General features: G+C 46.3%; 4 protein-coding genes across 5 annotated transcripts; 2 read left to right on the top strand and 2 right to left on the bottom strand.

Moving 5' to 3' along the window:
* Positions 1–10,082: 10,082 nt before the first annotated feature.
* On the bottom strand, positions 10,083–21,846 carry fbxo28 (F-box protein 28). The gene is made up of 5 exons (XM_056292019.1): positions 21,569–21,846; positions 20,531–20,640; positions 18,200–18,338; positions 16,287–16,482; positions 10,083–13,095 (listed from the first exon to the last, which is right to left on the bottom strand). The coding sequence occupies exons 1-5, from the start codon at positions 21,755–21,757 to the stop codon at positions 12,569–12,571; spliced, it is 1,161 nt and encodes a 386-aa protein (XP_056147994.1). The 5' UTR covers positions 21,758–21,846; the 3' UTR covers positions 10,083–12,568.
* A 6,517-nt stretch (positions 21,847–28,363) lies between these two features.
* On the bottom strand, positions 28,364–36,460 carry polr1c (RNA polymerase I and III subunit C). Of its 2 annotated transcripts, XM_056292034.1 has the most exons (9): positions 36,370–36,455; positions 33,239–33,310; positions 33,025–33,132; positions 32,159–32,291; positions 31,157–31,288; positions 30,851–31,003; positions 30,554–30,703; positions 29,503–29,619; positions 28,364–28,854 (listed from the first exon to the last, which is right to left on the bottom strand). In XM_056292034.1, exons 1-9 carry the CDS (start codon positions 36,439–36,441, stop codon positions 28,736–28,738), a joined length of 1,056 nt encoding a protein of 351 aa, XP_056148009.1. In that variant the 5' UTR covers positions 36,442–36,455; the 3' UTR covers positions 28,364–28,735. The 2 variants fall into 2 exon arrangements, with proteins under 2 accessions (XP_056148009.1, XP_056148010.1); XM_056292035.1 differs by lacking the exon at positions 33,239–33,310 and having other exon boundaries at positions 36,370–36,460.
* Positions 36,461–45,072: 8,612 nt separating this feature from the next.
* cdk1 (cyclin dependent kinase 1) lies at positions 45,073–59,084 on the top strand. The gene is made up of 8 exons (XM_056291598.1): positions 45,073–45,147; positions 45,480–45,520; positions 46,319–46,475; positions 48,337–48,460; positions 49,347–49,517; positions 49,666–49,829; positions 54,297–54,438; positions 58,886–59,084. Exons 2-8 carry the CDS (start codon positions 45,484–45,486, stop codon positions 58,997–58,999), a joined length of 909 nt encoding a protein of 302 aa, XP_056147573.1. The 5' UTR covers positions 45,073–45,147; positions 45,480–45,483; the 3' UTR covers positions 59,000–59,084.
* A 19,427-nt stretch (positions 59,085–78,511) lies between these two features.
* Positions 78,512–104,060, top strand: LOC130122464 (transmembrane 9 superfamily member 2). Its single transcript, XM_056291392.1, has 17 exons — positions 78,512–78,794; positions 80,518–80,585; positions 86,208–86,301; positions 86,572–86,699; positions 88,068–88,197; positions 88,881–89,005; positions 90,957–91,068; positions 91,172–91,251; positions 92,591–92,699; positions 95,230–95,362; positions 95,726–95,845; positions 96,655–96,712; positions 97,438–97,597; positions 98,838–98,989; positions 99,465–99,576; positions 100,149–100,320; positions 101,355–104,060. Exons 1-17 carry the CDS (start codon positions 78,648–78,650, stop codon positions 101,420–101,422), a joined length of 1,968 nt encoding a protein of 655 aa, XP_056147367.1. The 5' UTR covers positions 78,512–78,647; the 3' UTR covers positions 101,423–104,060.
* Positions 104,061–120,796: the final 16,736 nt, after the last annotated feature.

Raw genomic sequence — 120,796 nt, 5'->3', positions numbered from 1 at the left:
TATATATATATATATATATATATATATATATATATATATATATATATATATATATACATATGAAAGGAGGATTTTCAAAGATTTTCATTTGTCCAGAGTGTTATCAAACCAACGCCAAATAAAAGTGGCATGTAAAATTACGGTGCATAAAAACACAGACCTCCTCGGATGCAAAGGGTGTTTAAACAGTGACTGCATTAGCGCCCGTCGCAGCATCCAGCTGCGAGTTGGAGAATATTGTGCACTACAACACCGGTATTGTGTGTTCAACACAGTCAGACAATAGGAGCAGTGTGCCCTCAAATTAGACCCTCGAGAACTCCACCACGCCTAACTGGCTCAGCTGGGACGGTGCAACCATGTGGAAAGGCATGATAATGACTATCAACATCATAACGTTGACAGTCAAAAGTGTCTAATGGTGGCCCACATACAGCCCCAGGGTCATTTAGGCCTTCAGACGAACGATAAGATAAAACATTATTATCCATCCATCCATCCATCCATCCATTATCCAAACCGCTTACCCTGCTCTCAGGGCCACAGGGGTGCTGGAGCCTATCCCAGCAGCCACTGGGCGGCAGGCGAGGAGACACCCTGGACAGACAACAACTAGAAGAACATAAACATCATTCATAATAAAGACATAATAATAACCCGGATGAGATATAAAGCAGATGTTGTGCTGCATGCAGGGAGCAGTCTGGAATAAATACTTGGGTTTTGCAGGGGAAATGCTGTAAAAGGGCATATGTAGCTGAGATGTAGCCTTCAGTACAAATCATGTGTTCAATCTACAATTCACTACACCCTACCCCTTAAACTATAACCCGGGGTAAAGGACAAAACAGCTAACGCATGACTGATCGAAGGCTCGGACATTTGCTGACCCTTTACGAGCACTCCCGAGTCACGCCTACGGGGCCTTGTTTTTCAGTGTTTGACCCAAAGGCCAAGCAGACTGAACAAATAGGCCGTTGCGCTCCACAGCGGAGACGTCGCACCTTCGTAGTACTTAAAGACAGCGCAACATTTCCTGTTTGTTCAACAGGATGTTGCATAAGGTCATGGCGAAGGAAATGGTATGTCGTCGCACAATAACGCAGCAATGTGATTCAGCAAAGCGCACATCTGCTGGAATGTGCAGCACAGCAGCAACGTGCTTCATGAGACGTGTTAGCAGAAGGTCACATATCTTGCATTACTCTGTGAAATGCCATTAACTTACCTTATGTAGAGACACCGAAGGCGGATAAATCTTCGGAGCTGCCTGGATATCCTCTGTTACAAGAAGCAAAGGAGAAGGAGAGGGGGAAGGCATGTCCAGAGGCAGCTAGAGAGGAGGAAGGGTAGGAGTGTGGAGGTGAGAGTCAGAACTTTGAATGTTGGCACTATGACTGGTAAAGGGAGAGAGCTGGCTGATATGATGGAGAGAAGAAAGGTAGGCATACTGTGTGTGCAAGAGACCAGGTGGAAGGGGAGTAAGGCCAGGAGCATCGGAGGTGGGTTCAAACCCTTCCACCATGGTGCGAATGGGCGGAGAAATGGGGTGGGGGTAATTCTGAAGGAAGAGTATGTCAAGAGCGTGCTGGAGGTGAAGAGAGTGTCAGACAGAGTGATGAGTATGAAGCTGGAAATCGAGGGTGCATTGATGAATGTTATCAGCGCATATGCCCCGCGAGTTGAAGGTGGAGGTGAAGGTGGACACTTGGTTCAGATGTGATGAATTATCCCCAAATATCAGCAAGACAAACTACATTGTGTTTCATTCCAACAAAAATCAAAATAACGCTGAGCATGTTTGTCTCTAAATTAATGGTCAGGATATCGAAAGAGTCAAGTCCACAAAATTCCTAGGGGTCCATATTGTTGAATCCTTAAACTTTAAGTGCCATATTGATGCTGTAATAAAAAGATTATCTAAATATGTTGGTCTGTTTTTTTAAGATAAGACTTACTTTGTACAGTCTTTATTTGAGCCCCGTATCAGTTGCTGCAATGCTATTTCGTGCAACACTTTTCTCAGTCATCTAAAAAAAACTACAGATTCTGCAAAAGAAAGTTACACGTGCCATATCGTGGTCTGGGGTCTGTGCTCCCATGGACCCTCTTTTCCACAATTACGGTCTTTTAAGACTTGCTGACTGTCATGTTTTCCCTAATTTCATCAAACCAGAATGAGAGGTCACATTACTCCAGCTTTAGCCTCTTCACACTGGCTTCCTGTAGCATTGAGGCTTGATTTTAACATTCTTTTACTTGTGTTTTAAAGCTCTGCATGGTTTAGCACCCTCATATCTGTCCGACTGCTTATCTGATGATGCTCCGAGCCGCTCTCTTAGATCCTCTGGTGCTGGCCTGCTCACTGTCTGCAACAAGTATGGCCGAGCAGCATTTTGTTTTTATGCACCGACGGCTTGGAATAGACTCCCCCAGCAAATGAGAGAAGCAACGTCCATAGATAGTTTAAAGAATCAGCTCAAGACCCATTTTTATGCTCTTGCTTTTAATCAATTCCATTTTATTTCTTTTACTCTTATTTTTTATCTTGTACTGTGGTTTTATTTCTTGCCTTGTTTTATGTTTTTTTGCCTAGGTCTGTGTTTTATTACTTTTAACTTATTTTATCTGTATTGTTGTTGAGTTTTATTGTTTCCCTTGTTTTTAATGTAAAGCACTTTGAGCTGCATTTTATGTATGAAAGGTGCTGTACAAATAAAATTTATTATTATTATTATAATGCTTGTTTGATGTACCATGTTATCTATGGGATCAATGACAGACTGTGTGACCTCATTCAAATCTGCCTCCCTCCGCATGCATTTAGCACCAGAAACAGGAACCTTATAGCGGTCACGTGGCGCAGCCTTCGATGCACGAGCCTTGGTGTGGCATGTAAAGGCCCACAGGTGTGGAACGAGTTGCGATGATTTGAAAATGTCATCATCCACATACGTCTTTAAAACAAATTAATTCAGAAATATGCTGCTGACTGCTATACTAGAAACTTGCTAATTATAGGGCTAGGACTTTAGATTTAGTTTTATTTTATTTTTCTTTGTAGGTTTTATTTCTTTTATTTTCTTTCCTTTAATGCCTGTAACTCTTTTTGCTTAAAGTATGGGCCCCCTTCCATAAGCTCTGCCAAGCTTCCTTGGAGTGTCCCTTTTCGCACCATTTTGCGTATTATATATGTATAAATTGTATTTTTTAATTTTTGTGTGAAATAAAGTTGAAAGTTGAAGTCGAAATTGGGTGTGAGATGGAAGAGAAAGAAGAATTCTGGAGTGAGTTGGACGACGTGGTGGAGAGGGTACCCAAGGAGGAGAGAGTGTTGATTGGAGTGGACTTCAATAGACATGTTGGTGAAGGGAACAGAGGTGATGAGGAGGTGATGGGTAGGTATGGTGTCAAGGAGAGAAATGTGGAAGGACAGATGGTGGTGGATTTTGTGAAAAGGATGGAAATGGCTGTTGTGAATACATATTTCAAGAAGAGGGAGAAACACGGGGTGACATATAAGAGTGGAGGAAAGTGCACACAGGTGGACTCTATCTTATGTAGGAGGTGTGATCTGAAAGAGATTGGAGCCTGCAAGGTGGTGACAGGGGAGAACGTAGCTAGGCAGCATCGGATGGTGGTCTGTAGGATGACTTTGGAGACCAAGAAGAGGAAGAGAGTGAAGGCAGAGCCAAAGATCAAATGGTGGAAGTTGGAGAAGGAAGACTGTTGTGTGGAGTTCAGGCAGGAGGTAAGACAGGCACTGGGTGGTAGTGAAGAGTTGCCAGATGGCTGGAAAACCACTGCAGAAATAGTGAGGGAGACAGATAGGAAGGTACTTGGTGTGTCATCAGGACAGAGGAAGGAAGACAAGGAGACTTGGATGTGGGATGAGGAAGTACAGCAAAGTATACAGAGGAAGAGGTTGATGAAGAAGTGGGATAGTCAGAGAGATGAAGAAAGTAGGAGTACAAGGAGATGCAGCGTAAAGTGAAGAGAGAGGTGGTGAAGGCAAAGGAAAAGGTGTATGGTGAGCTGTATGAGAGGTTAGACACTAAGGAAGGAGAAAATGACTTGTACTGATTGGCTAAACAGAGGAACCGAGCTGGAAAGGATGTGCAGCAAGTTAGGGCGATCAAGGATCGAGATGAAAATGTGCTGACAAGTGAGGAGAGCGTGTTGAGAAGGTGGAAGGAGTACTTTGAGGGGCTGATGGATGAAGAAAATGAGAGAGAGAGAAGGTTGGATGATGTGAGGATAGTGAATCAGGAAGTGCAGTGGATTAGCAAGGAGAAAGTGAGGGCAGCTATGAAGAGGATGAAGAGTGGAAAGGCAGTTGGTCCTGATGACATACCTGTGGAGGCATGGAGATGTTCAGGAGAGATGGTAGTGGGGTTTTTAACTAGATTGTTTAACACAATCTTAGAAAGTGAGAGGATACCTGAGGAGTGGAGAAGAAGCATACTGGTACCGATTTTCAAGAATAAGGGTGGTGTGCAGAACTGTAGCAACTACAGAGGTATAAATTTGGTCAGCCACAGCATGAAGATATGGGAAAGAGTAACAGAAGCTAGGTTAAGAGGAGGAGAGGTGATGATCAGCGAGCAGCAGTATGGTTTCATGCCACGAAAGAGCACCACAGATGTGATGTTTGCTTTGAGAATGTTGGTGGAGAAGTATAGAGAAGGCCAGAAGGAGTCACATTGTGTCTTTGTAGATTGAGAGAAAGCATATGACAGGATGCCAAGAGAGGAGGTGTGGTATTGTATGAGGAAGTCAGGAGTTGCAGAGAAGTATGTAGGAGTGGTGCAGGATATAAACTTAGCACAAAAAGTAAGGAAATGTGTGTTTGGTAGAGGATTTCTTTGTTGTAACAATGCTTCTTGGCAGTAAATCTTATATCAGGCACCTCATTGTCAGCACCTGGGGTACCAGAAGCTCAAAACAAGAGTCAATAGCAGCAGCAAAATAAGCTGTTTGGCATTGGCAGAGAAGATTTGGCAAATTTCTCATGGGCGCAACCCCCCACCCCCCAAGTCCAACAACGTCTTAGAAGGCTAATCCGTCTAAGTCCACTTAAAGTGCTCCTATATCCTGTCTGAACCTGGGATTGCAAGGGATAGTGTGACACTTCAAGATTTTTCAGCAATTGGTAAGGTATCTGCCTCAAAACTGCCAGCCTTTGTAGCTGTGCAAAGACTTTGACAGGATACAGTCCTCAAACACACACTGGCTAATGGCCTGGGCCATTGGACTGGGGAGGATATGTGATTTCCTCAGTTCATGAAACGTATACTCCCACGTCAGTACCCAGAAAAGTGATGCAAAAAGTGGTGTCGATTGTGCGTAATGCATCAAGAATCTGCTTAGTCACACATCTGGCAGCAACCAAGTCTTTTGTGTAGTGGAAATAAAGGAGAGCTGGGGCACCACAGGAATGTTAGAAAAGATAAACGTCTAACTTAGAACAGAATCCACCGGCTTTGCTCGGTCAGTGCTGCCGTACCCAGGTTTGATAGCGCTGCATCCAAGTGGCTTTACTGGCTTCCTGGAGCCAATGTTTCTATACCATCTAAGTGATTAATTAGTCCAACCATTACATAGTAGAGACTGCGCGAACAGCTGCTCTGATCCTGAGCCCAACTGAACGTGATGGCTCTCAACAGGATGTGCGTCAGGGATGTGCTGGTACCACTTTTTCCCCAAACCGATTCTGTGAACTTTCCAGTATGAAGCTTTCAGAATCAGCCAACACTGAGCCGACCCATTACCTTTGCTCAACAGTGCAGACTTGTACCATTATTTGGGGCTTGTATGGCTTGTTGCCTGTGCACCTAGTGGCATAATTATCAGTTCTTTGAAGAAAAACAGGCTTCTGTGTGGCAAAAATGTGGTAACTCCAGCCATGTTCAGTTTATTTATGGTGTTACTCAGCGTTGGCATCAGATCTTGGTTGAAATCCTCGATAATGACGCACCATTTTAGGCTGGTATCGGCCAGATATGTGACACCAGTGTCAGTCAGTATCACTGCATTCCTAGTGTACGGCTAGACGAGTTCTACTCTTGCAGGCTTTATGCGATGTAGCTACAGCAACCTCTCCTGCAGGAGCACCCCCATGAGGCTGGATGGATATTAACTGTGCGCAGTACCGTGTGCCTATGAGTCTGTGGGAAAACAAGCTGGCAAAAAGATGTAGCTGACAATATCAGTGACATTTCATTTAATTTCCCCACTGGTCACACTGGTCCGCTCATCTAGGGGAGAGGCAGGGCACGCCAAACTGCCTCAGCTCCTCGTCCTTCCCAGTGTGTCTCCCAGGAGAAGGGCTGCACCTAATTGGTAACCATTGTGGTTTATGACTCATCACGTTCCTGCAGTCTACTATAATAATAACAATAATAATAATAAAATCAAACTTACATAGTGTTTTTCTAACACTCAAAGTCGCTTCACCTGCTCGTGTCGCCATCCTGCGTGGGCTTTGTGAATGGCGTCCCAGTCCTTCGCAGTCACATCAGCACCGACTACAGCGGCGAGGGAAAGACACACCGGTCAGCCCTCCGTAACTCCGCTACTGGTTTTGCTCTGCCATTCCCCTTATCTTTATTCTCACGTCCCTTATTGCCTCGGCCAGTTCACGGATAAGCAAAAGACCAGTGCATCTTTCAGGTCAGCAGCACCTGAACTGAACCTGCAAGACACCTGCAGAATTCCAATTCTAAGCTCGGTCACCATTATTACTAAAAACAGCGTATAAATCCCATACAAGGCATTGCTTCCCTGCGGAGCATGTGGATCTACAGAGAAGCTAGCACTGAGGCAGTCCAACCAATCTAACAATTAACACTGCAGACTGTTACGGATTTCACAGAAATGATGGGTAATTGGGGAGGTGTAATGGCCAACCTTATATTGCCATGGCGCAAGAGAACAAATTACAGACAGAACACTATGGTGGAAGCACCCAAGAGGATAAAATATTAGTTCGGTAATCTCTGGAGAGTTACACCAATTATAAACACACGACGGCGTACCCGCCCCATTAACATTGCACAGGTGCGTCATGCCGCGAGAGAGAAGACTGCGAGCAATATGTCACGAGCCCATTCATGCAAATTAACGTTGCAGAAACCCACGGGTCAGAATCATGTTTATTGGCCGTGTAGGTTTACACATACAAGGCATTTGACTCCAGTTTCGTGGCTCTCTCAGTGTATTTAACATAGAATAAGAACACAACAATCCTCACATATATACACAAGGATTGCCTTATACAGGTGAAATAAGAGGTGATAAAGTGCAGCGGTGCAGAGAATAGATCAGAGATGCTGAAATAGATGTGAGCAGGTGACTTACATACATGTCTGAGGTAGATGGACGTGACAGAGTGTACCAGTATACACGATGTACAGTACAGGATATACAACATGGTTGGATTTATTTGGAAGTGTTAAGCATTAATTTGAATGACAGCCCACGGAAAGAAACTTTTTATATCTGGTTGTTTTGGGGTACAGCGCCTACCAGAGGGGAGGAGTTGGAACAGGTTGTGACCAGGGTGTGATGGGTCTGCAGTGATGTCGCCTGCCCGTTTCCTGAGTCGGGAGGTGTATAGGTCCTGAAGGGAGGGCAGGTTAGCACCAATGATTTTCTCTGCAGACCTAACTGTCCATTGTAGTCTGTCCCTGTCCTGTTTGGTGGCCGATCCAAACCAGACAGTCATGGATGTGCAGAGGACAGACTGGATTATTGCAGTGTAGAACTGAATCAGCAGGGGTGTCCGGGTGGCGTGGCGGTCTATTCCGTTGCCTACCAACATGGGGATCGCCAGTTCAAATCCCCGTGTTACCTCAGGCTTGGTCAGGTGTCCCTACAGACACAATTGGCAGCATCTGCGGGTGGGAAGCCGGATGTGGGCATGTGTCCTGGTCGCTGCACTAGCGCCTCCTCTGGTTGGTCGGGGTGCCTGTTCGGGAGGGAGGCCCTGGTGAAACTCCTCACTGTCAGGGGAAAAGAAGCGGCTGGCGACTCCACATGTGCAAGTGGTAGTCTGCAGCCCTCCCTGGATCAGCAGAGGGGGTGGAGCAGCTACCGAGACGGCTCAGGAGAGTGGGGTAATTGGCCAAGAACAATTGAGGGAAAAAAAAAAGGGGGGGGGGTAAAACAAAACAACATTAACTAAATCAGTAGATCATGAGGCAGGTTGAACTCCCCCCCTTTTCTCCCCAATTGTACTTGGTCAAGTGCCCCGCTCTTCCGAGCTGTCCCGGTCTCTGCTCCACCCCCTCTGCCAATTCAGGGAAGGCTGCAGACTAACACATGCCTCCTCCGATACATGTGGAGTTAAAAGCCGCTTCTTTTCACCTGACAGTGAGGAGTTTCACCAGGATGATGTAGCGTGTGGGAGGATCACCCTATTCCCCCCCGTTCCCCCTCCACCGCGAACAGGCGCCCCGACCGACCGGAGGAGGCGCTAGTGCAGCGACCAGAACACATACCCACATCTGGCTTCCCATCTCCAGACATGGCCAATTGTGTCTGTAGGGATGCCCGACCAAGCCGGAGGTAACACAGGGATTCGAACTGGTGATCTCCATGTTGGTAGGCAACGGAATAGACCGCCACTCCACCCGGACACGCCCAGGTTGAACTTCTTGAGCTGGTGGAGAAAGTACGTCCTCTGCTGGGCCTTTTTGATGATCGTGTATGTTGGATGGCCATCTTAGGTCCTGGGAGAGTGAAGATAATTCAAATAATAGTCTCTGAGAAAAAAGCTTTTGACAAAATGGAATCTTTTCTTTGAATAATTACAAATAACACCTACTCTCCCAACATAACTGGAAAACCCTTTTCCAAGTAGACATTGTTTCTTTTGCCTAAAATTGATCCATTTTCTAATTATTTCCACACATTTCATTGGTGTCTGGGCCATGGACTGGGACACAACAGAATTAAGGACTTTTGGAATTACCCCCCCCCTCCCTTTTTCTCCCCAGTTGTATCCGGCCAATTACCCCACTCTTCCAAGACATCCCGGTCATTGCTCCACCCCCTCTACCAACCCGGGGAGGGCTGCAGACTACCCACATGCCTCCTCCCATACATGTGGAGTCGCGAGCCGCTTCTTTTCACCAGACAGTGAGGAGTTTCACCAGGGGGACGTAGCGCGTGGGAGGATCACGCTATTCCCCCCCCCCCCGTTCCCCCTCTCCCCCGAACAGGTGCCCCGACTGACCAGAGGAGGCGCTAGTTCAGTGACCAGGACACATGCCCACATCCAGCTTCCAAACCCACAGTCACGGCCAATTGTGTCTGTAGGGACGCCCAACCAAGCCGGAGGTAACACGGGGATTCAAACCGCCGATCCCTGTGTTGGTAGGCAACAGAATAGAACGCCACGCCACCCAGACACTCCGGGAATTTTACAATTTGAAATGGCTTTCGGTTAAAATTTCAGAAGAATACTCTTCTTTTGGAATTTTAAAAATTTAAATACTCTTCTGCTGGCGTTTTGGAATTAGGAACGCTTAGAATGCGAATGCACAGCACGGATAGCCCACGTTTACAGCCACCTTTGCTAGGAAGGGGACGGAGTACAGATAAAGTCAGAGGTGTAATGAGATAGAAGATAAACCTGGAAGTCTCTATAGACGGGCCGAGGGTGTGACGGCTGGGTCCCATCACCAGGCAATGCTCGGACATGGGTGCGGTGTTCTTGCTGGAAGCCATCAGGTGGGCCTGCGGGCTGACAGAAGACAACAGAGGGGATGGGTTCTTATGGGGCGGGCTGCATACAGAGAGAGAGAAAAGGTGGTGGCACAAGACATACCAAGAAAAAAAAGGAGGGGGGGGGGAATGATTATATTCTAAGTGGTTTCCAATAAATAATCATGCCTGTTAGCAATTACTGACGAGTATGAGAGAATACCTGCAGGACAGTGCTTGAAACCATGTCCCGGGGCAGCTGACAGCGAGTCGGTGGCGGGAACTAAAAAAACTGTGCTTGGAATCCAAGATTCGGCACACTCTGCCAGAGAAGCCAGGTCAGGGGTGTTACAATCACTTCATGATATTTCCAGATGTTAACTTGAATTTTAATAGGCTTGATTTGTACATTTGAAACATGAACGTGTGCAACAAACTATACAGTCAGCCCCAACGGCTAGCTCAAAAGATTGATTTTCTTCCTTGGTATACATACATGAAAGAATTCACAATCTACACTTTTAAGTACATAAAGTTTACAGTACAGTTATTTTTCTAAACCGAGACCAGGTCTCAAATTAAGCCACTAGATTACATATTTGTGTTTTCCTGCCCAGTGCGTTTATAATGCACACGTTGTCCAAAAAGATGTGAACTGCATCTCCCAGTTCACGTTACAATAAGTTCATGCCATGAGTGATTGAGGTCGTCCAAAACAGAACAGGAGCTCAAAACAGCACCCCCCCCCATCCCCCCAAGATGTTATCCGGCCTCGCCATCTATCCTCGCAAGGCAAGCGAGAAATATGTGCACGAGTGGTAGGGGGCTGCTCCACATTGGCTGATTTTTTTAAATTTTTTTTCTTTCTTTTTTTTTAACATTTAGGGAAAACATGACTGTGTACTGAAAATCTTGCTTTTCCCATATCCCAGAATCCGAGGAGATCTCTAAAAAAAAAAAAAAAAACGTTCCCGTCTGCTGTCACAAGTTCGATCTCGTTTCAACACCATCACCTTGACTTCATGACTCCAAAATGATGGGTCACCATCTACGCAGATGACATCACACTTACACTGCCAGTAACAAAATATACGTTGCTTTTCTTTCCATTTTGTCTCGAGAAACCTGACACATCTTTTGTGACCGACTAGCGGATAGCAGATTTCACGGTGAATCCGTAAATAACCAGGAAAAACGGGCTTTATTGACAATCATTTGTGACAGGTTTGGACAAAGGTGAACACGTGTCTACACTTCACAGCAGAGGAGTGAGACAATGTGTTGATATTCACAAGTACCAAGAGGACATGAGAAGATCTGTCTGAAACCCCCCCCCCCCCCCCCATGAAGAAACTTCCTGTGTTCTTGAAAAGTCACAAAGTCACAGAGTCACCGACATATTTTCTGGTGAACCAGGGGGAAGAAGAATTTCTCTCACGGTAACTGAGGCACAATGGATTGAAGAGGAGAATTCCGTCAAAAACACGACCAACCACCTTGTCGGGCCCTCCGCCAAGCGGGACCGCGAGGGTACTAATCACAGTATGGAACAAAGAAAAGCAGTTTTAAATCAACAGAGTGTGCTCTTGGCAAATTGCTTCGGAACACTAAATACTCTCAACACTGCATCCTTCTCGTAGTGACTAAAGGGCCGGCTCTGCCCGAACTTGTCTGTCCCGGACTGCAGATTTAGACAACCTATCTACAAGCAAAATAAAGTGGAGATTTTTTTTTTCCTTTACATATATATTGCACTCGACTGAAGTAGGGAATAGCAAGTAGGAATTAGACAAATGCGCACCGATTTAACAGTTACCAACTTTCAATTCTTTTTCCACATGGCAACAGGCGCCTTCACTTAATACTTATCTGTAGGGGCGAAAAACCGATTTGAAGCCATTTTTAAAAGGTTTGCATATCCTTCAGTGGGTCAGTCAAGAATAAACTCAAGATAATCGTTGCCACAATTTGGCAAGAGTTCTACAGTGATACCATGGTAGAGGCATGTGCTACAAGAAAGAAATCCGGTCCGACTCAAGACTCGACAAAAAGAGCACTTGTACAATTTAACTGTAAATATATGGAAACAAGTATTTTTAATTATATTCACATATCAGGCTCCTAAGATTAATTCGTTTGACTCCCGTTTTTTTCTCAATTTGGAAACACGAGCTCCTAAGAAAAAAAAAAAGCCACCTTTAAGCCCAGTACAGTAACTTCTGTTACTTCAAACAAACTCTTAAGAGAGGCAAACCTCTTCCTCACTGACTGAGGGAGCAAATGAAAACGCTTTTTAGGTGGGTTTCATAAAAGCCCCTCAGATCAACAGAGTGAAAACTCAATGCTAACCCTGTAACGTTGTGCAAAATCTCGGTGACTTTTTTTGGGCTCAGTGGTTTAGCTGTGAATAGCAGCACTTAAGGCTGACCTGACATGACATAACAGACCAACTCAAACAACATTCGTCTGTGACAAATGTGGACGATATTTTCGCTCTAATGCGGGCCCGATGGCCCACAGGCGTGCTTGCCGAGCTTAAACTGCATCAGCCATCATCGTTTCGATGGACTGCCGAAGAAGAAGCAGCACTTAATTAAACACTATTGTTTGCAAGGCCCACCTGAAGACATGCCAAGGAGTGGCGCATATGTATTACAGTGGGAGGATGGCAAGTGACAGGAGACAAACATATCAACTGTCAACGCACACAGAGATACTTCTGACTCATCTCACAGGACATTACTGGAAATGTACAGGAGTATTCGGGCAGGTGCCGGGAAGGAGAGGGGAAACGGTGCGAATGACGACCTCTAAACCAAATATAGATGAAATGAAACTGAACAACATATTAAGCGTCCATTTATTTCTTGCTGCGCAGGCGCTTGGAGTGCCGTGGGAGATCCGAGCTCTTCCTCGAACGTTTGAGCGACATACTGCCCTCGTCTTCTGGCTCTGTGGCTAAGCAGACCGCAGCTACTGCGGCCACAGCACTGGTTGCCAGGGTTGTACTGGAGGTGCTGGCGACAGCGGAAGACACAATGGCGACGTTGGAGGACGTGGAAGGAGCGGGAGCACTAGGTCTGGTCACGCCTCCTACATTGGCAGAGCTGCTGTCCATCAGTTCGCGAAGCTTGTGTTCCAGCTCAGCGAGGCGTGCGTTTTGCTCGCCGATGACCTGTGTCTGCTCCAGCAGCTTCTGCTCCTGGTCCTGCAGCTGCTTCTGCTGCTCCAGCTGCTTGACGCGCACCTCCTGCATCTCCCGTCGCAGGGCAGTCATAGATGCCCCGTTGACCTTCACCTGCTGCTGGACCTTGGTCATCTCGGAGCGCGATGGCGTATTCTTGGCCAAAAGCGACATGGTGGTCAGAGAGGTAGATGGACCTGCCACTGAAAAAGACAGCAGAGTGTTAGATCCTGACTGTGGATGGGACTGGAATAACAAAAGCAAGAAATACAAGAACAGGGGTGGGGAATCTTATCCAGAAAGGGCCAGTGTGGGTGAAGGCTTTTGTTCCAATCAAGCAGTTACACACCTGATCCCACTTATCAACCAATAGAGCAGGGGTGTCAAACTCCAGGCCTCGAGGGCTGCAGTGTCTGCAGGTATTTGTTGCACTACACCACCTGATTAAACTGGTTCCTTTCCCTCCTTGATCCAGGAGGTGAGCTAATTAGTGAAATCAGGTGGTGTAGTGCACGGTTGCAACCAATACCTGCAGACACTGCGGCCCTCGAGGCCTGGAGTTTGACACCTCTGCAATAGAGTCTTTGTTGAGGAACTTGATTAGGGGACACAGGTGTGTAATTGCTTGGTTGGAACAAAAACCTTCACCTGCACTGGCCCTTTCTGGTTAAGATTGCCCACCCCTCTACTAGATGGCCAAAAGCAGGGATATAACAATATTGACTGGATGAGAAATATTCAGTTTCCAAAAGATCCTTAATTCCGGAAAAAGAGAACTTGAGGCCGTGAGAAATAGACCTGTTGACACTGATTTTCTCAGACTATGAACAAGGTGTAGCAGCCATTGTGGCTGATGTGCCATTGGTTCAGGAGCAACAGTTCCCATCCTTGTAAAGTCAGATCCCAAGACCAAAGCTAACACAGGCAATCTAATGGATTACAAACTACATCAAACTATACGGGAACACTGTTGTGCTCTGTCCAACAGAAGCATGGTCACATTGGCATCATGTTTCAGTCTTTTTTCCCGCTGAAGTTGTTTCACAACCCATGTGTTTGCCGCTGCACCAGTGTTCCTCCTACCCAGTCAAAAATGTCAATATCAGCACATGCAGACTTGAGAGCATCTCCAGTAATGGTACAGATGACAATCAATATTATGAAACCTGACTCGATGTTCCCGATGGATAAAATAACCATTTATAAAAGGGAGAAAAGACACAGATTTCAACTTGAATTGGATGGATATTTTTGCTACAGTGAAACAATCATTTTGGTGCAGAACCATTCTATGGTACTGAAGTGAATTATTTGGAAGAAACACATAAAGTTGAACGCTACAGTTCTGAAAATGTACATGCAAGCAAATGTCCTTTTTGGTACTTTTCCACACGGAAATATTTAAAATGTTAACTAATCTCCAATCATCTAAGTCATAAATGTTTTTGTAGCTGCCAATTTTAGTGATAATTGTAAAATTTCTGAGAGCACTTAGTTTCACATCTTCATCACAGTAATCAAGAATGATAGAATGAGGCAGGCAGTGGTGAGTTTCAAGATAAAATGAAGTTTTGTCTAAAATGCAGCTATGGCAGACCAAGTCTTGGGAAGACCCTTACTATCAGATACTACATCAAAGTTCAGACATGTTTTTGTATGGTGGTTTAGAAGGTGCTGACGCAATAGCACTGACAACAGTTTTATCTCGAACTGATCTCTGGGACTTGGAGTGGTCAAACAACCATGGCAGATACCAGTTTTGCCATGGGTGTCAAATGATCTTCAAGATGAAGGGCCCTAATTATTATTATTATTTTTTTTTGTAGGATTTTCCCCCCCACACCTTTTTCTCCCCAATTGTACTTGGCCAATTACCCCACTCTTCCGAGCCGTCCCGGCCGCTGCTTCACCCCCTCTGCCGATCCGGGGAGGGCTGCAGACTACCACATGTCTCCTCCCATAAATGTGGAGTCGCCAGCCACTTCACCTGACAGCGAGGAGTTTTGCCAGGGGGGTGCGTAGCGCGTGGGAGGATCATGCTAGTCCCCCCAATTCCCCTTCCCCCTCGAACAGGCCAGAGGAGGTGCTAGCACAGTGACCAAGATACATACCCACACCTGGCTTCCCACCCGCAGACACAGCCAATTGTGTCTGTAGGGACGCCCGACCAAGCCGGAGGTAACACAGGGATTCGAACCGGCGATCCCCCATGTTGGTAGACAACGGAATAGACCACTACGCCACCCGGGGTGCCGAAGGGCCCTAATTAAACGATCTATAGCGCATTGTTTAAAGTGCATGGCGCAAGTGCATTTAGGGCATGTCCAGATCCCCTTTTGCTAGTTAAAGGACACATAATCTGGGCGCAATGTAAGGTGCAAGGCACAAAGGGGCTGTACCGAGTCTCTTAATCAAACACCGGTGTGTTTTGGGCGTAACATGAATTAAACTAATCAGCGTCATCGCCCATTCATTTCAAAAGCCAGGTGTGCTTGCACCTTCCCGCATAGCTATTTCGGCAAGTTGGATAAACAAGTAGGTTTTCTGCCGAGGAAACTGACCTGCTCGTGTGCCAAGTGAACGCAAGGGAGCAGCAGGACTCCACCAAAGCTCGGATTCCCTTTTCACATTGAATTTTTTAAATAGTGTGGCAGACACCGTAATAATTTTTCACACTGTAATGTTTTTAGTTGGGCTCTTTCGCATGTTTGTGCACTGCAGTGTGTCCCTGTGTGTGTAACAGGCAGAGTGTACGCCTATGTAGGCGCATCTTACCGTCTGAATAACACGCCCTTTCAATCGCAGGAAAATACTGCGCCATTGACTTTACACCAGGTTTTTTGGTTGGTCAATGACACAATCGCTTTCCGCTGCCTCAAGATAGCAGTGCGCCCGTAATGCGCCTGACCACACCTCACCGGAAGACCAACACGCCCACGGGCGCACAGCTGGGCGCAGGTACATTTGCTATTTAAACAACGTGGGCGCCGGGCGGGAAAACGAAAACTGCGTCGGTTGGAAACTAGCAAAGACGCCTACGCCGTGCTTTGTGCTGGGTGGATAGGGACCTTAACCTGCAAGAAGTGCTGCTCTCCGATTCACCAAAATGCTGGCCATTAAAATGACTAACTCAGCTGTTCCATCAAATGAAAGAACAAGAAGAGAAGCAATCTCTACGTTTTTTAAAAGATAATTCAACTTCGTTCTTTAACACAATGCAAAACATGGAACGAAAAGCAGGAATGGAGTGATAGCTGTGTTGAAAAAGCAACAGAAAAAAAAAAAAACCCCACAAAAAAACCCTGAAAATCTGAAAAATAAAAAAAAAATATATCACATCTTTTAATCATCCTACCTTTGACCTTTCTAACCCGCACATGCTCATGTCCATTACCTGGAGCAGAGCCGATGAGACGCCCAGACAGGTCTGCCCCAGGCAGCCGTTTCTTCAGGATCGGCACAATCTTCTCATCAAAGTACTCCATGGCCATGGAGGAGATGTCCCGCAGCTCCTGTAGCACCTCATGAGCTCGCTGCGGCGCACGCGTGGAGTTCACATACCGCAGCACGCGGTAAATCTCGTCGATCACCTTCGGACAGACAAACGGCAACGTGACACTGTGAAACTCAAAACGCACCTGAGGAGCTTAACAGTGACAAACTTGAACAGCCGGCATAATATGGGAGGCATCCTGCGTCCATATGTGCACAGAGGTAATCTACAGGGCAGGGCCGAGGCCTCATATTACATTTTGGAATGATGTTGGAATGGTGTTGGATTGGTGTTGGGAATGGGTCAGAAGTCTGCAGAACTTCACCATTTGCTCTTGCGTGAACACTGTGCCTAAGATATATGTGCCCTCCGCGTTAACAGTGAAATAGTTTTCTTAATCATATGATTTAGTGGTAAACTCACTCAATGCTGCCATGTCAGCGTGCTGGTACAGGGTGACTCCTGGAACAATAGTGCCCCACGCTGGTCAAATCAGAAAACCATGGTGGTGAACTAACCTTCTCACCAACCCATTTACCAAAAACATTTAAAAAGCACTTTTAAAATTCTATTCTTCAACCGCTGACCTTATTAATAACAACATAATGGTGTCCACACCAGGGCCTCATTCTCTGGTCATCAGTAACCAAGCTACTAGGGTGAGAATGATTTACATAAATCTACATCTTCTGAACATGGAGGCCGCCTTTAAATTTAGCCTAAAATAGTATCGAAGCAAACATTTCCAGAATTTAGACATGAAATACGGCAGGTGTTTCACCCTGCACAGGAATTAGCACACCAACAGCTCGAGATCTGGGTGAGGATGAATTTAAGGATCTGCTCTCTTTTTTCTATTTTTTGAAGTGCAGAAAACCGTGTCAGTAGTTTATAATCATAACACCATGTCTGTTGCAAGCCTACAAAATAAAGTTATATATTAAATGCACCCATCATTTGCTTAATAGAATACTTGCCCTCCAAAAACCGTGTGTTGCTCCCCCCCCCCTTCTTCCCAGTTGTATCTGGCCAATCACCTCACTCTTCCCAGCCGTCCTGGTCGCTGCTCCCCCCCCTCTGCCGATCCGGGGAGGGCTGCAGACTACCACATGCCTCCTCCCATACATGTGGAGTCGCCAGCCGCTTCTTTTCACCTGACAGTGAGGAGTTTCACCAGGGGGAAGTAGCGCGTGGGAGGATCACGCTATTCCCCCCACTCCCGAACAGGCGCCCCGACCGACCTGAGGAGGCGCTAGTGCAGCGACCAGGACACATACCCAACATGTGACTTCCCACCCGCAGACACGGCCAATTGTGTCTGTAGGGACGCCCGACCAAACCGGAGGTAACACGGGGACTCGAACCGGCGATCCCCGTGTCGGTAGGCAACGGAATAGACCGCCACGCTACCAGGACGCCCCCACATGTTGCTTCTTAACACGACATGTCGACTTCATGTATGCTGGAGTAAAAGCAAGATCATTTTATGCAGCAAAATACAAAGTACAACGATCCCTGTCGCCAGGCAGAAAACATCAAGATCAGCAAATACAAAACCATTTACCATGTGAATGATCACAGATTAGCCGTGTTTTATTCCATTCACCAGCCATAAAAAGTATCAAAATGAGCAATTTGTTTGCATACAAATCTTCAGGATTAAACCTCCAAATGCCACTTACACATTAGTCTTATCTACGTTTTGCCATGACTTGTGTATTTCTTCTGAGGTGAAAGACGCTGCGGCGGGGATGCCGTATGACCTCCCTTGTTTTGCGGTCGACCTTTGAGTAGAGTGAGACAGCCATACTCACCTTTCCAGGAATGAAGCAGCAGAGATTGGAGTCTACGTATTTCATGAAGGTCATGTTGAGCAGGGAGAGGCGCGTCTCGACGGCAGCCAGGATGTCGGCATGACGAGCTAGCGAGTGGTTCCTTCTCTCCGACTCTCGCCTGGCAACGAGTCATTGTCATCACATCAGTTAGGACTGAGCACATCAAGTGCGTTTGCGTACAAACCAACACCCTGATTACTGGGAATAATTAAATGAGGAAACAGTTCTTCTGCGGTAGGAATGGGGTTCGAAATAAGGCGATATCTCTGATACCCGGGGGATTTACATGCGTTCTTTTAACTACAGGTCGACTGTATAGCTGGTCCTCTATTATTTATTTATTTATTTGGATTTTTTTGCCTCTTTTTCTCCCCAATTGTACTTGGCCAATTACCCCACTCTTCCGAGCCGTCCCGGTTGCTGCTCCACCCCCTCTGCCGACCCGGGGAGGGCTACAGACTACCACATGCCTCCTCCCATACATGTGGAGTCACCAGCCGCGGCTTTTCACCTGACAGTGAGGAGTTTCACCAGGGGGACGTAGCACGTGGGAGGATCACGCTATTCCCCCCAGCCCCCCCCCCCAAACAGGTGCCCCGACCGACCAGAGGAGGCGCTAGTGCAGCGACCAGGACACATACCCACATCCGGCTTCCCACTCGCAGACGCGGCCAATTGTGTCTGTAGGGACGCGCGACCAAGCTGGAGGTAACATGGGGATTCGAACCAGCGACCCCCGTGTTGGTAGGCAACGGAATAGACTGCTACACTACCCGGACGCCCTCCGCAAAAAGCCAATAAAGACCAAGCAAAATTCTGAATGTGTTAAATCCCACCATGCTTATTCCTGTTTTAACATTATCTTGCAATAATCTGACACAGGGACATGTATTCTCAAACTGAAGGGACGCCTTTATCGACTCAGGATCCGATTATTAGTATGCCCATAAACACACCCAATGTTTGAGACGGGGAAAAGTTTACGACCTAATTTGACCCCAACGATCATGATTTATTTCTTAACAAGTTATGCACAGTATGCAAACATACCGAGTCATATTCTGTCTTTCAGACAGCTCGACAGTGCAGGACTCATACATACTGTCTCAAAAAGAAACCATCTAAATTTCTCATAGCCTCCAGGGGTTCCCAAACTTTTCCATGCCAAAGCCCCCCCCCCATAGCATTACCTTCTGGTCCCCCCCCCTGCAACATGTCTTTAAAAACCCATTGAAAATACTACGGCAAATATAGTAAAAAAAAAAAAAAACTGAATATATTTCCGTACTTTTATTAATGCAATAATAATTACATTTGTATTTCAAATCTGTAACCATGCCATTAGATCCAATATGCCTGTTTTCCATTATAAGCATTGTTTGTCAGTTTAACAACATTCCACATTACATTATAAATATTATTATATTAATTGTATATTATATACTATAGAATATAAATATTAATTATATATTAATAAAGTATATTTTATAATAATACACAATTTTATTTTCGACTTTTTTTTTTACATTTTCCCCTCATCTTACCTCCAATTTGCTGAGGCCCCCCGGCACCCCCCACTTTGAAAACCGCTGCTCTAGATCACACTTAGTGTCATGAAACTGCAATTCATCAAGTCTTTTAAGCATCCACGATGCACTTTGCTTGACTTGTGAGCCACTGAGTTAACCAAGAGAAGAGAGGACAGCAGCAAATTTCACAGCTTCAAACATGTGACCCTTAAGTCCTAACACCAATCTGATTTATTATTTTTTGGGACACATGAGGCAAGAGACGCTTGCACTCGAACAGATAGCAGTTTGTTTGTTTTTTTTGTTTTTTTTTTGCTTGATCTGATAATTCAGTCCATGAATTTAACTACTGGACAATTTCACAAGTTGTCCTCATACTTGCTGAAAATTCCTTTATGTTTCACAAGTTGTTTTTTAAACGACAACTTCCCCCAAAACCACATGAGCGCCATCCTGTGGTCACTAGTTCATCATCCAAGATCAGAAAGGTGCCTTTGTCAAGTAAAGTCAATTTTATTTGTATAGTCCAATATCAAGACTCCTTATTTTACACAACATGGTGAGAAACCTGGGCATGTTGCAGATCCCGGGGGAGCAATAAATACACAGACAGGTGATGCAAGAGAACGGAGGGTCGACAAGAGGACAGAGAATGGAATGTGTCACTCTGGAATCTTAGGAAAATGGCATCCGTGTGGTCCTTACGATACCTGCAAATAAAAAGCAATGTCATCATGGACACCCCCCCCCCCATACTCCATACCACCGTGGCAACACTGACCTGGGCAGCTGTGCTTTCACCTGTCTCTGGCACAGACTGTGGTAGCGCTCTACTCTCAGGAAACCTTGGTTCAGGATGCGCTGGCATATCATGTCCATCCGCTTGCACACCTGCAGGACAACACAGCCAATGACAGGCATGGGACAGAGCTTTTTTCTTCTTCTTTTTTTTTTGAAATAAATACATTTTTAACAGAAGGCTGAACATGAACCGTCTATTGTGCAGAGACCTGATCACAAAGCTGAAACATTTCACATTATGAATCTTTACAAATGAGAACTGGTCTTCAGAGATTGGAAACCCTTCTGGAAGAGCACCTGGATCAGCCGTGCTTCTGGGAGAGCACCTGGACGGGAAGACACGTGAGCGGTGAGCCGGCTCTACCTGCGGTCCGGCTCTACCTGCGGTCCGGCTCTGGGCAGCAACAACATTTTGAGCCGTCTTGCAAAGGAAAAACCGGCAGTATTCTAACAGATCGGTGCACGTTATCCGACCCGACGAAAATGGAACAGTCGGGAAACAAACCCCGAGGACAGGTAAAAGGCTTCGATAGGAGAACACCTCTCAAAGCCAGCACGGCCAAGTCGAGGAGGAGGAGGAGGAGGAGACGGCCGCGGCATTAAATTAATCCCCCCCCCCCTCTCGAAGGTCTAATAAGTCTCCCTGGTTCCGCTCAGCCCGGCCTCGGCTGTTTACACGGCAGATGAATCGGGGCCCTGGCTCGGCTGCAGCCAGCAGGCGGATGCGCTAAACTTGGGGGGGTGGGGGTGGTGGTGGTGGTGTTGATGATCGGACTAACTGTAAGCCAATCAATATGCATATTGCACTGCGGACATTTTCACGGGGCTGACTGCGATTCATGAGGAGGTGCACCGGGGAATCTCGGGTCCCCGACGGCTCCTCGAGGATTCCACGGCGGGGCCAGAGCGCCTCAAAAGGAGCCGTCAGCCATCCCGGGCTGCGCTGCACCGGGCTGCGTTGCAGAGACACACACACACACACACACACACTCGGCGGTTTGTTTTTGTTCTCCCTTACCGAGCGGAGCAGGCTGATTTCGTCGTAAGACAGGAAATTGAGAATGGTCTCTATCGCCACGATGGGAAGACCCAGCAGCGGGTTGTTCTGGTGCGGCTGGTCCGGAGGTGGCGTGGACAGTCTCGGTGACACGGCGTTCGAGTCAAGAGACACAACACCCCCATCGACTCTTTCCACGACGGCCGCCATCTTGCTTTGCTTTAGAGGTTGGCGGAAGTGACGTCAAACAGGGGGGGGAACCCGTTCAAGGCTTCGCGAGATGATACCGATGGCTGCCGCGCGCGCGCGGTCGCGCTCTCTTTGTGGGAGCGGCGGCCGTGTATTTTGGGTTGGTCTTCAGCGACGGGAATGTTGTCACGTTTGCCCGCAATTTTTGTCGAAATGATCTTAAATGCAAACGCCACACACTGCCTTACCCTAAAAGACCCGGGTTGTTTGTTGTGGCAAGCCACAAAATAACATCTTGGAACGTGTAGTTCGTCTTTTAATTTTACGGGCAAAATTCTTCGTGCGCAAGCAGAATTTTCTAATTCCCGCCCTTATTTGCGACACTTCCTGTCTGAACACGACTCCCCGAGGCGCCATTAGAGTGTTACAAGAGAACAATACTGTTAAACTTCCGGGACAATACCTTCACAGAATCCTGACAAGTCTCTGGCTCAACGCTTCTTTATTCTTATATGTATTTTCAATTTTAACGCAGTTGGTTTTCTTTCTTTTTTCTTTTTGTTTAATTTTATTATTTTTTATTCTGTTTATGTATTTTTTCATTATATAAAACATTGTTATATTTTAAATGGGGAGGCTGTTTTTTTCATTGTGAGCTTCCGTTTTCTGTCTGAAGTTGTATTTACATTGCTGTTATGGTGGTTCCTGTATGTGGGGGGGGGTTGCAATTAAAAAGAGAGAGAGAGACAGAGAGAAAGAGAGACAGAGAGAAAGAGAGAGAGAGGGAGAGAGAGAGAGAAAGAGGGGGAGAGAGAGAAAGAGAGAGATAGAAAAAGAAAGAGAGAGAGAAAGAAAGATAGAAAAAGAAAGAGAGAGCTAGAAAGAGAGGGAGAGAGAGAGGGGGGGGGGGGAGAGAGGTCAGGTCGATCTGACCAAACCCTGTTCCACCCACACTAGCAGCGTTATCGTTAACTTCTCTTTATCTGTGCACGTTCAGTTAAAGCAAAGCCCCTTCATTGTACTGTACGGGATGTGTGATTGATAGGCTGAATGGGTTAAAAGACAAATGGGGCGTCCGGGTAGTGTAGCGGACTATTCCGTCGCCTACCAACACGGGGATCGCCGGTTCGAATCCCTGTGTGGAAAACTGTGTGATGATCTGCCTGGGCCTGTCATCTTCTGTGCGCGGCATCCCCCGTGTTATGCAGCTGCTCGGCTGAGAGGGGGGCGACCTGGGTCAGGATCCTAGTCACCTCCCTGATGCCCCCTCTCCCCCCGTCCCTCTCCCCCTCTGTCTCTCAGGAAGATGCTCCAAGGAAGACCAGGGGTCCGTTGTGGAATTCCAGATTCCGCACTTGCCGCAACAACGCGGAGGAAGAGTTGGTGGATGCCGCCACGGAGAAAGAGCTTTCCATCAGCTGATGGGGGCAAGGGAGCCTAGGCTTATATTAGAGGTCACATTATCTAATTTACAAGGGCAAACAAAAAAGAGAAGGGAAGCAAAACAACAGAAGACAAAATAAGACAACTCGAGCAACAACATAAAAGAACACCATCCTCCAATCTACTTGATGCGCTCAAACAAGCACTAAGATTTCTAAATAGCCTAATCACCGAAAAGATTGAGGGCAACTTAATCAGAAATATGATGAAAATGGTAACAGGGCAAGTAGATTGTTAGCATTAAGACTTAAAAAACAGCAATCATCCAATCTAGTACAGAAATTAAAGCCTAATAGCTCAACACTTACACACCAGATGAGATTTCAGTCTTTTGCAGAATTTTATAAATCCCTATACAAAAACAGACACTTGCAAAGATGATAAAGAGTTAGCACAGTTTTTGAAGGACATCCAAATAAAAGCACTACCTGAGACCATGGCAAAAGAGTTGGATGAACCAATGAAGGAATAGGAAATACAGCAGGTAATCTCTACACTGAAAGACAATAAAAGCCCTGGACAGATGGGTATGTTAATAAATTTTATAAAAAAATTTTAAAGAGACAGTATCACCTTTACTATTAAAAGCTTACCACCATGCGCTACAATCTGGATGCATGGCCCCCTCCTGGAGGGAGACGACAATAGTTGTAAAACATAAGGAAGGCAAGGACCCCACCAAATGCCAGTCATATAGGCCTAGTTCACTACTGAATGGAGACCTGCGTATACTAAACAGCTATTCTATCGAGACCTGTCAATAAAATTATCACAGAAATTATTCATCCTGGTCAGACCGGGTTTGTCACAGGAAGAAGCTATGGGGACAATATCAGAACACTATTAAATTTAATAACTCATCCAAAAGTCAAGGAGGAGGAAGCAGTGATATTATCCCTCGACGCCCAGAAGGCATTCGATCAAGTATCCTGGCAATATTGCTTCAAACACCGAAACGATTCCAATCTGGCCCTACTTTCATAAGCGGATACAAACACTATATTCTAATCCACAAGCTGCTGTTAAAGTAAATGGGGTTCTATGATCGAACCGATTTGCCCTAGAACGTGGCTGCAGACAGGGTTGCTCCCTATCACCCCTGCTGTTCGATATTAGTATTGAACCACTAGCACAGCTTACTAGAGACGACAATAACATAAAGGGACTGACAATAAATGAAGAACACAAATTATCCTTATACGCAGATGATGTGCTTTTATATATAACCGAACCTACAACAACAATCCCACACTTAAAGGATCTTATTTCCTCATATGGGTACTTCTCGGGTTATAAAGTGAATGTGGACAAAACAATGGCAATGGATATAAGTGGTAGAATTCCTCAAGCGGTCAAACTCCAGAGTGGGTTTAAATGGCCTGAAGATGGCATTAAATATCTCGGTAAGCAAATCCCCCCATCGCTAGGAAAGCTATATGATGCAAATTACAAACGCATAATTCATAATATCAGTAAGGATTTGGACCGGTGGTCAACACTTCCCCTGTCTCTGTTGGGCCGTATTGAGAGTATACGCATGAATGTGCTACCTAAGCTTCTCTATCCATTTCAGATGATACCTACTGATATTCCTGAATCTATATTTGATAAATTAGACAGGCTCATTTCAAAATGTATATGGCAAGGAAAGCAACCAAGAATTAGACTAAAAACATTACAGCTATCTAAACCGCATGGAGGGCTCAAACTCCCGAATCTAGGATATTGTTTTTGGGCTGCACAGTTAAGACCTTTAACAATTTGGATTCAGGATCTGACATGTACTCGCTGGCTTAACGAGTGTGAGGCCCCTACAGACCTTGCCTTTCCTAGACGTCCCCTTAAAAGAAACTCAGATGGGTGGATGGACTCGAGTTGCACTAAACACCTGGAGGGAAATAAAACTGTCTTTTGGATTGCCTAAAGTCATTGCTGCACTAACTAGTATCGGATCTATAAAGGATTTTGTACCCTCCCATGTAGACGCAGGTTTTAGAAAATGGTCGGAACATGGTCTCATCCAAAGGAGTTGAATCAAGTGCAACTGGACTTGGTATATATCCGTGAAGACGTTTCGCCTCTCATCCAAGAGGCTTCCTCAGTTCGTGCCTTTCTGACTAGACCAAGCTAGTCTGACTAAACCAAGCTGGTCTAGTCAGCTGATTCAACTCCTTTGGACTCCCTTTTGTTAGATTATCTGTAAACCACATTGGTACAGCTGGGGGGGCGGACAGCAGGCAAAATTGTGAATTTGGTTGTATAAGATGTTGAAATTGAAATAAAAACTAAGTTCAGAAAATTGAGTCGAAAAACAGGCTCAAAACTAAATGATCCATCACGCACCCCCGCACCCCCCCCCACACACACACACGTACAGCTTGTCTAGTTTTATAATGGACGTGTCCATTATATGATGTGAAGGAAAGGGGGGAAAGGACATTTGTCCTCATGCAAAGTCTTCCAGATTCTAGCCTCAGCTTTCCTTCGCCATCAGTTGGCAGGGGTTACGCCCCGCATCGTTGTTGTGTGGATGATTAATGTGTGCAGGCCTGCACGTTGCATGGATGTGTTGCTCTGTCCTGGTGTGTTGTGCTTGTTTGTCCCCATAATTCTCTCTTTCTTGCAGAAGCTGCAGCTCGGATCCCCTGTCCATCAACACACCTGCTCCTATCACCAACCAGCCACGCCCTGCTCCTCCTCCTGTATAGAGGCCTAGTTCCTCCACTGGCCCCTCTCGGCCTCCCGGGTGGTGGCGGGATCAGGAGGCGAACGGTTGGTCTGGTTGGGTTTTGTGTTAGCCTTGTTTGTGGTTGTTTGAGACTATGAGTTAGTGTACCTCTGTTCAGCCTACGTTTGTTTGTTGGTTAGTTTTTCTTTGTCCTTTTCTCGTTTAAGCTCATAGGGCAGATTAGGGTAAGGTGGGAAGTCTAGACACCCTGGGGTCTACATTTACTTTACACTTGGTTTGTTTATGTTATTCTTCATTAGTTTAGCAGTGGGCACCAACCCATGTATTCAGGGGCGCTTGACGCCTGTTGAAGGGGGGGGGTCTTTTCAGTTTATAGTTTATTTGGTGCCACTGATTAGCGCCCTATGTTCCCTATGTTCCCTATGATGCAGTATTTTGTGTTACATAAATATTTCTTATATTGGCTTCCTGCTTAAGTTGTGGTTGTGCGTGGCTGCACCCACATTTGGTTTGTTCTGTTGTGGTAAATGTTGGTCATCTGGCCACTAGGGGGCGGAACAACAGAGCTGTGTGTGGGCGAGAATCCGGCGATACGACACGTATCATGATACAGGGTTACGAGTCAATATCCATCCCTCCACCCATTACCCCAACCGCTTGTCCTGCTCTCAGGGCCGCGGGGATGCTGGAGCCTATCCCAGCAGCCACTGGGCGGCAGGCGGGGAGACACCCTGGACAGGCCGCCAGGCCATCACAGGGCCCACACACACACCCACACCCACACCCACACCCACACAGACACGGAGAGAACATGCAAACTCCACACAGAGGACGACCCGGGACGACCCCCAAGGTTGGACTACCCCGGGGCTCGAACCCAGGACCGTCTTGCTGTGAGGCGACCGCGCTAACCACTGCGCCACCATGCCACACGGTTATTGTGATACTGTAAATTGATATATTGTGACGTCATAGGCCTGTGTTCTTTGCGCTTATGCTACTTCCGGTCTCAGTTTACGTTGTTGGGTTGGAGTGGAAGAGTCAGATGGCCGAAGATAGGTTACAACACTGCCATCTAGCGGTCGTGGGGTTACACACAACACACGAACCTTTGCATGTAAACAAACATCCATACAGTGGTTTTGAGAATCGATACGGTATCACAACGGGTAACCTCGCGATACTCCGGTGTACTTTCTTACACCCCTATCAGTTTAGCTCAAAAACTCTTCTGTAGCCTGTTGAGAAGCACTACATTTACACCATGGTGATTCATAGTGTAACGTGCATGGATTAGTAGACACGCTGGCCGCTGACTGGCGGGTCTGACCCTCTAGTCTAGCGGTTAGCGACGTCGCCTGCGGTGCGGGCGATACGGGTTCGCTTCCCGGCCGCGGCAGTTCCTGTGGTTGCGTTGTCCCCCGAATTCGCTACAATATACTTACCCGCACTGATTTAGTAACAGCTATACATGATAAATATACATTTACTGGGTAAACTGCTGATTTCAGAATTTTTAAAAAACGGCTTGAGAACTCCGATAAGTTCCATTACCAGTAAGGCTCCCACCACTTTATGTCAGAGAACCACACAAAACAATGTGCCGCAACATGCGACAGAGACCCCTTTGCAGACTGCTTAGTGTTGCCCACCACTTGCTTTAGATAGCCTGCCTGTATGCCACATCTTTTACCTCCGTATGTAATTCAAAACTCGCGTCCTTTAAAGTTTGTCTCCCCAATTGTATCCGGCCAATTACCCCACTCTTCCGAGCCGTCCCGGTCGCTGCTCCACCCCCTCTGCAGACTACCACGTGGGGAGTCACCAGCCGCTTCTTTTCACCTGACAGTGAGGAGTTTCCCCAGGGGGACGAAGCGCGTGGGAGGATCACGCTATCCCCCCCCCCCCGTGCCGGCGCCCCGACTGACCAGAGGAGGCGCTAGTGCAGTGACCAGGACACATACCCGCATCCGGCTTCCCACCCGCAGACACTGCCAACGCGCTCTGTGCATAACTGTAGTCCACCGACTTCCGGTTTCTACCGCAGCGGTCATACCAGTTTCCTGTTTGGTGGCGCGCGTTATTGACAATGGCGTATTTTTCGCGACGCCTGCGAGATTTACCGTGGATACATGTCAACCACGTGCTTCCACCTAACGGGTGAGACGTTTCAAGTTGTACATGTCAAGTTACGGCCACAGGTAACGAGGATGAGTGTCCTCATACTGAAGGCGAAAAATACACCATTGTCAATAGCACACGCCGACAAACAGGAAACCGGTATGCCCGCTGCGGTAGAAACCGGAAGTCGGTGGACTACAGTTATGCACAGAGTTGACTGGGTCTGTGGGGACGCCTGACCAAGCCGGGGGTAACGTGGGAATTCGAACCGGCGATCCCCGTGTTGGTAGGCAACTCCACCCAGATGCCCCATCCTTTAAAGTTTCCTGCTAGATATTTAAATCAGTGAAGCAATTTAAATATCTGGACTAGCGGATAGTGTAACTTTTTTATTACATGCCACGCACTGACTTCACACTTGGTTCATACAAGGGAGACTGAGTTCCCTGAAAACCTCCCGTCTTCTGCAGCTCGCTTTCGAGGAGCTGGAAAAATAATACATCCGGATACCAAAAAGAAAAATCATACGCTTGTGTCTACATCAGCTGATCCAAAGAGAGCAATAACACAATTTCACGAAGCACAATAGCCGTGGCTCTGATGAATTGGTCAGGTTTTAGTGCAGAATCTGGAGCAGGAAACGCACTCTGGGGGTCCCGCGTCAACCGTCCGATCCCGGCTCGGCACACGTACTGTGCTTTGTCCGCTCTCGTGCGATGGAGGCGATGTGTTTTGTTCTTGCAACTTCATTCCATGTCCGTCTGATCCAGTTCATTCATAAACCTCTGACACTTGGCCATGAGGACTTTGATGGCCTCTGTGACCAGGACATCTGGAGTCAGGATGCCCGTCGACTCCACGGTGACTGCAACAGAAGAGCAACATATGAAGACGTATACGCGTGGGAAAACTGAACAACCGTATCGACGAACTGTTGCGGGTGTTTCTAAAGCGAGAGCGGGCCCCTACAGCCCCGGGTCCGCCGCTGCACCCTCCGATCCAGATGTGAAGTGATGCCAGGAGGGCTGCAGACTACCACATGCCTCCTCCCATACATGTGGAGTCACCAGCCGCTTCTTTTCACCCGACAGTGAGGAGTTTCACCAGGGGGACGTAGCGCGTGGGAGGATCACACTATTCCCCCCAGTTCCCCCTCCCCCCTGAACAGGCGCCCCGACCGACCGGAGGAGGCGCTAGTGCAGCGACCAGGACACACACCCACATCCGGCTTCCCACCCACAGACACGGCCAATTGTGTCTGTAGGGACGCCCGACTAAGCCGGAGGCAACACGGGGATTCGAACCGGCGATCCCCGTGTTGGTAGGCAACGGAATAGACCGCTACGCCACCCGGACGCCCCGTGTTACCGAGTCTTAATTGCAACGTGGCTCCCCAGTTGAAATATTTCCATTGACATCGATTTCAGTGTAAGGCGTAGGTGTCGATATCGGCCGGTCCGCTGCTTCAAAGGCATTCTGGCATAAAAACATGTGGGGAATAACGGAAACCTACATATGAAATGGTCCCGCACTCTTCCGAGTGTCACCAGGTTCCTCAGGTCATCGTGCCGAAGGACTTCCCTGCTACACGTGTCCAGCCGGTTGTTGGCGACTTTGGCCACCTTTGTTCCTGGGGGGTGAAATATACAGACAATTTAAAGCCCCAACCGAAGATCGATCGCTGGCATAGTAATTACGATCCCCTCGCAGAAAATTCACAAAGGCTTCAAACTCCTTTGCTTCGTTAGTTTGTGTAAATCGAAATTAATCTGATTTTGTCAAGGATTTGTAGGAGGTTAACATGGTCGGTGCAACAATGGAAGTGTTCTCTTCTGCACATTGACTTGCTTCAGACCCACTTCACTTTTCTTTTTTTAATTTTCCCCCCTTCTTCTCCCCAATTGTATATGGCCAATTGCCTCCCTCTTCCTCGCCGTCCCGGTCGCTGCTCCACCCCCCCCGCCGATCCGGGGAGGGCTGCAGACTACCACATGCCCAAGGCTCAGCGTTTTCAGTTTTTACCTATTTTCACCAAAAAATACCCAGATTTTACGTTTCCACGGATCCAGAAGTTGCTCCTGTTCGTGTGAGGTTATGCAACAGTGCCCTCTTGTGGCGAAACTCGGCGTGCTGGATGGCTTTGAAAAATAAAAACCAAAAACGCCGAGCCCTGCACATGCCTCCTCCGACACATGTGGAGTCGCCAGACGCTTCTTTTCACCTGACAGTGAGGAGTTTCACCAGGGGGACGTAGCACATGGGAGGATTCCCCTTCCCCCCGAACGACCAGAGGAGGCGCCAGTGCAGCGACCAGGACACAAACCCACATCCGGCTTCCCACCCACAGACACGGCCAGTTGTGCGTGTAGGGACGCCCGACCAAGCCGGAGCATTTCGATGACACTCCCCCCTTGTCACTAACATACCTACACCTCACCACCTCCACCCACAACCCACAACCAGCACTTTCCTCGGGGAAACACTGGCGTATTTATAATGAAACTGTTGTACCTGAGAGAAATGTTACTTTCAGATTCGAGGGGCAAAAGACTGCTTTTATTTACCGTTGTGGTCTTCCAGCTCTATCACCCCTTGCGAGAAACACCGTTTGAAACGCTCGGCCTTCTCCCCCTCGACAGGCTCCAGCAGCGTGATCTCTGGAAGGAGTCTGTAGCTGGCCGTGGCCACCGGAGAAAACTTAGCATGGTCCTTACCTGGGAAGGAAAAACCACAGCGATTGGCAGGATATCACCGATTTCCGGGTAGGTTCAAAATTGTGTTTACTTCCGTCACCCTCGCTAAATGATTAGGAATGCTCTGTGTTGTGTCACGTCACTAGCCCAGACACTAAAGCCACTTGCCGATGCCTTTCACACAGTGCATGACGATGTCCAGCTCCTGCCCTGGACGCAGCTGGGCTACCAGGATGTCCCCGTGCACCGGACCGATGTCAGCATCCGGAAACACATATGCCTGGTTGCCGATGGGAACCCATTTGATGTCCTTGGAGTACACTAAGGGGAGGACGAAATCACGTCAGTCGAGAATTACCTGCCCTCAACACTCGCCATCACCACATGTCGGCCTCTTCCCCTCGCTGAAACTTATTCAGTCATGCAAATGTCTTTTTCCTGCTCTTCCGTGGACCACGACTTGCCAGCTCTTACCCATGTGGTTTATGTACAGCTCTTGTGGATCCGAGGTGTCTTTACTGGCTCTGGGATTCCTAGTGCACTTAATCTTTAGCTGAAGCTGAATTGTGTCGATTTCTGAACCTTCTTCCTCTTCAGACTCTTGACCTGCAGGGAGCAAAAACTGTATCACCGGAGGACGAACGAACACCAGTAACGTTGTGGATGCAAAGACAAACTGAGAACCAGCTTATTTAGAAGGAGCTCATCTAACGTAGCGTTGCCCCATATTGTTATTATCTCTGTTATTTTTGGATTTTTTTCCCCCTTTTTCTCACCAATTGTAGTTCGCCAATTAACCCAATTTTCCGAGTCATCCCGGTCTCTGCTCCACCCCCTCTGCCGATCCGGGGAGGGGCTGCAGACTCCCACACGCCTTCTCCGACACATGTGGAGTCACCAGCCGCTTCTTCTTTTCACCTGACAGTGAGGAGTTTCGCCGGGGGGGCCGTAGTGCGTGGGAGGATCACGCTGTTCCCCCCTCCCCCCCCCGACCGACCAGAGCAGGAGGCGCTAGTGCAGCGACCAGGACACGTACCCACATCCGGCTTCCCACCCGCAGACACGGCCAACTGTGTCTGTAGGGACGCCCGACCAAGCCGGAGGTAACACGGGGATTCGAACCGGTGAGCCCCGTGTCGGTAGGCGACGGAATAGACCGCCGAGCTACCCGGACACCCTCACCATATTATTTTAGTAGTAAAACAGGTCTTGTCGACTGATTTCAATCAATGTTTTAGTTCCAGTTCGGGTCGTAACTAGTCCTTAATGCAAATGCGGTTCAAGCATACTCCTTGGGACCCTTCAAAATGAAACAAGTCGTTCCAAACATGCCCTTTATCCCTGGTTGTGTTCAGGGGAGAAGCTGAGCTATGGCAGTGGCAGGAATCACGCCAAATGTCCATATATCGTTGCCCAAAACAGTATATAAAGAAACGTTCATCGTCTTTGTCCAGAATGTAAAGAGCGTCACTTCACCTGCGTTTTTATACTCAAACAGTCGGGGGTCAGCCTTGATGGGGATGAGGCCCAGTCTGTGGGCAAGGATTTCATCCTGGACAATGGATGTGTTATTGTAGATGAAGACCTTCTCAATAGCCATCGTGGGCACCTAGAAGGAACAAGACACGGACGGTTATCAGATGATGTTTGTTAAAAATGAAAAGGCGAGTCAAGACTTTTTTTTTTTTGGATCCCCCCCCCCACCCCCCTTTTCACCCCAATTTACTTTGGCCACTCTTCCGAGCCGTCCCGGTCGCTGCTCCGCCCCCTCTGCTGATCCGGGGAGGGGCTGCAGACTACCACATGCCTCCTCCCATACATGTGGAGTCGCCAGCCGCTTCTTTTCACCTGACAGTCCCCCCCCCAGGCGCCCCGACCGACCAGAGGAGGCGCTAGTGCAGCAACCAGGACAGGCACCCACATCCGGCTTCCCACCCACAGACACGGCCACTTGTGTCTGTAGGGACGGCACAGGTAACACGGGGATTCGAACCAGCGATCCCCGTGTTGGTAGGCAACGGAAGAGACCGCCACGCCACCCGGACGCCCAGTGAAGACATTTTTCTCCCCCTTTCTTCAACATCTTCTCAGTGCAGAAAGACTGTCGGCCTTTTTCCCCTCACTGAAATGTATGAACTCATGTACGTGTCATGATGCACGTGTCACATGTCCACAAACTGGGACATGTGACACGCCGTGACAGCGGTTTCGCTCTGAAGGGTGGCTAAACTTGGTTTTCGTGCCAAATACCATGCATTCAACTCCTAACATGCAGCGAAAGAACCTTCGCCTGACAATGACAACGTCGTTTAGTCCCGGCTGCAGAGTTCAAGAGGTCATACCTCCGCCAGTAGTATCCTGCGGAAGGCGTTGGCGATGGACGCGTCTATCCCCACCATGTCGAACTCCATCGAATTCTCATCCAGGTCCACGATGTCGATTCGGAAGTTCTGCAACGGTGACAGGCGACACATCCTGATCAAACTTCTACTCAAGAAACACACCTGTAACAGGCCTAAACCGCTCGGCGTGAACGAACGGTCACATGTGCGCCACCTTTTTAAATTTCTCCATGTCCCAAGCGTCGTCATAGCCGGGGTAGTTCCCTGGGAAGTCCGTCGAATGAACCTGAATGGAAAGAAATGTGGCAAGGGTTGGGAAAAAAAACAAACAGCGCATGGAGAATTCACACAGGCAAGCGGAGTCGAGTTGTACGCGGCGTTTTTAAAGCGAAGTTGACGACTGCTGCTTTATACGGAGCCTAAACCGGTCCGGTGAGAGGAGGCAGCTGGTTGTAGACCGAAATAAAGGTGTAGTGACCAAATAGCTTGCGTCTATCGTTAGTAACCGCGTCGGTTGTTTCTGCAGCGAGGAATCGATTTTGAGTCCCTCCAATCACAATTTTGTGTTTTGTTTTGGATTTCTCCCCCCTTTTTCTCCCCAATTGTACTCGGCCGATTAATCTGAAATCTCATAAACAGAAAAAAAAAACAACTATCTGCAAAACTCAGTAGCGTTTATTGCAGTTTTTCCTCATCCGAGTCGAGGCTCTAAGGACAGGGAGTGTTGTATATTGCACGAATTGTAAAGCCCTTTGGGACTACCTTGTTTTTATTATTATTTATTTCTGATTTTTTCCCTTTTTCTCCCAATTTAGGGGCCGATCGATCCCTATTCTAGTTCAACACCCACCCTGATACTGCATGCGTTCGCCGACCGCGTCTCTCCGGCCGGCAGTCTCGAAGGAGACGCCTCCCCCACTTCTGTGACAAGGCGACTCCAGGCCGAACCGCTGCCCCCCCCCCCCCCCCACACACACACACACAGACACGCATTCATGTGACGAACACAAGCCGACTCCGCCCCCCCTCCCGAAGACGGCGCTGCCAAGTATCGCTGCTTCATCGAGTCCGGCCATAGTCGGATGTGACGAGCGGGACTCATTTTTCATTTTGGGCAATACAAAGTATATTCACTTAACTTGTCTTGTTGGAGAGTTAATTAAAGCTCACTGACACTAAGGCAAAGACTGTTAACAGGAAGATTTGGTAAAAAAAAAATACATCTTCAAAAATTGCAGGAGTACCAGTACCAGTCGCACAATCCCAAACAAAACTACAAAACGGGCGGGGTGTCCAGGTGGTGTAGCGGTCTATTCTGTAGCCTACCAACATGGGGATCGCCGGTCCGTAACGTATACTACTACTACTACTACTACTGCTACTGCTACTACTACTACTACTGCTACTACTACTACTACCACTACTACTACTACTACTACTACTGCTACTACTACTGCTACTACTACTGCTACTACTACTACTACTGCTACTACTACTACTACTACTACTTCTACTACTACTGCTGCTACTACTACTGCTACTACTACTACTTCTACTACTACTTTCGGCTGCTCCCGTTAGGGGGCGCCACAGTGGATCATCCGTTTCCATCTCCTCCTGTCCTCGGCATCTTCCTCTGTCACACCAGCCACCTGCATGTCCTCCCTCACCACATCCATAAACCTCCTCTTTGGCCTTCCTCTTCTCCTCTTCCCTGGCAGCTCCATATTCAGCATCCTTCTCCCAATATACCCAGCATCTCTCCTCCACACATGTCCACACCATCTCCATCTTGCCTCTCTTGCTTTGTCTCCAAACCGTCCAACCTGAGCGGTCCCTCTAATATACTCGTTCCTAATCCTGTCCTTCTTCATCACTCCCAATGTAAATCTCATCATCTTCAACTCTGCCATCTCCAGCTCCACCTCCTGTCTTTTCATCAGTGCCACTGTCTCCAAACCATATAACATAGCTGGTCTCACTACCATCTTGTAAAACTTCCCTTTAACTCTTGCTGGTACCCTTCTGTCACAAATCACTCCTGACACTCTCCTCCACCCACTCCACCCTGCCTGCACTCTCTTCTTCACCTCTCTTCTGCACTCCCCGTTACTTTGGGACAGTTGACCCCAAGTATTTAAACTCATATGCCTTCATCACCTCCACTCCTTGCATCCTCACCATTCCACTGTCCTCCCTCTCATTCACGCATAGGTATTCTGTTTCGCTGTTACTGACTTTCATTCCTCTTCTCTCCAGTGCATACCTCCACCTCTCCAGTGCATACCTCCACCTCTCCAGTGCATACCTCCACCTCTCCAGGCACCCTACTCTCACTACAGATCACAATGCCATCCGTGAACATCATAGTCCACGGAGACTCCTGCCTGATCTCGTCCGTCAGCCTGTCCATCACCACTGCAAAAAAGAAAGGGCTCAGAGCCGATGCTTGAGGTAATCCCACCTCCACCTTGAACCCATCTGTCATTCCAACCACACACCTCACCACTGTCACACTTTTCCCGTCACCACCTTGCAGTCTCTAATGTCTTACAGACCACACCTCCTACATAAGATATAGTCCACCTGTGTGCACTTTCCTCCACTCTTGTACGTCACCTTGTCTGTGTTCCTCCCTCCTCTTTAACTACGTACTCACCACAGCCGTTCCCATCCTTTTCTCAAAATCCACCACCATCTGTCCTTCCACATTCCTCTCCTTGACACCATACCTACCCATCACCTCCCCATCACCTCTGTTCCCTTCACCAACATGCCCATTGAAGTCCGCTCCACTCACCACTCTCTCCTCCTTGGGTACCCTCTCCACCACGTCATCCAACTCCCTCCAGAATTCTTCTTTCTCCTCCATCTCACACCCAACTTTCAGGGCATATGCGCTGATAACATTCATCAATACACCTTCGATTTCCACCTTCATACTCATCACTCTGTCTGTCACTCTCTCCACCTCCAGCACGCTCTTGACATACTCTTCCTTCAGAATTCAGACACTCTCCTCCACCCACTCCACCCTGCCTGCACCCGCTTCTTCACCCTCTCTTCTGCACTCCACCGTTACCGTGGACAGCTGACCCCAAGCGTTTAAGCAAGCCCCACCATCTTTAAACGCATCAACCTCAAGGGCTACAATAACGACCCCACCTCTAGGTACCCCGACCTCGTGTCACGGCCATCACCACCCCAACAACACGCGTCTCCTCGGCTCAACATGGACGTTGCGCAGCAAATGCGCGCCGACATTAGGAGACACCCGAACCGCCACCACGGCGGAGCGAAGCGACCGGAACGTTCGCCGAACCCGCCACGCAACAGCCCACTCACGTTCTTCACGCCGAACTCCTGCAGGATCACACGACTTCGTATTTTCTCCACGTTGCTCATGGCCGCTGCCATCTTCCCCCCCCCCCCCCGAGAGTGCGGAAAGGCGAAATAACACGTGGGCGGGACTTAGCGTGTGACGTCAGTTGGACGCCCATATAGGGGTTTCCGGATGCAGCCTCTCTCTCTCTCTCTCTCTCTCTCTCTCTCTCTCTCTCTCTCTCTATGTGAAATGCGCGGTGTGTTTGTATGTACAGTTATTTCTTTAGTTACTTATTCGCTCGTTTTCTTATTTTAACGTATTGCATATGAAAAACTGTGTTGTTTATAAGGGTGGGGGCACCTCTAGTCACTGTGTTGTTTGTAAGGGTGGGGACACCTGCAGCCACTGTGTTGTTTATAAGGGTGGGGACACCTGCAGTCACAGTATTGATTATAAGGGTGGGGACACCTGCAGCCACTGTGTTGTTTATAAGGGTGGGGACACCTGCAGTCACTGTGTTGTTTCTAAGGGTGGGGACACCTGCACCTCCTGCACCACCTCCTGGCCTTACTCCACTGCCACCTGGTGTCTTGCACACACACACAGTACATCTACTCTCTCTACATCTACATCTACCTCTACTATCCTCTCTCCCTTTAGTAGTCATAGTGCCAACAACATTCAGAGTTCCGACTCTCACCTCCACACCCCTCCCTACCCGTCCTCCTCTCCTGCTGCCTCTGGACGTGCCCTCCCCCTCTCTTCTCCTTCGCCCCGACGGTAGCATAGTTTCCGATACCCAGTGCTGGCCGTGGGTAACCTGGGCCTCCGACCCGGTATGGAAATCTGATTCATGATCTGCATATTTGATTTGGCCAAGCTTTCAACACCAGATGCCCTTCCTGGAGCAACCCTCCCCATTTAACCGAGGTGTGGGACCGGCAGTAAGAATGCACCGGCTTCTGCGTTCCCAGTTGGCTGGGCTTAAAAAAGAAGAAGGGGGGAAAAAGTTGGTTGGGCTGCCATTTCCCATCAACGTCACAAAATAAGTGTGCGTTCCGAACCCCTTTCCTAAAACTGGACGTGCCCTGTGTGAAGATTCCCAGGGAACCTCTGATGCCAATAGGCTAGTTGCTTAGCGACGTTCTACCCCTTCCGCTTCCCATTTCCGGAGTGCATTTCCATTTCCGGTCTCGACGCGAGAAGCAGAGAGATGCGATGGCAGTTTACACAAGGTGTCTTCAAGGATTTACCAAAAATCACAGCAATATGCTTTTACAATAAATCTGTTTTTATTGACCATTTCTGAGCGATTCCCCTGTTGAAGTTTGTCAAGCGCCAACAGACCAAATACTCTCGATGATGTCATGACCGGAGGAATAGAAAAGTGAAATAATAGATAGATAGATGTGATGTAGGACAAGTCAATTTTATTCACAAAGTGCTTTACAGAATAAACAAGCTAGCATAGATGAACAACAATTGGTTGTCAGTAGTTAACTTAATCTGCCAAATAAAATGTTCCCCATCACTTTAGATACCACACTGGCTAGAGCAATCGGTTGATAATTATCTAAACGCCCTACTTTGCCTGCTTTGTCCTTAATAACAGGAACAAGAGTGGCAGACAACATGGAGTATGGCAAGATGCCATGTGACAAAAAGCTTGTGAAGCATATGGCTAGTATGGACTATGTATTATGAGCTGCGTACTATGGATAGACAATATTATACAACAGGATAAGGCACTTGAGTATGGGCACTATATACAATGGATGGACATGAATACAACAAATACAATACAGGTGAGATATGATGTGTTTGAATGGAGAATTGGTTCACTGGGACAATATGCTGACATCTGATTAGGTAAATGGAGCAGTAGCTCACATGTATGGGATTGTGACCTCTGGTGACAGAGGTCTGTGTGGCTGTGGACTGATTGTCAACCTGGTCCTGGTGACAGAGGTCTGTGTGGCTGTGGGCTGATGGTCCTCCTGGTCCTGGATGCTTGTGAGGTCAGCGTGGGTTCGCTCCTGAGGGCGTCTCTCTCCTTTTGGGATTAAATGCATAATTATTTAATGTCAAATTTGCTTTATTACTAGGATTATAACCTTAACACCGCTAATGTCTGCAAATGTGCCATTATTCCATCAATTTATAAGTAGTAACTGCAAATACTAGTTGCACATTTACCCGCCCAGGCCTCCACCAGTGGTCCATTCTGGTAGTTCCCCAGGATGCAAGCTACCCTGAACAGCTGATCGATACTTCCACACACAGACAGCGGTATGGCCTGGCTGAACAGCTTGTTTTCTTTGACCCTCCGGACACACCTGTCCCGGTTTGAAACAAAGAAGAAAAAGTAAAAATGAACAACATAAGGATACCCATAAGATATACACTATACATTTCTTGTAAGAGAAATGAGTAGGATATTTAATTCATGAGATGCAGCATATCATCATCAAATCTTTACCCATGTAAAATAGAATTGATATAAATATTAGTACTCAAAACAAAATCACCTCTCAACGTGGACTCTCAAGCGGGCAATGGACTGCGTCTGCTGGACATCCTCCCTACACATTTGGGCGTTCGTCGACAGAAAGGCGGGTCGGTAGACCTTGCAGGGAATGAGAGAGTCCACCACAAAACCTTTGTCCACCATAATGGCTGTGCCTGCTGTGAGGAGGTTAGTAATGCCGGATATCTTCAAGATCTCTCGGTCGCTCATGGAGCCAGCATACAATGCAGAGATAAACGTTACGGGGCCGGTGGGGGGCAATTCCTATCAAGGCCCTGAATGTCGTGTGAGATTTGTATGTTGAGAAGACCCTCCCTCTGCAGAAGGAGAGAGGAGGGAGTTTGGCAGTAGATCTCTGTACAGTCAAGGATCACCTGTGTGTCAGGGTAGGACTCAAACTCTGGCGGCAAAAGAGCTTTCACTTCATCTTGTGGTATCCACAGGCGGGTGGAGCCAAGGACAAAGTAAAGAAAGTTTGTCCATGTTGTAATGATCCTGCTGGCTGTGGTGCAGTGAATGTCAAAGCGTTTGGCAAGATGTGAGAGGCAGGCCAACAGACAAGTACATCAAAAATAGCAGCAGTTCGCCAACGGGTGCCAGTTTCTGTGAAAATAAATGAAAAGGGCTTTGTGTTTTTATCATGCAGAGACCGGTTAAATCACAACAGCAACAGCGTGACAGGAAAAGCAATTAAACCACCAAAAAGTGCCACTAGAGAGATGTTGCCTATTCACCCATGATCACACTGAGGCGGTCTTGGCCCCAGTAGCCTATGCCCTATTGTATATAGTGCCCATTGCCCACATGAGTGTGTAACCACAAACCATTCTCAACATGCAGTACATGCACATACATGCGTCACATCAACAGTGGATACAACAATGACCATCATTTCTCTGCACTGGATTTGATTCTCATAACATACCTTACCGTTGCTTTGTGCTGAGTGGAGTTGCCAGAGGGAGCACCGGTGACCCTTATCATCTGTTTTTGGCTCTAGTTGCCAAAAGGTCAAGAAATGCTTCTATGATGCAAATCTAAGAATAAAAAGATAAGCACATTAGACCTTGTTTCTATTATGGTAAACACATGGCAGTGTACATACCGGTAGACACATAATTTATTTTATATTCCAGGAAATAGTTCATTGTGTGTAAGAACGAAAGTCCTCATCTGATCCTGCGAGATGCTGCAGACCAACACGGGACTGGAACTGCAACCTTTCCAGACAGTGTTGCAGCTCCAGTACTTTCCTTTTCAACATTTCCTTTTCCTCAGCCAACTGACCAGCCCTCACGGTGGTCCCCGGTGTAATGCAGTAGTCGTGATCGGGTACCCGTGCTTCCATGGCAGAGTCGGAGTCAGAGACTGGGAACGCCATGTCCGGGGAAGGGCCTCTCGGGCGGCGTTGCCAAACACTGAGCCTTGGGGCTGGAGTAGAATATTGGTTCCAAGCAGAAAGAGAGGGTACACTACCTTTGTTGAGTACTTTCTTTCCCCCCAGTCATAACTACATCGCCTGTCTTGAAATGCCGACTACAGACACGAGTAGTCTCGGAAGGAGTGAGCTCGTCTCTACGGATCTTAGCTAGCCACTGGGCTCGTAGCTCAGGGTTAGCTGGCAATCTATGAAAGCTAATCGTCGAATTATACCGAGATGAGTTAGCACACTTAGGTACACAACAGTGGTAACTAGCTGTCGCTGTCTGTTGTCGCTGATAAGTAACCAGTCGCCTCCTCTTTGCCCCGAAGACACTCATCTTGAAAGATACAGCTAGCTAGCTAGCTAGCTAGCTATCCGTTCTCCTCGCAACAAATCTGACCGGAAATGGCTATGCACTCCAGGACGCCCCGGAAGTTTCGATGACGACCGCTTGTGCACGTAGCCCATTCAACCAGTTTATCTTTATATCTGTCATTTCAAGTCCAGTTTCTTTTATATATCTATAATGTGTGTCTGGTGTGTGGTGTGTGTCTGCGTGAGAGTCTATAAACGGCCAAACTAAAGCACTTGGGGCCTCGATTCTTTTTGGAGGTTATTGGGGATGATCGGGGGCACCTATAAAGAATAGCAGAACATTAAAATTATGCATAATTAATTATGCATAAATATGCAAAATATGCATTTTTCTAAAAACCACTTTTCTCGGCATTTCAGATGATTCTGAGCATCTTTGATTTTTTCACCTATAAAAATTTTTTTTCTGGGACTTTTAGAAATGTTTTGGCATTATTATGCAAAATAAATGCATTTTTGCAAAAAATGCGCTTATGATCCTCATTTTTTTTGGAGGTGGTAGGTATTGTTCCAGAGAGGACCAGAAAAATAGCAGAAAATTCAAATAATTATAATAATTATGCATAATTATGCAAAATATGCATTTTCAAAAAATGGCTAAAAACCACTTTTCTCGGCATTTCAGATGATTCTGAGCATTTGGGGGGAGGGAGTTGGGGGGGAGGGAGTTGGAGTGGGGGGGGGGGTTTAGGGGCAGGGGGAAGGCGGTTAGCTGGCTGGATGAAGAGGAGGAGGGAGATTTAGACGGGTGGAGAATCAAACCGCTACATTGTAGCGGGGTTCTTCTAGTATATATATATATATATATATATATATATATATATATATATATATATATATACACACTACCGTTCAAAAGTTTGGGATCACCCAAACAATTTTGTGTTTTCCATGAAAAGTCACACTTATTCACCACCATATGTTGTGAAATGAATAGAAAATAGAGTCAAGACATTGACAAGGTTAGAAATAATGATTTGTATTTGAAATAAGATTTTTTTTACATCAAACTTTGCTTTCGTCAAAGAATCCTCCATTTGCAGCAATTACAGCATTGCAGACCTTTGGCATTCTAGCTGTTAATTTGTTGAGGTAATCTGGAGAAATTGCACCCCACGCTTCCAGAAGCAGCTCCCACAAGTTGGATTGGTTGGATGGGCACTTCTTTGAGCAGATTGAGTTTCTGGAGCATCACATTTGTGGGGTCAATTAAACGCTCAAAATGGCCAGAAAAAGAGAACTTTCATCTGAAACTCGACAGTCTATTCTTGTTCTTAGAAATGAAGGCTATTCCATGCGAGAAATTGCTAAGAAATTGGAGATTTCCTACACCGGTGTGTACTACTCCCTTCAGAGGACAGCACAAACAGGCTCTAACCAGAGTAGAAAAAGAAGTGGGAGGCCGCGTTGCACAACTGAGCAAGAAGATAAGTACATTAGAGTCTCTAGTTTGAGAAACAGACGCCTCACAGGTCCCCAACTGGCATCTTCATTAAATAGTACCCGCAAAACACCAGTGTCAACATCTACAGTGAAGAGGCGGCTGCGGGATTCTGGGCTTCAGGGCAGAGTGGCAAAGAAAAAGCCATATCTGAGACTGACCAATAAAAGAAAAAGATTAAGATGGACAAAAGAACACAGACATTGGACAGAGGAAGACTGGAAAAAAGTGTTGTGGACGGATGAATCTAAGTTTGAGGTGTTTGGATCACAAAGAAGAACGTTTGTGAGACGCAGAACAAATGAAAAGATGCTGGAAGAATGCCTGACGCCATCTGTTAAGCATGGTGGAGGTAATGTGATGGTCTGGGGTTGCTTTGGTGCTGGTAAGGTGGGAGATTTGTACAGGGTAAAAGGGATTCTGAATAAGGAAGGCTATCACTCCATTTTGCAACGCCATGCCATACCCAGTGGACAGCGCTTGATTGGAGCCAATTTCATCCTACAACAGGACAATGGCCCTAAACACACCTCCAAATTGTGCAAGAACTATTTAGAGCAGAAGCAGGCAGCTGGTATTCTATCGGTAATGGAGTGGCCAGCGCAGTCACCAGATCTGAACCCCATTGAGCTGTTGTGGGAGCAGCTTGACTGTATGGTACGCAAGAAGTGCCCATCCAACCAATCCAACTTGTGGGAGCTGCTTCTGGAAGCGTGGGGTGCAATTTCTCCAGATTACCTCAACAAATTAACAGCTAGAATGCCAAAGGTCTGCAATGCTGTAATTGCTGCAAATGGAGGATTCTTTGACGAAAGCAAAGTTTGATGTAAAAAAAATCTTATTTCAAATACAAATCATTATTTCTAACCTTGTCAATGTCTTGACTCTATTTTCTATTCATTTCACAACATATGGTGGTGAATAAGTGTGACTTTTCATGGAAAACACAAAATTGTTTGGGTGATCCCAAACTTTTGAACGGTAGTGTATATATATATATATATATATATATATATATATATATATATATATATATATATATATATATATATATATATATATATATATATATATATATATATATATATTCAGCATTAACGCTGTTCTCAATGTTCTTGTCTTTTTTCACTGTAAAACAAAATAAAACCAGAGCGTTTCCCCCTTTACCAGCATGATAATGGGTTTACAAATTGCATCATGAAAAATAATCATATATCATTATTTTATCTTTTTTAAAAAAAAATTTAGGGTTCCGACTTTGTGAAAATGTGCAAGAGGGGGCTCAACAACCATGGACAATGTTGTGACTTCTCTTATGTACACTATTGTAGTGTTACTATTCGTGGGTTACTAACTTAATCACTAATATATGTAAGTACACGGAGACGAGGATGCGGCACAAGTCTGATCTTTACTGACGGAGACATCACACACTACTAGGCTCGACCAGTGTATTACAGAACTCAGTAGTGGTAACAGTCCAACACAATCGAGCACCGAGTGCTCGATCCAATACACCACAGACAACGAATGAATAACCTGTACTTTTATTTTTCTCCCCACTATAGAGGGGGGGGGACTGTAGAGTGGGGGAGAAAAATGGGAAGAAAAAAAAACGGGAAATAGGAATGCCGCGCCAGAAAAAAATGGGAAGAGAAAGAAAAATGGGAATACGCTGCAGTACCACTCTTACCCACATCCGGCATCCCACTCGCAGACACGGCCAATAGTGTCTGTAGGGGCTCCCGACCAAGCCGGGGGTCCCGTGTTGACAGGCAACGGAATAGTCCCCTACGCTAACCCGGATGCCCTGTACTTTTATTTTGACGGTCCTTTCCAATCCCACCCAAGGCTATAGAAGTTCACTTTAAAATGTTGAACGAGATCTACCCGTGCAATGGCTTCTTACACCAAAGGCTTAATTTAGATTGAAATACTTTCTGTAACGCAGACATTGAAAAAATTGAACAACTTTTTTTTTCTCGTGTAGCTTAATTATGACCTTTTGGAATGCTTTTCAAAATTGGATAACCTACAATGATCAAATTACTCAGATTTTAATATATTGTAGCGAATTTGGGGGGCAACCACAGGAACTGCCGCAGCCGGGACGCGAACCCGTACCGCCCGGACCGCGGGAGACATCGCTAACCGGTAGACGAAAGGGTCAGACACACCGAGCGTGTCTACTTATCCACGCGCGTTACAATAGGAAAATATAAAATTTGATTTACAATTGGAGGACAAGAAAACAGAATTTGGGAACAATAATTGAATTATTTTGGCTAAAATTTTTTCATACACAAATGTCGCTTTTTAAAAAATTATTCCAATATAGCTGCAAATCAAAATGAGATAATATTGTAGCGAACTCGGGGGTAAAACGCAACCACAGGAAGTGTCGCGGCCGGGAAGCGAACCCATGTCGCCCGCACCGCAGGGGGCATCGCTAACCGCTCGACTGAAGAGTCAGACTCGCCAGCTAGCGGCCAGCGTGTCTTCTTATCCATGCACGTTACACACACACACACACACACACACACACACACACACACACACACACACACACACACACACACACACACATATATATATATATATAAAAAGTGAAATGTTGTAAAACTCAAAAAGCCCTATGTCTTCATCAGTATCTGCGTGCCTCAATCCCCGATCGACCCCTTGTGTTTTATTTATTTTATTTATTTTTCTCCCGTTTTTGTAATTAATTATCTGTTATGATTACGCTCGCTCGGTGTCTTCCGTCCGTCGTCAACCGTGTAACGCCGACGAGCTTTACGAACGCTTTTATTTTGACGGTCATCAAATCATACTTCCGGCGACGTCATCCCGCGCCTCGCCACCCGCTTGTGCCCCATTGGTGCGTTCGAAGGTCGACGGCGCGATCTGATTGGTGTATTTTTTGAACCGCCGGCAAACCGCGACCCGTCCGAGTTAGTAGGGTGGCGTCGGCCGTTTTGCGGGAGTGCGGTGTTGTGAGTCGTCTCAGCCGGACAAGCGGGACTGGAAGGAGGGTAAGTTCCCCCCTTTGGCTCGGTACCATCGCCGATCGGATGTATTGATTGTACGTTTATTGTAAAACTAGACCGCTATCCTTCCCCCCCTCCCCGCTTTGCGCTCCGGAGACATTGTTGCCATTCGGGATAAGAGGCCGTTCGCTTGAGCTACTGTTTGTTGATATCTCGTGTTTCTGCACATTAAGCCCGGCTCGGTTCGGCAGTGAAGTGCCGCTCGGCCCGAGTGGAGGTCTCCCGACTTAGCGTCAGCATGTACTGTGACGTCAGCGCCGCGGTCCGTCGCCGAAACCGATGCTGACATGCGGAACTGTGTTCTTTCTCTTCCACAGATCCATGGAGGACTACTTGAAAATAGAGAAGATCGGAGAGGGTAAATTCGTCTATCTGTGTTTGTCTCGTCTTCGCCGTCTCTTGAAAACTGTGTGAAAGTGCATTTGCTAAAAGTAGTGCATGTACGTACACGATGGCTTGTTCAAAAGTGCACTCGTTTGTAACGTCTTTGTTTTATTTGGGTAGGGTGGCTCAGATGGGCAACTGACTCAGAAAGTGGGCTGTGGGTGGTACATTGTTGGGCAACTGGCTGTGGGTGGCACAGCGTTGGGCAACTGTTTCACTCGGAACTCTGCGCCCCTTCCGCCGCTTCGCCACCCTTCATATCTGCGCGCTGGGGCTTGGCGCCGCCCAGCACTGTTGTGATTGGTTAAAAGAAATACGAACGAGCCCGAGCGTTTTTCCCCCCCTACGGGTCCAGCCGGGCCCTCCTCCAGCGCTATAGAGACCGCTGTATTCACTAACACCAGCGATTCTCAACCCAGTCCTCAAGGACCCCCTATCCTGCAGATTTTCATTGTTAACCCTGCATAGGTAGCCCGGCTTGTACTTACTCGACCAATCATCTCGCAGCACTTAATTATGCAAGGTGTGCAACAACAAAATGCATTGCTGATTGGTTGAATAACTACAAACAGGTACCTATTCAGGGTCACAAAGAAAATTTGCAGGATAGGGGTCCTTGAGGACAGGGTTGAGAAACACTGCACTACATACTTTTGCACATCACATTGCTTTACCTGGGTTTACACGTTGTAGAATGTATTGCTCCGTTTCCCTGATGTGAATGTCACAGAGTTGGACAACTTTCTTCTTTATTTGTTTTTTTCTTCTTCAGGTACATATGGGGTGGTGTACAAGGGCAAACACAAGGCCACGGGTCAAATTGTGGCCATGAAGAAGATCCGGTTAGAGAGTGAGGAGGAAGGCGTTCCTAGCACTGCTGTCAGAGAAATCTCTCTCCTCAAAGAGTTGCAGCATCCCAATGTCGTTCGGTATGTCAATTTCACATATCGGAGTTGGTGTGTGTGTGTGTGTGAGAGAGAGAGAGAAATCACGTTTGTCCGTAAATTACGGGGTATGCAATATTGACCGGGGGCAACTTTTAACCGTTTCTGCAGTAAATTTCGCTCGGGAGACCGTCCGGAAATGTCCTAGACGCAATTACTAGATCTTGCACTTCCACTTTAGCCTGCCGTCGCCAGACCAATATGCAGATGCGAATTATCAAATCAATTTTATTTGTATAGCCCGATATCACAAATTACAAATGTGCCTCAGTGGGCTTAACAGCAACACAACATCCTGTCCTTAGACCCTCTCATCGGATAAGGAACAACTCCCTAAAAAAACCCCTTTAACAGGGAGGAAAAAATAGGAAGAAACCTCAGGGAGAGCAACAGAGGAGGGATTGCTCTCCCAAGATGGACAGCATGCAATGGATGTTGTGTTCACACAATTTACATAATACAACATTGAAAGAGGATAACAGAATTATAATGGACATAACATTTATGAAGAACATGATGCACAGGATGCCAAGCAGTGTCCACATGCCAACGGAGCAGTCCAGCACCCAAGCCACACGACCAGCATCATCGTGTAATAAAAGAAAAACTTATGTGAGGAGTGGAAGGGCAGGCAGCATCCAAATGGCGACCACTATCACCATGGAGACCTGAGAGGAGAACCGACTGCACATGCATGCAAGAGAGACTCACATGACACCATTCAAACACAGAGAAAGAGGAAGGAGAAGACATCATTCAGAGAGAGAGGAAAGACATGTTAGAGAAGAGAACAGTTTGCAATAGTCATTAGTCATAATCAATTAAGTCATCAATTAGTCATAATCTATACTCTGTAATCTATACTCGATAATCTTGTCGGCAGAACAGTGGTTGGTAAATTCATTGAGACAGAAAACCAACCCGCCATCCAGTACAGGTTGTGAAGCACTCAACTTAAAGGCAACTAATTGTAAGCTAAGGCAAACAGATGAGTTTTAAATTTGGATTTAAAGGGCTCAACAGACCCGGGCCAGGTCGACTGGAAATCTGTCTCAACAGGAGGGTGGCCAGGTGTTATCTGCCAGAGCAAATATAACATGAGCCTGCAGTTTAATCTGGTTCCCTCCCAGGCTACTTCCATTTGGTGTCAGCTTTAACACTAGAACGACCGGGATTTCACTTCTACCTAAAACGACCATGGGCCATCAAAACGACCGCTGCGGTTTTTAAACTATATTCTGTCAAGATAAATACCCAACTGAGATATTAATGCATTGCATATGTTAGTATGTCTGCTAAGAAACTAACTGACACCAAAATTAACATTTTAACAACTATAATACTACTTTTAAACAATTAAAAATGGCCGCTGTCCAACGCCTGTAAATACTGTGACGCCTCGGTGGTAGTCATGGTGCGTCTGTAGCGGCGTCTGTAACCAGACATGTTGGAAATTATGAAAAATCAAGTTTAAACTATTTCTCTGCACTGGAGAGCGCCGGGGTGTTTTTAGGACAGAGCGGTGAACTTCCCGAGGGAAATGATGCGACCTACACACGTCATACATAGTGACATGACGCGCACGATCATGCGCAAATTATGAGCCGTCTTTTTGACGGCTCGTGGTCGTTTTAGGTAGATCTTAACACAGCTTTTTTTCGTGCACCTGATCTAAAACTCAGTTTAATGCAAATATATGCAGTTTTAGGAGCAGCATGTATCTTTTTTTTTTTCTTTCTCCACAGTTATGAAACTATGAAAATCCAAAACCGTCAAAATGGCGGCCTTGGTCATTCTAGTATGAACAATTCCTGTGATTGTGTGTGCATGTGTGTGTCTATCACAGATTGCTGGATGTTCTGATGCAGGAGTCCCGTCTTTATCTAATCTTTGAGTTTCTGTCTATGGACCTTAAGAAATACCTGGATTCTATCCCCTCTGGGCAGTATATGGACCCCATGCTAGTCAAGGTAAGTAGTATTTGCTTGTTACAAATACACTGAGTGCCTAATGCACAGAGTGTACCTTTTAAAGAGATCCTTGCATCAAAATCTGACTTTTCCTGTTGTTAATCAATGTGAGGAGTGTGGATGTGATCGATGAGACAAATGGTAGCCCTAAAATCACATTTATGGCCAGACAAGAGGTATCAGTGGTCGAAATCATATTTCCAGTTGGTTCGCATAGAGGGCGTGTCCGTAGCGGGAAGGAGTATTGGTTGAGCAACATATTCGTGAGGCGAGCAGTCAACTTCCAGAGAAAGAGGAATCGTCTTCCACATCCCCAACCTCAAAGCTGCTGTCGGTGGTCTCGTCGCTCGCCTTTTCTTTTCTTTTTGTGTAAAGTGACGACAGGGCAGGAAGGGGGCTGTCACCAGTGAATTTCTCGTTTTTCTGCTGCAAGTGGGTTAGCCCCAGTGTTTAGCCCACCCAGCCACACCCACATGACCACCCTGAATTTCAGTAGCCGATAGCTATGAAATCATAAAGCCACACCTACCTTTCGGTTGTAATTCAAACCGTCCGAGTTAAAAATCTGCTCAGAAACAGCATGAGGGTATCATTGTAAGTCCGAGGCTAATCCAGAATGGAAAAATCACAACATTGAGTGTAATGCAGTTTTTGTTCACAGCATGATATTTCGGTTGCATTTGCTTGTTAGCGAGCTACAGAAAGTGTTAGAAATGTAGAGAACACTGAAGTGAATGAAAAGAATAGTGATGCCGGTGTGTGTGTCTGTGGGTAGTGCTGTAGTAGATCACCAGGCCTCAGCTGCCCACAAGTCTACCCAGAAAGTTCTTGATCGCCTTTTCTAAATCTCTGTCTCGTCATATTCAAACCCTTTTGGGTCTACCAGAGCTACCTTTACCAGATCTTGGAGGGCATCCACTTTTGCCACTGTCGTAGAGTGCTACACAGGGACCTGAAACCTCAGAACCTTTTGATTGACAACAAAGGAGTCATCAAACTGGCTGACTTTGGCTTGGCCAGGGCCTTCGGAGTGCCTGTTCGAGTCTACACACATGAGGTGAGTCAACTTCCACCGTGGACTGCACAATGAGCTGTCTTATGGAATTTGTTTTGGAGGGGGGGGGGGACATGGTTATCTTTAACATTTGGTTGGTGACAACCTGTTCTACCCTTCATGAATATGTCTGTTTTCTGTGTGTCCTCAGGTTGTCACGCTGTGGTACCGGGCTCCTGAGGTCCTGTTGGGTGCAGCTCGTTATTCAACCCCAGTAGATATTTGGAGCATCGGGACCATCTTTGCAGAGATGGCTACAAGGAAACCTTTATTCCATGGAGACTCAGAGATAGACCAACTGTTCAGGATCTTTAGGTATAGACTGTGTGTGTGTGTGCGTGCGCAGGCGAGAGTGAGTGCACGTGCTAGGTGTGTCAAAATTGTCCAGAAATGAGGCGTCCGGGTAGCGAAGCGGGATCTCCGGTTCGAATCACCGTGTTACCTCTGGCTTAGTTGGGCGTCCCTACAGACACAGTTGTATGCGGGTGGGAAGCCGAATGTGGGTATGTGACCTGGTCGCTGCACTAGTGCCTCCTCTGGTCGGTCGGGGCGCCTGTTTAGGGGGGAGGGGGAATAGCGTGAGCCTCCCACACGCTACGTCCCCCTGGTGAAAAGAAGCGGCTGGTGACTCCACATGTATCGGAGGAGGCATGTGGTGGTCTGCAGCCCTCCCGGAATTGGCAGAGGGAGGGGAGCAGAGACCAGGACGGCTTGGAAGAGCGGGATGATTGGCTGGATACAATTGGGGAGAAAAAGGGGGGGGAAATCCACCAAAAAAAAAAAAGGCCAGGAATGACGTTCGATTATTTCTTATTCACCCTTTGCAGACACGTCACAATTATCACGTGACGAGGGAGACTGCGCCATGATGGACGGCAGTAAGTGATGGACTGGGAAATTCAAAAGCGAACAACAAAAACAAACAAAATATTGCGACGGATGAGTAGCTACTATAGTTTAAATTTACGTGATGGCTACCGATAGTCAGAGTAATGTTGTGGAGTTGTCCTGTGAAGTGAGTCACCTTGTAGGACGGCACAAAGAGCGATAGCTGGGTTAGCTAGCGATAGCAGGGTTAGCTACCGACCCGTACCTTCTTCCTACCCATGTGTTCACGGATCTAGCAAAACCGTCCAGTCTGCCCGAGTTCAGTCCACACGGTCTGTACCACTATGTTACCAACGGAGTGTCCCCATACACAGGTGCTGACCTAAAAGCACACAAAAGTCTGGATGCTGACCAGTTCTTTGTAGCTGGTGGGGTTGCAGAACCGCGGGGCTACGCTCACAGCAGGGGGATGTACCTCATAATGGCAAAGGTAAGACATAGCTAGCTAGCTAGCCAGCTGTGTATGTTTTTAACCTGTTTCCCCTAGGATGCCATCAAAACTCAAATCGACTGTAACCAAAAGCAGCTCATACTTTCCTCGCCATTTCATAGTAGGCTACACAGTCTTGCCAGCTAGCAGCATTTGGCTCATTCCACAGAAAGTGTTAAGTTTGAGTCCACAACATTCAAGGGGGACAAGGAGGCATAACAAAACTGTCAGTAATGTTTTCAGTGTCTGAAGCCACTGATTCAAGTGTACGGGTTAGCATGAAGCAAAATACAATTACATAATAAATATACAATTTGTATATTTTTAGCTGTTTTTGTTAAATTACAATCATTTTCTCATGTATATTTTAACCAAAAATTATGCATTTTTAACTTAATTAACACGTTTCATATGAAGAGGGAAGTATTTTTGCTCATAAGAACAATAAAAGTCTTGAGATGTATGTGATATTTTTTAAGTGTTACCTTACATGAATGTGAGAAATGGTCAGAGTGGACATGAGAAAATGATTGTAATTTAACAAAAACAGCTAAAAATATACAAGTTGTATATTTATTATTTAAATGTATTTTGCTTCATGCTAACCAGTACACTTGAATCAGTGGCTTCAGACACTGAAAACATTACTGACAGTTTTGTTATGCCTCCTTGTCCCCTTTGAATGTTGTGGACTCAAGCTTAACACTTTCTGTGGAATGAGCCAAATGCTGCTAGCTGGCCAGACTGTGTAACCTACTATGAAATGGCGAGGAAAGTATGAGCTGCTTTTGGTTACAGTCGATTTGAGTTTTGATGGCATCCTGGGGGAAACAGGTTAAAAACATACACAGCTGGCTAGCTAGCTAGCTATGTCTTACCTTTGCCATTATGAGGTACATCCCCCTGCTGTGGGCGTAGCACCGCGGTTCTGCAACCCCACCAGCTACAAAGAACTGGTCAGCATCCAGACTTTTGTGTGCTTTTAGGTCAGCACCTGTGTATGGGACACTCCGTTGGTAACATAGTGGTACAGATCATGCGGATTGAACTCAGGCAGACTGGATGATTTTGCTAGATCCGTGAACACATCGGTAGGAAGAAGGTACGGGTCGGTAGCTAACCCTGCTATCGCTAGCTTCTCCACATATCGCTCTTTGTGCCGTCCTACAAGGTGACTCACTTCACAGGACAACTCCACAACATTACACTGATTATTGGTAGCCATCACTTAAATTTAAACTATAATAGCTACTCATCCGTCGCCATATTTTGTTTGTTTTTGTTGTTCGCTTTTGAATTTCCCGGTCTATCACTTCTTGCCGTCCGTCATGGCGTTCATATTCCCCGCGAGCGGGACGTGACGTCACGTGCAAAAGGTCAATACAACAACACACGGGTTCCAACCCATTCACATTATGTCCACAAGTACAGGTATATTTACTTTAACGTATACATTTCTTTTAAAAGAGCTACAATACCTATACATTACAAAATAAAATATTGTCCTATACCGTAAAACTTCATTTAAGGACCATGATTGGCCTCACGTCCTTGCATGTGAACGATGTAAGTTACTTCGTGCAAGCCTCTTGTCATGCTGAAGGTGGCGGGCGGTGTAAAATATGAGTCAAGACGTGGCTTTTTGGGTGGAGTTACAGGCATCAGGCCGTGCTCATTTGGGTGCATAATTTCGAGACGTGCCCTCAGGTCACTAGTGGTGGAATGGCAAGCCAACTGTAGCTTACATAGCTTGCATACGACTTTATCTCCAGGTTCTGCGATTTTCCCATTTTTCTGACCAAAATCTGAAGTATTTCCAAACGGGGGTTTTAGATGGTTGGGAGTGAATATCCCCCTCTGAGGCCGAGGTGGCTTGTGAAGTCTCTGCCATCTTTACCACACGGTTGTTGTTTAAGTATTCATTCGTTTCAGCTTGACCTAAATTTCATTTTCAGCCAATGAAAGTGATGTGTGACTCCTGTCCGTCATGCAGCGTATTCAGTGCAAGCGGCCAAGGCTCTCGCTAGTATTCACCAGGCAGACAGCCGCGGTGGTGCTGCCTCCCCCCCCCCACAAACAAATATTTTCACACTCGAATGATCCCCCCATTTTGGCCCTGTTGCCTACTATTGGGAGTGCAAAATGTAAGTAGGGATGCACCACTTTTTTTCAGTCCAAGTACTTTTGGGTACTTGCCAATTACAGATACTTAATAATACCATTACAGTTCTAAGAATGGCATAGAAATGGTTTTATTTTCATCAGATGTGCCTCGCGTTCTGGCTGTAACACAAATATACATGGTACTGTTGCTGAGATTTGTACATTAAACTTGTTTTTCCCCTGAACAAACATGGCACTGACTGTGTCTGCTGCATGTGGTTGTGTGCCAGCCGTGTTTTCTGAGGAGATTTCTGCATGCATACTGAGTTTTACCAGCTGATAATGCAGTTGGTTATGCAGGGTTTGGCAGTGCAGGGTATACACGGAATTAATTAACTAGATCATTTTTTTTTTTTTCTGATTTTTTTCCCTTTTTCTCCCAATTTAGTGGCCAATCGATCCCAATTTTAATTCAAACACCCACCCTGTCGTAATGTATGCGTTCGCCGACTGCATCTCTCCGGCTGGCAGTCTCGAAGGAGACGCCTCGCCACTTTCGTGACAAGGCGACTCCAGGCCGAACCACTGCTTTTTCCGACACACCCAGAGACGCATTCATGTGACGAACACAAGCCGACTCCGCCCCCCTCCCGAAGACGGCGTTGCCAATTATTGCTGCTTCATCGAGTCCGGCCATAGTCGGATCTGACGAGACCGGGGCACGAACCCCCGGTCCCCAGTGGGCAACTGCATCGACGCAAAGCCGATGCTTAGACCGCTCCACCACCGCGGACCCCGTTAACTAGATCATTTTAACTACAGGATCATGGAGACACGTTGATTTAGTTTAATATCTAATTAAAAAAAATCCACAAGGTTGCATTGCTGCGGCGCATTGCCTCTGGTACAATGAGATATTTATTTTAATCCTTTTTAAACAGATTATAGTCGTTTTTGTACACAGTTCTATGGAATTTATACCTCTTTAAAGTAGAAGTGAAGCAGAAAATACAGCTGGAACTGTCATTTATCGTTCCATTTGGATAAATGGCACATCGACGCGTTCGTCTGCTTCGTGGCTGTCACGCCACATCGTCTATCTGGCTCCATCTCTTCGGGTATGAATGGGGGGGGGAAAGGCACCCCTCACTTTTCACAGTTTCAGCAGGAATTGTCTAGTCGGGTATCGGGTGGGGTTGTGCCCGAGTAGTTTTACAAGTACATGAGGACGGTATTGGACCAGTACCCGATACTTCGATACCCGATACTTTAGGATTGGGATTTGTTAGTAGTTCAGATTCTTTGATGATAGCCTATTTTCATCGTGCTATTTCATCATCTTTGTCTTCACTCTTTTCCAGGACGCTGGGTACCCCTAATAACAACGTATGGCCTGATGTTGAGTCCCTGCCTGACTACAAAAACAGCTTCCCCAAGTGGAACTCTGGCAACCTGGCTTCCATGGTGAAAAATCTGGATAAGAATGGCCTCGATTTGCTGGCTGTAAGATCACACTATTTAATTATAGTTTTGTAGCACGAAATGGTAAAATGGCTCTCAGGTAGAAGCAGTGGATCATGGCTACTTTTAAGTTTCATTTATGGATATTGTTTTTCAGGGATCCAAGTAGGGTCACTTCAACTTTATTTCACACACAAATTAAAAAAATAAAATTTTATACATATATAATACACAAAATGGTGTGAAAAGGGACACCCCAAGGAAGCTCAGCAGAGCTTATGGACGGGGACCCATTCTTTAAGCAAAGTAATTTACATAAAGAATAACAGACATGGAAGGAAAGAAAAATAAAACCTACAAAGAAACAAATAAAATAAAAATCTAAAGTCCTAGCCCTATAATTAGCACTTTTTTAGTATATCAGTCAGCAGTATATTTCTGAATTAATTTGCTTTAATTATTTTCCCCATAGATAACATGGTACATCAAACAAGCATTATGAAAAACATTACATTCAGCAAGCCTCAAAAGACCATCATTGAGGAAAAGAGAGTCCGTGGGAGCACAGACCCCAGACCACGATATGGCGTGTATAACTTTCTTTTGCAGAATCTGTATTTTTTTTTAGAAAACTGGGAAAAGTGCTGCACCAAATAACATTGCAATAATTGATGTGGGGCTCAAATAAAGACTTGTACATATTAAGAAGTGCTGCTGCGCGTGGGAGAAAATGTCTTATCTTAAAAAACAGACCAAAATATTTAGATAATCTTTTTGTTAGAGCATCAATATGGCACTTAAAATTTAAAGATTCAATGTGGACCCCTAGGAATTTTGTGGGCTTAACTCTTTCAATATCCTGACCATTAATTTAGAGACAAACATGCTCAGCGTTATTTTGATTATTATTATTATTATTTTTTTTTTGTGGAACAAAACACAATGTAGTGTCCACGTTCACCAGCTCCTCATTTAGAATTTTTTGAAGATCATTTGGACTCTTAAGTGACAGGAAAAAATTTGTATCATCAGCAAACCATATTTTATGTAAAATGTAAGAGGAACTTACAAAGTCATTTATATACAGGATAAAGAGGAGCAGCCCTAAAATTGAATCCTGGAGGATCCCATACTTGATGGATTTACATAAAGATTTGTGGCCATTTATAAGTATATATTGCCTTCTCCCATAGATAAAGCTTCTAAACCAGTTAAGAAGCGCTATACCTCTGACCCCACAATGACAAAATTTATTTAAAAGAATCTCAAAATAAGTAGTGTCAAATGCCTTTGACAAATCCAGAAAAATACCAATGCCGCAGTCTCCTTTATCAATAGAATCGCTATGTATGTGGTGCTGTTTCCTGAAGTCATTCTGAGACGGAACAATAATATTAGATTTTTCTAGGTAGACACTTAATCTGCTATACACACTTATATACGCTTTTTAAGAGCAAGAGACCTCTTATGGTCTCATGATACAAAAGGTACCAAGTGCGTTGAAAATGTTCTACTCTCAGGGCGTTTGGGTAGTGTGGCGGTCTAGTCCGTTGCCTCCCAACATGGGGATCACCAGTTCGAATCCCCCGTGTTACCTCTGGCTCGGTCGGGCGTCCCTACAGACACAGTTGGCCATGTTTGCTGGTGGAAAGCCGGATGTGGGTATGTGACCTGGTCGTTGCACTAGCGCCTCCTCTGATCGGTTGGGGCGCCTGTTCGGGGGAAGGGGGAACTGGAGGGAATAGCATGATCCTCCCACTGGCCACATCCCCCTGGTGAAACTCCTCACTGCCGGGTGAAACTCCTCACTGTCAGGTGAAACGAAGTGGCTGGCAACTCCACATGTATCGGAGGAGGCATGTGGTAGTTAGTCTGCATTCCTCCCTGGATCGGCAGAGGGGTTGGAGCAGCGGCCGGGACGGTTCGGAAAAATGGGGTAATTGGCCAGGTACTATTGGGGAGAAAAGGGGGGGGGGTAAAAAAAGAAAGAAAATGTTCTACTCTCATCCAACTTTATCAGTTGCACTGCAATTCTATACCAGAAATTTAAGTAGTGTAGTCTGGTGTATTTTTGTTGAGAGCGTTATACAAGGTCTGTATTGGAAAAATTTCTTGCAAATCTCCGATCTTTGTATAACCGATTAGAAGAGCTGCAATTACTGGTTAAAACCAAAAAAAAACGACTATTGGTTGCCATGTTTGTCACTTAACATGTGCTCACAGGAAAAGCAACATGAGCAACAAAAGCAGCTGGCAGTCATTAACTTCCTAGGAGAACTGGTTATGAGACGTGGCCGTCGTCATGGCAGCATGATGCCAATGCCTATAGAGCATAGATTAGAAGTTGAACTGAAGTTAATTTACACAAACTAGCAATGATGCACTGAAGCAGTGACGGCAGCAGACAGGATTTTATTCCTGCTGAAACATCTCCACCACACAGCTGATCGGTTCGTTGGGCCCAATTTAAGCCGGATGTTTGCAGTACAACTCGAGCGAACTGCTAGAAAGCCTCCAGAGGTAAGAGCCTCTCTCTTTGAGATGGTTCAGAAGAATGTGCAGTATGTACAAGATTGCAAGAATTCATATTTTGGATGGACATATTGGTACTGTACATTTATGGCCAAAATTATAATCACAATTATTTTGATCAATATTGATATCATGATTATTTATCACCATTATTCACTGATTTTAGGGACAAAATATTTGACTACACTTTAACATTTAAATAAACGGCGCTGCTTTAATTCCCATATTGTGCTGCACGAAAAGTCATCCAGATGGCGCCGCAGACAGTAGCCTCGGTTCTGCGCTCTCTTGTACTTTTTCTGTTATTGTTTGTTTGGTTTCCAGCGCCCACTCACTGATCACATACAGCAGGGAAGAACTTTTTAGCCTCCAACTGTCTACTGGACAAACTGAACAGACTTTTTTTTTTTGAAATGCTTTATTCATAGTTTTTTGATTTACAGTCAACACAACATACACAATCCCCTTTTAACCCACCCCAAAGCCCTCTAAATGTAGCAGACAAAAATAGACAAGACAGGGAAAAAAATTGTACTAGAAAAAAAAAGACAGAATACAAAGCAAGGACGTCCGGGTGGCGTAGCGGTCTATTCTGTTGCCTACCAACACAGGAATCGCCGTTCGAATCCCCGTGTTGCCTCCGGCTTGGTCGGGCGTCCCTACAGACACAGTTGGCCGTGTCTGCGGATGGGAAGCCGGATGTGGGTATGTGTCCTGGTCGCTGCACTAGCGCCTCCTCTGGTCGGTCGGTTGGGAGAACTGGGGGGAATAGCGTGATCCTCCCATGCGCTACGTCCCCCTGGTGAAACTCCTCACTGTCAGGTGAAAAGAAGCGGCTGGTGACTCCACATGTATGGGAGGAGGCATGTGGTAGTCTGCAGCCCTCCCCGGATCGGCAGAGGGGGTGGAGCAGCGACCGGGACAGCTTGGAAGAGTGGGGTAATTGGCAAAGTACAACTGGGGAGAAAAAGGGGGGAAAATCTTTTTTTTTTTTTTTTTAATGTCACGAATATGCAAACCCACATAGCCAGTAAACATGATTCTGATTCTTGCTAATGTACAAATCTTTGTATCAAAGTAAGACTGGTTCTCGTTCACTCGGACAAGGACGGGGATTCGGTGAGGTCATGTTAGCAACGTTATTCTTCTTGACCCTCATGGATTTGTCGTACTGCAGCTTGTGCTGTTTTTCCAAGTGGTTGAACAGGTTAGTTGTGTTGCTTTGCAGTGCAGACACAATTCTGAAGCTCTCTTTGCACATGATTTGTTCTTGGTTGACATCACTTGACCTAAAATCGAAATATTTCCAAACAAAGGACGATGAGCCGCTTCGAGGGACTGCCTCGTATATTACTGGCTGGCTTGTATATTACTGTATATTGTGTATTACTCTTCTGCTCTGGACTGCAGCCACAACATCCAGCAAATCTTTGCACAGGCTGCCGCTGCAGGACAGGGAGCGGCTGTGATTGGTCAGGCCACATGATGTGCAGTGGAGCGTTCTATGAGCGGTGCATGTATTTTAAATGTCAGCATCGCAGTCTATCGTGTTCATTTAATTGTGGGAAGCCAATGTCGTGATTGAGATTATTAATTGTGCAGCATGTAATTAGTTTTTAAACGCTTCTAACAAGTGGTCTCAAACTCAAATTACCTAGGGGCCACTTGACAGGTGGTCTTATGGGGGAGGGCTGGTGCAAAAAACACGATGGTATGCGAAATGGATGCACGTCCGGACCTCTTTTAATAAATCTAAAACAGCGCGGGCCACACAGAACTGCCTCACGGGTCGGATGTGGCCCGCAGGCCAGTAGTTTGAGACCCCTGTTCTAAGCTATTGGGCATCATCAGTCAGTAAACTCTTTCAACACTGAGCTCCCTGTGCAAATATATAGACTTTAATAGTTAAAGTGGCAAATGATATATCCTTTCCTTTCTTATTTCTATTTTTTTGCAGAAAACGCTCACCTACAACCCTCCCAAGAGGATTTCAGCGCGTCAAGCGATGACCCACCCGTATTTTGATGACTTCGACAAATCTACCTTGCCCTCCAGCAATGTCAAGATTTGAGTTCCCGTGTGTATTTGTATATATATATAACCCTTATATTCTTGCTTATTTTGTAAATATTGTGGAAATGTGTACCGTTGTCATACCTTTCGATAATGCATTTCTAATAAAAGTGCAATTTGAGTGAAATTTTATGAAGGGGGCCTTGTGTTTTACCTCACGGAACCGTAAGGAAGTTTGCCGTACAAATGCGGGCCACTAGGCAAAATGTTACATTCTAAATTGATAACTCTTTGCAAAAGGAGATTCAACATAAAATAAGGAGGGCTGAACTGTGTTGCAAACTTAAGGCTGAAGCGAACAGTGGTAAGAGCCGAGGCTCGGCTTGGGTCAGTGTCAGAACTGTCGGTGGGCTACATGACGAGCAGAGGAAAGGGGGCAGCTGCAGGAGGCTTCATGTCAGACATGGCACTGGCAAAGGAGTTGTGTTTTATTCCAGATTTGATCTTCATGACTAGCGAAGACACTGCTGCTTTCAAAGGTAGACTACTGACCTCCAGCCATTTCACCCCTCCCGTTTCTGTACAGAGTCGTGAATACTTTTAAGCACTGTAAGACTAACGAGCCCTGACAACACTGGCAGCTGTACACCGAGCCACTGTGCTGATCAATTAGGCTCCATTTTGTTGTTCTCTTTTTAATTTGTCGTTCTGTCAACAAGAGTTCCTAGTTTATGGAAACGTTCTGCAATAGTTTCCATTGCCAGGAATAAGCCACCCCAAAACTTGACTACAGGCCGGTGGCCCTGACCTCTTCAGGTACGAAGTCATTTGAAAGACTGATTTAAAAAAAGAACTACTGGGCAGGACTGAAGTCAAGCCATTTTTTTTTAATATATATATCTACTCATATTTTCATAATGTGTGTGTGTGTGGTGTCAGTGTAGATAGCGGGACCGAAAACTAAAGCATTTATGATCCTAATTCTTTTTGGAGGTGGTAGGTATTGTCTCAGAGAGTAAGGGAAAATCCCAGACAATTAAAATTATGCATAATTATGCAAAATATGCATTTTTCTAAAAAAAAATGGCTAAAACCACTTTTCTCGGCATTTCAGATGATTCTGAGCAGCTTTAATTTTTTCACCTATATAAAAAAAAATTCTGGGACTTAGAAATGTTTTTTTTATTTTTTATTTAATTTTATTTATTTTTTTAAAATTTATTTCTGATTTTTCCCTTTTTTTCTCCCAATTTAGTGGCCAATTGATCCCTATTTTAATTCAAACACCCACCCTCGTATTGCATGCGTTCGCCAACTGCGTCTCTCCGGCCGGCAGTCTCGAAGGAAAGCGCCTCCCCACTTTCGTGACAAGGCGAATCCAAGCCGAACCACTGTTTTTCCGACACACCCAGAGACGCATTCATGTGACGAACACAAGCCGACTCCGCCCCCCTCCCGAAGACAGCGTTGCCAATGATCGCTGCTTCATCGAGTCCGGCCATAGTCGGATCTGACGAGACCGGGGCGCGAACCCCCGTCCCCAGTGGGCAACTGCATCGACACAGAGCCGGAAATGTTTTGGCATTATGCAAAATATATGCATTTTTGCAAAAATGCACTTATGATCCTCATTTTTTTTGGAGGTGGTAGGTATTGTTCCAGAGAGGACCAGAAAAATAGCAGAAAATTAAAATAATTATGCAAAATATGCATTTTCTAAAAATGGCTAAAAACCACTTTTCTCGGCATTTCAGATGATTCTGAGCATTTGGGGGGAGGGAGTTGGAGTGGGGGGGGGTTTAGGGGCAGGGGGAAGGCGGTTAGCTGGCAGGATGAAGAGGAGGAGGGAGATTTAGACGGGTGGAGAACCACACCGCTACATTGTAGCGGGGCTCTTCTAGTATATATATATATATATATAGCCCAATACATCGACCCTCTACAATTTGCCTATCGAACCAACGGGGGGGGGGGGGGTGCGGGATGTTACCATGACTACTCGGCTCCCTGTGCCAGCACCGTGCTCTATCGCGGGAGGACTTCTCACCTGCCTTTAGCGCCGTACTGCCCCACCTGCTTGTGCGGAGGCTCACAGAAGCGCTTCGGTAACGATGCGGACTGATTTCCTCACTAGGCCCCCTCTCCCACTACGTGGTACCGGCTCCGCTCGGCTCGACTCGCTTCTGTGTCGTTCCCCATTACCGTAATGGATTTTCCGCCCGCCGCTTTTTTTCCCTTTTTCAGTTTCAAGACGTACCGTTAAGATGACCCCGCTTCGGTATTTAAAACGCCGGGCCATATCCCATGCGCGCGTTGATGACGCAAAATGACCCAGCCAGCGACGTGTTTCTCTGACCAATCAGAGGTCTGCATTGATGTTGGTACCCGCCCCAGTTTTGTTTTTTTGGAACCTTTGCAAAGGTGGTGCCAGAAAAGCGGTAACCTACCTAAGTGCCGGTACTTTCCAGCAGAGGTGTAAAAACCCGGTCCAGAAAGTACAAACCCTAACCGTGTCTTTACTCCATCCATGTATTAAACGGCTGATTTGGGAAACTAGTCAGTGCAATCTGACGGGTTAGTACATGGGTGGAGTAAAGACACGGTTAGGGTTTTTACTTTCTGGACCGGGTTTTTACACCTCTGCTTTCCAGTAATGGAAAACGGCAAAAAGGCGAGTCGAGTCGAGCTGAGCCGGTAGGTAGCATGTAGTGGAAAAGGGGCATGGACTCAGAGTGAATGAACCTCTCTCTGGACTGTCTAGAACAGCGTTTCCCAACCCAGTCCTCAAGGACCCCCTATCCTGCAGATTTTCACTGTAACCCTGCTTGTACTTACTCGACCAACCATCTCGCAGCACTTAATTATGCAAGGCGTGCAACGTCTGACACAATGCATTGCTGATTGGTTGAATAACTACAAACAAGTACCTATTCAGGGTTGCAAAGAAAACCTGCAGGATAGGGGTTCCTTGAGGACTGGGTTGGGAAACACTGGTCTAGGACATCAACTGCCCCCCCCCCCAAAGGCTGCGTCCTCTCTACTCGTATATTAGGTACACCGATGACTGTCCTGATGAGTTTGACAACCATCACATCACATTGGGACGCTTATGGTGAGCCTGCTGAACAATGCTGAAATGTGGCAAAAACCAAGCACACGTACTGATTTCAGACATCAACACCCACAGCCTGCAAACACTATAATTAATGGACAAGGCGGTGAGGTTGTCGAATCTTACAAATAGTTGGGCATTATAACTGACGATAAGATGACCTTTGATGGGAATACAAATATGCTGAGTAAGGAAAGCCAGCAGCGTCTCTTGTCTGAGGAAGCGAGCCAAGTTCCAGGCTGACAGATCCCTGATGAAATTGTTTCATAAATCTTTTATTGAGTCATTTTTCACTTGTTTTTATCTGCTGGAGTTCATCTCTCAACCTCAAAAAAATAAATGTAACCCTTCTTTAATAAGGATAGAATTTTAGCTCAAGGTCAGATATAGTATGAGTTGACTGTGTGTGAATAATCTGGACGAGGCACAAGGTAAGTAGAGTTGCATGGGATTATACTTAAGACAGATGTAGAGAGGGAATAACAGCATGTTGTGGTGACCCACATCTATATAACGAGAGACATTCACCTAAGAGGACGGTGTACCTTTAAGGGAAGAGGCGAGGGGTCAGATAATGCACTTCCGCTTCCGGTACACAGTTCAGTGTCGTTGTCGAATGTATGACATGCAAAGTTGGAGCTAGTAAACTACCTCGACTACGTCTACTCTCACGTCTCCTGTCTCGTTGTTTTCTAACTCCACAATGTACCAATATTCATAAGATGCTTCGCAAATACAAAAAATAAATAAATAAATATATATGCAAAACACAAGTATGAATTATACACTGATAAGCTGCAGCGCTGCAATACCCCTGTTGTGCTCAACACCCAAACAAACTAAATAATAACCAAAAGGAGCTATCGAGTTGGGGCCCTAAACCGGAAGTTTTACTTGAATAAATCCAGGAAGTGAATGGCTGCTGGAACAGTCTTGAATAAAGTGTTTCCTGGCTTACAGTTCATCGAGTTCGCCGACAGGAGGCGCTACGCAGTCAGTGATGGACGATTTAGGAAGGATGAATCTGCTTGACCACATCCGGTCCCAAAGTGGAATGGCCGGAAGACGCAACCTTAATGGCTGGGTTGTGCACGGCCGTGTCGAAACGCCAGTTCCATAATATAAGGAATAGAATGTAATGCAGGGGAGCGCCGTCTCTTAAAGGGACAGTACCGAATTAGGCACAAGTACCCATAAATGTAAATGATCTATTGTAATATGACAGGCAGTGATTAAAGTGGGCCGGAGCTCCCCGGATCCCGACACCGGCACCTCCCCTCCTCCCCCCGAGTCAACCGGAGCTGAGATCCGGCAGCACTCTGTAGACAGGAGTAATTTCAACCTTTTTGTCACAGTGAAATTTAAAACAAAAAAACATGATGCAGCCAATTCACAAGCATTACAAAAATAAATCGCAAATAAAGTCGTTCTTCTATTTTTATACTACTTTACTTTTTCTAAAAGTTTGAATGACGTCGCGTCCTCACGTGACCCGCACCTGCCTGCTGTGTGGCTTCACGAGACTTGACGTCAGAAGAGACTGGCTTCACACTCACGGGTCAGGGTCAGTTCACCGCACCAGGCAGACAAGACTCGAGAGATCGTCAACCTGCTACCTGCACTATTATCCTGGATTGGGGGGCACAAAGAGGGAGTATCTTCAGTGTGTTTCCGATAGTATTTCCAATAGTTTTGTCTAGCTCTGCTGTGGTTTTCATTCAAGCAACTAACGTTAGCGAACGTAACGTTAGCTAGCTAGCTAACTAGCTATCTTCCACCCGGTAACGTTGCTAGCTAGTTGCTGACTAGTTGTTTGAATGCTGCTAGGCAAGCTAACTATCGGTAGCGTCCGGTAACGTTACCGGTAGCTAGCTAGTTATGTTTGTCCAACCTTCGCTCTGGCCATGCAATATTTTCATTCAAATAACTAACTAGCTAGCAAACGTTAGCTACCGGTAGCTATTATTAGCTAACAATGCTAACGTCGGGACTACAGGACCAGTGGTTAGCTAGCCTAACGTTAGCTAGCATTCAAACAACTAATCGCGATAGCTAGCTAGCTAACGTTAGCCAACATTGGCTAACTTTGGCTAATGGTTAGCCAAAGAGATCCCCCACTTACCAAATCCCACTTTAACCCCTGATGACAGGGGGTTACAAAAACATTAACAAGAGCATGGTTCAACAATAATCAGGGACAGGAACCCTTTATTTGTCATGAAGTGAAACGAAATGCCGTTTCCCCCAACCCACAGCACTGCAACATACACACAAAAACACATTCAACAACTACAAGCACACATATTCAAACTAACACACATATGCAAGCCATAAATAAATAAATTACTGCCTGAGGGAACAAACACCAGCCAGGGTGACTGTGTCAGAGCCACCGGTCTGCATGGGCTAGCAGTTAGCCTGGCCTGCCCCGATTACACGTCCTGTCAGACCGCCCTCCGTGTTTCCTTCCTCCTCGGGTGCAGCTCCAGGCAGGGGCCGTGGTCCCTGTGGCAACCGGACGAAGCAGGCCAAGCCCTCCCAGCCGATCCAGCGCCAGCTCTCCCAGCCAGACACCCTTGACACACCTTGACGTCATCAAAAACACCACAGTGAACGCCAGTTGAGGCCGCCGCCAGACCGCCCTCAGTGTTATCGGAACTGCCGGTCTGCATGAGCTAGCAGTTAGCTTAGCCTGCCCCGCTTCCACGTCCTACCAGACCGCCCTCGGTGGTACCGCGGCCGAGGTCCCTGGGCCCACAGCGCAGCAGACCAAGCTCTCGCAGCTGATCCAGCACCAACTCTCCCAGCTGACAAACGAAGACAAAAACTTAGACGCAGGCGTGGACAAAGACACTGCACCGACGGTACTGGGTGAGGCGGCTGCAAATGTGAATTCGCGCCACCATCTTCCCACACCGGTACTGGGCGAGGCCGCTGTTATGTCTGCACACTGGGTCATCAGTGGTGCATTTGGGTTAGCACTGTTCTATTGTGCTGCAATCGTTATTAAATGCCTTTATGGTCGTTCTTGAATTGATTGGTTGAGCCTGCTGTAAGGGGTTGTTGAAATGGAGAGTCAAACGAACGTTGTGTTGATGCTGATGCGGTGTCATGGTGTGATCCTTCAAACATAATATTGGCGACGAAGATGGCTAATATGTCTTTTCCACCACCTGCCCCCTTTCTGGCCTTGCCTGGCGAGCCTCCAATACCCCGGACTCGCTGGTTACAGTCCTTCGAAACTTACCTCATAGCCTTGGGGCTGAGCGAAGTGAGCGCGGCTCGGAAGAAAGCTCTGTTACAGCACTGCTTGGGAGCTGAGGGTCAGCGTGTGCTAGGGACGCTAGACACCATCTGTGGGGCTTCTGAACACCCATTTCGCTGCTCATCCCCGAGCCCAGCTCAGCCGCCCAGGTCACGTCCTTCCTCGGTATGACAGGATACTACCTGAAGTTCCTCCCTCAGTACTCTGCCACTATAGCCCCCCTGTGCCAGCTGCTGCGTAAGGAGGAGCCTTGGGTGTAGTCTCAGGCATGCAGTGACACTGTGCGTGACCTCAAAACGCAACTGACCTCACCACCAGTGTTGGCTCACCTTGACATCTCCAGCGCCACTATTGTGACATGTGACGCGTCGGCCACAGTGATAGGGGCTGTGCTGTCGCAGACCCAGAACGGCGTGGAGAAGCCCATCACCTTCGCCTCCCGTGCCTTTAACCAAACCGAGCAGCGGTACTCTGTGGGTGAGTGTGAGGCATTAGCCTGCATCTTGGTCTGTGAAAGGTGGCACCTGTACCTCTATGGCCGCTCCTTCACCCTCGGGACAGATCACCAGGCACTGACAACGCTGCTGTCCACATCTGGAACAGGCCACAGACCCCTGAGGCTACACCGCTGGTCTGACTGCTTCCGCCAGTACAACTTTAGCCTGCAATTCACCCCAGGCAGAGACAATGTTGTCGCCGACCTGCTCTCTCGCTCTGTCTCCACCCCAGCCCTACACACGGGCACTGACTGTGTGGAACAGGACATTATTCAAATGCTACACACACCCCTCCAGGCCACTGTCTCTCTGCAGGAGTTGAAGGAAGCCTCCGAACAGGACCCTGCCCTCTTTCAGCTCTGCACCTACATCCAGAAGGGCTGGCTTCACAAGGTCCCAGAGGAGCTGGCTGTGTTCTCCCGAGTCAAACAGGAGCTTTCCTGCTGGAATGACACCTGTGTGGCATGCGGGCTTTGCACAGTGGTCCCAGGTGCTCTACGTGCACGTGTGTTGACCATGGCACATGAGGGCCACCTGGGCATTGTGAAGCTAAAACAGCGCTGCCGAGACCTGGTGTGGTGGCCAGGGATAGACAGAGACATTGAGACCCTGGCCAAGGACTGCTCTGCCTGCCTCATGAGTGGCCAGACTGGCCACCAGGCTGCCCCGACCCTGCAACCTCTTGCCTGGCCCTCTCAGTGCTGGGAACACCTGCAGCTGGACATCTGCGGAGAGATCCACGGGGTTCCCCACCACCAACGCTTTTTGGTGGTTGCCTACGACCTACACTCAAAATGGCCTGAGCTCACCACTACTGGCTCTGTGACCTCTCAGGTCATCATCGACTTCCTGGACTCTTCTCTTGTATCGCTGGGGCCTCCCAAAGACCATCACCACCGACAACGGTCCTCAACTGGTCTCTGCCGAGTTCATTGCTTACCTTGAAAGCAAGGGCATCCATCACATATGCACTGCGTATTATCACCCCCAGGCCAACGGCACCATTGAACACGTTCACCAGTCACTGAAAAACGGCCTCAGAGCACACCTGGCTCAAGGGTGCTCCTTCACGCATGCCATCCATCACACACTGCTGCACTACAGGGCCACACAGCACTCGACCACGGGCGTCTCCCCAGCCTCTCTCATGCTAGGCTGGGAGCTAAACATGCCCCTCGATAGGCTCCGCCCCTCCACATCCCAGGCACCTCCCTCTAGGGTCAGAGCCTCAGTCACCTGTCAGCAGGGGCGGATGAAGCAACGATTTGATCGGTCAAAACGAGCCATGATGCCAGACATCAACGCCTCAGACTGGGTCAGGGTCCATCGGCCCCGCCAGAACAATAAAATGGCCTCATACCGGGTCCTCTCCTCTCCAAGTCACCCGTCAGCTGGGCCCAGCCACCTATCTCCTCAATGACGGCACTCGGTGGCACTCCCGCCGCCTCCGGAAGGTTCCAGCTCCGCCACACACAGCTGGTGACACACCCCAAACCATACCTTCAGCATGGCAGGACACCCCAGGGCCTCAGGCAGCCCCTACACAGGCCCCAGACATTCCTGGACCTCAGCTGCCCCTGCCTTCTGTCTCCTCACCTCTGCCTGCTCAGCCTCAGCCTCATGCCTCCCGCGACCTGTTCACACACGTTCACGCCCTGGCCACCTACAGGACGTTGTGTCAACTTTTAATGTTTGAAACCCTGCCGAGTCGGGGGGGGGGTGGATGTTATGTCTGCACACTAGGTCATCAGTGCTGCATTTGGGTTAGCACTGTTCTGTTGTGCTGCAATCGTTATTTAATGCCTTTATGGCTGTTCTTGAATTGATTGGTTGAGTGTGCTGTACGGGTTTTTGAAATGGAGAGTAAAACCAACGTTGCGTTGATGCTGATACAGTGTCATGGTGTGAGCCTTCCAATATAATAGCCTGCTGCGAACGTGAATCCGCGCCGCCATCTTCCCACACCGGAAGCGGTGGCATGGCTTGCCAAAGGCAAGTATCTATCTAATGTTACACTATTTGCCATTCTGTCAGTCAAACCTTGCACTCGCAGTTCATCTTGTATAGGTTTAGCATTTTATGTTTTTCCCAGAAAAATATTTGTTAATGATCAAACAGATTATTTTCCAACTGGTGTTATGAATCGCTTATCATTCGACCACATCACAACCATGAAAAGGTAATGGGCAATTAACAATACCATATATATGTATATATACACTACCGTTCAAAAGTTTGGGATCACCCAAACAATTTCGTGTTTTCCATGAAAAGTCACACTTATTCACCACCATATGTTGTGAAATGAATAGAAAATAGAGTCAAGACATTGACAAGGTTAGAAATAATGATTTGTATTTGAAATAAGATTTTTTTTACATCAAACTTTGCTTTCGTCAAAGAATCCTCCATTTGCAGCAATTACAGCATTGCAGACCTTTGGCATTCTAGCTGTTAATTTGTTGAGGTAATCTGGAGAAATTGCACCCCACGCTTCCAGAAGCAGCTCCCACAAGTTGGATTGGTTGGATGGGCACTTCTTTGAGCAGATTGAGTTTCTGGAGCATCACATTTGTGGGGTCAATTAAACGCTCAAAATGGCCAGAAAAAGAGAACTTTCATCTGAAACTCGACAGTCTATTCTTGTTCTTAGAAATGAAGGCTATTCCATGCGAGAAATTGCTAAGAAATTGAAGATTTCCTGCACCGGTGTGTACTACTCCCTTCAGAGGACAGCACAAACAGGCTCTAACAGGTACTATTTAATGAAGATGCCAGTTGGGGACCTGTGAGGCGTCTGTTTCTCAAACTAGAGACTCTAATGTACTTATCTTCTTGCTCAGTTGTGCAACGCGGCCTCCCACTTCTTTTTCTACTCTGGTTAGAGCCTGTTTGTGCTGTCCTCTGAAGGGAGTAGTACACACCGGTGTAGGAAATCTTCAATTTCTTAGCAATTTCTCGCATGGAATAGCCTTCATTTCTAAGAACAAGAATAGACTGTCGAGTTTCAGATGAAAGTTCTCTTTTTCTGGCCATTTTGAGCGTTTAATTGACCCCACAAATGTGATGCTCCAGAAACTCAATCTGCTCAAAGAAGTGCCCATCCAACCAATCCAACTTGTGGGAGCTGCTTCTGGAAGCGTGGGGTGCAATTTCTCCAGATTACCTCAACAAATTAACAGCTAGAATGCCAAAGGTCTGCAATGCTGTAATTGCTGCAAATGGAGGATTCTTTGACGAAAGCAAAGTTTGATGTAAAAAAAATCTTATTTCAAATACAAATCATTATTTCTAACCTTGTCAATGTCTTGACTCTATTTTCTATTCATTTCACAACATATGGTGGTGAATAAGTGTGACTTTTCATGGAAAACACAAAATTGTTTGGGTGATCCCAAACTTTTGAACGGTAGTGTATATATATATATATATATATATGGTACTCACATAAATTATTAGAACACAGAAAAATTTAATTTTGTATTTTGTCCATAGAAAATTAATTGCGAGTGTAAGATTTACGAAGTGTGTCTGTGTGTGTGTGTGTGTGCGTGTGTGTCGGGGGGGGGGGGGGGGCTTAGGTCTGGTCAACTTCTGTGCTATTTTATACATGTTGTATTGCTGCTGTTTAAAAAAAAAAGTGACTGATGAATTTTGATTAACTGCAATTGAGTGACAGACTGGGAATTCTATTAGGATTCATGAAAGCTTTCCATTTGTCCCTCTTAAGGTTTGCCACGGTCGTATTTGATGACCTGTGGGAACCATTCTTGGAGGACCTAGGAGCTGCCAGCTTCCTCAGAGTCCTGGCAGACCCCACCACTGATGTGAGCATTTGTGACCTTGAGGGAGTTTGTGTCAGGATCCTGAAAGATGGGGAGCTAAAGAATGTTTTCTTGGCAGTGGAAGAACTCGACCATGCCGCTGCTGTTTGACACCGTGCAGGTGTTAATGCTGGAAAGTTATGTTTTAAACTCATTTGAGGAAACATTCGTCGAAATGTTGTTCATGTTTCATAAATAGATGTTTGATGGTAGTTAAAAAAAATGGACATAATTAACTTGTCACTCTGTAAACAATATTTCAGAAAGTTGGCCTCCCAAGTGGAAGAAGGAATTAGTCGGCTTTTGACCTGATGGAGCCTCAGTGATGGTCGGGAGGGGGTTCTCTACTCCGGGAAGAAGTGTTCGACCTCGTTAACACCCAGAGCTTTGCCACAGGACTAGAACTGGGAGCCATGGGTGCCATAAACAGGGATGACAGAATGAAGAAAGTAAGTGTTACTTCATGAATTAATTTGAAATGAATGTATGTTTAACCCAGTAATGTTTTGTATCCTATACTAATTTATCCTTCTCGTCATACAGGTGGCTGAGCTCCTCAAAGGCCTCTACAAACAGTACCACTATTCGTCCAAAGCCTGGTCCTACAGCATAAGATCTGGAAGCCGACCAATCTGGGGCAACAAGGTGGCTCCCGAACATGAGAGAGCTCTTCAGACCCTGATGAAGGACTATGCTGTGGTGTTGGCACATATGGAGAACACCACTGAAACCAGGCAAGTCATTGCTGTGGCAAAGAGTCATCTATTTTTCAATTTTTTATTTGCATTACTGTGTTGTGTTGTCATTATTGAACAACTGTGATGTCTGTGAACGTTCTCATTCGTCCAGGTCATGGTTATCCAAAGGAGTTGAATCGAGTGCAACTGGACTTGGTATATATCCGGGAAGACGTTTCGCCTCTCATCCAAGAGGCTTCCTCAGTTCGTGCCTTTCTGACTAGACCAAGCTAGTCCGACTAGACCAAGCTAGTCTGACTGGCTGCTGATGAGACTCAGATATTTATCCTCTTTGGAGTCGTTATCAGAGCTAATGATGTCCAGATCTGCCAGTGCAGAGTAGACATGATCAGGAGAGCCAAGCAGTGTGTCCAGATCTTGAAGGGCTACAGCCACCGCCTGCTTATGGTACTGGTACAGGATTAAACTAAACGTTTTAGCTGGTCAGTTTTGGGGGGGGTTTTTTGCATGTTTTTTCCCCCTCTGTATTGTTTTGAGGTGAAGAAGAGAGTGCAGGCAGGGTGGAGTGGGTGGAGGAGAGTGTCAGGAGTGGTTTGTGACAGAAGGGTACGAGCAAGAGTTAAAGGGAAGGTTTACAAGATGGTTGTGAGACCAGCTATGTTATATGGTTTGGAGACAGTGGCACTGATGAAAAGACAGGAGGTGGAGCTGGAGATGGCAGAGATGAAGATGATAAGATTTTCACTGCGAGTGATGAAGAAGGACAGGATTAGGAACGAGTATATTAGAGGGACAGCTCAGGTTGGACGGTTTGGAGACAAAGCAAGAGAGGCAAGATTGAGATGGCCTGGACATGTGTGGAGGAGAGATGCTGAGTATAAACTAATCCCAGGTCTGAAAGAGATGCCATATGATGAGAGGTTGAGAAATTTACAACTTCCAATTTTTGTACACAGGAGACATCGAGGAGACATGACTGGAGTCTATAAGCTTGTACACAAAATATGTGATTTCACAGCTGAGCCTGTTGTCTATTTGTGGAATAACAGGCATGAGTTAAGAGAGAGCTCCTTAAAACTAGTCCCGTTAAAGTGTCACTCTGAAAAGAGAAAAAACTTCTTTACAATTCGTGCTGGAAGAGCATGGAAGGAACTTCCAGAGGAAGTGGTGGTGCAGCTCCTTCAGCTAACTCTTTTAAAAACAGATCAGATACATTTTGGTCAACAAAGGACTTTTTATACGATTATGAAGCCGGGTTGTGATCACTGTGAGCATTGTGTGACCATGATTATTTGTGAGACTAATGTATTTGAGAGACTATTTATGTGATTTGTGATTATTTGTGAGATTATTGTGATTTTAATAACTATATCGTGTTTCTTTTTGTAGGGTTGTTTGTTTTAATTTGTCGAGTCCGGTGTAGAAGATTTGTATCCTGTGCCAGAAAAAATTTCATTAAATTTTTTAAATATGTTGGGAGAGGGATGCTGAATGTGGAGCTGCCAGGGCAGAAGAGAAGAGGAAGGCCAAAGAGGAGGTTTATGGATGTGGTGAGGGAGGACATGCAGGTGGCTGGTGTGACAGAGGAAGATGCAGAGGACAGGAAGAGATGGAAACGGATGATCCGCTGTGACGACCCCTAACGGGAGCAGCCGAAAGTAATAGCAGTAGATTGTTTTGAGTGATTAGTATGGTGTAGTGTTAGTATTAGTGACATTTTTATTCTTTGCAGTCTAAGGCGGAAGCTTCAGGAGGACAACGTTACACTTCCCAAGGCCTTATAGGCCTTTGAGACTGCACTGCTCATGCTCACAGGCGTGCACTCAGCAGCTGGAGACAACCTGGAAGGCTTCCTTCAGGACTCCGCAGAGGGCCACTTCCATGCAGTGCAGCTCCAGAGCTTTAGCCAGGACAGCAGCGATAGATTCAACAGGTAGCAAATGGGATAATAAGAGCATTTGTTAGCCTGCTGTTCATAAAAGGGCTCAGTCAATCGTGTTCACTGCATGACATGTTTCAATCGCACATTGTCCCTGTCCTTAAAACAAACTATTTAAAATTAAATTTATGTTGGTAGATTGAAGACCCAACGCCTTGATGCAGTCCTCAAAAGCACGAAGAGTCGTTCAAGGACCTGGGGTCTCATTTATAAAACAGTGCGTAGGATCCTTACGAACAGTGTACACGCGCACAAAAGCCGAAAATGGCGTGCGGCAAAAGAAAAATTGGACTTGAATGTATGAGAGGCATCATTATACAATCTGGCTTCAATTCGCCCCATCGCCATCTGCGTTTACGTACAGGTGCACACATTCTCCCGTCCAGTTTGGTTTTGTGGATCACAAATTCGGCATGGGACGTGGCGTACGCCTCTTTCAGGCTTTGTTTTGTGCCTACGCAACGGTTCTAAATAAAACCCCTGGAGAGTGACAAGATTCTTCAGGCAGCTTCGAGTTTGTTGGACCCGAGGGAGTGGCCAGCAGAGGAGGCAGACCTGGCCGGTTACGGAGCGGATCACCTCCGTGTCATCACAGACCACTTTGCTGACATACTGGATAGGGTGGGTGCTGACAGGGGTCAGGCAAAGCACCAGGGGTGGCCAAGCACAAAAGTGGTGATCAAAGTGCTGCCTCAGGTCCAACAAAGGAAGGTATGGGCAGACTTTTTAACAGACCCTGATAGGCTGCAGAGCTTCCCCAACCTGCTGATGGTGGTTGAGCGGATCCTCGTGCTCCCAACTGTCCGCCGCTGCCTGTGAGTGTGGCTTCAGTGCCATGAAGCGCATTAAAACAGTTTGGCGGAGCAACTTTTGAGTTGAAATATTGTGAAAACTGATATACATTAGCATTGAGGGGCCAGCGGTTAACAATTTCGATGCGGTGCGTGTCGTACAACGATGGCTGTCAGTAGGGCAGAAAGCACGTCGGTGTAATTAAGAATTGTATTTGTATGGTTTCATTAGGTTTTTAGATGCAAAGCATCTGCTAGAGTCTGTTCTTTCACTCAACCGCTCAAGCACGCACACACGGCTAAATCTCACTCAATCACTCACAGTTAATGAGTCCATCTCCGGGGAATCGGATGGACGGGGAGATGGGTCATACCATTTTCTATATGCAAGAATGTTTGTTGCTACGCATCTATGACACACTGTCCTTGTTATGTTTCATTTACTTAAATAAAGATTAAACATGACAATTAAGTATAGTCTTTGTTGTTATTTGATAACCGCTAATAAATAAAACAATTTGTATAGGGGCAAGTAAAAATTTACTTCGGGCAAGTAGATTTCTGACCCACTTGCCTGAAAGTGAAAAAAAATAACGTTGAACCCTGCATGCAGAACAGGTTGTGAAGTACTCAACTTAAAGGGAACTAATTCTAGGTTAAGGCAAAAAGATGAGTTTTAAGTTTGGATTTAAAGGACTCAACAGACTCTGATTGTCTGATGGCAGCAGGCAGGTTATTCCACAAGAATGGGGCCCGATAGGAAAAGGCCCTGCCACCAGCTGACTTCTTTTTAACTCTGGGTACACACAGGAGCCCTGTATTTTGAGTGAAGAGCTCGAGATGGAATGTAAGGGTTAAGGAGATCAGACAGGTGAGATGGGGCAAGCCCATTTAGGATTTTATAAGTTAGCAGAAGCACCTTGTATTCTGATCTAACATGGATAGGAAGTCAATGAAGGGAGGCAAGAATTGGTGTAATATGGTCAAATTTCCTAGTTTTAGTTAGGATTCTAGCTGCAGCATTCTGGACCATATGAAGACTTTTAGTATTAGCATGTGGCAGACCTGAGAACAAACATTACAGTAGTCAAGTCTGGATGAAGCAAATGCATGTATTAGAGTCTCTGCGTCAGCCATGGAGAGAAAAGACCGAATTTTAGCTTTGTTTCACAAGTGAAAAATCGCAGTCTTGGAGATTTCTTTAAGGTGCTTATCAAAGGAAATGCTGGGATCAAACGTAACACCAAGATTTTTGGCTGCCACACTTTGTGAAACCACAAAGTTGTTGCTTGTTACTTGATCAAATTGGTGTCTGTGTCTAGCAGGGCCAGTGACCACCATCTGTTTTATCCAAATTTAAAAGCAGAAAATTTAGTGATGTCCAATTTATCACAACAGCCAAGCAGGCCTCTAAACTAGTAATTTGAGTATGATCATCAGCCCTTATAGGCACATACAGCTGAGTATCATCTGCATAGCAATGGAAATGTATTCCATGACTACGTATAATTTGGTCAAGAGGTGGAATATAAAGAGAGAAAAGCAGAGAGCCAAGAACTGAGCCCTGAGGTATGCCATATTTAACGTCAAAGAATTTTGATGTAATATTGTAGCAGACACAATGTGCTATTCCAGATAAGTAGGATGTAAGCCAAGAGAGAGCTAAGCCAGAGACACCAAAAATTACAATTTATTCTGTATAATAGTATACAGTGATAAGTGGTGTCAAAGGCTGCACTGAGGTCCAGTAGTAGAAGCACAGAAGTGGAATCAGAGTTCATAGCTAGTAGACGATCGTTCACCACTCTGGTCAGAGTGGTTTCAGTGGATTGAAAGGCCCTGAAAGCCGATTGAAAACGTTCATATAGGTAGTTTTCTATATGGGTCGAAAGTTGCTGACACACAACTCTATCTAGTACTTTAGAAAAGAATGGAAGATTAGAGACTGGTGGATAGTTATTAAGAGACCCTGGATCGTGATGTGTTTTATTTTCATGTTTCCCCCTTTTTCTCTCCAATTGTACTTGGCCAATTACCCCACTCTTCCGAGCCACCCCGATCACTGCTCCACCCCCTCTGCCGAGCCAGGGAGGGCTGCAGACTACCACATGCCCCCTCCGATACATGTGGAGTCACCAGCTGCTTCTTTTCCCCTGAGAGTGAGGAGTTTCGCCACGAGGACGTAGCGCGTGGGAGGATCACGCTATTCCCCCCAAGTCCCCCTCCCCCAAACAGGTGCCCCGACCGACCAGAGGAGGCGCTAGTGCAGCGACCAGGACACATACCCACATCTGGCTTCCCACCCATAGACATGGCCAATTGTGTCTGTAGGGTCGCCCAATCAAACCGGAGGTAACACGAGGATTCAAACCGGTGATCCCCATGTTGGTAGGCAATGGAATAGACCGCCACGCCATCCAGACGCCCCAGAGGTGTTGTTTTTTAAGTAGAGGTTTAACCACAGCTGTCTTAAAACTGCTGCGGACAGTGCCAGTAGTAAGTGATAAATTAACTGTCTAGCATTGTAGGTCCCAGGGAAGCCCAGAGGTCTTTAAAAAGTTTTGCTGGTAAAGGGTCAAGTAGCAAAGTAGTTGGTTTAGAAGCTGACACAGGTTTAGCCAAGTATCAATAGTCTTAAAAGCTGTGATAACAGAGACTATCAGTGACTCATTGTATAGCAATGAATTTGGTAAGACAGGATCGACAGGAGTAGCTGGAGTTGAACTAATTTTGTTTAAGATCTCGTCAATCTTAATTGCAGAAAAACTCATGGGCCGTGAATGGTGAGCAGCTAATAGACGACTGCTTTTTAGTAAGTTTAGATAGTGTCAAAGAGAAATCTGGGGTTATGTTTATTATTATTGATTAAGCGAGAGAGATACACTGCTTTTGCAGTAGATAAAGCACGCTTGTATTTCTATAAACACTCATGTTACGATAGGTAAAAACTTCCCATTTTGATTTTCGCCATTTACGTTCCAGTCTCCCGCAGGTCCGCTCAAGAGCACGTGTCTCATCATTAAACCAGGGTGAAGGCCTCTTTAGTCGCCCAGCTCTGGTAGTGAGAGGTGCAGCTGGATCGAGGAGACTAGAGAGGGCCACATTTAAGTCATTAGTGAAATTTTCAACAGAGTCAGTCACTACAGTGAAAGGAGCCAAGACTTCAGGCAGCTGCTGGCCACATGCAGCTACAGTGGACGGACCAGTGTGGTGAGTGGCAACTGCATCAGTGCCGACGTTAACTGGCCAATAATGCTTCAAATTTGATGAGAAAATGATCCGACACAGCAGATGTGGTTGGCAAGACGTTCAGATCAGAAACAGCTGTCCCTTTATGAAGTTACCACCGCGACGACTCTTGAACAAACTGAGTGAGCCCAAAAGTATCAACAAGCACCAGAAAGTGGGTTGTCGTGGGCGACTGACCCTCAGGTGAGGGCTATGTAGTGACCCAAGGGAATGGGCCTCAGTATAACCCTTTGTTCTGCACAAAGAATTATGGGGACGGTAAATTATGATTATTATTATTTTTTTACATGTTCAGTTGTTTTGGTCATGCAAGTTGGGATGTGTTGATTGTTTGAGGGTTTGACTCGAACTAAGTAGAAGACCTGACTGACTGTAGGACTAACGTCACCTGATGTGACTTGGGGGGAGGGGGGTTGTGATGTTGGTTCTCTGCACATGGCAATTGTTGTTAAAAATAAAAGCCACTTCTGATGGTTGGTCGTGCGGTGTATGGGACACAGGTTTGGTCTTGAAAAGGAAGTTCGTCTTTGGTTATCAAGTCTTTCACGACATATCTTGCCGCACTATCTCCATCCATTATCCAAACCGCTTATCCTGCTCTCAGGGTCGTGGGGATGCTGGAGCCTATCCCAGCAGTCATTGGGCGGCGGCAGGCGGGGAGATACCCTGGACAGGCCGCCAGGCCATCACAGGGCGACCTTGCTCTCTCTCTCACACACTCACACACACCTAGTGACAATTTAGTAGGGCTGATTCTCCTGACCTACATGTCTTTGGACTGTGGGAGGAAACCCACGCAGACACGGGGAGAACATGCAGACTCCACACAGAGGACGACCCGGGACGACCCCCAAGGTTGGACTACCCCGGGGCTCGAACCCAGGACCTTCTTGCTGTGAGGCGACCGCGCTGACCACTGCGCCGCCCACGTTTATAATATTTATAATATAATGAATCAACTCCCATACTTTAGTAATGTGTGTGTGTGTTAGTTAGTGTAGATAGCGGGACCGAAAACTAAAGCATTTATGATCCTAATTCTTTTTGGAGGTGGTAGGTATTGTCTCAGAGAGTAAGGGAAAAATCCCAGAAAATTAAAATTATAATAATTATGCATAATTAATGCAAAATATGCATTTTTCTAAAAATGGCCAAAAACCACTTTTCTCGGCATTCCAGATGATTCTGAGCATCTTTGATTTTTTCACCTATATAAAAAAAATGTTCTGGGACTTAGAAATGTTTTGGCATTATGCAAAATAAATGCATTTTTGCAAAAATGCACTTATGATCCTCATTTTTTTGGAGGTGGTAGGTATTGTTCCAGAGAGGACCGGAAAAATAGCAGAGAATTAAAATAATTATGCAAATTATGCATTTTCTAAAAATGGCTAAAAACCACTTTTCTCGGCTTTTCAGATGATTCTGGGCATTTGGGGGGGAGGGAGTTGGAGTGGGGGGGGTTTAGGGGCAGGGGGAAGGCGGTTAGCTGGCAGGATGAAGAGGAGGGAGATTTAGACGGGTGGAGAACCAAACCGCTACATTGTAGCGGGGCTCTTCTAGTATAACAATATTTCATACGGTGGCCTATGCGTGGTCTGCACGTATGTGCGACGTTAAATGAGCTCAAGTCCGGCGCCTGTTCTTGGAAAAGAGAAAAGAATGGTCCGGGTCCGGGTCCGGGTCCGGCCCGAAACGCCTCGGCGTGAACCCGACGGACTCGCAGACCTCGTCTAACAGCGCCCGCGAAAGAAACCCGGTTTGGTTTACGCATGCTCCTTTGCGATTGGCTGGAAGGAAAACACCCAGCATGCACCGCTTCTGAAAACGTCTGTGTGTACGCAGCTAGATGACGTGTCTGCTAGAGTCTGCGCAGGGTGGTCGCTAGTTCACCAACCTAATTCGGTCGGAAGCTCCGCCTCGCCCTTCGCGCATTCGACCAATGAATCTTGCGCCCTGCCGTTAGCCTACCCTCGCCGTAGCCTTGATCCAAACCCCAACTCTCATTTTAAACCTATCCGCAATCATAACGTCCTTACGCTTTGTGCGATAAATAATTCACTTTTGCTTATGAATTAAACCCCGTGAGACGCGGCTTACTGTCGCAAACCTGAGACGCGTCTCATTGGCTGAGGGGAAGGGGGGCGGAACTTCCGTTCGAGCTAGACTGGTGAAATCAGAGACGGTGCCAGCGGAGGCGCTGAGTGCCGGACGTTATGCTGTCGAGCGGACTCGCTCAAATGTCGTATTACCCGCATACGGGTCCGCGTAGCTGCTGAGATAGCTTTATTAAAACCTTCGGCTCAAGTCCGTTTATGAAATAGAGGGAAAATGAACGGCCGTGCGGCCATCTTGTCACTCCTATGCGGGGCTTTGTTGCTGGACGGGGCTTCGGGTTTCTACCTTCCGGGTCTGGCGCCTGTCAGCTTCTGCGAGCCTGGAAAAGATGGCAGAGGGAACGACGTGCCGGACTGCAAGGTAAACCGCAAATGTAACCAATTAGCGAGAACAAAGGCAGGGGAATCGGTAGTTAGCTCGAAAGAAATTGATTGCAAACCATTTCCCTTCGAAGCTCTAACGCTAGGTCCCAAATGTAGCCAGCTAACGCTATGCTAGCGCCACTCGGGGCCGAGCAGACTAGCAAACCTCTAGTAAGGAATAAGCAGGTTAATTTCGGTAAAGGTGAAGTATTGCCCCAATAATTCTGCCCCCAGCTTGTTAAACTAGCAGGACAGAAGCTAGCTGGGGATGTTTGAGAGTACCTGCTCAGACGTCACATGATAAACGCTCCCTGGCTTAATAAGCAAACATGAGTGACAGCACATAGACCAGCTGGTGGTGGGTGTGCATGGCTGAAACGACAATTCGCACTGCAAACTAGATAAGTAGGTATTGCACATTGCACCCCTTACCATTTTAATGAAAACATTGTGCTCAAACAGCACACCAGTTCTGATCATGTCATCCCAAATGCTCTATTTATCCCCTCCGCTCGGGCCACGTCCTTCACTGAGCTTTATTAAAAACAATGCATGAGATGATTTGTCTCTGACAGATGTGAATATTACCAGCCAGCTGTAACTTAATCCCAGCTCTCTTGTGAGCCACAGAGTTAAAGTTAGAGGGATTCCTGGTGGATTCCCCCTCCGTTTGCATTGATTTTGCATTTGAGAGTTTTCCAGTCACAGTAAAATAATCCGACTTGGTCATGTTTCATAATCTTCATTTACCAAACCACGCTGAGGCAGTGCTGTCAATGCGGTATTTCCACTCAAAGGCACAATTGGTATAAGCACAATTAGTCAGTAAGGAAATGCATTCTATGACTTACTGTGGTGACTTACCATCCACAAACTACTCGTATTGATTGCACAGGATTATGTTGTGCAGTGTTTACTTGGTGACTCAGCCACTTGGTGCACATACCATGAGGATCACCACAATGCTAGTCTTGGTACTGTCTCTGTTTTAAGCGACTACTGCTAGATCCCAACTAAAATGTAGGGCCCTTCCTTAGATTCTGTGAATGTGACCAGGTGGTACAGTAGTAGCATTCATGCGGTGAAAAGATATTCTCATATTGGTTTTTGATTGACTGTTTGAGAGTGTTAGATGGTCTAGTTGCAAATAAATGAGGGGATGCTGCCCCATGTCTGCGTGGGTTTCCTCCCACAGTCCAAAGACATGTAGGTCAGGTGAATCAGCCATACCAAAATTGCCCCTAGGTATGAATGTGTGTGTGTGTGGGGGGCTGTGTGATGGCCTGGCGACCTGTCCATGGTGTCTCCCCACCTGCCGTCCAATGACTGCTGGGATAGGCTCCAGCATCCTCACGGCCCTGAGAGCAGGATAAGCGGTTCGGATAATGGATGGATGGATGCTGCCCTATCATTAAACCATTTGGACAGGACCTTTAAATACTTCCGAATTGGCCCCTTAAAAAGATGTAATTGCTCTCAATTTATATAACGGGAGCAAAACCTTCGTTATTAGCTGGCTGCAGAAGCTGGTTGAAACAACCCAAAAGCGAACAGCACAACTATTTTTTTCCCATTGACAGTGCTGTGGCATAGTGGTATTGGACAGCATTGAAATTGTGTCTGCTGTTAATAAATTTAATCAATTGGAAGCCATGTAGGCATAACACTTTAAATAAACCTAATTTTGCTCCTAACACTGTTTCTCTCTTCTTTTCTTTTAGTCAGCCATTGAGCTGTTTGTGAACAGACTGGATTCAGTCGAATCAGTTCTGCCATATGAGTACACTGCGTAAGTAGTCACAACAACTCTCATGTTTTTCTCTGTGTGTGTGTTTCCATCTTGATGCGTACCTCCTGGCACTAAATAGCCGTGTTTCCATTAATTGTCAAGTGAATTTTAAGAGAACATTTTTTCTCCCCAATTGTACTTGGCCAATTACCCCACTCTTCCGAGCCGTCCCAGTCGCTGCTCCACCCCCTCTGCCGATCCGGGGAGGGCTGCAGACTACCACATGCCTCCTCCGATACATTTGGAGTCACCAGCCACTTCTTTTCACCTGACAGTGAGGAGTTTCACCAGGGGGGCGTAGCACATGGGAGGATCACGCTATTTCCCCCAGTTCCCCCTCCCCCCTGAACAGGCGCCCCGACCGACCAGAAGAGGTGCTAGTGCAGCGGCCAGGACACATACCCACATCCGGCTTCCCACCTGCAGACACGGTCAGTGGTGTCTGTAGGGACGCCCGACCAAGCCGAAGGTAACACGGGGATTCGAACCGGCGATCCCCGTGTTGGTGGGCAATGGAATAGATCGCTACGCTACCCAGATGCGCGCCTCACAACTAATCTTAACTGAGTATTTAAAACTGCCTTGCGGGCCAGTAGTTTGAGATCCCTGGTCTACACAGACGATGCTGAAGGTTGTGAGGGTTCAGGACTATCCTCTCTTTCCCCCTGTTCCATCTGGGAGCATCACTTTCGTTTTGAGTCTTATTTATGCATTGTGAGCTGGACAATAGGGCTGGGAATCTCCAGGCACCTCACGGTTCGATTCCGGTTCCCGTTCAGATTCCGGTTCAGAGAGCTACAATACGATTATAAAATGCTTATTGATGCATCTTGATGCATTAACATATTTTTGATTTCTGTACATGATTTATTTTTTCCTCACTGTGACTACTTGCTACTTTTAAAACACAGCATATTTGTAATGATCCATAGTTAAAGTAAACAGATGAATTTACTTCCGTTGTCTTGTATTAATACAGTAACACATAGAAGAGATGCGTCAACTGACGGGTCACGTTTCCCAGCATGCAAAGAAGCAACAAGAAAAGAAAGGAAAGTGTGTCTGTAGCGGTATCCTGGTTGTAAGTGAACACGGGCTGAATTCAGCAAGACTTCAGCAATCACCTGATGACATAAAAAGCTGCCCTCCTTCACAGATAAATAACAGACTTCAACCCACATCCTCCTGTTATGGGCAGAGAGCGCACAGTCCCTCAGACAAAACAAAACAAAAAACAAACATTTTGCTGTATGTTAAAGTCAAAAACAGCTTTCCTACAGAACAACACAGAATTGTGTACCAGCTCTCATACAAAACTAGCACTTTCTGTGGAATCTGTGGTAAAACAATAAACAGTGGAGAAAGTACAAATATGGGCCACAATGAAATCATGGAAGTGCAACACAGCAAAGGTGCTCAGCTGGTGATGCTGGAGTGTGCACGCTTTGTGTAAGAACAGGAGCTGGTCTGCAGGCTGCGCTGTGCAGTAACTTGATCTCCTGCACGTGACACACCGGCTGCCAGTCGTCGGTAATAACGTGCCGTTACGGTGACATCATAAGATTGTGTAGCAGTGGATGTCCACGCGTCACATGTTACTGCTATCCTGCCCGCTTTCCTCAGTGAGTCCATGGTTTTGGTGTTGGTTTCGGGGTGTAGTGTGAGGTGTCGCCGTGTCGGGGAAAAAAACGTCAAGATGGGATGTTGTGTCTTGGCTCCAAAGTGTGCAGCGTAGCGCGGAGGCCCGGGTTCTCCGTGACTGAGTAGGGGTGCGGATCGTTGGCGATAGAAGTTGTGATTGACTTTGTTGGCAGGCAGCAACTACAACCGGCTGTCTTTCCTCCAACTCCAGGTGGAAACCTGAAATGTGGTTTCTCATGTTTGTTGGCAGCATGGTGGCGCAGTGGTTAGCGCGGTCGCCTCACAGCAAGAAGGTCCTGGGTTCGAGCCCCGGGGTAGTTCAACCTTGGGGGGTCATCCCAGGTCGTCCTCTGTGTGTGTGTGTGGGGAGGGGCCCTGTGACGGCCTGGCAGCCTGTCCAGAGTGTCTCCCCGCCTGCCGCCAATGACTGCTGGGATGTTGGGATAGGCTCCAGTATCTCCGCGACCTTGAGGGCTGGAGAAGTGGTTCGGATAATGGATGGATGGATGTTTGTTGTGTTCCCAATATATATATATATATATGTATAGTGTTATTTTTTTATTTTTTTATTACCCCCCCCCTTTTTTTTTCCTCCCCAATTGTACTCGTCTAATTACCCCACTCTTCCAAGCCGTCCCGGTCGCTGCTCCATCCCCTCTGCCGATCTGTGGAGGGCTGCCGACTACCACATGCGTCCCCCCACACATGTTGAGTCGCCAGTGCTTCTCTTCACCTGACAGTGGGGAGTTTTGCCAGGGGGACGTAGCGCGTGGGAGGATCACGCTATTCCCCCCAGTTCCCCCTCCTCCCTGAACATGTGCCTCGACCGACCAGAAGAGGTGCTAGTGTAGCGACCAGGACGCATACCCACATCCGGCTTCCCACCTGCAGACACGGCCAATTGTGTCTGTAGGGATGCCCGACCAAGCTGGAGGTAACACGGGGATTTGAACCAGCGATCCCCGTGTTGGTAGGCAACGGAGTAGCCCGCTACGCCACCCGGAAGCTCGTTCCCAAAATATTTTAATTTAGTTAAGACACAACTTGCGTACCGTGTGGCTCTTGTCCAGGTCCCTTTTCCCTTCAACTTCATAGAAGCCAACATGCCTCCTATGCTGGCTTGTAAACCAGAGGGCTTGTGCGCAGTGGCGCCACCCTGATACTATCCCTGGCCCCCCTGCTGGCCCCACCTCAGCCACGAGTCGCATATGCTGAATATGCTTCTATCTGATGTTTTACACTAGGTGCTGTTCGTTTAAATCCATAATGTATATTTTTCATAATAATTCATGTCAAAGAAAATAACAAATGCATAGCCAGGCAGCCAGCCGCCCTTGATCGCCCGTCACTGCGTCACCCTCCCTCCCTCGTGCACGGTCTGCCTCGGCCAGCAGCTGAGCAGCTTCTGTTTCTAGCTTTGGTGTTTTGTTTTGTTTTTCATTTTTGGACATAGCCTATAATATGTTTGTTTACAAAAAGACAGCAACGGGTGAATAGAGCTGTATTGAAAAGAATGTAAGCTAATAAAGCAGGGATATGAATAGGTTGTTAGTAGGCTATAATAACATGTATATTGTTGACCATGATTATGCTTTTTTGCTTTGTTTTTCATTTCCGGACATACACAATACAACAATGGATCGTCTAACACGTTACAATATATACAGATACACAACACATTAAAACAGAATTGTTGTGGGACTCAAAATGTTAACTGTACCGGTATTAGTCTATGCACATCAGATATTTAGTAACATTAACTGTAAAAAAAATAAGAACCCAAAGTATTTCAGTATGCGATTCCTTAACTCTCATATTGACAGTTTTCAGCAGCCTATACAGGATACCGCAACAACAGAATAGAATTCCTGAAATTCAGTCATGGCTTCTGGTTTTGGTGTGCCACCCCAAGATTTTCAGTGGCCCCATTTGGGCCACCCCTATGAAAAATTTCTGGGGGCGCCACTGCTTGTGGGCCAGTATGTCCACTGAATGTAGTGGGGGAATGTCACGTGCACTGCATCCTAGGATGCTTTATTTATTTATTTATTTATTTATATTTTGTTAACGTGTGTGAATTCTACAGTGGCTTGCAAAAGTATTCATACCGCTTGAACTTTTCCACATTTTGTCACGTTTCGACCACAAACATAAATATATTTTATTGGAATTTTATGTGAAAGACCAACACAAAGTGGCACACAATTGTGAAGTACAAAGAAAATTATACATGATTTGAAAATTTTGTTTACAAATAAAAAACTGAAAAGTGCGGTGTGCAAAAGTATTCAGCCCCCCTGAGTCAATACTTTGTGGAACCGCCTTTTGCTGCAACTACAGCTGCAAGTCTTTTGGGGTATGTCTCTACCAGCTTTGCACATCTAGGGACTGAAATGTTTGCCCATTCTTCTTTTCAAAATAGCTCAAGCTCAGTCAGATTAGACGGAGAGCGTTTGTGAACGGCAGTTTTCAGGTCTTGCCACAGATTCTCAATTGGATTTAGGTCTGGACTTTGACTGGGCCATCCTAACACATGAATATGTTTTGTTTTAAACCAGTCCATTGTAGCCCGGGCTTTATGTTTAGGGTCGTTGTCCTGCTGGAAGGTGAACCTCCGCCCCAGTCTCAAGTCTTTTGCAGACTCCAACAGGTTTCCTTCCAAGATTGCCCTGTATTTGGCTCCATCCATCTTCCCATCAACTCTGACCATCTTCCCTGTCCCTGCTGAAGAGAAGCACCCCCAGAGCATGATGCTGCCACCACCATGTTTGACAGTGGGGATGGTGGTGTGTTCAGAGTGATGTGCAGTGTTAGTTTTCCACCACACATAGCGTTTTGCATTTAGGCCAAAAAGTTGAATTTTGGTCTCATCTGACCAGAGCACCTTCTTCCACATGTTTGCTGTGTCCCCCACATGGCTTCTGGCAAACTGCAAACGGGTCTTCTTATGGTTTTCTTTTAACAATGGCTTTCTTCTTGCCACTCTTCCATAAAGGCCAGATTTGTGCAGTGCACGACCAATAGTTGTCCTGTGGACAGATTCCCTCACCTGAGCTGTGGATCTCTGCAGTTCGTCCAGAGTCACCATGGGCCTCTTGGCTGCATCTATGATCAGTGCTCTCCTTGTTTGGCCTGTAAGTTTAGGTGGACGGCCGTGTCTTGGTAGGTTTGCGTTGTGCCATACTCTCCATTTCCGGATGATGGATTGAACAGTGCTCCGTGAGATGTTCAAAGCTTGGGAAATCTTTTTATAGCCCAACCCTGCTTTAAACTTCTCCACAACTTTATCCCTGACCTGTCTGGTGTGTTCCTTGGACTTCATGATGCCGTTTGCTCCCCAATATTCTCTTAACAAACCTCTGAGGCCGTCACAGAACAGCTGTATTTGTACTGAGATTAGATTACACACAGGTTGACTCTATTTAGTCATTAGGTCAACATTCGATCATTCAGCAATCATCAGGCAACTTCTGAAGGCTATGGGTTGCACTCAGAGAAAAGGGGGCTGAATGCTTTTGCACACCGCACTTTTCTGTTTTTTATTTGAAACATTTTTTTTAAAATCATGTGTAATTTTCTTTGTACTTCACAATTGTGTGCCACTTTGTGTTGGTCTTTCACCTAAAATATATTTATGTTTGTGGTCAAAACGTGACAAAATGTGGAAAAGTTCAAGGGATATGAATACTTTTGCAAGCCACTGTATCTTCGCCTGGTCCTCATGTGAGCATGCAGACCAGCACACTGGCGCCCACACGAGGGCGTCAGTGTGCATCTCTTGCCCATGTACTGATCTGCCTACTGAAGACTGCCGGTGGTCTGTGGGTTGTGTGTGGTCTGGGTAGATTGTGTAACCGAATTGCCCTCCTGGGGTAAATGAAGTTGTCCTAATCTAAAGGTGTCCTGTAATCTCATGTAATATGACAGTTCGATGCCCTCGGCCATTTCATGACAAGTGTCCCCGTTTATGTGTCTTCGTAGGTTTGACTTCTGCTCGGTGGAAGCAGCGAAGAGGCCATCAGAGAACTTGGGACAGGTGTTGTTCGGCGAGCGAATTGAACCCTCGCCATATAAGGTAAGCTCGTGCATTAAAACGTTAATAAACACTGACAGGGAGGGAACGACCCCTCCCTTTATGCAGAGTTGAACCCCTAATGCGTCTAATTCAGCTTAAATGCTAAGCTTCGTTTCTGTACTGGTGTAGGTATAAGTAATGCATCATCACATGCGGCTTGGGCTCTGCGCTATAATCAGATATCAAGGAAAACGACATAAACCCATGCGACACCAACTGTGTTCATGACAAGTCTAGACAAGGCACAAAATAACTGTCCCGATTTTCTAGTTTACATTTAAGACACCGGAGATCTGCAAAAAGGTGTGCACCAAGACCTACAACACTAACAATGCACAGGACAGGGCCAACCTGGATTTCCTCAAGAAGGGCATGCTGCTCAATTACCAGCATCACTGGTAGGTAACACACACACACACACACACACACACACACACACACACACACACACACACACACACACACACACATTCCCATCTGTGTATTGGTGCTGTCAGTCAATTATAAATGTTTTTATAAAGTTAAGAGCATGAAGTGGTGTGACTGACCTTGATAAATCTCAGTTTTGAAACGTGCGAATTTAAGATATTTTATCTTTATGACTTCACTCTTTTGAAAAGACTATTGTTTTGCTTTTCGCCATTTTTATATGGCGTTGCGCTGAGAGTCAGAAAGCATGGCGAAGGAGAGTAATGCAGTTTCATGAAGGGACAAGAGTCTTCTTGTGTTGAGTTTAGACTAGTTATTTTTCAGGCCCTTCAGTAGAATAAAATACAAAGTGGGCCCAAACGTGTGATTTTAAGACTAACAAATCTTGACTTGCTTCTCTGCAACCACCTTTATTCAAATACTAGGTATGAAAACAAACAAATATATATATATATATATATATATATATATATATATATATATATATATATATATATATATATATATATATATATATGTTACGGGTAATGTGAAAAAACAGTTAATGTGCAGACTACTCGGTTAATGTGCAGATAACCCGTTCTGGCGGGTAATGTGCACATTAACCACCCCGTTGGGTAATCTGCACATTAACCGGGTAGTTTGCACATTAACCGTTTTTTCACATCACCCGTAACATATATACATATACCGTTTTTTTCCGAAACCGTCAATGGTGTTGTGAGTGCTCTACAAATGAGGAGTGGAATATCAACACGGATACAGGAAAAAAGATTTTAATACGTTGCAGTACAGGCCTGTTTCCAAAGAAATAAAAAAACATTTTTTTTATTTCTTTGGAAAGAAATATATGTATACGCATAAAATAAAATAAATAAATAAAATGAAAATGAAAAAAATATATTGTGGGAGTGCAGGAATGAGGATACGGAGAGATGGAGTCGAGTCCCACAGTCCAAAGACATGTAGGTCAGGTGAATTGGCTGTACTAAATTGTCCCTAGGTGTGTGTTTGTGTGTGTGTGTGTGTGTGTGTGTCAGCCTTGTTGGTATGGCAGCCTGTCCAGGGTGTCTCCCCGCCTGCCGCTCAATGACTGCTGGGATAGTCTCCAGCATCCCATGACCCTGAGAGCAGGATAAGCGGTTTGGATAAAGGATGGATGTGTGTGTGTGTGTGTGTGTGTGTGTGTGTGTGTGTGTGTGTGTGTGTGTGTGTGTGTGTGTGTGTGTGTGTGTGTGTGTGTGTGTGTGTGTGTGTGTATATATAAGTATATGTGTATATATGTATATATGTATATATACATATATAATTGCTCTCGTGTGTATTTTTGTGTGCAGGATAGTGGACAACATGCCAGTCACCTGGTGTTATGATGTTGAAGATGGGCAGAAGTTCTGTAATCCTGGCTTCCCTATTGGCTGTTATGTGACAGAAGCAGGACGGGCCAAAGATGCTTGTGTGGTCAATGTGAGTGATGCTAAAACTTGTGTGTAGCTGGAAACACGGTGATGACTACCCTGCAAATTGTTATGTTTCTGACTTCATGTTGCAAATACCTTAAAAAGACAGAAAACACTCTGCCCCCTGTACAAGTTATACATGCATTTTCTCATTATCTGTCTGTCGTCCCGACGGCTACTGATTCTGATAATAATGTATCAAATGCCAATTATAACTGGCATCTCATAAATTGGAAAATTTCCCATAATATTGCATACTGCATAACGTTGAATAATAATAATTATAATAATAATTTATACAATAATAATAATTTCTTCATGGAGTTGTGGGAAATATTTGATATTCTTTTCATTTGTATGGATCAAGAGAACTTTGTTGAGTTAAAGGAATAATCTCCCCACTGTGGTTGTGATGGCTGTGGGTTTAGGCCTGAATGTTGTATTTATGATGCTGAATTAACATATTAGATTTGACCAAATTTGGTTGGGGGGAATATTGGCTTCAGATGGCCTCTGAGGTCGCTCATGACCAAGTGTACATTTATATAAGGACCCACTGGTCAGTAGAAGGATGCGGCTTCTGCTGCTCGTGTTGCTCATCTCTATGCTCGAGATATTTCATTTGTCCACAAATACACACTTTTTTGGCCCTTTTTTCGTTTTAACTGTTTATGTTGTTTGGTTTTTCAGTCTGACTTTAATGAAAAGGACACGTTCTACATCTTCAATCACGTTGACATCACCATCCACTATCACATCGTTGAGAATGAACAACTCGGAGCACGGTTGGTTGCTGCCAAGATGGAGCCTAAGAGGTAACCCCTGAGATTGTTATTTTGTATTTTATATATATATATATATGATAGTTAGTATTTGATAGTCCAGTCAAATGCATTGTCAGTAAAGTTGGTATCAAGAAACTAAACACAGGCATGTATGAGGACGCTGTTCCTCTTGGCGGTGGAGAAACGGCTCTAATTGGTTTTGAGTAATCCCGTACTTCAACGGAGACGAGAAAAACAGAGCGGTGAAAGGGAAATCAGCTAAAGATGAACAAACAAAGGCGCACATGCAGAGAAGTCTAGTCGACAGTGGTACCAAAACTGTTCAGGGTTGCATGTCTGCAGTACATGCATAGATTTGTCCCTTTCAGGCCCACGGAGGTAACGTCAGAGGAGTCTCATCAGGACATTTATAGGTCTCAGAAAAAGAACTGAAATAATTCTAATGAAGTGAATATAGGGCCATATATGGTTAGATGAGTTTTTTAGTGAATGGTTCTGGAGACTAACCTTACTAATACTCTGACGTAACATTTAGAAAGTGACCTCAGGTTTGGATAGGAGCGAGATAAATCATCATGACATGGCCGAATTCTTGCTCTTTAGATTCTTTTACCTCTGCCTTCTAAAATGCCATTGTTTGATTAAAAAGGATAGGAAAAAAAGCCTTCAGCACGTGTTTCTTTAATTCTTAATCTGTCATGATTTTAAGACACAAACAATTGTAAAGAGCGCCATCCCTCTTTTTCTCTTAACTGTAACCCAATTTGATTGATTGACTTGATTTGATTTGATTTCTTATTGCACCATGGCTAGCACTAAATTAAGCCATCCTTTTTTGTAAAGAAAAGTTCATGCTTATTTAGTTGAAAAATTCCTAATGAACTGTTTGGCTGGTAACCCAAAGGAATTCAATCAAGTGCAACTGGACTTGGTTATATATCCGTGAAGACGTTTCGCCTCTCATCCAAGAGGCTTCCTCAGTTCGTGCCTTTCTGACTAGACCAAGCTAGTCTGACTGGCTGGTGATGGGATAACTATGACCTGGATGAATGAGAACATTCACAGACATGTTTGGCTGGTGTATAATATGTATAATGTAGCTCTTAGTGAGTCATAATATTCACGAGAATGGATTATTTCATATTTTTAAACATAAAGGACTGTAGATTTCAGAATAAGTTGAGTTGAAGGTTATCAAATGACAACTTCAGAAAAGGAAATTTGTAGGCGTCTGGGTGGCTTAGTGGTCTATTCTGTTGCCTACCAACACGGGGTTCGCCGGTACGAATCCCCGTGTTACCTCCAGATTGGTCGGGCGTCCCTACAGACACAATTGGCCGCGTCTGCAGGTGGGAAGCCGGATGTGGGTATGTGTCCTGGTCGCTGCACTAGCACCTCCTCTGGTTGGTCGGGGCACCTGTTCGGGGGGAGGGGGAACTGGGGGAAAATAGCGTGATCCTCCCACGTGCTACACCCCCCTGGTGAAACTCCTCACTGTCAGGTGAAAAGAAGCGGCTGGTGACTCCACATGTATGGGAGGAGGCATGTGGTAGTCTGCAGCCCTCCCCGGATCAGCAGAGGGGGTGGAGCAGAGACCGGGACGGCTCAGAAGAGTGAGGTAATTGGACGGACACAACTGGGGAGAAAAGGGGGGGAGTCCAAAAAAGAAAGAAAGAAAATGACGTTTGTGTGGAAAAACTCTTTAACTCGAGTCCCAGAATGGGGAATTTCACAAAAAAGTTCAAGTCTGAGTCCCAAGTCTGGCCTGTATTTAGTGACCACAGCAGTTGGCTAAAACTGTGAACTTCACTGTACTGGTACATACGTCTGTGTAGATCTGGATTGTGATGGGAATCTGAGCTCAGGTCAGGTGTGTAATCTCACTAGTCTGAATTGTCCGTTGAGCACCACGTCATAGAGACTTTATTGTTGTGTTACTTTGTTCTGAAATGTCTTTTCCTCTCGCTCCCTCTGCACCCAGTTACAAACATACCAATGTAGATACTCCAGATTGCTCAGGAGGTCCAATGTTCGTCAACAACAAGTTCACGGGAGAAGTCAACATCCTGTACACCCACTCCGTCAGCTTTGTGGTAGGTCCGGTAGCCTGCATATGTTTGTGTCTGGCGGCTGGCTCTGTAATGGAGTAAAGTTTAGGATCTGACTTAAATAAGACTGAATTTTGTGTGTTCACAGGAGGATAAAAACATTCGCTGGGCATCTCGGTGGGACTACATCTTGGAGTCTATGCCTCACACCAACATCCAGTGGTTCAGGTGAGAAAAACGGTCTGAGACCACAAGGAAACACACACAAACATGAAATGAAGACAAATGTTGAAATCAGCTGGCCTCTTGAAAATGCAGGGACAGACAAAGACACAGACACATACCTTACTTCTCATAGTGAATATGGTAGGACATATTAGGAATCAGGAACAGCTGTCATCTCGTTCATGTACTTGCATACACAAAAGAGATTAAATTTCGTTTCTCCCAAGGACAAAAAATATATCCAAAACAAAACGACACCACCAAAAACATACAAAAACAGAGAGAACAAAGCAAAAAAAAAAAAAACCCGTCAACAAATCAGTCCATTCAGTAAACTTGCAACACGGTCCAAAAAATGCCCTGTCCAGAGAACGAACGCCAGCCAGGACGACTGCTGGAACCGCCGGTTTGCATGGGCTAGCAGTTAGCTTAGCCTTCCCCGCTACCGCATCCTGTCAGACCGCCCTCGGTGTTTCCTCCTCGGGCTCAGCTCCAGGCAGGGCCATGGTCCCTTGGCCTACAGGCGCAGCAGACCAGGCTCCCCCAGCCAATCCAAAACCAGCTCTCCCAGCCAGACCCCTCTGACACACCTCCCACGCACTCCACACGACCACACAAACACAGACACAGACAAAAACTGCACAGTTGATGCTAGGCGAGGCCGCCGCCAGACTTCCCTCGGTGTTATCGGAACTGCCGGTCTGCATGGGCTAGCAGTTAGCTTAGCCTGCCCCGCTTCCGCACCCTGTCAGACCGCCCTCGGTGTTTCCCCCTCGGGCTCAGCTCCAGGCAGGGCCGTGGTCCCTGGGCCCACAGGGGGCAGCGGACCAAGCTGTCCCAGCTGATCCAACGCCAGCTCTCCCAGCCATCAAATGAAACCACAGACATAATTCTTCACACGATGGCACAAACTCGGACATAGACGTGGACAAAGACACTGCATAGTCGGCACTGGGTGAGGCCGCCGCAAACACGAGTTCGCACAGAAAATGTGAAAATTACATATCGCATTTTACACTGATTAGACCAAGGGGTACCCTAAATTGTTTTTAGGTTGTTTTGTTTGTTTGTTTTTATTTGTTTTGCTTGTTTTTAGTGTATTCATGTGTCATGTGACAGCTTAGAAATCGGAGTAGGTTTGACAATTCTGAAAATGATGTATCTCACAGCTGCTTGCCGAAATTTGAAAATAAACTGACAGCAAAAACACGTTCATCGTTCGCTGTACTATTCAAATGTTTTCCCTCTTTGGCATTTGAAATACTTGGAAGAGTAAAGGCTGAAAAATAGATATATAGATAGACTACTGGTTTTTATTTGTTCTTCTGTCTCGTATCTACAGCATCATGAACTCGTTGGTGATCGTCTTATTCTTGTCTGGTATGGTGGCGATGATCATGCTCCGGACTTTACATAAAGACATCGCCAGATACAACCAGATGGACTCTGTTGTAAGTACCTGTCTGACTACGCCTCTCTGTGGCCGTATGTTTGGTTGTCATGTGCAGTCATTGTGGTCAGGACTAGCTGCAACCACTCACGAGTGTTGTAGTCTGGCCACAGGAGTTGTTGATGTCTCTGTTAATGTCTCTTTTTACTGCATTTCTGTTGCCATTTCTGTTTGATCACTTGGTATCTTGTCAAGTTTATCGTCCTCGGGTAAGACCTAGTTTATATCCTGACACGTTCACCGATGAGCCAAAACATTATGACCACTCAACAGGTGAACCGAGTGACATAGATCGTCTGCAGACAAGGGCACATGTCCAGGTCTGGGTAGATTAGATGGTTTGTGAACAGTCAGTTCTGGTGGTCAACATGTTGGATGCAGGAGAAATGGGCAGGAGTAAAGACCTGAGCGACTTTGACAAGGGCTAAATTTGTTATGTCCAGATGACGGGGTCAGAGCATCTCTGAAACAGCAAGGCTTGTGGGGTGCTCCCGGTCAGAAGTAGTGAGTACCTACCAACAGTGGTCCAAGGAGGGACAGACTACAAACCGGCAACAGGGTGTTGGACGCCCAAGGCTCATCGATGCGCGAGGGCAACGAAGACTATCCCGTCTGGTCTGAACTGACAGAAGGCCTACTGTGACACAAGTCACAGAAGATTTAGACGATGGTTACTGGGAGGAATGTGTCACAACACACAGTGCATCGCACCCCGCTGCGTATTGGGCTGCATAGCCGCAGACTGATCAGATTGCTCATGATGTCCATCGGTGAAAGCACCTACAATGCGAGCGTCGGAACTGGACCTTGGAGCAGTGGAAGAGGGTCACCTGGTTTGATGAGTCCTGTTTTGTTTTGGATCACGTGGATGGCCATGTACATGTACACCATTTACATAGGGAGGTCATGGCACCAGGATGCACTGTTGGAAAGACGACAAGCTGGTGGAGGCAGTGTGTGATGCTTTGGGCAATGTCTAGCTGGGAAACCCTGTCTCTAGCCATTCATGTGGACGTCAATTTGATGTGTGCCACCTAAACATCGATGCAGACCAGGTACACACCTTCATGGCAGTGGTATTCCCTGACGGCAGTGGCCTCTGTCAGCAGGATAATGCCACACTGCACACATTGTTCAGGAATGATTTAAGGAACGGGATGTGGCGTTCAAGATGTTGACCCGGCCTCCAAATTCTCCAGATCTGAATCTGATTGAGCATTTGTGGGATGTGCTGGACCGACAAGTCCGATCAACGGCGGCTCCTCCTCCCAACTTACAGGACTTGAAGCATCTGCTGCTGATATTTTGGTGCCAGACACCACAGGACACCTTCAGGGGTCTCGTAGAGTCCATGGTTCGGTGGGTTGGCTCTGTTTTGGCGGCGCCCGGAGGACCAACAGCGTATGAGGCAGGTGGTCACAATGTTTTGTCTCATCAGTGTATGTCTGAGTGCTGCTGTTGGTGAGCAGTACAGACATGTGGGATGTTTAACTGGTCACTGGGTGAGACTTTTTGGTGATGGCAGTATGTCAGTGTGGCACTGATGATTTATCGAGTAGTAGGCACTTCCGTGCTCAATTTATTACCGACTATGGTCTTTTCTGCATCAAATTTAAGATTTGGAACGTACCAAATCAGTAAAAAAAATTCGTTGAACTTTGTACAACATTTCTAGTTTACGTTCAGAGGTATCTCTTGAATGCAGTTTTGGCCCCAAGCGGCGATAACCAAAATGAGGTCAGTGATTATGTAGCCCAAGATGCTTGCAGTTATGGCATTGCTCATGTCAGACTAGAAAGATCTATGATAAAGTCTGAGTGAGTATGGCCAACACAAAGACTTAACAAGTATATCTCAGCAAGAAGGATGGCTCACACGTTACACTAAAAATCGAGCATTTGAAGCGGTTTTAAAAACAATATCGGGTTCATCGTTTAGCAACTCCTATCGTTAATTTCATCATGGAATAGACCGCTATGCTGCCTGGACGCCCGTCTTTGCTCTTTCAGTTTTTTGGGGGGGAATTTTCCCCCTTTGCTCCGAGCCATCCCGGTCGCTGCTCCACCCCTTCTGCCGATCTTTGGAGGGCTGCAGACTACCACGTGCCGCCTCCAATACATGTGGAGTCACCAGCCACTTCTTTTCCCCTGACAGTGAAGAGTTTCACCAGGGGGACGTAGCGCGTGGGACAATCACGCTATTCCCCCCAGTTCCCCCTCCCCCATGAATAGGTGCCCCGACTGACCAGAGGAGGCGCTAGTGCAGCGACCAGGACACATACCCACATCCGGCTTCCCACCTGTACACACGGCCAATTGTGTCTGTAGGGATGCCTGACTAAGCCGGGGGTAACATGGGGATTCGAACAGGCGATCCCCGTGTTGGTAGGCAACAGAATAGACCGCTACACCACCCAGACATGCTCTTTAAGTGATGGCCAGCAGAAGTTGGTTCATGGAGATGTGTTCACGTGCTCATGTATTTACATTCACATGTCTTTCTGTCTGCACTGTCTGTACTGTGTGATGTAGGAGGATGCCCAGGAAGAGTTCGGCTGGAAGCTGGTCCACGGGGATGTCTTCAGACCTCCCAGGAAAGGAATGCTGCTGTCTGTTTTTCTCGGGTCGGGAACACAGATCTTCATCATGACTTTCGTCACTCTCTGTATGTGTGTGGATATGTCTGTGACTTTCTGTGAACTGACATATAATCAGACATGATCATGTTATGTGCTGGGATGTTGTCTTTTGATGTTCACGGTAAATTGCGTTTCTGAAAGTGCCTCGACAAAAATACCTCTTCCTCTCTGGAATATCTCACCTCTTACATTGTGTCCCTGCCAGGCTAACATGACACCACCTTTTCCTCTTGTGGCATTAAAATGTTAAAAAATAAAAGGGAAAAAAAAACAAATGTTACTGAAACATCAGGACACTAATAATGAGCAGTGTAGATTTGTTGCCCTGGTTTATAATGCAAAACTTGTGTAGTAAGACAAGTGTTCTTCCTCTGCCCCTGTTCCCCCAGTCTTTGCATGCCTTGGTTTCCTGTCTCCTGCCAACCGTGGGGCATTAATGACCTGTGCTGTGGTGCTGTGGGTGCTGCTGGGGACCCCCGCCGGATACGTGGCCGCCCGCTTCTACAAATGTAAGTGGCTGAACTGAAGGAAGTGAAGATAGACATGGAAAACTGATAAGATGAAGTCTCAGTCATGGGAGGAACGAGGCTATCGCAGAAGGACGGAATGTAAAGGTCATGTGAATTTAAAGATCATGTGAATGTAAAGACCATGTGACTGTAAAGGTCATGTGAATGTAAAGACCATGTGACTGTAAAGGTCATGTGACTGTAAAGGTCATGTGAATGTAGAGATCATGTGAATGCAAAGACCATGTGACTGTAAAGGTCATGTGAATGTAAAGATCATATGACTGTAAATGTCATGTGAATGTAAAGATCATATGACTGTAAAGGTCATGTGAATGTAAAGACCATGTGACTGTAAATGTCATGTGAATGTAAAGACCATGTGACTGTAAAGGTCATATGAATGTAAAGACCATGTGACTGTAAAGGTCATGTGAATGTAAAGATCATGTGACGCAAAAGGTCATATGAATGTGAAGACCATGTGACTGTAAAGGTCATATGAATGTAAAGACCATGTGACTGTAAAGGTCATGTGAATGTAAAGATAATGTGACGCAAAAGAGCAGAATTTTCAGTTGGGTAGCTGCAGCTTGAATTACAGTACATACACAAGTAATGTTACCACATGTTTATAGACATGGCAGACCAAAGTTGGACTTACTGCTAGATTTTATGGATGTAAATAAGATGTTAGAGGACAAATACACAGTTCGTCATGATAGATTAAAAGAACTTCTGACAGCCTCTCTCAACCCTCTGTTTCTCTTTTTTTCTCTTGTTTCTCTTTTTGCTGTCACTCACGCTAGCCTTTGGGGGAGAGAAGTGGAAGACCAATGTTCTGCTCACAGCCTTCCTGTGTCCAGGGTAAGACACACACATGCACACACCTCTGTATAATATATATATATATATGGGCCGTGCAGTGGTTAACGTGGTCACCTCAAAGCAAGAAGGTGCTGGGTTCAAGCCCCGGGGTAGTCCAACCTTGGGGGTCATCCCAGGTTGCCCTCTGTGTGGAGTGTGCATATTCTCCCTGTGTCTGCGTGGGTTTCCTCCCACAGTCCAAAGACATGTGGGCAGAGGTGGACAACCCGGCTTCAGAAAGTAAAAGTCCTGCCACGTATTTGTTCCACCCATACACCACACCAGCTGAATTTAATTAGCACAACTCTTCAGCCAGGTATAGAGTGAAATCACCTTGTTAGTGAATGGCTCGAACAAATACGTGGTAGGACTTTTACTTTTCTGAAGCCGGGGTGTCCACCTCTGCATATAGGTCAGGTGAATCAGCCGTACTAAATTGTCCCTAGGTGTGAATGTGTGTGTCGGCCCTGTGATGGCCTGCGACCCTGAGTAAGGATAAGCGGTTTGGATAATGAATGAATATATATATATATATATAGCTTTTTTCTTTTTTTCAGAAACCATCATTGGTGTTGATAAAAGTGCTCAACAAATTAGGAGCAGAATATATACACACACACACTTCTGTCGCCTTTGGGTTGACCCTGTAATTCCCTATTTTAATGAGTATTTCAACATTAAAGGTTCCTCCTGTCTAATGTCTCTTGCTCCTCCCTGTTTTCCAGAGTTGTGTTTGCAGATTTCTTTGTGATGAATCTGATCTTGTGGGGTGAGGGCTCCTCAGCAGCCATGCCCTTTGGTACACTGGTAGCCATATTGGCTCTTTGGTTTTGCATCTCGGTACCGCTGACCTTCATAGGGGCCTACTTCGGCTTCAAGAAGGCTGTAAGTGAAAACGCACACAAACAGACCAGACAAAGACACACACACACACATAAACACACGCACACTGAGGGGAAACTTTCATGCATTGGAGTTGGGTGGTTTCATTCCTGCCACTTTCTTGTCTGCATCTTGCCAGGGTTTAGTGACTCTGCAACAGTATTTTGAGAAAAGTATTCTGTCGGGATGTTTTCCAGAATAAGAATCTGTTTTCACCCACAGTGTAAGTTAGCCTGCACTGCACACTTGACGTGGTGGTTAAGAGAAGGTTGTGCATCAAAGTAAGCAAAGGGGAAAAAGGGAATTGTGGATCTGTTTTATAAAGCCAGTGTTAAAAGGGTAGAGACTAGATGTAATATCTAGATCCAGTCATTTACAAATGGAAAAATATGGAAGGTAGAACTTAATACACAAATACAACCATGTAGCCTGTGACTGTACCAAATATACAACTGATGCAAAATGAGTATAACTCATAGAGTCGGCTGAAGCACATCAACACCGAAGGGCACATAAAATTAAGCTATTAATTAAATTTCCTTCATTAATGCCCTCGGGGAAATTCAGTTACTGCAAGTTAACCCATCCTAGCTGTGATGTGTGTAGCTAGGAGCAGTGGGCTGCCGCCGTCATGCTGCGCCGGGGGACCACCTCCAGTTCTTTTCCCATGGCCTTGGTCAGGGGTGGGCGGCACAGTGGCGCAGTGGTTAGCGCGGTCGCCTCACAGCAAGAAGGTCCTGGGTTCGAGCCCCAGGGTAGTCCAACCTTGGGGGTCATCCCGGGTCGTCCACTGTGTGGAGTTTGCATGTTCTTCTCGTGTCTGCGTGGGTTTCTTCCGGGTGCTCCGGTTTCCTCCAACAGTCCAAATACATGTTGGTCAGGTGAACTGGCTGTACTAAGTTGTCCCTAGGTGTGTGTGTGTGTGTGTGTGTGTGTGTGTGTGCGGGCCGTGATGGCCTGGTGGCGTGTCCAGAGTGTCTCCCCGCCTGCCGCCCAATGACTGCTGGGATAGGCTCCAGCATCCTTGAGAGCAGGATAAGTGGTTTGGATAATGGATGGATGGATGGATGGATGGATGGTCAGGGCCACAGACAGGAGTGTGTTACAAAACGTTCACACATTTTCAATATAGCAATCTAAAGAAATGGTTTTAGTAGGGTTTGTTTTATTGACGGTTTTTCTGCCTTTTCATTCAGTTGTTAGTTTAATTTCCTCTCCCTATTCTCCATCTGGTTGTCTCCAGGGTATTGAGCACCCAGTGCGGACCAATCAGATTCCTCGCCAGATCCCGGAGCAGTCGTTCTACACCAAGTCCCTGCCTGGTATTGTCATGGGCGGAATACTACCTTTTGGCTGTATATTCATTCAGCTGTTCTTCATACTCAACTCCATCTGGTGAGAATGAGAGGGAGACGGATGTACACAGACAATGTTGTTGTATGTGGATTGTTATAAGTCACTCGATGTCTGACAATTGATGCTGAGAACTGGTGTAGCATATATGATGTTAGCTACTCCACACAGTCCATGGCTGGTTCTCTGTTCATGTTCCTTTTGACACTCACACTGACCTGAGGGTCACATAGTCTCCTAGTTATTTATGCATACTGAATATTGTGAATAAACTCCTGTGATCGGCTGTATGTAAATAAGGTATTCATCAGCATACATGGATACTCAGCGGTCGGTGTACTCGTGAAGCCATGGTTATACATTATTGTCACAGTGGATAATATTGCTGCCTTCTGGATGTAGTTCCATAGAAACGGTAATGTTCACAGGTTTAAATAGAATTGTCTGTGTGAAGGAATCCTCAGGACTCAAGTGTGTGTGTGTGTGTGTCTCTTTCCTGTGTACATATATATGCTAGGTCCCATCAGATGTATTATATGTTTGGCTTCCTCTTCCTGGTCTTCATCATCCTGGTCATCACTTGTTCAGAGGCAACTATTCTTCTCTGCTATTTCCATCTTTGTGCTGAGGTGAGCGGTGGATTCCATTCCATCCAGGTCGTTACTGCACTCATGTCACTGCTGGGTTCACTGTTCTCCTATCTGTCCCTCATAAATATTACTAATATGATGTGATGTGATTGAACTGTCCTTTGAGCTACTTTGGCTGAGAGAATTATTAGAGACATATCATTGTAAGGATGAATAGAAACAAAACAAAAAACAATCCCTTAAGAAAGCATTGAATGCATTTAGGGCCGTCTCCTTCTCACTGAACCATCTTACCACCTATCACAAGTCATCAGCTAAGCCTCCTACAGACTGTGCGATGTGGGCCGTCTCAGATGAAAGATGACTAAACATGGCGATATCTTTGATCGTGGCTCCAAAACGGTGGTCCTACGTAGCACTGTGAGACGGGTTCAGAGAGGGCCGTTACTACGGTCTTGCGACCGAAGATAAGCTGGGACAGAAGTCTGACAGGGTCAGAAATGTAGGATGACCATCTCACAACGTGACTGCTGCTACGACCTACGTCGTAGGTATTTTCTGTTTAAAAGATACTTTCTGTTCAGTAAACTGTAAACTTGTTTTGTTTGTAGGATTACCATTGGCAGTGGCGCTCATTCCTGACAAGCGGGTTCACAGCTGTGTACTTCCTGGTCTATGCCATACACTACTTCTTCTCCAAACTGCAGATCACTGGACTGGCTAGCACCATACTGTATTTTGGATACACCATGATCATGGCACTGATTTTTTTCCTTTTTACTGGTAGGTACACCAGAAAGTAAGGAAGGCAATATTGTGTTTTTACTGGTAGGTACACCAGAAAGTAAGGAAGGCAATATTGTGTTTTTACTGGTAGGTACACCAGGAAGTGAGGAAGGGAATATTGTGTTTTTATTGGTAGGTACACCAGGAAGTGAGGAAGGGAATATTGTGTTTTTATTGGTAGGTACACCAGGAAGTGAGGAAGGGAATATTGTGTTTTTACTGGTAGGTACACCAGAAAGTGAGGAAGGGAATATTGCGTGCCACACCATGTGCATGACCGTTTGGTTAGAAAACGACCATGTTCTCTTCCTCATATACACTGCTAAGCAGAAAGAGCCAAAGCCATGTGTTTGGTAATTGATTAAAAATTCTATGGCAGGGGCGTCCAGGTAGCGTGGCGGTCTATTCCATTGCCTATCAACACGGGGATCGCTGATTCAAATCCCCATGTTACCTCCAGCTTGGTCGGGCATCCCTACAGACACAATTGGCCGTGTCTGCGGGTGGGAAGCCGGATGTGGGTATGTGTCCCGGTCATTGCACTAGCACCTCCTCTGGTCGGTCGGGGCGCCTGTTCAGGGTGGAGGGGGAATTGGGGGGAATATCGTGATCCTCCCACGTGCTACGTCCCCCTGGCGAAACTCCCCACTGTCAGGTGAAAAGAAGTGGCTGGTGACTCTACATGTATGGGAGGAGACATGTGGTAGTCTGAAGCCCTCCCCGGATCAGCAGAGGGGGTGGAGCAGAGACCGGGATGGCTCGGAAGAGTGGGGTAATTGGCCAAGTACAATTGGGGAGAAAAAGGGGGACCCCCCCAAAAAAAATTCTATGGCAGGATGTTTGTGCTCTTCTTTAACCTTACAAGCTGAAGGCAGACAGCACAGCTCTTGTTTCAGATGCACAACTAAGCAGAGATGTGTAGGGGTTGTAAAGTTTATGCTCATTGAGTTTTTAAGTAGTACTGCCATCACGGTCTTTCTCGTCTGCAAGTGAGTCGGACTATTTTGACGATGAATTCTCTCTGTCCTCAGGTACAATTGGATTCTTTGCTTGTTTCTGGTTTGTTACCAAGATCTACAGTGTTGTCAAGGTGGACTAAGGACAATTACGTCAAAAAATACCTGGGACTTCTGCTCTTCTTTCTTTGCACCAATTATCCCTTCATCCTGAGATCGACAGACATAGAGGATAGCCATATGTGGCCCTCCTTGCCCATCACAGTAACAGACAAACAGCCGGGGTGTTTCAGTAAAGTCACATGGCACTGTGTAGTCCATCTGAGAGGAGGTCACTGCCGCAGCTCACTGCAGCTTCTGGGATTCAGCTTGGTTTGTGCAGCGTCTCCAGTGTGCGCATGTCAGAACGTGGGAGTATGTGGTCCAATTGGTAAAACTTGTTAAAGTAACGGAAAGAAAACGTCTATGTTACAAATCAGGTTTTGTGAGATTGTAAGAATTGAAATCAGTCAGTATTTTAAATGATGAAATTTTTATTTGTGCAGCAGCTGACTCCTTCAGTGATTGGGTTTAGTTTTCCCGGGTGGGTGATGTGAGATTGGGGATAATCTGAATGGGCAATGTACCAGGCAAAATTAATTATTATTATTATTAATTTTTTTTTTTTCTACAGAAATGAATCATCTAATCTAGTTCTAAGAGTATTCATTCCCGCACAGCACAGGGACAAAGGAGTGCTGTGCTGTTTTGAGTTTGAACGCTGCCCATTAAGTCAAAAATCCAATGACTTTCAACAGTCAGGTGGGAATTTATGTGTCGTACTCATTTTTTTTTGTTCCCAGCAGTGTTCTAGAAGGAGTGGGAAATTCCAGTGCACAGTGTCACCGCTCTTTATGTGTGTGTAATGCATCTGAGATGAAGAGGCTTCATACAGTCCACCTGAATACCAAATATTATTTTAGAAATGGTATTTAGCAGCCCTCTTGATTCATGCCTTGGTGACAGCTTTGCATCAGTTGTGCAGAAGATGCATAAAGTAACCCGTATGTCAGCCGTGGATTGGCAGAAAGAAGCTTTTCCTCGATATTAAAACGTTTTGGTGTCGGAATTATTGATTGTAAATAACTTTCTAATGGTAAAAGGTGAAGGATCTCTGCAATGGAAGATCAAAAAATGAAAAGGTGTGTGGATGAATGGAATTCTCCCTGTAACCGCCGAGGCAGCGTGGCTAAAAGAAACATCCATTCCGATGTTACTTTGGTCGTCCTGCTTTTGTTGGCTTCTAACTGACGGACTATTAACCAGCTCGGTGTCTTGTTATTCAACTCTCATATTGTGTTTTCCTTTTGTTTGTTTTTACTTGGCCTTGATTTGGGTGTCGAGGAGTGTTTGGCCTTGATGCTTTGGGAAGGCATTTTTCTCCTTGTAGCGAGGGTAGTGCGTTTAGTTCTAGAACAGCTTTGTTAACACAAGAGATCAGTCTCACCTGAGGAAAAGGTCCGGCCTCTGCGACTGCCCCACAGGCCATGTTAATCGGCCTGGCTCTTAACAACCAACCGGGGCAGCCTCCTCCTCCTCCTCCTCCTTCTTCTTCTTCTTGAGAAGGCTTCCCAGCCGGCACGCCAGTCACATTGTGCGCATGCGCAGTAGCGTAAATGCCGTGGGCGTTGCTTGGCCAGCAGGCGGCCTCTAGATAGCCGTGTTTATATCGAGAGTGGGCGGGGCCAGTCACCGTATTAACGGAACAGAAGGCGTAGCCCCACCCCCCCCCCACCCCTTAGCTGCCATTTTGTGTAAAACATCCGAGCGGGATTCATTAAACAGCGTTTAGTTCACACGCTAAACTTAGCCTTTGGCTAACGGGTCGGACCCTTTAGTCGACTGGTCATGCGGGAGACCCCGGGTTGGCGTCCCGGCCGCCCCCCGAGTTATTAGCTTAATGCTAAATGTATATCTTGTAGTTAATACGCCGTTTACCCGTAATAGCATATCGTAGTTTTAGCACCGAAAGTCTCGCGTATGGCTCGTTAACCCGAGAGAGGGTGTGCCACGCGGGGCCGCCAACACCGCGCACGTGCGACACGATTGACAGGCGGGCGGGTTGAGCCGCCTCCTCATCCTGATTGGTTAAGAGATGCCAGCCGATCGCGCTGGGGGGGGCTTTTTCTCAAAACACGTGGTTTGTTGATCTCTGTCGGGTTGCGAAGAAATGTTCACCAAACGTTACCGAAACGGGGAATGCGAAAGAGCAAGTCTACCCCAGCTCTACTCCGCCATTACCTTCACTTCCTGCAAACGGGTCAGATTCGGTGCATCCTGATGGGTGAAAGGTGGAGAGGACGCGACACCGACTCTAGGATCCCGACCGCACAAGGACTCGCCCAGCAAGCTTGACCCAGATCCTGAGTATTATGTTGTGTCCTTTTGCGCATCTGGACCCCTGGGCAAAGGCTTCCGGGTTGGGAAGAGAGTGCAGAGAAAGGCTTCTTCTTCGTGGGTTGGCGTCACGGCCCGTTTGCTGAAGCGCCCAGCCGTTTGCCCACGTGTCACGGTGCCTGGTTTGTAATTTCTTGGATGCGAAGTTACTTTGGTGGATCTTAGCCTCCTCCTCTCTGTGTAAATACTAACTTATATATTGTCCAGGACAGATCTTCTCGTTGGGCTTTTTTTTCTCTCTCTCTCTCTCCCCTTTTCTCTTTGTTTGTAAAAAAAAAAACAAAAAAAAACGAAAAACAATTTAAGATTATGAGCAACTGGAGACAAATTAAAACAATTTTCAAGACTGAGTTTGTTGTGTCCAGCTTGTGTCGCTTTGGCAGTTCAAACGCGGGAATTTCGCATATTTTGTCCTCAATTTGTGGCTAGGGTGCACACCCACTCTTGTTGAAAGTAGAAACCAAGGCCTTTGCAGCGATTTCGGGGGGCACCCCGAGTACCGTCACAGCCGGGACGCGAACCCGCGTCTCCCGCACCATGGGCGACTACGTTAACGCTACGCTAGCGGTCTGTCTTATTTGTTCACCCCTTCAGCATACCAGCTCCCTCACGCCTTCCAGATAGCAAAACTGCCGACACTTCATCCGGCCCACATACCGCGTGGAGTGATGGCACTTGGGCGGTCCGCTCCTGTTTGCCAGATCTGGGCCAGAACCAAGCCATAGCAATGCTGCATGTGCCACATAGTGTTTGCCAAAGGTGGCCCATTGTTGTGTGATATTTGGACCATATTCACCATTTACCCCACGGGCCACTTCAGGGTCACATCCAGATCACATGTTGCCCAGAGCACCGCATCTTTTCCAAAAAAGGCCCACATGTGATTTGGGCCATATTTGCTATTATACATGTGGGCCACGTCAGGCTCACATCCATTTTGTCAGAGCCAGAAGAAGGCCGTCAGTGCTGCATCATTGCCTGAAGTGGCCCACATCCGGATGCTGTCTGGGCTCTGGGCGCACGCGCTTCCGACGGCCTCACCATCCCAACCGCGGGAGTCCCGGGTTCGCGTCCCGGCTGTGGCGGTACCCGGGCTGCCCCCCGAATTCGCTACATTGGTGTCAGAAGTGGGATGGTCAGGCCGTCGGAGGCGCGTGCACCCAGAGGCGTGAGGGAGCTGGTAGGCTGAAGCGCGGGGGCGCGCCTCCCGGAAGGGGGGGTAGTGTTTTTGTTTTTTTTTTTAGCATTTGATACAAATGTTACATGTAATGTAATGTAATCCCCGCGTTACCTCCAGCTTGGTCGGGCGTCCCTACAGACACAATTGGCCGTGTCTGCGGGTGGGGAGCCGGGTGTGGGTATGTGTTCTGGTCGCTGCACTTGCGCCTCCTCTGGTCGGTCGGGGCGCCTGTTTGGGGGGGGGAGGGGGAACTGGGGGGGGGGGTGTAGCGTGATCCTCCCACGCGCTATGTCCCCCTGGTGAAACTCCTCACTGTCAGGGGAAAAGAAGCGGCTGGTGACTCCACATGTATGAGAGGAGACGTGGTAGTCTGCAGCCCTCCCCAGATTGGCAGAGGGGGTGGAGCAGAGACCGGGAAAGCTCGGAAGAGTGGGGCCAAGTACAGTTGGGTGTAAAAAAAAAAAAAAAGTACTTGTCATTACAAAAAACACCCCAACTTGTACAAGCTGGCATTATAATTCGTTCTGCACTCCAGGCTCCTGGGTGGCCTGCATGCTCCCTCCAAAGCAGGAGATGCACAGCAAGGCAGGAGATACAGAGCAAGGCAGGAGATACACAGCAAGGCAGGAGATGCAGAGCAAGGCAGGAGATACACAGCAAGGCAGGAGATACACAGCAAGGCAGGAGATACAGAGCAAGGCAGGAGATACAGAGCAAGGTAGGAGATACAGAGCAAGGCATGAGATGCAGAGCAAGGCAGGAGATACAGAGCAAGGCAGGAGATACAGAGCAAGGCAGGAGATACACAGCAAGGTAGGAGATGCAGAGCAAGGCAGGAGATACAGAGCAAGGCAGGAGATACACAGCAAGGCAGGAGATACACAGCAAGGCAGGAGATACACAGCAAGGTAGGAGATACACAGCAAGGCAGGAGATACAGAGGAAGGCAGGAGATACAGAGCAAGGCAGGAGATACACAGCAAGGCAGGAGATACACAGCAAGGCAGGAGATACAGAGCAAGGCAGGAGATACACAGCAAGGCAGGAGATACACAGCAAGGTAGGAGATACACAGCAAGGTAGGAGATACACAGCAAGGCAGGAGATACACAGCAAGGCAGGAGATACAGAGGAAGGCAGGAGATACAGAGGAAGGCAGGAGATACAGAGGAAGGCAGGAGATACACAGCAAGGCAGGAGATACAGAGCAAGGCAGGAGATACACAGCAAAGCAGGAGATACAGAGCAAGGCAGGAGATACACAGCAAGGCAGGAGATACAGAGCAAAGCAGGAGATACAGAGCAAGGCAGGAGATACACAGCAAGGCAGGAGATACACAGCAAGGCAGGAGATACACAGCAAGGCAGGAGATACAGAGCAAGGCAGGAGATAGACAGCAAGGCAGGAGATACAGAGCAAGGCAGGAGATAGACAGCAAGGCAGGAGATACACAGCAAAGCAGGAGATGCAGAGCAAAAAAGGTGCCTAAGTTAAGACATTATGTAACAGTTCAAACTAAAACCATTGTAACTGTGACCACTGCATTACATGTAATTGTGATTTGTGTTGGGACTTTTATTTTGACAGCCCGTTTCGAAGCTGCGGGGCAAATCCCGTTGGGTTTCTTTCATGTAAGTTGGATGAAGGGAAGAGCTCCGCCAGCAGGCAGCTAGCGGGACCTGTGAGAAGGTCGTATTTACAAGCACGATTTGAAGCCTTCCCTGTCGTAGCATGCAGCCAAGGAGGCATGATTTGATTTGTCCGTATTTTACTTTGATTATGATGCGCCACATGGCGCGTGTGCTGTTTTCCCACGTGAAGCTAATTAGGTGTCATTTAACGCTGTGCTAGTTGTCACGGTGGATTTGGAGGCGAAGACACCTGTCAGATAAACCAGGAGCGAGGAAGGCCACTCGTGTCCGCCTGTGCTTCGGGGGATTTACAAACACCTGTCATGTCTTTCCGGTCTCCGAAGCCCCTCCCACTTACAGAAAGGAGGAGGGATTCATCCCTGTGAGCTCTAAACCAACACACTCACTTTACTCATCTCCCAAAACAAAAGGCATGAACAATAACCACCCACTCCTGTATTTTCCTAGTGTGTGTGTGTGTGTGGTGTTAGTGTAGATAGCGGGACCGAAAACTAAAGCATTTATGATCCTAATTCTTTCTGGAGGTGGTAGGTATTGTCTCAGAGAGTAAGGGGGAAATCCCAGAAAATTAAAATTATGCATAATTATGCATAAATATGCAAAAAATGCAAGTTCTAAAAATGGCTAAAAAAACCACTTTTCTCGGCATTTCAGATGATTCTGAGCATCTTTGATTTTTTCACCTATATAAAAAAAAAGTTCTGGGACTTAGAAATGTTTTGGCATTATGCAAAATATATGCACATTTTTTGCAAAAATGCACTTATGATCCTCATTTTTTTGGAAGTGGTAGGTATTGTTCCAGAGAGGACCAGAAAAATAGCAGAAAATTAAAATATAATTATAATAATTACGCATAATTATGCAAATATGCATTTTCTAAAAATGGCTAAAAACCACTTTTCTCGGCATTTCAGATGATTCTGAGCATCTTTGATTTTTTCACCTATATAAAAAAAATTTCTGGGACTTAGAAATGTTTTGGCATTATGCAAAATATATGCATTTTTTGCAAAAATGCACTTATGATCCTAATTTATTTTTGGAGGTGGTAGGTATTGTTCCAGAGAGGACCAGAAAAATAGCAGAAAATTAAAATATAATTATAATAATTATGCATTATTATGCAAAATATGCATTTTCTAAAAATGGCTAAAAACCACTTTTCTCGGCATTTCAGATGATTCTGAGTATTTGGGGGGAGGGAGTTGGAGTGGGGGGGGTTTAGGGGCAGGGGGACGGTGGTTAGCTGGCAGGATGAAGAGGAGGAGGGAGATTTAGACGGGTGGAGAACCAAACCGCTACATTGTAGCGGGGTTCTTCTACTACTCTCATGTTTTTGAGTTATTATTTTTATTTCAAAGAAATAAAGGACGGTAATAAACAACAGGGTATTTGTCGAGGGTGCTGGTGTGTCTTAGACCCGGGAGACACACCAGCACCACGGTGCGCCGTGCACATCCGAGGGGTCCCGGGTGCTCTGGAGTCGCCTGCCAACGCGCTGCGCTGCGCGAGGCTTTGAGGGGTGAAGCCATAGCTGAGACGGGACTTGATGGAAAGTTGGCCCGGTTCAGAAAGCATCAATGTTCAGTCAGTTTTCTGACAAGGGATAACCTGTCAGGGGGCAAACGGGCCGCCTCTGAGACGGAGTACAGGAAACTAAAATACGTCTTTTTTTTTTGGAGTCTGATTTCAGAGAAGCAACTTAAAACACATTGTAACCGTTGCCGCCAATGTAACCGGTTATTTTCTTGCCCGGTGCGGGATTCGATACGGGATGTACTGCACCACAAGGCGACGTCACTAACCACTCGGCTGAAGGGTCAGACCCGTTAGCTAGGGGCTAACGTGTCTTATTAGTAGTTTACAGTCGTCACCCTCCCCGGAAGCTGTTCTTCCCGCGCTCCGAAGAGACTTCCGAGGATCTGCACACTTCCGGATCCCACCGCTGCCACCAATGTAACCGGTTATGTTCTTGCCCGGTGCGGGATTCGATACGGGGTGTACTGCACCACAAGGCGACGTCGCTAACCGCTCGGCTAAAGGGTCAGACCCATTAGCAAGGGGGCTAACGTGTGTTATTAGTAGTTTACACTACTTTAAGATTTTTCATCATTTTGTATTTTACAAGGGTGAGCAGAAAAGGAAACGTCTGAATGCTTTCCGTTGCAAACTTTGGTTTATAATCAATGTTTTTGCCCCCACCCCCCATTTTCTCCCCAATTGTACTTGTCCCGGTCTCTGCTCCACCCCCTCTGCTGATCCGGGGAGGGCTGCAGACTACCACATGCCTCCACCCATACATGTGGAGTCACCAGCCGCTTCTTTTCACCTGACAGTGAGGAGTTTCACCAGGGGGACGTAGCACGTGGGAGGATCACGCTATTCCTCCCCTCCCATCCCATCCCATCCCATCCCATCCCATCCCATCCCATCCCATCCCATCCCAACAGGGGCCCCGACCGACCGACCGACCGACCGACCGACCGACCAACCATAGGAGGCGCTAGTGCAGCGACCAGGACACCTACCCACATCCGGCTTCCCACTTGCAGACACGGCCAATTGTTGTCTGTAGGGACGCCCGACCAAGCCGGAGGCAACACGGGGATTCGAACCTTCGATCCCCGTGTTGGTATGCAACGGAATAGACCGCCAAGGCACCCGGACGCCCCATAATCAATGTTGACGTGTAAACATAATCATGTTGCGTTTCTAATATTACAGACAATACAAATGACATCTACTGCCTTTGAATTTACTTAAAACAAATGAACAAAATTATCCTTTTAAAACAGAATTTGAAATTGCAAACATCTTAATTTGAAATTGTTTTACATTGTAATCGACTGCATAACTGTAGTCCACTGACTTCCGGTTTCTACCGCAGCGGTCATACCAGTTTCCTGTTTGTTGGCGCGTGCTATTGACAATGGCGTATTTTTCGCGATGCCAGCAGGATTCACCACGGATAAATGTCCACCACATGCACACACCTGCCGACAGAAAGTTTGTCGACAACTCGGTGCATGCTGTGAAGGTTTGTCGACAGGTGTGTGCATGTTCTTGACATTTATCCGTGGTAAATCCTGCAGGCGTCGCGAATAATACGCCATTGTCAATAGCATGCGCTAACAAACAGGAAACTGGTATGACCGCTGCGGTAAAAACCGGAAGTCAGTGGACTACAGTTATGCACAGAGTCGATTGAGGAAAATGATGGGGTTAAGTAACGCAGCTATGCCGATGTGAGCAGGTAGGCCACTAGTTGGTGCTGCTGAGTCCGCTTTGCTGATAAACCAGGGTCACGCAACCTTAAACCTGCTCCGGACCAGGTCTGGCTCACAGCTTAAACTGTCACAGCAACAAAACTGGCATTTATCCAAGCGTTGTTTTTAAGTTAGTTATCCAGCAGGTTCACTAAATCTGGTGGACGGGCTAAATGCAGGTAGTTCAATCGTCCTCTGTTATGTCTCACTTGTTTGGACCACTTCAGCAAAACACACCCTGGGTTAGACTGGTTTATTGAGAATATTTCAGTTTATTCGAAGAAATTAGGCTGTTTTAACCACAAACTGAATACTCAATTATCATAGCCTTATTAGCATTTCATTCATGGCACGCTTCTCTCAATTAACAATAAATGGCCTATGCTCCAACAACAAGATATTCAACGTCCCCCTTTATAGCGCCTCTTTGACCGCTGGGTAAATCCAATGTATACAGAGTTACATGATGATCCAGTCCTAGCAAAGGACTGGTGCCTTGGAAAAATAAAAACAAAATACTTTCTAATATGAGATTGTGGTCCCTCCATACATCAACAAACGAAAAGTGTAGAATTTGCTGGTGATCGCACAGGGACCACATTAGACCTACAGTGCCTTGCAGAAGTATTCAACCCCCTTGACAGTCATCACTAATTTCTGGATTATAAAAGATGCTCACAACTCTGTTCCTGAACAACATTATTTTGTGAACTCATAAGCTCTAACAGCATGTCCCCAAAGACAAAATAAATTATGTTCCGCCGACTTTTTATTAATAAATGAAATATAGTGCTTGCATAAGTATTCAACCCCCACACACCAGTATGTTGTGGAGAACCCTTTTCCTTGCAATAACTGCCATGATTCTCTTGGAGTAAGTATGTACAAGCTTTGCACATACTTCTGGAGTAATTTTTGCCCATTCTTCTTGGCAGAATTTTGTACAGGTCTTGCAGATTGGTGGAATGGCGTCACTGGACTGCGATTTTCAGTCTGTGCCACAGACTTTCGATGGGGTTGAGGTCTGGACTTTGACTTGGCCACTCCAAAACGTTCCCCTTTTTGTGGCTGAGCCATGCCATTGTTGCTTTAGCCCTGTGCTCAAGATCACTGTCCTGCTGGACGGTGGACCTTCTCCCAAGCTTCAGTTTTATGGCAGACTGCAACAGGTTTTCCTCCAATATTTCCCTGTGTTTAGCTCCATCCATTCTCCCCTCAGTTTGAACAAGGTTCCCAGTGCCTGCAGATGAAAAGCAACCCCATAGCATTATGCTGCCGCCGCCATGCGTCACTGTAAGGAGGGTATTTTTTAGGGCATGAGCAGTGTTAATTTTGCAGCACAATGCTTTGAGTTTTGGCCAAAAGGCTCAACTTTCATCTCATCTGACCACAAAACCTTTACCCACATCCTAACTGGGTCTCTCTCGTGCTTGGTAGCAAACTCCAAGTGTGCTTTTATATGCAGTTTTGAGCAACGGCTTCTTTCTTGCCACCCTCCCATACAGGCCAGATTTATGGAGAGCCCGTGATATAGTTGACTCATGCACATTTACTCCAGTTTCAGCCACTGACCTCTGGAGCTCCTTCAAAGTGAATGCAGAATCATGTGTGGCTTTCCTCACCAGCCCACGTCTTGCTCGGACACTTAGCTTTGAGGAACAGCCTGACTTACAAAGCGTCTGGGTGGTGTGATACAGGTCTTGCTCAGACACTTAGCTTTGAGGAACAGCCTGACTTACAAAGCGTCTGGGTGGTGTGATACAGGTCTTGCTCAGACACTTAGCTTTGAGGAACAGCCTGACTTACAAAGCGTCTGGGTGGTGTGATACAGGTCTTGCTCAAACACAGATTTGAGGGACAGCCTGTCCTACACAGCGTCTGGGTGGTGTGATGCAGCTTCCACTTTCTGACAGTGGATCCAACAGTGTTCCGTGGGACATCCAAACACTTGGATATTTGTGTCCCTTTCCCGCTTTCTGCATTTTAAACACTTTGTCTCTTACTTCAGTATTATGCTCCTTGTCTTCATTTTCTGATGGAGTTCACGCCCGGCTAATGAACTTTACACAGAGTTTATACCCATAAACAAGACCGTTACTTTAATATCTTACAGGTGCACACTAATTATGTCCATTTGTGTTTACCTGAGTTTGTTTTAGGGATAATGTGTCATTTGTGTAAACTTGGAGCTTTCAGAGCATAAGGGCTTGAATACTTATGCAAGCACTATATTTCAGTTTTTAATTTATCAATAAAAAGTCAGTGAAACGTAAATTATTTTGGCTTTGGGAACATGCTGTTAGAGCTTATGGGTTCACAACAATAATACTGTTCAGGAACGAATGTGTGAGTATCTTTTATAATCCACAAATTAGTGATGACTGTCAAGGGGGTTGAATACTTTTGCAAGGCACTGTAACACACCTTGGATCCCTAACCGTATGAAGCGCTGCTGATATTTAGCACATAGTTGGTATGAAAACCAGACAAGGTTGAAAAAGGAGCATATCAAAGGTTTGGCCTATAAAATAGCCTTTACCAAGAGAAGAGAAAAAAAATCTTACTATCTTCACCGCTGGCTGGGCTCAATACTTAAAAAGTTCAGAGCTTGATGAAATGAAAACGCCTCTTACTGTACAACTGGCTGCAGAAAGACAGGAACTGTAAACATTCCTTGTATATTTTGTCCTCTGGACTCGTGTCTCCTCTGATTGCTCTTGCGGTTGAAAAACTACAGAACACTGAGCAGATCTTCGATAAAGATCGAAGTGTCATCTGTTATTTACTTGTGTACCTGTTTCATTTTTACCCATTTCTCATGTGGGAATGTAAAACACTGAGACTGTAACTGTGGTTTATCTCATCTCATCTTCAGTCGTTTCTCCGGGGTCGGGGTGCAGTGGCAGCAAGTTAACTAGGGCACTCCAGATGTCGCTCTCCCCAGCACCACCCTCCAGCTCCTCCTGGGGGATCCTAAGGCGTTCCCAGGCAGATTGGACATGTAGTTCCTCCAGCGAGTTCTGGGTCTACCCAGTTGGATGTGCCTGGAAAACCTCCAAAGGAAGGCGCCCAGGAGGCATCCTAATCAGATGCCTGAACCACCTCAACTGGCTCCTTTCGACACGAAGGAGCAGCGGCTCTACTCCGAAGGCTCAAGTGAAGGACTTCAAGTATCTTGGGGTCTTGTTCACGAGTGAAGGTAGGATGGAGCGGGAGATTGACAAGCGGATTGGTGCAGCATCAGCAGTAATGCGGACGTTGTACCGGACCATTGTGGTGAGGAGGGAGCTGAGCCGGAAGGCAAAGCTCTCAATTTACCAGCCAATCTTCGTTCCAGCCCTCACCTATGGTCATGAGCTTTGGGTAGTGACCGAAAGGGTGAGATCGCGGATACAAGCGGCTGAAATGAGTTTCCTCCGTAGGGTGTCTGGGCTCAGCCTTAGAGATAGGGTGAGGAGCTCGGACATCCGGAGGGAGCTCGGAGTAGAACTGTGGTTTAGTGGTTCAATAAAGTTCAATAAATTTAGAGCTCTCTTTTGACCATCAGTTAAATCCAATGTACACAGATTTACATGATAATCCGATCATGACTTGAACAAACTTTTTTTCCCCCTAAGATGAGCCATGCAATCTCATTTTGTCCTGTGATATTTCATGTGTCTCATCTGGTTGCTCTTTTGGCTAAAACCTTTACCACAGACTGAGCAAATGTATGGCTTTTCTCCTGTATGTGTTCTCATGTGTGTCTGCATATGTTCTCTTCTAGAGAACCACTTACTGCAGACGGAGCAGCTGAATGGTTTTTCCCCCGTATGTATTCTCATGTGTATGCACAGCTGCCCACTTTGAGAAAACCGTTTACCGCAGATGGAACAACTAAAGGGTTTCTCTCTGGTATGCGTTCTCATGTGTCTCAGCATATCTCCTCTTTCTGAGAACCCTTTACCACAGACTGAGCAAACAAAACGCTTCTCTCCTGTATGTATTCTCATGTGTATGTGCACCTGTCCACTTTGAGAAAACCTTTTACCACAGACCGAGCAACTAAAAGGTCTCTCTCCTGTATGTATTCTTATGTGTCTCTGCAGATTTGATCGATCAGAAAACTCTTTAGTACAGACTGAGCATTTAAATTGTTTCTTCTTAGAGGAGCTCTCATGATTTATTTCAATGTTTTCTGTTGTGTGCTCACTTTCACAACAGTATATATGGAGGAGATGACCATCATGAGTTGGTCCTGAATCACCATATTGATCTAGGTTACTGGCTGGTTCTGATATTCCCCAATCCTCTTCCTCAGGTTCTGTTTTTATCTGTTCCGCCGAGGTGCTGGTAAGAGGCTCCTCATCGCTGTATTCAGTTTGGCTTTGATGAAGCTGTGAACACTGAGCGTTCTCCTCACCATCTTCACTCTTAACGGGGACAGGGGTGAACGGCAACCTGACGATATCGACCTCCTCCAGTCCTTGAAACTGCTGTCCCTCGTGACTTCTCCAAGGTTCCTCCTCTTCCTCTTTAATGTGCGAAAGCTCCGTCTCCTCCAGGCTCAGACTTGGACTCCACTCCAGCTTCACAGAGGAAACCTCCCTTTTACAGTCCAACAGCTGTGGAGCATCTAATCAGCGGGGGGGAAATGAAAGACACAATGTTAGTTACATTTGCACAGTTAACACCACCCACCATTTACACGTTTTAGATTCAAATATAAAGTAAGACCACTCGAACAGAATTTACTTTCTTCTGCTCTGCTGGATGTTGGCCTGTTAACAATGAGCTTTCCGTCAGTCAACCAACTCCACACAACAAGACTTCCCTCAGTCAATATTCCTTAGGATCAGCTTCCTAGACCAGGGGCCTACTTCAGAAACATGGCTTAAAACATTTAAAACTTCAGGTCCGACCTCTTGGCTAACGGGTCGGACCCTTGAGTCAACTGGTTAACGTAGTCGCTGATGGTGCGGAGACACGGGTTCGCGTCCCGGCTTTGGCGGTTCTCGGCTGCCCCACCCCCGAATTCGCTACATATGCCTAATACGGCATACCCAGAATTATCAGTCGCAAAACAGCTGGTTTCAATTTCGGGGTTCAAGTTCATTCACTTCCGAATAGGCTGCGACTGAACTAGGCATGTTCACAGTGAACTTAAAAAGCCATCTTCCGTCAAGCACTGAAACTAGAATTAATAATGGATTCAGAGGTCAAGAAACAGTGAGCATCTTATTTCACACCAGACCACAAAAAAAGTTCTTCTTAGAGCATGAGTAATATCAGCACATTTTTTTAAAACAAAGAAAAATCAACCGTGGCAAAGGAAAGGGTGGCGGCATGTAATAAATTCTGAGTTAATGCCAAATTTTATCAAACTATCAAGTAATTAATCTGCATTTTATGTCAATTAATAATTTAATGTTTTTCCTGTATTTCCTGTATTGGCCCTTTTTCCACTTCCTGTGTGGGAAGATGGCGGTGCAAATTCACGTTTGCAGCGGCCTCACCCAGCACCGTCCATGCAGTGTCTTTGTCCACGTCTGCGTCTAACTTTGTCTTCGTTGATGGCTGGGAGAGCTGGTGCTGGATCGGCTGGGAGAGCTTGGTCTTCTGCCTCCTGTGGGCCCAGGGACCACGGCCTTGCCTGGAGCTGTGCCCGAAGAGGTAACACCAAGGGCGGTCTGACAGGATGCGGAAGTGGGGCAGGCTAAGCTAACTGCTAGCCCATGCAGACCGGCAGTTCCGATAACACAGAGGGCGGTCTGGCAGCGGCCTCGCCTGGCCTCGACTGTGTTTTTAGTGTCGTCATATGGAGTGCGGGGAGGTGTGTCTCGCTGGGAGAGCTGGCGTTGGATCGACTGAGGGAGCCTGGTCTGCTGCATCCTGGGGTAATGGCGTGACCCTCCCACGCGCTACGTCCCCCTGGTGAAACTCCTCACTGTCAGGTGAAAAGAAGCAGCTGGCGACTCCACATGTATCAGAGGAGGCATGTGGTAGTCTGCAGCCCTCCCCGGATCAGCGGAGGGGGTGAAGCAGCAACCGAGACAGCTCAGAAAGAGTGAAGTAATTGGCCAAGTACAATTGGGGAGAAAAAGGGGGAAAAATAATCTTTAGGGTACATATTGTCAATATTATCAAAATGAACTTTTAAATCCCCCATCAGGATTCTATTCAGAGACATTGCATTAAGAGGGTTTAAAACTGTCGACAGTTCAATGATAAGAATATTCGATGTCTTAGGTCCCTGAAAGCCAATGAGCGGCCAAAGCAAGAGCCCTCATCCCGTCATTACCGTAATAAGATCCTGAAAGAGGCCGTGATTAGATGCTCTCAAAGTCTTCCGTGCACCGAGCCGGCAGGGAAACCCATTCACAGAGCTGATGTCGCTGCCTCGTCACAACACTTGTTTGCTCAGACACCACATTTCAACACACAGTGAGGATCATGTACACCCGCAGCCGACATCTCCTCATCCCCTTTCCCCCCCTGCCACATTAATAGTTGGGATTCCATAATCAGGAACATCCGTTTTCTCAATGCAGCCACTCACTGTTTCCCTGGAACCACGGTCCCTGATATCCTGAATGAACTCCCTGGGATGATCCGCTCAGTCCCGTCCTACACCAGTCGAGTGACCGACTCCTCAGCAGTCTGAATTAACCAAAAAGGGTTTTATTGACCTTTTCGGCTTTTTAAGTACGTGCGGAAAGTCTGGTTTTATCTCAGGTCCTATTCCGACACTGGCCCATGGAGCGGGGCATTTCAGCAGAGTTCTCAGCCTGCACACATGGCTCATCTCCGCCTGCAGAGCTCACAAGCTTGGTTTTATTGATAACGTTAATCTGTTTTGCGATCGTCTCTCCTGCTTCAGATCTGACAGAGTCCATCCAAACAGGCTGGGTAGCCAGTTGCTAGCAGCCAACCTGCAGCCCGCCATACGGTCCTCTCCACGTGACTGTTTACATCCCACGCTTCCCTCCCGGGGCCTCTGCTACGGCCTGCGGTGGCAGTCCACCACACTAGTTCCACCCACTAGCTCCCTCCACTGGCCTCATCTGTCATTGAACCTCTCGCCGGGAGTTTTCCCCATACAGACTATTATTATTATTATTATTAGGCACCGTGCCTCTCCTCCGCCCTACGTATCTAATAGTAGAAACAACTGAATATCTGGAGGAAATATCTGCAATTTGCATCCTATTTGTTGTGCTCCCGTTGGTTTTAATTCTGCTTTGACGCCAAACATTTTTGGCCTCGCGAATGTGAGATCTCTGGGTAATAAGTCCTTTATCATTAACGAATTTATTGTTTCTAATAATCTCTGGACTTTTTTTATAATAACTGAGACGTGGCTGTCCCCAGGGGACACTGTTCCCCTGATTGAGGCTAGGCCCCCTGATTTTGTATATTTGTGTATTTTCATATTCCCAGGCCCTCTGGTAGAGGGGGTGGCCTAGCTGTAATTTTTTGTAAGTTAGGTCTTAAGTGCCATCCTGTTACTTATGGTAATTTCATCTCCTTTGAGGTTTTAAGTTTCTTAATCACTGGCCCTCCCCCTTTACTCTGCATCTTAATTTATAGACCCCCTAACTCCGTTAGGTTTATCTCTAAGTTTTCTGAGCTCCTATCCATTGTCATGCCTGAATATGACCGGGGGCTTATTCTTGATGATTTTAATATGCATGTGTGTTGTCCTTCCCATTCCCTCACCTCACATTTTTGGCTCTTATAGACTCTTTTAACCTCATTCAATCTGTTAGAGGGGCCACACATTCCAAGGGTCACATTTTAGACCTTGTACTCTCATCTGGTTTCTCTCTCGGCTGTCTTAATGTGGTGGGCATGCCTGTTATCTGACTATAAAGCTGCTGTTTTCCAAGTCCCACTACGGCTCACTAATCCTAGTCATTATCCTAAAACATGTTCTCGCATTGTCAACGCTGGCTCTGCAGTTAAATTCTGTGATGCTTTTAATTCATCATCATTTAATCCCCCTCTAATCCTCCCTCAATCCAGATGCACTGTTGAATTCATTCAATGATCAGGGCCTATTCATCCTCGACCAAATTGCTCCATTTAAAACGAGGAAACAAAAATCAAATAACCTCGCCTGGCTGAACAATCACACTCCTGCCATTAGAAGACTCCGTGGAAAATTAGAATGACAATGGAAGGTCAACAAATCCGAATTAGCACAGAACACCCTTAAAAACCAAATGTTAATTTACCAGAAGGCAAGAATGCCAGACCAGGGGCCTCATGCATCAATCGTTACTAGGGGCAAATTTGTGCATAAAACACCCATGGGATTTTTTAGCCCTGAAGTTGGTCTCAGAGACCAGTGTAGAACCTGGGTAACCCCTGAATTTAGACGCTGATTGGCTAACAGTGATGTCTTCGCAAGCCTGGGTAATTGTTCGTTGCAAGAGGTAGACAATAGATGTTAGGAGGAAGGCATTACAAATAACCATCATGCTTTGCAGCTGCCTGTCAGACAATCTTAAGGGCTAAAAAATTCCATGGGTGTGTACGCACAAATTTGCCCATAGTAATGATTGATACATGAGGCCCCTGCTTACTTCTCTGAACTAATATTAAAGAAATAACCACAATCCTAAAGTTCGCTTCAGGGTAATTGATCCTGTCATTAATGGTCCCTCCACTTCTCTTTTTAAACCTGTCTGAGAAACTTCTCGCTCATTTTGTAAATAAGATGGAGAATATCAGGCCCCAAATCCAGCCAGGCTCTTGCATTTGTTCCATTCCCCATGTTAATTCTGCCTCTTTTACCAAGTTTCAACCAATTATAATTTTTGTGTTAGACAGTATAGTCTTCAATATGAACTCCTCCTCCTGCATCTTAGACATCATCCCCACTTAGCTGCTCAAGGAGTTATTTTCAACCATCAGCTCCGTTATTCTGCAGATTCTTAATAATTCTCTGGCCTCTGGCTCTTTTCTAGAGCTTTAAGCACGCCATTGTTCACTGCGGAAGAAACCTAATTTAGAGCCCCTGTTCCAAAGTAGCTCGAGACCAATCTCCAAATTGTTTTTTTTTTTTTTTTTACAAACACATGTGTTTTACTTCCATAATGAAAGGAGGCAGAAAATATCAGATCCCTGTCCAGTTTGTGCGTCAATAGCTCATTTGAGCCCGAGGAGACATGGTTTATGACAGGAATTGTGACATTAATGGATGCAGCCTTTTGGTCTACGCCAAGTGGAGCAGGTGCACGAGTATAGCGGCTTGCTTTGTTTATAGTTGTATCCAACAGTACATTGCTGATTTTTCCCCAAATCCCTTTAGGAATAAAATAGATTTGGCCTCATCATTTTGCACAGATGACTCCAACACTGAGGGAAAAGATAAAACGTTGTAATTTGATCTCTTTATGCACCTGGTTCATTACTTTTACAGCACCTCCATCTGGTACGGCAGGGGCTTTTACCAAAATTAGTTAAGCTATATGAGACAAGTGCTCTGATGGGTTTTAAAGGGATTGCTCTCATATGCTCTGTAAGACAAGACCTTGAGTCCATTAACCAAATCTGAAAGTGGATTACCTTTTCTGATGATCCGGTCTGTGATGTTTTAGCCACAGCTTATTGTTGTTCAGGTTTGTCTAGATAGGGCAAGTGTCAGCTTAGAAAACCTTTTATCTGTAACAAGAAACAGCAAGTGGCCTCCTTGTTAGGTTACCTATTTCTCCACTTATTTTGCGCCGCAGCTGTCTTGTGCTAATTTTACTCTTTCCCTCGCTCTCTTTTTAAGTGATTTTCAAATTTAATAAACACAAACACCTCACAAACATCAACAGAAAAACGCACAAAACAGAAAAATCCCACCACAAAATCAACAACAGATGCTGCAATATGTGAAAGTTATATTGCAAGGAAAAACAAGTAAAATAAAATAAATAAGGGGGACCGGAGGGTGTGTTCGAATTATCGGGTATCACACTGCACAGCCTCCCTGGGAAAGTCTACTCTAGGGTGCTGGAAAGGAGGCTCTGACCAATTGTCGAACCTCGGATCCAGGAGGAACAATGTGGATTCCGTCCTGGCCTTGGACTAATGGACCAACTCTTTACCCTTGCGGAAGTGCTGAGGGAGGCATGGGAGTTTGACTAGCCAGTCTACATGCGTTTTGTGGACTTGGAGAAGGCTTACGACCGTGAAACCCGGGGCACTCTGTGGGGGTACTGCGAGAGTATGGGGTACCGGGGCAGTTGCTACAAGCCATCTGGTCCTTATATAATCAAAGTGAGAGCTGTGTCTGCATTCTCAGACTCCACCAAGGTTGTCCCTTGTCTCCGATTCTGTTTGTGATATTCATGGACAAGATCTCAAGGTGCAGCCAAGGTGAGGAGTGTGTGCATTTTGGGAACCTCAGAACTGCATCTCTGCTCTTCGCAGATGGTGTGGTTTTGTTGGCTTCATAAGAACGTGACCTCCAGCACGCACTGGGCGGTTTGCAGCTGAGTGTTAGATGGCCAGTCAGCACCTCCACGTCTGAGGCCATGGTTCTCTAACGGAAATGGTAGATTGCTCCCTCTGAGTTGGGGATGAGTTGTTGCCTCAAGTGAAGGAGTTCAAGTATCTCGGGGTCTTGTTCACGAGTGAAGGTAGGATGGAGTGGGAGATTGACAAGTGGATTGGTGCAGCATCAGCAGTAATGCAGATGTTGTACCGGACCGTTGTGGTGAAGAGGGAGCTGAGTCAGAAGGCAAAGCTCTCAATTTACCAGTCAATCTTCGTTCTAACCTTCACCTATGGTCATGAGCTTTGGGTAGTGACCGAAAGGGTGAGAACATGGATACAAACGACTGAAATGAGTTTCCTCCATAGGATGTCTGGGCTCAGCCTTGGAGATAGGGTGACGAGCTCAGACATCTGGAGGGAGCTGGGAGTAGAGCCACGGCTCCTTCGCGTCGAAAGGAGCCAGTTGAGATGGTTCAGGCATCTGATTAGGATGCCTCCTGGGCGCCTTC

The sequence above is a fragment of the Lampris incognitus genome, chromosome 13, assembly GCF_029633865.1.
Source record: "Lampris incognitus isolate fLamInc1 chromosome 13, fLamInc1.hap2, whole genome shotgun sequence".
NCBI classification, from domain to species: Eukaryota; Metazoa; Chordata; class Actinopteri; order Lampriformes; family Lampridae; genus Lampris; species Lampris incognitus.
Note: the sequence above shows the minus strand (reverse complement) of the source record. Positions and strands in the feature narration are given on the sequence as shown.

What these genes read in the sequence shown, in the direction of transcription:
- cdk1 (XM_056291598.1), top strand. Translation starts at nt 45,484, where the DNA reads ATGGAGGACTACTTGAAAATAGAGAAGATCGGAGAGG. An exon ending in CAGCATCCCAATGTCGTTCG is followed by an intron (nt 46,476 to 48,336) that starts GTATGTCAATTT and finishes TGTCTATCACAG; the next exon opens with ATTGCTGGATGTTCTGATGC. An exon ending in CAACTGTTCAGGATCTTTAG is followed by an intron (nt 49,830 to 54,296) that starts GTATAGACTGTG and finishes ACTCTTTTCCAG; the next exon opens with GACGCTGGGTACCCCTAATA.
- fbxo28 (XM_056292019.1), bottom strand. Translation starts at nt 21,757, where the DNA reads ATGGCGGCCGTCGTGGAAAGAGTCGATGGGGGTGTTGTGTCTCTTGAC. An exon ending in GTGAAAGCACAGCTGCCCAG is followed by an intron (nt 18,339 to 20,530) that starts GTCAGTGTTGCC and finishes ACTCGTTGCCAG; the next exon opens with GCGAGAGTCGGAGAGAAGGA. An exon ending in GCTGCTTCATTCCTGGAAAG is followed by an intron (nt 16,483 to 18,199) that starts GTGAGTATGGCT and finishes GTCTGTCCGAAG; the next exon opens with GTGATCGACGAGATTTACCG.
- polr1c (XM_056292034.1), bottom strand. Translation starts at nt 36,441, where the DNA reads ATGGCAGCGGCCATGAGCAACGTGGAGAAAATACGAAGTCGTGTGATC. An exon ending in ACATGGAGAAATTTAAAAAG is followed by an intron (nt 33,133 to 33,238) that starts GTGGCGCACATG and finishes TCACCGTTGCAG; the next exon opens with AACTTCCGAATCGACATCGT. An exon ending in AGAGCTGGAAGACCACAACG is followed by an intron (nt 29,620 to 30,553) that starts GTAAATAAAAGC and finishes TTCACCCCCCAG; the next exon opens with GAACAAAGGTGGCCAAAGTC.
- LOC130122464 (XM_056291392.1), top strand. Translation starts at nt 78,648, where the DNA reads ATGAACGGCCGTGCGGCCATCTTGTCACTCCTATGCGGGGCTTTGTTG. An exon ending in CTCAATTACCAGCATCACTG is followed by an intron (nt 86,700 to 88,067) that starts GTAGGTAACACA and finishes TTTTGTGTGCAG; the next exon opens with GATAGTGGACAACATGCCAG. An exon ending in ACAGCCTTCCTGTGTCCAGG is followed by an intron (nt 96,713 to 97,437) that starts GTAAGACACACA and finishes CCTGTTTTCCAG; the next exon opens with AGTTGTGTTTGCAGATTTCT.